The sequence below is a fragment of the Lepidochelys olivacea genome, assembly GCF_965140295.1.
Source record: "Lepidochelys olivacea isolate rLepOli2 genome assembly, chromosome: 1".
NCBI classification, from domain to species: Eukaryota; Metazoa; Chordata; order Testudines; family Cheloniidae; genus Lepidochelys; species Lepidochelys olivacea.
The window spans coordinates 21,573,966-21,718,144 of record NC_140411.1 but is presented as its reverse complement, the minus strand read 5'-3'; the positions used below and the strand labels follow the sequence as shown (position 1 = coordinate 21,718,144).

The 144,179-nt window shown below is 42.5% G+C and overlaps 2 protein-coding genes and 1 long non-coding RNA gene across 5 annotated transcripts; 1 reads left to right on the top strand and 2 right to left on the bottom strand.

Moving 5' to 3' along the window:
• Positions 1–1,710: 1,710 nt before the first annotated feature.
• Positions 1,711–30,940, bottom strand: PCF11 (PCF11 cleavage and polyadenylation factor subunit). The gene is made up of 16 exons (XM_084651631.1): positions 29,139–30,940; positions 24,302–24,427; positions 21,602–21,790; positions 20,924–21,118; positions 18,848–19,953; positions 18,374–18,563; positions 14,091–14,730; positions 12,433–14,012; positions 10,046–10,151; positions 8,851–8,973; positions 8,093–8,207; positions 7,522–7,705; positions 6,815–6,970; positions 5,734–5,826; positions 3,752–3,787; positions 1,711–2,820 (listed from the first exon to the last, which is right to left on the bottom strand). Exons 1-16 carry the CDS (start codon positions 29,325–29,327, stop codon positions 2,605–2,607), a joined length of 5,244 nt encoding a protein of 1,747 aa, XP_084507757.1. The 5' UTR covers positions 29,328–30,940; the 3' UTR covers positions 1,711–2,604.
• Positions 30,941–56,741: 25,801 nt separating this feature from the next.
• LOC311514781 lies at positions 56,742–62,629 on the bottom strand. 2 transcript variants are annotated; one of them, XR_014709937.1, is made up of 3 exons: positions 61,025–61,691; positions 60,438–60,651; positions 56,742–57,456 (listed from the first exon to the last, which is right to left on the bottom strand). It is a non-coding gene; the product is annotated as an uncharacterized lncRNA (long non-coding RNA). The 2 variants fall into 2 exon arrangements; XR_014709936.1 differs by lacking the exon at positions 56,742–57,456 and adding an exon at positions 62,102–62,629 and having other exon boundaries at positions 60,250–60,651; positions 61,025–61,153.
• A 105-nt stretch (positions 62,630–62,734) lies between these two features.
• Positions 62,735–127,075, top strand: RAB30 (RAB30, member RAS oncogene family). 2 transcript variants are annotated; one of them, XM_084632270.1, is made up of 7 exons: positions 62,735–62,964; positions 98,823–98,974; positions 108,985–109,059; positions 109,250–109,350; positions 111,704–111,787; positions 122,653–122,836; positions 125,171–127,075. In XM_084632270.1, the coding sequence occupies exons 4-7, from the start codon at positions 109,258–109,260 to the stop codon at positions 125,419–125,421; spliced, it is 612 nt and encodes a 203-aa protein (XP_084488396.1). In that variant the 5' UTR covers positions 62,735–62,964; positions 98,823–98,974; positions 108,985–109,059; positions 109,250–109,257; the 3' UTR covers positions 125,422–127,075. The 2 variants fall into 2 exon arrangements, with proteins under 2 accessions (XP_084488396.1, XP_084488395.1); XM_084632269.1 differs by lacking the exons at positions 98,823–98,974; positions 108,985–109,059.
• The last annotated feature ends 17,104 nt before the right edge of the window (positions 127,076–144,179 follow it).

Genomic DNA, 144,179 nt, shown 5'->3' with positions numbered 1-144,179 from the left:
GTGTAAGTTCCTTAATAAATAATTCCTTAAGATGTAAAATACTTCAATTTCCACTCTCACACAGGTTTCAGAGTAACAGCCATGTTAGTCTGTATTCGCAAAAAGAAAGGGAGGACTTGTGGCACCTTAGAGACTAACCAATTTATTTGAGCATAAGCTTTCGTGAGCTACAGCTCACTTCATCGGATGCATACTGTGGAAACTGCAGCAGACTTTATATACACACAGAGAATATGAAACAATACCTCCTCCCACCCCACTGTCCTGCTGGTAATAGCTTATCTAAAATGATCATCAAGTTGGGCCATTTCCAGCACAAATCCAGGTTTTCTCACCCTCCACCCCCCCACACAAATTCACTCTCCTGCTGGTGACTCTCACACAGTCAAATTAGGTAGATGTGGTATATCTTGACTTCAGTAAAGCTTTTGATATGGTCTCATATGACTTTCTCATAAACAAACTAGGGATGCAACCTAGATGGAGCTACTATAAGGAGGGTGCAAGATCCCGACGGGGGTGAAGAGTTGCCCGGCCTGGGACCTTGCTCGCACGCAGTCTTATCCTTTCCTTTGTGAGAGGTTGGAGATCGACCTAACACTGTCTTCTTGGGCTTCTTGGTTGGAGCCGTATGGGGACCGGTGCTGGCCAGTGGATGGTCCCGGTGGGGCACTGTGTACTGAGGTCACAGTGCTTGGCATCAAGTGGGAGCATTGCTCTGGTGCCAGGGTGAGGGCCAACTCCATAAGGAGCACTCCAACGAATATCACGCTCCTTAGTCCTTGGCTTGAAGGACTTGCGAATTTTGCACTTTTGACTAATGTGCCCTTTGCCCAAGCAACGCAAACAACTGCTGTGTGGATCACTAATGGGCATGGGCCTCTTGCAGCAATCACAGGGCTTAAAGCCTGGGGACCAAGGCATGCCCCGTCCCAAGGCAAAGTCCCGTTCAGGACCTATAAAGCCTCTTAACTATAGCTAAGGGATTTACAAATACTAACAGAAAACTATATACACTATAATTCAAGAATTAACTAGTTCGTACAAACGAGCAGCAACAGCACTAGCTGAAGCAGCAACGGTTCCAGCACCATCACTGGCAGCAAGAAGGAACTGAGGGTGGGGCGAGCCCAATGGCGCCCTATATACCGCAGCATGTGAGCACCACTCCAGGGGGCGCCGGAGTTAGTCCCCTACAAATACTGCTGAGGAAAAAACTTCTGGCAAGGGTGCATATGGCAAGCACACCTAAGTTGAATGGACATGAGCAAGCACTCAAAGAAGAAATTGGGTTTATTTAGTCTGGAAAAGAGAAGACAGAGGGGACATGATAACAGTTCTCAAGTATTTGAAAGGTTGTTACAAGGAGGAGGAAGAAGGAAAAACGTTTGCTTAACCTCTGAGAATAGGGGACAAGAAGCGATGGGCTTAAATTGCAGCAAGGGAGGTTTAGGCTGGACATTAGGAAAAACTTCCTCTCCGGGTGGTTAACCTCTTCCTTCTCTGGGTGGAATAAATTGCCCAGGGAGGTTGTGGAATCTCTGTCATTGGAGATTTTTTAGAGCAGGTTAGACAAACTGTCAGGGATGGTCTAGTCCTGCCCCAAGTGCAGGGGACTGGACTAGATGACCTCTCGAAGTCCCTTTCAGTCATTTGATTACCCCAAAGCCCCTCATGAAATAAAGAGATTCAAACTCAAATATGCTTCATTCTATTTATTACATGTTAGAAATATTAACATCTCATGGTATCCGGTTTACCATCTAAATCCAGTCATAACCAACAAAAGAAAAATGTTAACCATGTTTCAAAATGAGCACTCTTACATTCATTTTCTCCCCTGTAACTTAAAGAAAAAATTGTTCAGCTGTACTAAATTCTTACGTTTGACTATTTGAAAAAAGGCATTAAAAATCTGCTTTAACAAGCAAGTATACTGGTTTGTTAATCAAATGTATGTTGGCAGTTGTAACCACAATCAAGCCCACAGGTTGTTTTACTAATTTTCCCTTCTATCCAAAACTGTCTTTTTGGTTACTTTTATTTTTATATCTGGTTATGTATGCAAGTTTGTTCAACTAAATTTAAATAGAAAAGAAATTTAGGGTTTGCTGTTTGAGAAAGTTCCTGCATTGTTTTCCTTATAACCCTCCTATGAACCCAAATAACTTCCTTCAGTTATTTTATATTTCAGAATCCTACTTAGCTAGAAGTCTAAATTGAGGTCTCTGTTTAATTCCACTTAAGCTGAAAAAAGTACAGAAACTCTTCATTCGATGGTGTGCATAAACATTACACTCCATATATAGCAAAAATATCTTTTATTTATAATTTACATTTCCACAAGTGAAAATTGTACATTTTTTTTTACATATACAATTCCATTCCATTAAATTTGCACGCATCTACAGAACTTTCACACAATCGACACCTGAAACTGTGCAGGCAATAAGAAATTCAAATACAAAAATGTATTTATTAACCAAATAATAGCTGGGGCCCTGCCCCATGAGAACATTTTATTTATATAAAAAGTATTTGCCTTCTAGAGTCAACACAGCAGCTCTTCTGTTCTGTAAAAAAAAATCATACCTCTCAGTTTAGTTAAACTGGTTCAACCTTATCAGTTTCTGTTTTAATATCTGTAGACGCAGGTGTGCTCTCTTCCATACAAGTAGCAGGGGTGTCGACAGGTTCTTCTTTGACTTTAGGACTGTTACAGGGCTCCTGTATTTCTTGTTTGACAATGTTCAACATAATATTTAGTGGGTTTTCCACAGGGGTCTTGCTGGGAGATGGTGTACAATCAAATGATGATGTCTGCCAAATGAAAATTAACAATAAATATACAGTTTTACATATCACTAAGACAGTTATTTCCTTTGTGACTAAAGGAGAGGGAGAAAAGTTATAAATGTTGCTTCACAGGATGTGTTAATCTGGTTATTGAAAATGCAAGTTTCCCCCCTCACCAAGATTCTTAGAGAGCTGGTTTGTTCTGTAACATTCTTACCTTAGCAAATATAGTTTAAAAACAAACCTAATGCTCCCTAAATTAGAATTATTACATCAAACAAATAAGGGACAAACATGTAGTACAGTGATTTTCACTCAAAGATCTGCAGACTATATCTAAGGGGTCTAAAAAAGGTTGTCATTACCATATAACAGTGGTTTTCAACCTGTGATAAGCAGACCCCTGGGGTTCATAGACTATGCCTAAGATTTCCAAAGGGGTTCACACATCCGTTTGAAATTTTTTACAGGTCCGTGAACAAAAAAAGATTGAAAGCCATTAATGTAATATACTGCCATAAACCACAGTACACTCCTCACTAACCCCAATACAACAATTTGAATTCCTAAATTCGTAAACAGCTAATGGAAGTTAGAAACTAAAAACACATCAGTATCAATTTACTCCATTCAGCAAATTCTTCAGATTTAAAAGCTTTAACCCCATATACTTGACCTATATATTCTACTTATGGCTTCTATTTACTGCTGTCTGATATGCAAGATGATATGTTATGTCACAACATCAGAAATAAGCAATAAGCTTCCCAGCTAGTTCTGAATTATAACTTTTCCATTACCATCATTCTTGCAGTTCCTTGTCTAGCCACATGTGACAGAAATGGGTAGCATGCACTGAATACATTCTCTCAGTACAAAACTATATATCACTCAACACAAAAATCAACGTCACAATAAAATATTTGAGCAGAAATAAAAATAGAGATGCACTTGCCTTTTGGTAATCTTCATAACATGATGGATGGTAAATCTAAAATAAGAAAGACCATGTGACTTCTCTACATATTTGCACACACAAATGCATATTTTTTAGCAGTTCTACAGGTTATGAAATTAGGTTTGCAGAACAGTTTTGATTATGCACTTCATTGACTCATCCCCTAGCTTCCCTAAACATTCACTTTTGAGCTAAAGTCTTCCATGCTTGGCTTCTAATGCCCCAAGGTAATCTGAGCAAAATATATTTTGTCCTTAATGCTGACCATAAATGTAATTTCTCAACCAAAACTTAATGGTAAGGTTATTAGATTGCATCTTCCACCAACACAAGGCAAAAACAGCAAGGAATGCAGTTTAAGCTGTGAATTCTCAAGACCCCAACTCCACTTATGAGCACCCCTTCTCAGCCTCAACTATCTCCCTTCCCCCATCCGGAGACTCAGAAAGTTATAATGATTAATACAGGGTTGGTGTGACTTTCATATGTTCTAACTACATATAAATTTAACTTAAGAATGGCCATACTGGGTCACACTAAAGGTCCATCTAGCCCAGTATCCTGTCTTCTGACAGTGGCCAATGCCAGGTCCTTCAGAGGAAATGAACCGAACAGGTAATTATCAAGTGATCCCGTCGCCCATTCCCAGCTTCTGGCAAACAGAGGCTCGGGACGCCACCATTGATGGACCAATCCTCCAGGAACTTACCTAGTTCTTTTTTGAACTGTTATAGTCTTGGCCTTCACAACATGCTCTGGCAAAGAGCTCCCCAGACTGACTGTGCATTGTGTGAAGAAATACTTCCTTTTGTTTGTTTTAAACCTGCTGCCTATTAATTTCATTTGGAGACCCCCCTTTTTTGTGTTATGAGTAAATAACACTTCATTGTTTACTTTCTCCACACCATTCAGGATTTTATAAACCTCTATGATATCCTCTCTTAGTCATCTCTATTCCAAGCTGAAAACTCCCAGTCTTATTAATCTCGCCTCATACAGAAGCTGTTCCATACCCCCAGTCATTTTTGTTGCCCTTTTCTGTACCTTTTCCAATTCCAATATATCTTTTTTAAGATGGAGTGACCACATCTGCACACAGTATTCAAGATGTGGGCATACCATGGATTTATATAGAGGCAATATGATTTTCTGTCTTATTATCTATCTCTTTCCTAATGATTCCCAACATTTTGTTAGCTTTTTTGACTGCCACTGCACATTGAGTGGATGTTTTCAGAGAACTATCCACAATGACCCCAAGATCTCTTTCTTGAGTGTTATCAGCTAATTTAGACCCCATCATTTTATATGTATAGTTGGGATCATGTTTTCCAATGTGCATTACTTTGTATTTATCAACATTGAATTTCATCTGCCATTTTGTTGCCCAGTCACCCAGTTTTGTGAAGTCCCTTTGTAGCTCTTCGCAGTCTGCTTTGGACTTAACTATCTTGAATAGTTTTGTATCATCTACAAATTTTGCAACCTCACTGTTTACCCCTTTTCCCAGATCATTTATGAATATGTTGAACAGTTCTGGACATGGATTTATATCCTGGTGTAAGTGAGGTATGGTGTCAAAATATAAATGGTGACTGGATTTTTTTCATAATGTTTAGGAAAATTTATATAAAGGACTAAACTATGTTAGTGGTTATTGTAAACTAGTTACAATTTTTTATGTATAAGTTACTGAACTTATGTCTACATGTATTTTATTTATGGTGCTGCTGCATGGTGTGCTGAAGCCAAGTATATTTGTGCTAACATATCAGCACTTTAAGAGTACCCCCTATGGTGCTGATGTTTTGGTGCACCATGGAACCTAAAAAGCAGCAGAGTAAACTCTTCAAGAGTGAAGACAGACTGGGCTGCCCTCCACCACATGCCCCTTTGCATATTCATGCTATTTCCTCATCTACCCTGGCTTTTAGTAACCCCAAAACGTCACACGTACAAAAGTAATATGCTCAGAATACCTTTTCCTCTACCCTAATAGCATTCTTTAGATGCCACTCTTCCTCTTCCTCATCCCAATATTGTTCAAATTGCTCTTGGCAAATTTCACAGCTCTGAAAGATGGAAAAGACACAGTTATGTAAATTTACAAACACTTATATAACACTTTTGTGCTTACCAGTTTCTAGAGAAGCAGTTAACTACAATTTACTAAGAAAAGGGGACTTTTTAACAATCAAGGTAAATATACTGGAATACACTGCATTCCTATGTATGCACTGTAGAGTTAAAAGGGTAACATAAATGGACACTATTTACTAATTTAATTGCAATTTGCGAACCGTGGACTAATTGTAACTGACAACTAGATTCCACATTCTTGATTTACTGTTAGCATCACACAAAGTTACTATGTTTTCTAAATTAAAAAACCAAATCTCCAAGTTTATAAAGGCTTTCATTCAGGGGAAGGGTAGCCATCACAACAGTTTTCTGCAAGTCCTGTATGCACCCGGTAGCCAACTGTTATGAAATTCAACAGTGTCAGCTAATCCAGGTAAACTTTTGTCCATCTTTCTATTTTGCCAATTAAAAACAGCTCATATTTGATTACATAACTTCCCTCCCTAAATAGAATTCAGAGATGTTTGTCATGATTTTGTTGCTATTCGGTTAGAGTCATAGGATATCAGGGTTGGAAGGGACCTCAGGAGGTCATCTAGTCCAACCCCCTGCTCAAACGCTTAGGTACTTAGTTCTTCTTACTCAGCCCTTAATAAGGCCAATTTCTATTGGCCTCAATGGAAATTTCTCCAAGTAAGACCTGAACGAAAACACAAGTTAGAGAGCTTGTGCTTTGGCAGACTGAGAATGTTTTTGGTTTGTTTGCCTCTATCATCTCTTCTACTGCAAGTCTGCTAAATACAAGCTTCAGCTTCCACACCGGTACATTTCTAATCTGTATTTGTTAGATATAAGGATGAAACTTTACAGTTTACATAAAATACTTAGGGATAAAAAGAAAAACTGCAAGATTGCTCAGAAATTAGACCATTCCCCTTATGTAAGCTAATCAAAGACAGTTTAAATGTGCAAATTTACCTCATCTACTCCTGCTGGTCCAGCAGGAACACTTTGAAACTCTTTTTCTTTAGCAGCTTCTTGTGTCTTCAATACAACTTCTTCATGTACTTTTTCAAAGAACTGGCTCTTTGCACGTTCCTCTAGATCAGCTATTTCTTCAAATTCTATCCAGTCCTAAGGAAGTTAACAAAAATAACATTCAAGCCTTCTTCTCATTAATCATAACTTTTACACATTTAAAAATACAATTCCCCAAATTTGATATTTGAGAAGGTGAGAGACCATTTTTAATAAAAGGTGTCAGTTTGACTGGACTGGAAACTGAAGCTCTCTCATTACAGATACAGCATGACAAGTAGCAGTGTTAAGTTTCCCACACTGCTCCATTGTGCTTCAAGCCTATTCTAAAGGGACCACCCTTCAGAGCAACAATGTAGTTCAACATCCATCCCATTCCAATCACTGCTCTCTTCTGAGATTATCAAAAAAGCTGTCAACGGTTTTAGACTATATTAGTTCCCCCTATACCTTTCTTTTATGTTCTTATAGCCACTGTCAGAAAAAAGAGGAGGGAGAAATCGGAGAGGGTTAACTACCAAAGGCCGAATTCTGTGCTGATTTACATTCCATGCAACACAACTGAATTCAGTGCAATTGCACAGGGAATAATTTTGCCTTCTATTCATTCAGGCACATACAGAGAAAGATATTATTGAATTACTTACTGTTAAACTGTAGTACCACCTTCTGTGAGTAACTTTTCTGCTAATGTCCTTTTCAGTGCGATTTTGTCGGTAATGCCAGTCCAAATGATCTGCATATACATCCGTCTGTGAAGTTGTAAACCTCATTCCACAGGAGTAACACTGAATACCAGTGTACAGTCGATTTATAACACTATCATAACGCCTACAAGAGAAAAAAAAAGCAAATTGACACGAATGCTAAAAATATTTGGCCCAAATCTGCAAACCTTTGTGCACATGAACAGTTCCACTGACTTTGATGTGCATTTAAAAATATTTGGTCCAATTAAAAAAATATGCATCTTGTCGAAGAATTAAATGTTTATAAATATATTTCACATGGAAGTTTTTATGCAAATGATATGACATTAATGAATACAATGATGAAACTGACAGTTGTATCCCTTCTCCCTCCTTACTCTATCGTGATGTCTCACAATCTTGTACAATTAAGTTCTCAAGTTGTCTTGAAACAAAGACAATTAAACTACCTACATATTAGTGTCATGATCACCCATAGTGCACATTGAGCACCCATTAGTACACGTACTGTTTTAGTTCTTCAACTGTAAAGTTAGTGAGGTCTGGGATGTCTTGATCCTCACTCTGCTCCTGGTCATCCTCCTCCTCCTCAGGAGCTGGCTGGGTAGAAGTTTCATTCACTTCTAGAATATACAGATGGAACACTGTCAGTTTCCCAAGATGTCATTCTGAAACAGTTCCACTTATTCAAATAATAAAATGAACATGATAACGCCAAATACAGCATTAACCAATTCAACCCGGTGCTGTAACAGCTTAAAACAAAGGTACACAAATTAATAACTAGGTGTACAATTTGAATTTGGGCAAGCGGTTTTCAAGTGACTTCTCTAATTCATCCTAACCCTTGGTTTGGAAAGTAATCTATGAAAGCTAAAGCAATTTCAAACACTGACATATTTTAAAAAAATTGTTTTGATTAAAGCAAACAATTGGGGGATGGCACCAAGGACAGACAGACTGATGCATCTGCAAGTCTGGCTATATTAGTCAGCTAAAATCTACAAATTAAACTGGTCAATAGCGGAAATTTTAAAAGGAAGTTACCAAACAAAGTTCACTTCATCATGTGCACCAAGATGGTCACTCCCAAATTATGGGACTTCATATAAACACAAAAGAAGTTCTTGGTTTTGCCATAAAAAAATCATTAAAACACCTATTACATAGAAAATTAGAGTACTTGTATATAAAGATTTTTACTGGGAGTTTTTCACTGCACTTTTGTGTTAAAATGGACGGTAAGAGGATAAATGCTACACATACGTGCTGAAGTGGAATCAGTAGTTTTTGACACTTTGAGGATTCCTGTTGAAAGCAGTTTAGAGAACAACTCATTTACATCAAGCTGGCCAAGGTGATTATCAGGATATGAAAGTGGAAGGGATCCTAAGGGAAGAAAAACAGTAATGCTACATTATTTCTGATGCATTTGAGAAAATCAAGCCTTAATATATGCCATCCTGTTTATTTTAATGATACTCATTTAAAATATTTTTTTTGAAAAGTTAATGCTTTAAAGAAAATAGAAGTTGCTAAATACAATTCTCTGTTGTTCATTTCTTACTCAACTATATTCCATTCTATACATCACCACCAAGAATATTTTATCACCCAAGCCATTTGCTGAGAGAAAAGAGTAGCCCTCAGATAGAATGGCAAAATAGAGGTGCTTCTATTTGTCTCATCTTTTTCTCTCCCCTCACTGCTCCCCCCATTTTTCAGCTTTTCATTTACCGAATTGTTTCCCTGTCTCTCCTCCTTTTGTTTTGTGCCTTCTTGGTCCTTTTTTGTTAGTCAGCTTTCCTTTGCAGTCCCTCCCTCCCCTCATAGTATTAAGCTTTCAAAGTGTTGATCTGTCTACCACCCAAGGTACAACCATGCATACATGCTCTACAGGTTTCTGGAATGTGTTATTTTCTTAGTCTGAATCAAGTAAATATTTACGCTTCATTATTTGACTTTGTTCATTTATTACATTCTGGAAGCCTTTCATTTTGGGCTCTGATTTGCAGGGATGAATTGCACAACTTGGCATATGCAAATCAGCACTATGGTGTTTCCATTTGTCTTCTCATACCCACACAAAGGCAGACCATTTTCAGCATCATAGCATACCAAAAAACATGTGGTTACATAAACTAATCAGGACTGGGCCTGATTGATACTTGAATGTGAGACCGCCAAAAGAATTAAAGTATTCAGAAATTTTGTATTTATTACAGTATTATAGAAAAGTATTACTGAAAAATTGTATTTATTAACAATTAAATGGCAATCTTTCTTGAGTTTGTACTGAACCAAGGCCCCAGAATAGTGCTAAGTGGCAACATGCTGTTGAAAGTAATGTGCTGTCCTTTAGATGAGATGTGGACAACCTGAGTAGCTAAATTCTGTGGTTTCTGATTAACAAAGTTTGAACACTAGTTTAAAATAGCCAGCACACAATTTCCGTACATACCTGCTTGAGTCTGAACAAAGCTTCCAGGATTTTGTGCAAGTACTGGTAAATATGTTTGTCCTTGACTGTAAGGTCCAGGTTGAGAAGACACAGATAGACCAGGAACCTGTAAAAGTAAAAAGTTATGTACTTATTTCATAGCTATTGGAATTATAAATTCTTCTTACATTTTACTATTAACTCCTAAAGTGTCCCCAGTATACAACAGAAATGTAGGACTGGAAAGGACCTTGAGAGATCATCTAGTCCAGTTCCCTGCCCTGAGGATGGACTAAGTATTATCTAGACCATCCCTGACAGATATTTGTCCAACCTGTTCTTAAAAACATCAAAGGACAGAGATTCCACAACCTCCCCACGTAATTTGTTCCAGTGCTTAACTACCCTGACAGTTAGAAAGTTTTCATAATGCTCAACCTAAATCTCCTTTGCTGCAATTTAAGCCCGTTATGCCAGTAGTCCCCAAACTTTTTACCTCACGCCCACCTCTTACCTCTGTTTACCCTAGCTGGGGGCAGGAGCAAGGCCATGGCTCTGGGAGGGGAGGACATGGACGGGGTAAGGGGCTGAGGCTGGGGCCAGGGCTGGCAGCCAGGGTGCGGGGCTGGCAGCCGGGGCCAGGAGTGGAGTTGAGTGGCACTCACACCCTGCCCTCCATAGGGGCTGCCCCAGGTCCCAGCTGCCCCCCCACACCCCGAACATTGCACTCCACAGTTTGGGAACCTCTGCATTATGCATTTACCTATTTATATCCATGAAGGGGGAATGCCTCCGTACGTTTTTGAAGGCTCCTTGTAGTTTGACAACACAGCATTTCAAACTATATTTTTATTGCCAAGCATATGGGGAGGGGGGACACACAACTTAATGAAATGCAAAGGTCCTTCCATGCTTACTTGTTTAATAAGGGATACTTGTTTCTTTTAGCCATCAGGCCTGCACATTTTAAATTCATTTTCCAATACTGACTCACCATTGCTCTTTTAAATTGTTCCTTTTCACCCAAATTGGACATTAAAATATAGGTGAATGCCTACCCATCTAACTTTCAAGTAAACTCCAATATGAAGTAAATATAATCGGATTTTTAGCTGAAAATGTAAATGGTACCAGTTATACCAAAAAATAATGGAATCCAGGATGCCTCCAAAAAAGCAGTAAATGCTACTGAATTTCAGAGGGGAAAAGTAATTTTAATAATTACTTCCGCTATAACTGCCTTCTGCAATCTGATTAATAATTTCCTTCAGCATATATTTTTGGATTCATGCCTGTTGGTTTTGGTGTTCTTCTTTAAAATTTTACCACTGTAAGTGGTATGAGGACACCTAACTACTGATATTCATTTAATTAGTAATTCTTCATATCACATTCAATTTATATCCTGAGAATGAAGAACGCTTGTAGAATTCAAATTTTCTAATCAATTTGTTATAGATGGCTTTGTTATAGATGTTTGACACCAACTCCAACTACTGAAGAGAATTTTTGCAAGACAATCATCAATACTGAAGCCAACTGACCACACCCACAGATGAAAGATGTCTGCTAAACAAGCACATTTTGTCCAACAAATAGTTTGAGCGTGCCAAAATCCTGTATTTCCTAACAACCTCCCTCCCTCCCTCATGAGGGCACTAAATTTTACAGCACTAATAGGGCTAGCTGAAATAACCCTGTGTGCACTACATGCCCTACATGTATCCACACCAGCTTTGTCCTACTTATCTACACCTGTTAAGTACCATTTGGCCTTTACTTCTCTTGCAGAAAGACCAGAAGTGTTTATATGTACCTAAGTTTAATGTTTTCCATGGAATTCATTTTGTGCAAAGGGTAGTTAAAATACTGTATGTGATTTATAACTCCAATCATAGCTATTTTTGCATTCAAGTGGGTAGTGGAAATAGACCAGTTTCATTATTGTTTTGATCAGGTTACACTTTCAGGTAACACTGCAGGGGAACTTTTAAAACATGCTTGGAAATACGTGAACCTATAAAAAAAACAAAATTTTTCTTAATAGATTAGGATGTTTCTCTAAAAAAACCAATCGGGAACCAAAATTATCAGACTATGTCCCTTTAAAATTATGACTGTAGACAATTACTGATACACCTCTACCCTGATATAACGCTGTCCTCGGGAGCCAAAAACTCTTACCGCAGGTATAGGTGAAACCGCATTATATAGAACTTGCTTTGATCCGCCGGAGCGCTGCTTTACCGCATTATATCGGGTCACGTTATATCGGGGTAGAGATGTATATTCAAATTAAGATTTTTTAAATTTGAAACCATCTGTAGGGTTCCTGTCTCCTAAACCCTCTTAAAGTCATAAAATTTTGCTATACAGATGTAGACAAGTTTAATGCTAAACAATCTTACCTGCTGTGGTTGCTGAGTATTTCCTACTGACATAGAATTAGGCAAAGTATTAAAGTTTCCATATTGAGGACCCTGAAGATTCTTGTCATCAAAATAATGTCCAGATGCTCTGTTAAGTGGATTGGGAAAGTTCTGTGCTCCAGGGCCAGGTGGCCCATTAAAATTTGGTCCTTGAGAGGCATCAAACATTTCAGGTCTCTGGAACTGCATACCATGGGATGGTCCGTTGTAAGTCTGATTGGGATGTTCACTGTATGGACCAGTTTGCCCGTAAGATTCCAGTCTTGAGGCAGGAGGGTTAGCTACATTTTCAAACCTTGGACCTTGAAGACCAAGGGGCATTGCAAACCTTGAACCTGGCTGGTGTTGAGGACCATCAAATCTTTGAGGTATTGGTGTATCGAATCGTGGCTGCTGACCAGGTGGTCCATCAAACCTAGGAGGTGTCTGTTGACCAGGTGCCCTTTCAAATCTTGGGCCAGGTTGTCCATGTAAACCATCAAATCTTTGCAAAAGGGATAGCTGACCAGGTTGACTATCAAATCTGGACGAATGACAGCCATCGAATCTTGGACCAGTCTGACCCAAAGGCCCTTCAAATCTAAGTCCACCCCCCGTCTGGACTGATGGACCCTCAAACCTAGGACCAAGTCCTGGCTGGACGTGTGGACCTTCAAACCTGAGACCACCCCCTCCCTGGACATGTGGCCCTACCGACTGACCATGGGGCCCCTCAAAACGCAGACTTCCTCCCGGTTGACCATGTGGCCCCACAGGCGGACCATGTGGCCCCTCAAAACGGAGCCCACTCCCTGGTTGACCATGGTGCCCCATTGGCTGGATATGTGGCCCCTCAAACCTGAGCCCACTCCCTGGTTGACCACGAGGCCCCATAGGCTGACCATGGGGTCCCTCAAATCTGAGTCCACCCGCTGGCTGGCCATGAGGCCCCATAGGTTGACCATGGGGTCCCTCAAACCTGAGACCACCCGATGGCTGACCATGAGGCCCCTCAAATCTGAGACCACCCATAGTCTGGCCTACAGGCCCCTCTAACCTGCGACCACCCACAGGCCCCTCAAACCTTAAAGCACCCCCTACTTGCCCCAGCGGGCTTTCAAACCTTAGTGCACTCCCTGCACCTACTTGCCCAAGGGGCCCCTCAAACCTGAGGGTGCCTATCTGCCCTGGTGGCCCATCAAACCTCAGGGCACCCCCTCCCCCTGCCTGTCCCAGTGGCCCATCAAACTGAGAGGCAGGTCCTCCTCCCACCTGACCTAGTGGCCCTTCAAACCTCAAAGCAGCCTGTGCAGGTGGCCCTTCAATTCTAGGGCTTGAATTATTAGAAGGCCCATCAACAAAATGACCAGCTTGTCCATCTCCCCCTCCCCTTGCAGCAGGCTGTCTAGGTGAGCCATCAAATAGTGGTCTGTCTTCCATGAGTGCACCTAATCTCTTCTTTACGTCAATGCCTGCAAATCTTGATCCTGGACTCTCTATAAATGGTGTTTTCTCTGGATCTTCATATCTAGGTCTCTTGAAACGTTCACTGAATGGGGATCTCGGCTCCTCTCGAACACCTAAAATTTAAAAAAACAGTTACTTACTGAAATTCTGCAAGATACTTAACCTCAAGAATATAAAAATAAAATATGTACCACTCTGTCCAACCATCTGTCTTTCTTCACGATTATCAAATTTGCAGAATCCATCTCCGTCAATTTTCTGAAATTCTGGTATACTTTTCCCTTGTTGCCTGAGTGCATCTCTAAATTCATCTGATTCTCCCCAGCTATCGTAAGGATCGAAGTTTTTAGAACTTCTTGTTCCTTTTGACGGATTTTGCTCATCATGTCTTCGCCGGCTCTCAAGTGGTGAAAGATCATCAGCATAAGGTCTACTGCCACTTATAGGAGAATGCCGTCTTGACCTTTCTCCAAATTGCTCTTTTCTGTCAAATTGTCCTCCACGTTTACCTTTTGTTTGCTCACATTCTATTCCAGAAAGCAATGCATCAGTCAAATCATACCCTAAAATATCATCAGGATCTAACAGATCAAGTCTTGGAAATGAATGCTGAACTTGTGTTCTTTTCAGTTTAGCTTTATGTTCATAATACGTTAATTCAGCATCAGACAGAAGGGGTTTCTTCTTCATACCACATTTTTCTTCTGTAGGACTATCCCACACATTGCATCTGTGCTTTCCTTCCTGATATTGGAACAGTTGACGAATCTGATGAGCCACAACAAGGAACTCATCTTGTGTTATTTCCCCAGATGTCAAACGTTCATTTGCCTACAATGTACAAAAAATGTAAACAAATTTTAGATTTAAAAAACTTTTTTTTTTTAATATAACTACACAAAACAGGTCTAACAAATGAAATGGTGTGGCATTACACATCAAGAATATAAAAACTTATTCTGAGGTACAGAAGGTGGTGAGAGGTAGACAGCTGAAAGTCTCCGTGTGTAAAGATAAAAGGGAGAAAAATTAGTGATGTCATGGAAGCAGTCTACTATAGACCACCAATGTAGGAAGAGGAGGTAGATGAAGCATTTCTAGAACAAACAGATATCCAACACTCAACACCAGACATCTGTTGAAAAAGTAATATGGCAAACACAAAATTTCCAGTAAGTTCTTGGAATGTCTTGGAATTAATTTCAAAAAGTAGGGCAAGTAAACAAAGGGAGAGCCATTTTAGACTTAATTCTGACCAACAGTTAAAATGGTGGTAAGTATGAAGGTGGTAGGCAATATGTGTGGAAGTGATCATAAAATAATAGATCCAGAGGAAAGAAGGCACGAGAGCAGCAGAAAAAGGACAATGGACTTTAAAAAAAAAATAAATCAAACTTTAACAAACTCGCAGAACTGGTAGATAAGGTCCCCTGGGAAGAAAATCTAAGGGAAAAAGTTGTTCAGGAGAGCTGGCAGTTTCTTTAAGAAACAATACAGGTGCAACAGCAAACTACCCCAATGAGAAGAAAAGACAGGAAGAATATTAAGGAGTCAATATGGCTCCATCTGGAGCTCTTTAATGACCTAAAGAATAGGAATAAATTGTCAGTTTTTAGAATGGAGAGAAGTAAATACAGGTGTCCCCCAGGGTCTGTACTGGAACTAGTACTAATCAACATATACATAAATGATCTTGAAAAAGAGGTAAACAGCGAGGTGGCAAAATTTGCAGATGATAAAAAACTACTCAAGATAGTTAAGTCCAAAGCAGACTGTGAAGAGTTACAAAGGGACCTCACAAAACTGGGTGACGGCAACAAAACGGCAGATGAAATTCAATTTTGATACATACTAAGTAATACACACTGGAAAACATAATCCCAACTATACATATAAAATGATGGGGTCTAAATTAGCTCTTACCACTCAAGAAAGATCTTGGCGTCAATATGGACAGGTCTCTAAAAACATCCATTCAATGCGCAGCGGCACTCAAAAAAGCTAACAAAGTTGGGAATCATTAGGAAAGGGATAGATAATAACATAGAAAATACCATATTGCTTCTGTATAAATCTATGGTAAGCCCACATCTTGAATACAGCATGCAGATGTGGCTACCCCATCTCAAAAAAGAAATACTGGAATTAAAAAGGTACAGAAAAGGGCAACAAAAATCACTGAGGTATGGAACAGCTTCCATATTAGGAGAGATTAGTAAAACTGGGAGTTTTCAGCTTGGAAAAGACGACGACTAAGGGGGGATATGATAGAGGTCTATAAAATCATGACTAGTGTGGAGAAAGTAAATAATGAAGTGTTATTTACTCTTTTTCATAACATGAGAACCAGGGGTCACCCAATGAAATTAATAGGTAGCAGGTTTAAAACAAAAGGAAGTATTTCTTCACACAACGCACAGTCAACCTGTGGAACTCTTTGTCAGAGGATGTTGTGAAAGCCAAGACTATAACAGGGTTCAAAAAAGAACTAGATAAGTTCTTGGAGGATAGGTCCTTCGATGGTTATTAGCCTGGATGGGCAGGGATGGTGTCCTGAGCCTCTGTTTGCCAGAAGCTGTGAATAGGCAACAGGGGATGGATCACTTGATGATGACCTGTTCTGTTCATTCCCTCTGAAGCACCTGGCATTAGCCACTGTCAGAAGACAGGATACTGGGCTAGATGGAGCTTTGGTCTGACCCAGTACGGCCATTCTTAAGAGGTTCCTAAAATATATTAGAAGAAAGAGAAAAACGAAGGAAAGTGCAGGTCCTCTACTTAGCGGGGAAGGAAAGCTAATAACTGGTGACATCAAGAAGGTTGAGATGTTTAATGCCTATTTTGCTTCAGTGTTCACTAAAAAGGTTAATGGTGACCAGATATTCAACACAATTAATATTAACAAGAGAGAAGGAACACAAGCCAAAATAGGGAAAGAACAAGTTAAAGAATTTTAGATAAGTTTGATGTATTCAAGTCAGCACAGCCTGACGAAATTCAGCATGGGATACTTAAGGAACGAGCTACAACAATCTCAGAAATGTTAGCTATTGTCTTCAAGAATTCGTGGAAGATGGTTGAGGTCCCAAATCACCAGAGAAAGGCAAACACAGCATCTATCTTTAAAAAGGGGAACAGACAGGACCCTGGGAATTATAGACCAATCAGCCTAACTTAGATACATAGAAAAATACTGGAATAAAAGTATTAAACAATCAATTTGTAAGCACCTAGAGGATAATAGGGTTATAAAGAAAAACCAGCATTGCTTTCTCAAGAACAAATTATGCCAAACCAGCCTAATTTCATTCTCTGACAGTGCTAATGGCCTAGCTAGTGGATGGGCGGGAAGCAGCAGATGTGCTATATCTTGACTTTAGTAAGGCTTTTAACAGTCCCAGATGACATTCTCATAAACCAATTAGGGACATGTGACAAATGAAATTACTGTAAAGTGGGTGTACAACTAGTTGAAAGACAGTAAGTACTCCAAGAGTAGTTATCAATGGTTCACTGGCATATCAAGTGGAGTTGCACAGGGATAAGTCCTGGATCCGGTACTATTTAATATTTTCATTAATAACTTGGATTATGGAGTGGAGAGGATACATATAAGATGTGCAGATGACAACAAGCTGGGAGGGGGTTGCAAGCACTTTGGAGGACAGGATTAGAATTCAAAACAACCTTGACAAATTGGAGAATTGGTCTGAAATCAACAGGATGAAATTCAATAAAGACAAATGCAAAGTACAACACTTAAGAATGAAAAAATCAAATGCAAAACTACAAAAGGGGGAATAATTGAATAGCGTACAGTACTGCAGAAAAGGATCTGAGGATTATAATGGATCACTAATTGAACAGAAGTAACAACGTGATGCAGTTCCAAAAAAAGGCTAATATCTGGAATGTATTAATAGGAGCGTTATATGAAAGACAAGGGAAGTAACTGTTCCTCCTTATTTGGCACTGGCGAGGCCTCAGTTGGAGTACTAAGTCCAGTTTTGGGTACCGCATTTTCAGAAAGATATGAACAAACTGGAGAGAGTCCAGAGGAGAGTAACAAAAGTGATAAAAGGTTTAGAAAACCTGACCTATTAAAAAACTGAGAAAATTTAGTCCTGAGAAAAGATGACCCAGGAGGAACCTGAAAATAGTCTTCAAATAACTGTTACAAAGAGTACAAGGATCAATTGTTCTCCATGTTCACTGAAGGTAGGACAAGAAGTAACCGACTTAATCTGCGGCAATGAAAATTAGATTAGATATTAGAAAAAAATGCTAACTATAGGGTTAGTTAAAATCTGGAATAGGCTTCCAAGGCTGGTTGTGGAATCCCCATCACTGGAGGTTTTAAAGAACTGACTGGACAAATGATCTAAGTTTACTTGGTCCTGTCTCAACATGGAGGGCTGGACTTAACCTGTTAAGGTCCTTCCAGCCCTACATATGATACTAATTATAACGTTACCTTTTTAAGTAGCTCTCGTTTGCTTGCAGAAGTCAATTCTTTGGGAATCTGCAAATTGGCATCCACACTTAATCGATGCTGTTGCTTTGGGGCTCGAGGTGACAAAATTCCTTTACTGGCCGCCCAGATCTCCCTGTGCCTCTGATGAGGAGATTTACTAGATACTTGATGTTCGTCATTCTGCTGTGGACTGAAAATAATAAAATCAGGTTACTTAAAATATACATTGTTTCTTTATACAAGAAACATTATTTATTACATTCACATTAGAACTGATTCCATCTAGATCTGATGTGCTACAGCCACAACAGAAACTCAGCATCAATGATTACACTAGTTTGCCAGTAAAAATGTTTAAAGGCCCCCGTTGCTTTGATATCTGAATATTGCACGCCAATCCTGCTTCTACTAAAGTCAATAGCAAAACTCCCACTGATTTCATCAGCAGGATCAAGCTCAAAATCAGTAACTTACTTTTTACTTTCCTCCCAACCAGATTTCCATCTTTTGCTTGATTTGGAACTTTGCCAATTTTCCACATTCTCCTTTGGTTCTGGAGTGGACTTTGTAGAATGCTGATTTGCAGTTTCCTGTGGTCTGTCTTCTTGAGTTTTTTTCAATCTCCTTGGATCTCGTGTATCCTGTTTAAGGTTCCTCTTATTAGAATTTCTTTCTTCCCTTGTAGTTAGTGTAAACTCTTCAACATGAGATTGCTTAGGCCCTGACTGACGGAGCTTTCCAATTTTAGGAGTCGAGGAAGTAGGAGACAAACTCCTCAGTCTTCTTTTGGGTGATCTCCTCTCTCTTCTCTTTGGTGAATGGGTAGATGGTGATCGAGACTTAGGAGAGCGTGATCGGGACCTTTTTCTATTACTTGATCTCCCAAGTTTTCCACCCTGTTTTTCTGACTCTTCTGTAATAGAGTCCTGTTTTTGAACAATACCATTAATTACTTTATTTCTGCTGCCAACAGGTCTGTGTTCAGATGTCTTATGTTCCTCTTTTTCTTTTCGCTCCATACTTTTCCTCTTTTCCTTTGTGTCATCATCTTTACCATCTGGCTTCTCCTGAAGATGCTTTTTTAATCTTGGATCTCTTTTACTAATTTCAGATACTTTTATACCCTCACATTCTTGGCTTTTAGCATCTTTAGTATGGGATAACTTGCTTTTCAAAGGGGATGGTGATTTAGATTTTGCATCTAACTGATCAAGTTCTTTCTTCTGTGTTTTCTCACTTGATTTTAACTTTTCTTGCTTTGACAAATTTTGTTTTTCAGCCTGCAGTGTTTTGTTTGCCTTGATATCAGACTGACTTGTGGTAGACAGAAATTCTTTCCTATGACTTTGATCTTTAACATGAGAAGAATGTTGAGCCATCCTATTAAGACGAGGATCTCTGTTTACTACTTTGATATCATGAAACTGAGAAGATGGAGATGGTCTGTTTTTTTCAGATTGCACAGAAGTCTGGTGAGGAGCTTTGACTGTCATATGAGGAGTCTGTGAAACATGTTGTTTGGAAGATGCTTGAACTGAACCCATGGTGGTTGCCCCTTGTTGAACACTAAGAGAAACTGCCTAAAATGGGGGGAAAAAAGAGTTAGCATGTAAAATATAAGCCCTAAACCAGTGTTACTCAGCTGCACTGCACCTTGAAAATCAACTACAGAAGAAAAAGCTTCGAAAGTTAATGATTAAACCAGTTAAATACAAAATAATCACGCCTAGGACCAGTCCTCTAAGCACTTGTACTGAAATGCAGTAGCATTACAGAAAACAGAAATGAAGATCAAGTGGAAAAACAATGCAATATCAATGCTACATAAAAGACTACTTATATATATATATATATATCTTTCAAAACGTGATGTAAAGTTTTTCACTATTGTATTTCAGGGTTTTTCCATCTGATCCCAAGAAATCATGAAAAAGTAGAAATTCAAGATACGAACACATGATAGGCATGGTAAGACTGACACATTTGCCTTTTGGGAGACAAACCTGACATGTGTGTTGAAAATATTTATACAGGCTTCCTGCTCCAGTCTATGTTAGAAACAAATGTTTTGTTTTCAAAAAACGACTGGGATAAAAATTGCTGAAAATACATGGTTTGTGTGCTTTTAACATGTATATAGTATAGTGACTACTACAAAAATGGGAGGGTTGGCTCTGTGTTGCCAGACATATATCACTTTGGGAACGCAAAAACAACAAAAATTGTAAATTGTAATAAAAAGTCAAGTTGCAATAAAAAGCCTTCCATCACTCCAGTTTTGAATAAAAAAACCACTAAGATATTTGGAAGTAATACATATTTAATCCTAAAACCCCTAATTTTACAATTAGCTCCACGTTGGAAAATACCACTGCAGGAACATGGCCTTATTCTACGACAACTTGGCTTTCCCAAAAGGGAGAAAACTGCCATACTCCACTACATATACAGCGAACAGTACAGCCAAGATATTGTTTTATAAATACTTCAAACAACAAAAAATTTCCATTTGTTTTGTTCAATGTATGACAAAACTAATTCCCTACTCACCAACTGGGCTTTAGTCTGTTCCAGCTCCAGCTCTAATTTTTTCTGTTGAAGTTCCAACAACTGTTTTTGCTTTGCCAGCAGTTGTTGTCTTATTAGTTGCTCTTGGGTCAAATTCTTCTGAATTTCAGGAACAGCTGGAGGAGTTGAGGTACCAGATGAACTGACTGTAGAAGTAGGTGCAGGAGATTCCTCAGCCTACAAAGAAAAATAATTTGAAGGACATTACAACTCTTGGAGGGAGAAACAAGTGGAAGAGGTTCAAAATTGTAACCGAATCTCATTTAACTGCTGTATGGATACTTTATTTCATTTGTATTACAATTTACCAACTATAAATTAGTTTTTAAATTTCATGAAAAAAATCATTAGAACATTTTAAAATGTTGCGCAATTCAAATTTTCAAACAGTGATTGCTTAAAAACTATCATTTAATACAATTTATAAATAGGCAATGAATATTCAGCATTTTAGTTAAACTCCAATTTTGACATGTGAAAGATAAACCCAATTAATCTTTAAATAATTGAGAACTGTGTCTTACCTGGCTGCCTATACAGATCATCTACTTCTTCAAAATTCTTTAATAATGGCTTACAAAGTGTCAGCAAAATGGGACACGTAAACAATAAAAACTGTGTATCACCATCTGCTCATGCAGAAATCACATTAAAACTTACCGATTTATTTAAAAACTTAGGATTCACATGGATGCTAGAAGTATTCACATTTGGGGGTAGAGGTTTAATTGGCCAAGCAGGATCTAATGAGTTGACTCTGACATCAAGGGCATACAGTTTCTTCAAAGGGAAAATTTCATCCCATGTGGAGCGTAATTTAAATAAACTTTTCCTAGTATTTTCATCCACCTAAAAACAACAGAACAATTCTATGGCTTGTTAAGTTAATATAAAACAACTTTAGCACATGCTTAAAAAAAGATTATAATTTCAGATATTTTATTCTATACCTGCACTAACTTAGAAACTTTATCCTTTCATAAAATCTTTAATGAACACAGCTGAGTATTTAGAACTAAGCAAATTGTTCTAAGAAACATACAAATATACCAACAGAACCAAGTACAGCACCTGTCCAATGTAGGTTTTAATTGAAGAGCATATGTCAGTTATTCTATGAAAACCTTAAAACAGCACAAATGTATATGTGGATTTGCTGCTTGAAAGGCATTTGAGGGTTTCATAGCATGTTACCATCCTCCTTAACAGGCTTTTCATTTTGTATATCAAGATGCTCAAATTTCTTAATTTTGCCCAATTTCTGTAAAAAAAAATTTAAATACTGACAGCCAAAAAACTATACAATATATAAATCTATAGCGATTGACAAAGTGGAAACTGCTAGCAAATCAGAGAACTGCCTTCTAAATATTCTGATTTACTGAGCTTTCACATCATTATTTAGACATTTGGCTTGTACATCACAACGTTTTGACTCTGTTTTTACTCAACTACAACATATCATTGGGAAACAATTTGAATAAATGTAGCAAAAATAAAATTACCTAGAAGTCAATTAAAGTTTTTGTTCAATTGTATAAGGACATGGATCCATAAACTAGAGTGCTAAATCTCTAGTGTATCTATCTTTTTATAAACGCTTTCAATAGTTTCAAATATCCTATCATGAGGTGAATTAGAAATTTATATTAAAAATATTCAACTCTTATTTGCTTTATTAATAAATGCTTATAATATGAAGACCCTTAACTCAATGTACCTCAACAGCTGTCCATAGTTCATGTTATTTAAGCCAATAAATTTTTGCTTTTTAGACAATTTTTACTGCAGTGCTAAATTTATCAATACAAATTGATAAAAAACATACTATAATTTGAAGTTTCAAACTAAATTGAAGCATTCCAAAGAATTCCCATCAATAGTGTGCTCTGTAATCCTTAAAGGAAAGATCTACCTATTTTTTCTTAAATACAGTAGTTTGAAATTCACAGCAAAAATAGCTGCAAGGATTGAACTGAAAATCTGACTACTCTTGCTAGTGACCATCTTACTAATAAGCAAGATTTATAACAATAACAACACTGGAATCCAAGACAGTATCAACTGGCTTCTATCCATTTTAATGCCAATTTAACTATTAAACGTGACATCCATTTAGTATTTAGGTATTAAATAAGCATTAAAACAGAATATAATTGGGAGTGGTTCAAAGTAAGGGATGGTAAACCTATGAAGCTCAGAAATGTCAATTATAATCCACAGTTCTAGATCCTGTTGCACTGGAAAAGCATGGACAGAGCTTTTACTGGTCACCTGTTATCATGATTTAATTCACAAGGCTTTACAGAACATGGAAATGTTCCTTTAAATAGTCTACGTTCATCAATTCAATCTATTCAACAACTATTCACAAAGTAAAAATTAACATTTAAAAAGATACATATGAATTGAAGTGTTAAAAGAAACATTGAGATCCTTAATGGGATGTAAAACCTGAACAGAAAATGCTAAATATCCACCAAAAATTTTAATTAATTTTATCTGCTAAATTTATGGGATGATATTTTATCTTGATATACAGAAAATTACATAAGGTAACTCATTTCCAGTTTGATTTAAATCCATTAAGACCCAATCCTTCAAAAACTTTACTCAGGTTTGTCTTTTTTCCTTGGAAGAATAGTCCCAATTATTTCTTGTGATTAAGGATGACAAACATGAACAAAGAGTTTGCAGCTCTGGACCCATAACTTGATCACAACATTGAAACAAAACACTCATGTGTAACATGCTAGTTTTACTTTCTTAGAAAGCCTTTCACCATAGGCCACTAAATGAATGTCAGCGTGTCACTGACTTGCATTCTTCATAGTTAAGCACTCATTTTTGCCACTCCAGGTGCAAAAAATTTAAAATGAACAACAAAGTCAACTTCAGCTACAAAAGGCAAAAATAATCGCCCTCTCAAAAAGAGAGAGAGAGAATAATGTCCAAGTACTTTCTTTGCATAAAGGGCATTCACTATCTTTAAAAAAACAAAATCAAAACAACCACCATTTAAAATAGATTAACCTGTACCACAGCAATAGATCTTACCAGGTAAGTGTTATATTACATGACAGAAAAAATGCTAATATGAACTTCTTTAGTGAGATATACTACAGAAGTATGTTAATTTAGCAAAACTTCACTTCATAATCACCATGATCTGATAACCTCTCTCTTAGGTACTTCTAACAGCTTTTCTTTTATATGTAACAGTGTAGTAAAAGACAAATTAAAAAACATATTCATTGTTATACTTCACCATGCAAGAAAACCCAACGCTGAAAGGCAAATATTTATTTATACAGGAGACAACTTTGATTAGACTACAGAACTTTCTGAAAGCATATGTACCTTTTCAAATACACAAATAAATGTTGCAACTAGGTTTTTAGTAAATGCAGTAAGATACTCTCTTCCAACGTTCTTGACAATGGAATCCATAAGGTACATAACAGGAAGCTTCTCTGTAGAAGGAGCCTGAAGTAATAAGAAGAAACTGAGAAGTTTAGTATTACAAACACATTTGAACATTTTTAAGATTAAAGGATAACCAATCCCAAAAATACAGGTCTCTATTTTTGGCTGACATTACAAAACAAAGGATTATTTTGTACAACTGAACTTGGGAAGTTTATTATCAACAAGTACCGTGCTGTGTGTCTACCAAACAAAAACACAAACAGTTTAGTTATTTGTTTTAAGTTTGTGTATGAAATGACTTTGGCAAAAAAAATTAGCACACCAGACAGTGTTACTATTAAGTGTTTGAACGTAACTGTTTCAGGTACATTTGAAAGATTTTAAATTAACATGAAACCACTATTAGTTAGTGCTGGAACTTCTAATAATTGTGACTTGTAACTTAAAGCTGTTTATCTAAATTTCAAGTTAACAGAATTCAGACTTCTGGCAGAAAGGCCCCAAAAATGTAACTCTGTAGATGTAGATTATATGTTGAATACGACAGTCTTTTTGTAACCTACATTTGGAATAAAGTTACGTCACCGCAATCCAAACGAACGAGGAGTCTCGGCCTCCTATAGCAGTTGTAGTTATTCAGTCAGATTTTCAAGCTGTATGCAAAACATGCAGCTAAAACAAGAAGTTCTAAACCCAAACAAAATTCAACTATGAGGTTGGTCATGGGAGTACGGATGAGCTTGTCTGGAAACCAAGATTTTCACTCAAGGTAGTCTTCAAACTCCGGACTCTCCATTGTCAAAGGAGCAGGAATTTTTTTTTAAGTTCATACACAAGACTGTTACTTAGTTTGTGCAGTAGGACTAGTGTGGTTGTGTTGAGACTGGTACAGCAACTTCCAAAGCAAATGAAGCCTTGTTGGCCTAACCCCCCAAAATGAATTTTAATGTCTACTATTGGCTTTCACAAGCAGAAGGCACAGCAATCTTCCAGAAAGCATCAGCAGGTACACAGACTTGTTGAAAGGACAACGTAAAAGGCACATGTTGTGTTAACTTTGCTCCTCTTCCACAGGAACATCCATTGATAAAACTTTCCCCATCTACCATCCCACAAGTCCATGTATAAATGTCAGTACATTTACTCATAGCTAAGTTTAGACGGGGTTATCCAGTGGGTCCATAAATCATTCGACACCTCACTTCACAAAACCCATTGTCCAGACAAGCGTGTGGAAGTGCTCTTGCTTTACAGTTTTATATTTAGTACCTTTCCCGTTAGAGTGGCTTAAGAAAACTGCACACAAAATTAATATAGGTCATTTTGAGTCTACAAGTCTTGTATGTGGGTAAATCAGAGCCAAACTATGTTGTGTTTTCACTCTTAAATGTATTTTTATTTATAATATTTTCAAACCATTCCACTACCATGACCTGAAGCTTGCTCAAAGAGGCAAATAAGGGGTAATTTCTTCTTAAACATTAAATCTGGTAGCAGCCTAAAGTAATTTGTATACATACTGAAAAATTAAATTAGTATATGGCATGTCTTAATATGTAATAGGAAGGTGCAGTTAAAATATAAAAACTAATTGTGGTAAATGCACAATATGGCTTACATCATCAGTACACTCTCTCATCTGGGTATTGAAAATGTGCATATTTTAACACTATTGTGTGAAACAGATACACCTCTGGCCGTAGTAAGCCAAAGACTAAGTGTCCAATGCTGCTGGATATTAAAATGGCTGGGATGGTTTTGGTTTCTTCTTAAGGTAGCTTATTAAAAACCTTTTTTAATTCTGAATGGCTTGTTTAAAAAAAACAGGAAGATTATAATAATCGAAGTCAGATTTCAGTGAAACACACACAGCTGTCTGACCAGCCCTTATTCCCAAGAGCTACTTATACAGTAGGAGCTATACATTTTTCCATTTCATCACTGAGTGTGTTTGCACACAGGCTCAGTATACTCAGCTACGCTAAAGTCTGAGATCTTCTGGATCCTTTTAACTAATAAAGTCATTTTAAAAAGTGTCACTTGCATTACACACCAGGTTGTGAAGTAATCACACGTGGAAGTACTTCAATCTGGTAAGGAAGTCAGCCTGTTTTAGCATTGACTCATGTAATTTAAAAGACTTATATAGAAAACCCAACGCTGAATACTTCAGTCATTCAGGTATTATATTTTAAGAACCAAGGCTTAGATAAGGCTGGAATTTTTAAGTCTTCATTTCCGGAAGTGTTTATTAGGTCAATATAGTTATCAAGTTCTCCATTAACCACAAGAGTGAATCCTAGTTTGGAATGTACTATGGTTTTCAGATGCCAATACAGTTAGAATACAGCACAGAACTCTTTCTATTAGCTGAAAGATACCCACAAGACACTACCCAAAAGCCAGGGGAGTGCAGCATAATAACCAGAACATTGAAGAATACTAACTATAAGCTTGTTTGCACAGTGGGGTTTGGCCTTCATTAGAGAACGCTTGCTGTTCTCTTTCAATGAATGTATGAAATTTTTGCTGAAGATGTGCGTCTCTGTGGGGTTTTTTTTATTAGTTTTCTGAAGAATATGAACCTTAAACTCATTTTGATATCTGAACCCCCAGTCATGTCACTTTTAAACACTTAACAAATAACCATGTAAATAATATTGATTTTGGAAACAGATTCTGCACTAAACAATGGTAAATAAAAAGACAAATACATATTTCACACGTTTTATTTACAAATTTTATAATACCAGTCACACAGTTCAAAACCATTTATTAAAATGTAAAGCAAACCACTCAGTTTTACACTGAACAGAAACTGTCTCCAGGCAACACTTTTTTTTTTTTTAAAGTGGCTTAGTAAAGGAGGTCAATTTCCCAGGAAGAACTAAAAACTTGCCTTATGTAACCAGTCACTAACAGTAACTAGGCAAAACTAACCATAGATACAGGATTTAAAACATCTTTAAAAAAACAGGGAGGCTCTAAAACCACCCAAAAAGGAAAAAATTCACAGCATTGGTATTTATGACAAATTATTTAATATGCACATCCATTGCCCCGTATTAGAAATAATGATGAAATCTATCAGATTGAGAAAGCACCCCCCCAAAGAAAAGGCAAAGCCCAGCCCCTGAAGACATTTAGAACTAGTCTGGACAACGGTCTGGAGAACCCACCGTAGGTAGCCATCCTGCTCTGACTGTAAGATAAATAACTTTAGAGGCCTTTCCCTCCCCATCTAAATTTTACAATTTTCCCTATGATAAACCTCAATTTAAAGCCACAATACAAAAGCCCTAGACCACCTAATAGCAGAAGGAACAGGGGAGAAAGAGTCGGTTGTGTTGATGGGGGCGGGGATGAAAAGGAGCTATTTTACTGGAATTAAATTCAGGGCTAGTTAAAATCCTCTGCTTAAAAAAATGTAATAAACCCCCATGTGCCCATGGCTGACTGATGTCAGCAACTGCCTGGATTGGGCTTTGAGGAAGCATCCTCTTTCCCCTTTGTATCATGTGCTCTCAGGCGCCATGTTAGGATCCTACAAGCTGCATTTCTTCTCCCCTGCCCCGACCAATAAGCTTCTCTAACCAAGTTAGATTACACACACCCACCACACTAAGCTTCTAGTGAAGCAGATAGTCTATAGCCTGAACAGACTCCCCACACCAAAATAAACTTCTCTAAGGAAACAACCCCATCACCACCACTGGAACTTCTCTAACCAGAACAGATGTTCGCCCTCGCTCTGCCTAAATAAACTTTTCCTCATCAGAGCAGATTCTGCCCCAGCCCCACCCCACGGATGTCTTCAAAAAGAAGCAGGGGAAATAGTCCTGTCTTTCAAACTATGAGGGAGTTTCATTTAGAAACTAAGAAACGGGAAATCTTTCTTCTACAAAACTCCGATTTATTTTCATTTATTTAAACTACCCAGAAAAAAGCTACGATTTTGTGTCCCCCGCTCCACCCGCCCCAGAACGTGGTTATAATTGCACTACAAATGACTGAACTGATGGGTTTAAGCGTCAAAACAGAGCCACTGAGTATCATCCCCACAGCCAGGGGACCCCGGCTGCCGGGCGAGGTGGTCCTATGGCCCCGTCACTGCCAGGCCGCCATGTTGTCTCTCGGATTTACACGGGCCTTCGTTCCCAATATCTATGGTCCGCTCGGAGCGGCTCCGGGGGCCGATTCCCGACACCTCCCCGGACGCCAGATTCCCTGTCACAATTATCCCCGTGCTCGACAGCACGCTAGTGTCGGGGCGGGGGGCTACTCCTCCCCTGCCTGCAAGGGGCCTACACTCGGTGTGGAGAAGATGAATCCCCGGTGCCTCGCTCCCTGCCCGCGTTTGGCACTATGGCTCCCCGCCTGCCTGCTCTGGGCCCGTCCTTCCTCCCTCCCCGAGCTCCCCTGATGCTGGCCCCGGAACCCTTCCCCAGCCCCCCTCCCCAAGCCGCCCCCCCGCCGCTCCTGCCGCCTCCGATCCGTCCCTTCCTCAAATCCCCAGTCCTCCTGCCTGCCCCCACCTCCGTGGGCAGTCACCTGCCTCTAGCGCCCCGCCACCCCCCGCGTCCTGCTATCCCCGCCTCCCTGCCTTCGCCTAGTCCCCCTCCCCCGGCTCCGCCAGCCCCCCGCCCCGGGCTCCCCGGGCTCCCCTCCACACACACAGGCGCCCCCCACGCCCCGGCCTGCCTCGCCCCTGCCCGGCCTGTCCCCCCAGCAGTATAGGTAGGAGTAGTAGTCGGTGGAATATAAAAACCTTGGCGATTTGCGCCTCGATCAGGGAGACGATGTCCTTGGCGAAGGGCACGTTCTCCTCGGCCAGGATGGTCAGCATGTTGATGTGCGGCTTGCTGTTGAACGTCAGGTCCTCCAGCGACGACTGGTAATCGCGGCACGCGTCCTCCCGGGCCTCGGCGCCGCCTGCGCTGCTCTCCGGGCCCGACATCCTCCTCGGACCGGGGCCAGCGACAGGACCCGACCCACCGACCGAGAGCCCCCTCCCCGCGATCCCCCGCCGCCGCCGCCGCCGAGCGATGCCGCCCCTCGCCGATGCCTTCGGGATCTTCTACCGCATCCTCCGGGCCGGGGCTCCCGCTGCTGATGGTGCCGCCGCCGCCGCTGGTACTACTGCCGCCTCCCCAGCCGCCGCCGTCTCAATCTTACACACACAAAATGGCGGCGGCCGCGACTCGCGAATTTCTTCTTCCTCCAACCGTTGCGTCATGTGAAATTGTTCTAAGGGGAGGGGGGCGGGCCCTTGGGAAGCCCCTTTTGTTCCCTTACTGTGTTCTGGTTGGCTCAATGTTAGACCTCGCTTTTTCTGATTGGCTCCCTGGTAACGTAGCTACTTGTGATTGGCTATTTTTTCACGTGATTGGTTCTCGCACTAAACCCCGGGTCCTCTTCGCCGCTCTGTGTTACAATTGGTTGGTTTGTTTCTTCCCTCATTCCTGATTCGTTGTGGCTTTTAATCCCGCCTCTCTTTACTGGTTTAAATTTTGATTGGTTCTCTCTTGTAAACCCGCCCTTCCCCGAAGTTCTAAATTATGATTGCTTCTTCCACGTAACTCCACCGCCTACACCCGTACTTTTCTTCAGCTGCGTCGTCAAGCGCTGTGTACCATCCGAGACCTAGTTTCCTATTGGCCAGTCCGTTCGCTCAGCTGTTGGCATGGCAACTCGGGCTGGTCTGAGGCCTACTTAACCACCCTGAAGCCTGGTGGCTTGCAAACAACGCCAATAAAGGCAGCCAAGTTTGTGCTAGACGCTCTGTTGTCCTCACAACATCCTGCGTGGTGTCAGACACCAGTGCTAAGGGAGACCCAGACTATACAGCCTGCTCCGTCCTGTTGTTCTTTCAGAGCCCAAGCAGGCTGGGCTGGCGCCTGTACCGCTTCCATCCTCATTCACGCCTTCCCAACAGCCCCTCAGGCTGGCCAGAGGTGCTGCACACGCCCTGCAGTTGTCCCTGTTTCAGATGGACAATCTGTTTTTCAGATCATCTTTTACTATAATAACTAAGCACTGTAAACGATCGTCTTTTACTGTAATAACTAAGCACTGTAAATGATTGTAAAAAACTACGAGAACAGCCCATAAATGAATCAATTCTCATACAACTCTTGACCCCTCTCATTTTGAACATAGTTTTGAGCTACACTATTAAATCATCTGATGAAGTGAGCTGTAGCTCACTGTCATAAATATAAAGGGAAGGGTAAACCCCTTTGAAATCCCTCCTGGCCAGGGGAAAGCTCCTCTCACCTGTAAAGGGTTAAGAAGCTAAAGGTAACCTCGCTGGCACCTGACCAAAATGACCAATGAGGAGACAAGATACTTTCAAAAGCTGGGAGGAGGGAGAGAAACAAAGGGTCTGTGTCTGTCTGTAGTCGTCTTTGCCGGGGATAGACCAGGAATGGAGTCTTAGAACTTTTAGTAAGTAATCTAGCTAGGTACGTGTTAAATTATGATTTCTTTAAATGGCTGAGAAAAGAATTGTGCTGAATAGAATAACTACTTCTGTCTGTGTATCTTTTTTGTAACTTAAGGTTTTGCCTAGAGGGGTTCTCTATGTTTTTGAATCTAATTACCCTGTAAGATATCTACCATCCTGATTTTACAGGGGGGATTTCTTTATTTCTATTTACTTCTATTTTTTATTAAAAGTCTTCTTGTAAAACACTGAATGCTTTTTCATTGTTCTCAGATCCAAGGGTTTGGGTCTGTGGTCACCTATGCAAATTGGTGAGGCTTTTTATCCCACATTTCCCAGGAAAGGGGGGGTGCAAGTGTTGGGAGGATTGTTCATTGTTCTTAAGATCCAAGGGTCTGGGTCTGTAGTCACCTAGGCAAATTGGTGAGGCTTTTTACCAAACCTTGGCCAGGAAGTGGGGTGCAAGGTTTTGGGAAGTATTTTGGGGGGAAGGACGCGTCCAAACAGCTCTTCCCCAGTAACCAGTATTAGTTTGGTGGTGGTAGCGGCCAGTCCAAGGTGTAATATTTTGTACCTTGGGGAAGTTTTGACCTAAGCTGGTAAAGATAAGCTTAGGAGGTTTTTCATGCAGGTCCCCACATCTGTACCCTAGAGTTCAGAGTGGGGGAGGAACCGTGACACTCACGAAAGCTTATGCTCAAATAAATTGGTTAGTCTCTAAGGTGCCACAAGTACTCCTTTTCTTTTTGCGAATACAGACTAACACGGCTGTTACTCTAAAAACTATTAAAGTTATACAGCTATAACTTGGACCGTGTCTACACGAGCACTATACTGTAATGAGGTGGGTGAAACCTTGTTATGGGTTGAGTTAAAACCTCCTTCAGGGGCAGGCAGATGTATGAACGAATCCTCCATTTAAGATAGTTGTAAGAGACAGTTACGAACATAAGAATGACCATACTGGGTCAGACCAATAGTCCAGCTAGCCCAGTATCCTGTCTTCCGACAGTGGCCAATGCCACATGCTTCAAAGGGAATGAACAGAACAGGGCAATCATTATGTGATCCATCCCCTGTCGTCCACTCCTAACTTCTGGCAGTCAGAGGCTAGGGACACCCAGAGTATGGGGTTGCATCACTCATGGACTTAAACAAAGCCTAATAGAGACTGCCCAGAAACTAGCATCATAGGAGCAGACACAGGGTTCAATGTGTATTGTGACCAGGAGGGTGTGGGTGTGTGATAGAACACACAGAAAAGAAGCTGGGAACACACAGGACTGTCTGGGAGAGGTAAAAAGGCAAGAAAGCCAAGCACCAGCATGTGAGCATGGTGTGACCCTGGAAAAACCCAGAGACTGAGGGCTTGTCTACACTTGAAATGCTACAGTGCAACAGCTCTTGGCTATAGTGCTTAAGTGTAGAAACTACCTACGCTGAGGGGAGGGTTTCTCTCATTGGTGTAGGTAATCCACCTCTCCAAGAGGTGGTAGCTAAGTCATTGGAACAATTCTACATGGGGATTTAGGTTATCTTAACTACGGCACTCTGGGGTGTGGATTTTTCTATGGATTTTTCACCTGGCCAACATACTTAAACCAACCTAATTTTCTAGTGTTGACCAGACCAGTATTACATTAAAGTTCACTGAGGCTATGTCTACTCTACCACTTATGTCGGTATAATTTATGTTGCTCAGAGGTGTAAATAAGCCACCCCCTGAGAAACATAAGTTACACCAACCTAAGCTTCTCCCGCCAACATAGCTACCGCCACTCGTTGGGGGTGGATTAATTAAATCAATGGGAGAGCTCTCTCCCATCAGTTTAGAGCGCCTACACTGGAGTGTTTACATCTGCAGCTGTGGTGCTGTAAACTTTCTGGTGTAGCCATAGCCTAGGAACCTTCAGTCCTTAACAGCAGGATCTGCACATGGAGGGGGGGAGGGTAAATTTAAAGTGGATTAATTAAACCTCATTAAACCCCTGCGTGTTTAATGTGGTTTAACTAATCCAATTCAAAAATTAGTTTGTATTAATTTTCCTGAGTGTCCATGTAGTATAGACAAGCAAGTGTGTCAACACTAGGAAGTAGCATATTAATCCAAAATTGGTGTGCTGACTAGTTCTGTGAGAGCACTGCATCGGTTTGTTCATAGTCTGAAGTTCAGCTTTGCAAGCAGATGTATTAGACATTTATTTTTAAAAAGAAAACTAACATTCTGTAGGAAACGTCAGAGATACCAAAAATTAAATCTTCAGACTGCAAAGAAATTGCTGATTTCTGGTTATGAATGATTCGTCTTTACAAGAAGAGGCAGACAGATTGCCAACAACCATGACCCAAGGTTGAAGGCTAACAAAATCCCAGATGGGAAAAGACCAGTTGGATTCACTTGTCCATGCTCTTGTCAGTCCAGAATTGTCAGTCCTACTGTATATTCTCTTCTCCAATCTCAGAACACTTAACATCCCTTTTTATTATTTCTGTCTTCACTGCTATGTGTTATATCTCTCAATTTAGCACCATCTGTTTGTTTAATTACTGTGCTATTTGCATTGTCGTCCAGATTGTTAATAGAAATATTCGTAAAATATGGTCTGAAAGTGATCTCTGTGAAACCTCACTGTACATCTTCCTTCTTGAATCCAAAGCAGCCCATCATTCATCTTTAATCACTTCTTTTTGGCTCTTGAGAGGATGGGGAGGGGGTCAAGCCAACATACATTTTCCCTTGGGACTTCTATGGAACTCCCAGCTGTGCATGTAAATATTTTTGGCTTTTCTGCATTACCTATGACAAGTCAGATGACATTTTGCTGGGCAAGGATCTGTGTTGCTACAGAAACTGTCTTTACAAATCCATTCGATCAAACGAGGTTCTACTAACACCACTCATGCTTTCAGCAAGAAGGCATAAATAATTCACATTTTCCCTGAGCCGCTCTTCTCTTCACATTGAGGTTAAAGCCTTAGAGGAAAACACCAGTGGTTAGATGGGCACAGGACAGAACAGGTATGCACCACAGTAGTCTACCCTGTATTTATTGAAGACGCTTTTGGTTCACTTTCTAACTGTGAGACTGCAAACTTCAAAACAGTGCTTTGGGACACAGGAATCCAGGGGGCCTTGAGTGAGCTATTGCTGTTGCAAGGGGAAGAGTTGTCCTCCAAGATGTGAGGAAGGGCTATCAGGAGTGGAGAGGGTGGCATGGGTTAGGAATGAATAAATATTTTGGGTGGACTGAAAAAAGGGCCACATTGGAAGCATCTCAAAGTTACATAGAGGGAACACCATTTTGAACTTCTGCTTTGGGGGATCTTGAATGTTGAGTATGCTACTGAGTCAAAATGGAAAGGTATCAAGTTTGTAAAAAATTTTGCCAGGAAATAGTCAAAAGATTTCATTTTCCCACTCATTTTTATAATGTTGAAACACTTAGTGTTGATAAGGTAAAAAACTGTTGTTTCAGCTTAATTCTTTAGATCATTTTCATTTCTACTTTTACACCATATTAAAATATATTAATACATTATGCTTATTTTATATAATACATTATATGTAATATTTTACATTGTAACATTTCAACATTCCTGAAACAAATCATTTTTACATTATTGAAATGAAAAGATTTGACACTGAAACAAAATCTTTAATTAGAAATTTTGACATTTCAACTTTCCCATGGAACAGAAATTCCATTTTCTGATCATCTCTAGTCCTTACCTTTTTCTTATTTCTATCTATCATAGGCTGGTTGTCCCTTTAAGGCATACCTATTAATTTAATCAGGTGGCCTCTGGTTACGTGAAGGGGTAAATAACACTTCCCTATTCACTTTACTTTCAACATAATATTCATGATTGTATAGACCTCTCTCATATACCCCCTTAGTCATCTCTTTTCTAAACTGAACAGTCCCGTTCTTTTTAATTTCACCTCATATGGAAGCTGTTCCCTACCCCATATCATTTCTGTTGCCCTTCTCCATACCTTTTCCAATTCTAATATATCTTTTTTGAGATGTGGTAACCAGAACTGCATCTAGTATTCCAGGCATGGGCATACTATGGATTTATATAGTGGCATTATGATATTTTCTATTTTAGTATCTATCCCTTTCTGAATGGTTCCTAACAGTCTGTTAGCTTTTTTTGGTTGTCACTGCACATTGAGCGGATGTTTTCAGAAACCTATCCAGGATGTCTCCCAGATCTCCTTCTTAAATGGTAACTGCTAATTTAGATCCCATCATTTTATATGTGTAGTTGGGATTATTTTTTCCAATGTGCATTAATTTGCACTTATCAGCATTGACGTTCATCTGCCATTTTGTGGCCCAGTTTTGTAAGATCCCTTTGTAACTCTTTGCAGTCAGCTTTGGACTGCACTATTTTGGGTATTTTTGCATTGTCTGCAAATTTTGGAATCTTGCTGTTCACCCCCTTTTCCAGATCATTTCTGAATATGCTGAGCAGCATAGGTCCAAGTAGAGATCTTTGGGGGACCCAGCTATTTACCTCTCTCCAGTCATAGCTTTGTGGAATCAGGGCTCTGTGTAATTTCAGGAGGTATAGCTGAAGAGCAACTACTCTTCGTGTCATTCTGCCTTTCAGAACTTGTGGATATCCAAGCAGACATCTATGCCTAAATTAATGCTCCTATGAGCAACTTTAACTTAGTCTCTGTGTCTGCACCCTGCCCTTTCAGAGAATAGAGTTTTACACAGGCCTGGTGTGGGTGGCCAATGGGAAAGAGGTCAGGTTATGGCCAAGGGGAGGAGAGGAGCCAATGCAGGCCTGGAGCTTCTCTTTCCCACAGATCCCCGGTATTCTGTGACATTGGCAAGCCACACCTCCTAACTTTACTGTCATTCAGTTAGTTTGGAATGAAACTATGGGGAGAACCTGATATTCCCTCATGGACATTTCTGTGGGAAGGTTCACTATGGCTCTTGGTTAGACATTCTTCCCCTCAGTGCATGTACTCCTGGGAGAGCTAATTACAGGGTCCTGTCGACACTACTGAAATAACCATATCTACATGAGATGGTGAAACAGGTTTGTGAGTGTGCTATGTTCTAAGAACTTTCAACCCTGTTAGAACAGACTCTGTTGTGGAGGTGGAGGACTATATTTTAACTCTTAACTATATTTTAACTATATAAGCATGGTGGAGGACTATATTTTAACTCTCATTTTCCGCACATGATTATAACACACTTTCTTTCCTGTCCACACAGCCAAGAAAAACCCATGCTTGGGCCATAACCATGGATTATGACACTGTTGAAACACGTTTACTTTTGTAAAGGCCTGTGTCTGTGTAGGCATTAAGCAAACTGTTTATTATCTCAGTAGTATAAGAGCTTCTAAGAAACCTGATCCCGTATTGGGCCTACTTCTCTGCCAAGAGCCCTGATGATTCAAATTCTGCTGCTATTTACACATGGGTCACCCTATTAAAGGCACAGATGTAACTGAAGGCAGAATGTCTCTGTGCTGTCCCTCCCCTTGTTTTCCAGGATGGGATATTTACTTATTCATTCTTCAAAACAAGAGTTTCCTGTTACTCTGCCTATGCTGGAGGATTTAAGCACAGTCTGACTCTTCCTATTGCTATGATTGCAGTCGTCTATCATGGATGCAGAGACATATTTTTTCCAGATGAAACAGGATCAGACTCAATGACCTCCATGGAACCAATGGCCTTATTACAGGTCCTACTGGAAAAGCGGCCATATTACAAAAAAATCACTACACTAAAAAACATTTTTGACTCATCTATTTTGGATCTTTTAAGAAGATTTAAAAAGTCAAACAAAAAGAAGTTGGACTTTACCTGAAATGGTGAAATAATCTGTGACCTTTTTAGTAATAGGCTTGTGGCATATAACTTAGTCTTCATAGAATCAAAGAAGGTAGAAACATCAAGTAAGGATAATTGGCCAAGCTTATAGGGCTTACCCTCAACTCAATGGCATTCCTCTGTCTGTCTGTCTGTGTGTAATGCAATAACTTTTACTTGCTGCACTGATCCGTTCCAAAATTTCAGGGAATATTCTAGGCAACAATGGCCAGAACCCTATTCAGGGGACAATTGGAACATTGACAGAGGTAAAATGGGGGACACCTGGAGCCACTATCATCTGTTGATGGCACCCATTCACATTTTGCAGCATAACAATACCTCCACTCATCCTCCCAATAGAATGTAACAGGTTGACACTCTGAATGACCCAAGAAAAATAACAAGGAGTACTTGTGGCACCTTAGAGACTAACAAATTTAGTGATCTTGTTATAGTGTGTATGGAAACACCCATTTTTTCATGTTCTCTGTATATATATATATATATATATATCTTCCTGCTGTATTTTCCACTGCGTGCATCCGATGCAGCGGGTTTTAGCCCATGAAAACTTATGCTCAAATAAATTTGTTAGTCTCTAAGGTGCCACAAGTAATCCTCATTCTTTTTGCTGATACAGACTAACACGGCTACCACTCTGAAACCTGTCACCAAGAAAAATAATTGGTCTCCCTACTGGGAGCCTTGGGGCAGTTACTCACTAGCAGGAGCAGCCGGAAGGAGAGGAGAGAGAAGCTTCATGTATTCCTTCTTCTTTCATAACATTCTGTTTTCTTAAAGCCTGCTCTAGCTGGGGAAGAGAGGGCACCAGCCACCTGCCCTTTCCAATCTGGGGAGAAGAAAAGTACTTTGGTGGAGCATGGAGGAAGAATGCACACCACCTTTGGCATGCTATGGGGAATTGGGGACACTAGTGTGGGGAGAAGAGAAATGTGAGAGGAACAAAGCCTCTGGCATGACAGGGAGAATGGGGGATCCTGCTGTGAAGAGAGGAGGGAAGTGGAAGGAACAGAGCCCTTGGTATGGTGAGTAGAAAATAGGACCCTGACATGCAGGGAGAAGGGCATCCAAAACTAGCAGTGTGGGTTGAGGGGCCCTTGTACAGGGGATGGGGAAAGAGGGGCATGTGAGGCACCTTTAGTGGTGGTGGGAACTGGGGACCCTGGAAGTGGGGAATGGGGGCATACAGAACCCCTGGTAGGGAGTGGAGACTGAGGAGAGTTCCAGGGAGACTCTGAAATAGAGGGTAATGGGAACATTGCACGCAGGTATCTTGTGGGGTGGAATGGAGGCATGCAAGCAGCCCTGGGTGTGCTCAGTAAATTTAGCAGCCTGCAGAAGCTATGAAGTATGCACCTGCCTGCTAATAATCCCTAGTATGATGAATTATAGAATAGCTTTAATTACATTAGGATCATCGGATGAATCTGAATACATTATTATAATCATAGTATGGATACATTCTAAATGAGATGGGATCTGGATACATTCCTAGCCGGATCCTGAGTATTTGCTACTTTGAGTACGTAGGGTTTATACTTGACCATATTTTATTTGGGTAGTTTGGGTTAACTTTTAATGTACGTGAGTGAAGGATAAAATGGGAATTCCATCTGGTCTCTAATGAACCACTTCAGTGCTGTGGAACTTGCTAGGAGCCATCCATGGAGCAAAATCTGCCCCCCATTGGTACCACATGCACATTACTACTGGAGAGCTTTTGGAGGATTTTTGATGCTTTAGTGGAACTCATCGGCAAAGCAATCACCTTACTATATTTTTAAAACTTAATCTCTTAATGTTGTCAATAGCTGGCTCTTCCTTTGGTTTACAGAAACTCTTGATTCTCCTTTTTACACTTTTTATTTTTACCTGTTTCTATTTTGATGCTGCCAAACAGAGATAAGCAAGTGCAGATATTTGGTCCACCCACACTATGTGGAACATGCACAAGTGAGGTACAAATACATTAGTAAATACATGGACAAGTACTATATTTGGCATCTTTGGGATCATCATGTGTAATAATGGGTCTAGTACCACACTTAACTTCCACAGGGACTTTGAATAAAGACTGCTGGATATAGCCCATTAACAGTAGGTAGCACTTATATAGCTTTATAAACATGTTTCTCCTCTGTCTTGCATCTTTTATAATCTTTTACACCTGTGCAAAGTGCATATAAATCCAAATGATAATGTTTCATGTTCTACAACTATTCTGCAGCACCAGTCTGTGACTACACAAGGTATAAGGCAGTGGCAAACCAGGCCCTACATTTTCAAATATTAACTAACTAGTCCTCACAACATCCTTATGAGGCAATTAAGGACAGGACAGGTCATTTTGCAGGTAGCATATCGGTACTTTATGGATATAGGTGGATGTTTGGTATATTTGATGTGTATACATATAACACTTTAGACAGGTAAATATAAGCATGCAGCTCTGTATGTATCACACAGTACAAGGGTATAATACAAATATATAACTGATAGATAAATCTTTAGTATTGCAAGAGGGATATACTATCTTTGTATCGTTTGTGATCAGTGATGGGTTTGTATATATTGTTATGGTAGGCTAGTCTTCCAACTTCTTTTCTTAGTGTGAGCAAATGTTCAGTCTTGAGATGACATATGGAGTTATTATTAATTTTTGGGAAGAGGGAGCTGTGTGAGCTGCAAGAGAGTTTGTTCTCTTCCTTGACCTCTAATTGGAGTCAGTTGTTGGGGAAGAGTTGCTCCATAGGAACCAGGCACTGGCCTTAGGCTGAGAGTCCTGAAAGATGAGATCGCTCTGCATGCTGCATAAGATCACCACTGTTCCAGGACTTGTATATGTGTGTAAATAAAACAAATTACACTTAGAGCATATCCAAACTCTATGTGACTGATTTCTCCTCCACTTGGAAGACAATCTGCAAGGCCCCGCACATCTGCTAATGTTCATTATATAGGAAACTATATTTTAGATGTGTTTGTCATGTCACTATGTGTTTTTTCTCTCTTTTATTTTAGCAACTTTCATATGTGTATTGGTTGTTTTGCCCAAAGTCTATAATAGCTGAAAAGATCTATTGCAGAAGAGTACTTGAAAATCAGTTAATAACAAATGATCATTAGAATACTGAGAGACAAGGTGGGTGAAGTAATATCTTTTATTAGACCAACTTCAGTTGGTGAAAGAGACAAGCTTTCGAGCTACACAGAGCTCTTTGTCAGGTGACCTGTGTGTAACCTGCAAGCTTGTCTCTTACATCAAAAAAAGTTGGTCCAATAAAAGGTATCATCTCACCCACCTGGTCCCTCTAATACCATGGGACCAACATGGCTACAACAACACTGCAAACATTAGAATCCTGGTTTGTTGCATTGGGTGTTTTAGCTCTGTAATATAAAACTATTGGATTATAAAATATACACCTATAAGACATTTCTGGTTTGGTAAGTCCTCATGTGAAAGGCCAAGAAAAAGAGAAACATCTTAATTTTGAGGAAAAGGCATCAGCAGAGAGCATGAGAGAAGGGTAAAACTTGTTTTGGGGGTAACGTGGATAACAAATTCATTTTCTAAGCAGAACTAGCCCTTCCAAAATTCTATTCTATTATGTCATAAATCCCCTATTGCTAAAACTCACTCTTATGACTCCTTCCTCACTGACTTTGGCAGCAAGTTTCTCCAATCAAGTAAGATCCTGCTGTGAAAGTTGAACGTGGCTTTTAAAAAGAAAAAGCACCATGTCATATGCCTATTTCCCGTTGTCAATGACGCTGAAACTTCCACATTTCAATAAAGTAATTTTGAACTAAACTAAACTAAATGAATTTACATAGGGTTTTGCACAAATTTAACTAAACTTTTTAAAACTTATTTAATTAAACTGTTGCAACTTTCTCACATAGACAAGTCCTTAGGCTTGCTCCAAATTGGTTTATAATAGATGACATGATGTTGACAACTGTCAGTGACTGGTGACTCACCTGTACTTCCAGTGTTGCTAATAGTGGTACAGCTGATATCAACTATCAGTGTTATCAACTATAGGAATTTTTTCAAATGTTTCCCTGGTGCAGACAAGGCCTTAGTGAAATGAAAGCCCTATACAAGGATCTGAAGTCATCTGGAACTTGCATCCCATTTTCCCTTTATCCAAATTAATTATTAGTAATGGATTCCACAGGATTCAAGTATGGGCAAAATAAACTGTCACTGGAAATGAGATAGTGTGAGGTCCTGCACACTGCCAGGAGATCTAAGTACATGACTGAAGCGATCTTTCCAGGTGCTCTTAGCTGCTGTGCAGGTCTCCACAGGTGAATTGGCTATGTTGAATAGAAGGGTCAAGATATTACACTGCATTATAAAACAATGCAGTTTGTCTATGCAGATGGTACAAAGTCATGTTATAATCATGTTTTAGGGTTGGATTTCAATCCTAAGAGCAAGTTCATCATTGATATAACTCCACTGATTTGAATGAGTTTAGTTCTAATCTTTACAGGCCTGTAATACAATTCTGAGTCATAATTCCCACATTTAGCTTTAGCCCTGTCTACCAAGCCAAGACAATCTGTGCTAACATGATTGAGGTGCTAGAACACAATTCCCTGACACACTCAATCTGGCTGTGTAGAGGGATCTATGATTCCATGACAAAACTAAAACAACATCTGTAAACAAGAGTCTGCCTCCTGAAAGAAAGGGGAAAAGATAAAACAGTGGCATCATTTAACTTTGCTTGGAAAACTAAAGACCAGAGCTTGTAATGAACGCAAGTAATTAGTCACAAGAATTTAGTAATTCAAACCAAACTGCACACAGCTCATTTCTAAGCAATTTATTATAGTTAAAATCAATAGTAGTGTAACCCATACAATTTTTCCTGGGAAAAGGCAATCATTCATTCCAAATTCATAACACTGTGGCTTATTCAAGAAAAAAATTGTGGTCCATCATCATTGAATCAAATGTTATAGGTCTTAATGTACATAAGGAACAACCTGAACAGGGAGAACTAACGGGTTCAGAATTGACCATATAAGTCACTTCATAATTGCCAATGAAAAGCAGGAATTTTATAAATCACAGACCAGCTCAATAATCTGAAAGTTGATGTATATTAGCAAATCATCAGGGCGAGGGCACACAGAGAATATCCTCCAGCTTATGAACAGGGAACAAAAACAAAGCGCAGAACCAGTTAAAATATTAAATGAATACTGTAAATACTGCTGCTTATTTTCCATAGGTCTCTTTGGAAAACAATTCTGGAGGGGTCATTGCAAATTTGGAAGCAAATTATACCCAGTGTATCCCTGTCACACGCACTTGTCTCTACTATAACCTTGATCTCCTGTCTCCTGGTCCTCCCATTTGTCTATTTATTCACATTTTGTATTTTGTTGTCTAAATCTTTGATTGTGAGCTTTGTGGAGTGGATCTGTCTTTGTGTAATTTGTTTCATACAATGAGGCCCTAACCATTGATTGGGGTCACTACAACAACAGATATGAATGATCAGCCAGTTATTTTCCTAGCTTACCTCTGCTTCCCATGTAACCATCTGTATCCCTATGTTCATCCTTTTTACAAGACTATGATACATTTTGTACAAAGTGTGCCTTGCGAGGTATCATTTGAAAACTCATCATTTGCTGATCATTATTGTCCTGGTAAAATATGTGTGGCAACACTGTATATAAAGTTATAAAATACTTTTGTATAACATTATTGAGACATGCTCCAAATTTAGAAAAGCAGCCATAAACCAGTTCCTTAGAGACAAAAGGCAAATTGACACCTCAGCCAGTCAACAAAATCAAATGGATCATCACCTTTTTAAGTGGCCATTTGTTGGCAGGAAAAACAGTCTGAGTAAGAAATCTACATTTTGGCACAGAAAAAGCTGGCAGTTTCCATTGTCACAGACTTGCTGTCTCCTGAACCCCAGCTGGAGATGATTCTCAAAGAAGAGGGAAGGATATACAAATGTGGAACAGATGCCCCAAATCACTCCTCCCTTTCTCTCTGCTCAGTGCTCACAGGATCAAAAACATCAGAAGGACAAGGAAATTAACACCAAATTGGGGGAGGGATCCTGGCTGAAAGGAGTACAGCCAGTAAGACTGCTAAAGCATGTGGTGAGAGAAACCTTTTCTTTGAATTCATTTAACTGTTAAGTTAGATATAAATTGCATTTTATCTTTTATTTTCTAGTAACCAATTCTGACTTCTATGCCTTATTACTTGTAATCACTTAAAATCTATCTTTCTGTAGTTAATAAATTTGTTTTATTATTTTATCTAAACCAGTGTGTTTGGATTGAAGTGTTTGGGAAACTTCATTTGGGATAACAAGATTTGTGCATATCATTTTCTATTAATGAAATGACGGACTTTATATGAGCTTGTATTGTCCAGGAGGGTGCTAGGCACTATAAGATACACGTATCTGGATGACAGTCTAGGATTGGGAGTTTGCGGGTGTTGTCCGACAGTGTAATTCATGGCTGGCTGGCTATCGCACCATAAAATAGAGCTGGGAGTGATTTACATGCTGAATGTTGGGTGTGTGTGAGCTGACCAGGAGTGGTTGCTGTCACAGTGAAGCAGTGTAAAAGGCACCCCAGAGTGGAGAATTGAGCGGACACTGCTGTTCAACAGTCCAGATTGTACCCTGGGGAATATCACAACCCACAATCCCAAATTGTGGTCCACTAACCATTGGCAGCTTGTGGAGCATTCACTGATGGTTGGCAGAAAACTAGGTAGTCACATGGGGCTGGCTTCTCCTCCTTGTTTCAGCTGCTTTTACAGGTGTCTGCTGTCTTTAGTGCAAAGACATCCCTGAGAAGAATGCAGGTCTTACCTGCACTATTTCTACCTGGTGCACTCTGTCTGTACAGATCTTCAACTTGCATATGAACCAGCAGTAGGAAGTAAGCAGAGCAACTGGGCTGCTGAAAAGATACAGCACAGGATGGCAGAGAGTGGAATGAAATGGAGACCTAGTGGGAGATTATTTCCAGTTACTGTGAATGAGATGCTGCCAGTACACAGAAGCAATGGGAAACTGGGTGCAAAGGGGTAGAAATCCACTGAAGAGGGAAAGCAGTGACTGCATAGCTTGCTTCCTTTGAAATCCCATCCTTGTATAAGCAGTTGATGCTCCTCATGTGCTCCGTCTCTGCATGTGGAATGCAGAGACAGAGCACATCTGCTGTATGCAACTAATGTGGAGGGGGCATTGTCGTCTCCAGTACGGTGCCTGAACTCTCTGTGTTGACGGACCTATTCCTGACAACTGATGTGAATGTGATCTGCTACAGGAAGTTTAATGTTAAGGGCCAATTTTTGCTGCTATTATAACCGAGTCCATAGTAGTTGCACACAATGGGAACCACTGGATGCTCAGCCCTTTTGAAAATTAGGCTGCTTATTTAGATACCTAAATATGGATTTAGGAGCCTAACTTCTTGTATGCAGTTTTGAACACCTTGGCCTCAGCTCTTTGGGTAAGCATGCCAATCTTACAGCTTCTTCTGCCCCCAATTATAATGGATTTTAATGACCACAGTTGGCATCTAGTATGGAAAATTCTGCAAATTTATTGTCCCTTCCATGCTGGTGACTAATAACTAAAGTGAAATGTGGTGTAGGTATCTTTGAATCTTTGCTTGAACTTTATTAAAATACTTAAATTTTGTGGAGAAAAATCCTCAGTGGAACATAATACATTATATGTGATAAATTCTCCAGCAATGTTTCCTAATATAAAATGCTTTAAAACAGAAAACCCAACTTTCTAACAGCTCACTAGCCACAAGGAGCCAAATCCTAGAAACAGTGACTCATGCATGTGCAGTTACATCCTTCTGGAATCCCACTGATTTCAAAGGTGAATAATAGCAATATGGGCATGAGTAACTGTATGGAGGACTGGGCCCTTGCATGATAAATCTGGCCTCAGAAGATGATTTTAACAGTACTTCCTCTTGGACTACAGTAACAATGAAAAAGTATTTATGGTGATAGATCACCCAATATTATTGATATTATAGATGGGCTGTGTGTATAAATGATTTAATAATAAAGTACTAGTATCTAAGTTTCATTTCCTTATGAGCTGGAATACTGAAGATTTATTTCTTTGTTGCATGGACATATGTCATTCAGTTGTTAGCCCTGCAATAAAATAACTGATGAACTATATCACTGATCTCTCAACAATCTCTTTCTAAATTTTCAAGTCTAAAATGTTTAACTTGAGAAAGTTTCTATTCTTAGCTTAAAATGTTACTGTAACCATAAAGTCAAAAGTAACATGAACATTAGAAAAAACAACACTAAAATGTTACACTTAGAAATAATTTTTTTTCCTTTAAAAGAATAAGTAAGGTAATGTGCAAAAACTTAATACATCCTTACAGCTCCACTCCGACAATCATCCGCTGGTGTAAAGTCCCAAAGGGACCATATACCAGTGGTGTAAGTTACAGCAACCACTAGACTATTCTCATGTCAGGGCTGGCTTAGGCTGGCTCCCTGATACCCGCTTCCATCCCTTGCACTGATCAGAACTCAGATGCAGGAAAGAAACTAGCATCATCAGTTTTAAAACCTAATGACACATCTCTGGGATGTGCTTTGGCCTGGGGAGTTGTAAAGCTCTATGGGAAGATATTAAAAAGAAGATTTATGACTCTTAAAATGATCCATGTGCTCTTTGCTCTGTGAGGCTGGAGCTGGTTCCTTGCCACTCTGTTAAGCAAAACAAATTTAATAGTAAACAACAGCCCTGGCCTTAGAGCACTGGCCTTGTAAACTAGTGGTCAAAAGGTCAAACCTTCATCTTACTTGAAAATGCATCACCAGCATCCCTAGCTTTAAAATGTCAGGGCACATTTTACGAATCTTACTGCATCTTTTTAAGACCCCAGATTTAACAAATGGTGTGAAGCTATGCTATGCCTGTTCTCATACTAAAAGTCACATTCATAGTCATTGTCTATAGAAAATGAATTTTATGGGGCTAGGTCCTGTGTCTCAATTGTTGGTTAACTTTTTATTTTGGTGAGGAAAAACACCATTGATCAAATTCATCCCAGGCCAGTTTGTCCATTGACTTCCCTGTAGTCACCCCAGGGGTGAATTTGGCTCTGGGGGGACATGAGCTGACTAATGAAGACGTTGACAATCGAGAGAAGGATGATACAACAATTTTAAGACCTTGAAAAAGCAAACACTATGTCTGTAGTGGTGCCACAAGCCCGCTCTGAAAATAGATCTCTGGCTAGTTAAAACTGTGACATTACAGGAAAGCCCATGCAATACAATTCTTATTTGGGGGAATGGGATTGCTTCATGATAAACTTTTAATAAAAGGAGGAGCTGTAGTCATGTACTCTCATTACTGCATTACGATAATACCCAGTCATTTTATTATTTTAATTCCCTTCTCTTGGCAAATTATTTGAAAACATTTGTAAGGACTGCAGTTTTTATTCCTAATGTTGTTTGCCTGAGCCCACATTAAAGAGAAGCAACTATTAAAAGCAAGGCAGAATTTGTACAGTCTAGTGAAAACTGACGCACTGCATTGCAGCATCTATGGTTGGTGAGTTCCCAGCAAAGGTAGTTATACTGGATCTTGACATTATAAACAAAGGTTTACAAATCCTTTTTAATCAAGTATATGTAATATGTCATCTTCTTTCCTTTTTGGGCTGGTGGAGTAGGAATGCGTAGAATAGAATTTTGATCTTGCCATGTGTTTTAGTGGCATATTCATGCTTCATCTTTGGTAGAAAACCAGGCATCCAAAACCTAAATCTGAAATAATTACTCCCATTGTATCAAAAAAACCCCACCCAGACCTTATTCAGCAAAGGTTGCCTCAGCATAGCTTTAGAAAAAGAACATTTAAATCTCTATAAACTGCCACTGATGATCAAGTGTGAAACTAGCTCTGAAATATAAGGCCAATTAAAATTCTCATGGTCTATGCAGAGAAAAGAAGCCAAGTGAACATTAGACAAGAAATATTGTCTTCTAGAAAAGTGGGAGAATGATTGAAGTATTTATAGTGGATGTGTTATGCCTCTGGACACTGGAGTGATTGTTCTACTTCGTGTTTGTCTTTCCTTACATGAAGCATTTGAAACAAATGGCACCAGAGTTCTATTTAACTTCAAGAAAACAAGCTGCTTCTCCTCACACAGGTATCTCCACTTAAAAAGCTGGAGATGCCACTATGGAATGTTTTTGATAGCCTGATACCAAAGATGCAAGGTCTTAAGATACTCAAGTCCTGGTCTACACTACAAACCTATGTCGGTATAACTACATCACTTAAGAGGCGTGGATTTTCCACACCCTGAACAATGCAGTCATACTGACCAAACTCCCAGTTTAGACAGCGCGACATCGACAGGAGGGCTTTTCCCATCAACATAGCTACCATCTCTTGGAGAGCTAGAATACCTATACTGATGGGAAAAGGTCTCCCATCGACGCAGGTAGCGTCTTCACTAAGCACTACCATAGCAGAGCTGCACAAGCCCTTAGCACATACATAGCACTTTTCATCTCCAAGTTTTTTCAATGTTTAAGCACTATTAGATCCAGTTTACAGAGAGGGTTAATGAAACCCAGAAGCCAAACTCTTCCATTAGAGAGACAGGTGCAAACTTGGAATAAAACAACTGAGTTCAACAGAGTAACTCTGGCTTTACATCAGTGTCACCAAGAGCAAAATTTGACCCAGCAAGGTTTAAAGGACTTGCCCATAGTTATTCTATGACAGTTGGGAATTGAATCCAGTTCTGATTACTCTCAGCTTTGCACTTCACTGCTCCTGTAATAGGAATGTTCAGTATCCAATTAGCCCTGATCAAAACTACAAATTTATGTTAGTATAACATCGCTCAGGCATGTGGAAAATCCACACCCCTGAGCAACACAGTTATACCAACCGAACTCTGTGTATACTGCGCTGTGTTGATGGGAGGGCTTCTCCCACTGACATAGCCACCATCTTGGGGAGGTGGAGTACCAACATCAATGGGAGTTCTCCGATTGGCATAGGTAGCATCTTAGCTGTGATATAGAACATGAAACAAAAATGCCTAACTACTCAAAAAATCAAAAATATTATACAAACCCATTTGCATGAAAATAGCCATGTGGCAGGGTAAACCAGGCCATGGGGGCCCCTGCTGATGGCCTCACTGTCCTGCCACACCCTGCCCCAGAAAAGGGCAGTGGAAAGGGTCCTCCAAGCTTCCTAGAGTGGCTTTGTGGAACATAGCCAATCAGAAAAGGGTGGCAAGGAGCAACCAGTAAGAGCCTAGCTGGCCTATATAAAAGGAGTTGCAGGGGCAGTGTGAGATCAATACCTTGCTAGAGTTGGAGGAATATGAATGATGTGCCTGGCTGAGGGAGCCACAGGTTCTCAGACAGCAGTGTTGGCGGAGATTGAAGGGAGCAAGAAGGAGCTCTGGGCTGGTGGCAGGAACTCAACCAGGACAAAGCCCTGAGGTAAGGGTGAAGAATGCCCTGGGACTGTAGGGAAGTGGCCCAGGAAATCATAGCAACAATGTGCTTGGTTAAATGAAAATGGCAGATGGTTGCATCTTTAGGATTCCTGGGCTTGGACCTGGAGTAGAGGGTGGGCCCAGGTCCTGTCCCTCCAGCCTCTGGGAAAGTGACCTGAATTTGGATGCACCCTAGAAGTAGAATTGAACTTTTAGTGGTGCAGCAAGACAGCTGGGGCTTGAAAGGGCCAGAGCTGGTGAGGACTCCAGGGAGGGAGTGATGGAGTATTGCTCAATAACAGGGCTGAGACTATTTTAAAGCCTGCCAGACTAATTAAGGGCCTGAACCCTGGAGGCCTACAGGGAAAGAAAGGCCAACTGAGGGGTACTGGGATAGGACTCCGGTCAGACTTTCCTTGGAAAGGGTTTTTATTTCACATACAATGTGTGGCTCAACTGGAGGTCTGAGTCACTGAAGACCCACCACAAACAGACAGTGCATGTAGGCACACACTCTGATGGGGGTACTCATGAGGTGAGTGTTTCCTGATTACAGGTTATAATATATTTGTAGAGCATGTAGAATTTATATTCCTTATAACATTTATAGTCTATAGGAGTCCCTTGGAGGAAATTAGTTAGCTGAAACTTTGGAAAATTTGTTCATTTAAAAAAAACAAACAAGTCTGGACATGGGTCAAAACCAAGCCCTCAAATTGAAACACCCCTTTGGGGACACTTGGATTCCAATTGAGATTCAAGCTCATTTCTGGCTTATTCATTGTCTAGTTTCACAAAGTGCTATCTAATCAGTCTTGTTTTGAAACAGGAATTACCCACCTTAGGTTTGCTATGGTTGGAACTACTTGGGGAATTTTATTGTCACTTCTTGCTATTATTCAAGAGTCTAGCAATTTAAGACTTTCTTCCACCCATCAAGCATTGGTTAGCAAAAGGAACTACTAACTGTTTATCGGATTTGTCTTACACAATGCCACTGCCCCAACACAAAGTCTACTCCCAAGGAAAACTGCACCAGTTTTATCTAGCACTGTACTACTTAAAGTTCATATAGATAAAAATCAGTGTGTGCTGTGTTCATATTTAATTACACAATAAGGCAAAAGGCCTGATTGTTACACCCCTTACCTCAGGGTAAAATAGGGTTAGCTCACCTGAACAAAACAGATGAATCAGGCTCAATTTTTTAAAATTACAATGGGTATCTATGCCCCTTAACCTCTGGAGACTAGGGGCAGATCTACCCTACAAATAACCATACCCCTAACCAATATGTCTATGCTGGTGCAAAAAACAAACCCTGTATAGATTCAGCTATTACAGCAACACAGCCTTGAGCATAGTTTGTCATACAGGGGAGGTGGTTTAACTACATCCGCAAAATAACTTGTTTTGCCAGTACGTGTTCTCTTCGCTAGAGGGCTTTGGCTATCTGGCTATACTGGAATAGCTGTACCAGCAAAACCTTTGTAGTGTAGAATAGTCCTAGCGCTCATATCCCACTTCAGACAAGAGTGAAGCTCTTCTGGTTGGCCGAGGTCTTGTCCTCGGTCAACATTTTTCTGTCAGAGAATTACCCTACAATTTGGCAAAATTGTCAGTCTCTTCCTGTTTTGGACTGGGACTTTAATACATTGGAGTGTGGGAATGCCTACACAACACAAGCCTGCCTGAACTACAACTTTGTCCAGTACCCACTTAACTTTTTAAGATTTAATTGTTCCTAAATGGAAGGCTTTTCACAACCCAGTCATTTAGCAGAGAAGTAAAATGCACAGTAAAATTGGATTATCCAGTTACCGTCAGAACAATATGTTAAATGTATAGTCAAAATACATAAAGAGACTAACAACCTTAATTCCACTACCTGCCAACACTTCAGCCTCTTAAGAGACACATTTTTCTGAACCAGAGTCATAAGCTCCAGCTGGCAATCTGATACTGAGGGGCCAAGACTTTTTTATCCAACCCCTGGTGGCAAGCATTTTTGGAGTAGACTTTCACAGCTTTCCTTTTACAAAAAGGAGTAAAAAGTGGACAGTGGCCCTTTGTCTACAACTTCACTAGACAATGGGGAGAAGCAGGTGAAGAGAAATAATACTTCTCAAACTCAGGTCAACTAACTCCTTCCACTCTTGGCCTTTCTGTGCCTGTCTTTTACATTATAAATTCCTTAGGAAAGCAACTGTGTAATAACAAATATCACTTAACACAATGATAATATGCTGCAAATTTTACAGTTTTAATAGTGTGCTTCAAATGGATAATTTCATAACTTAGTTAGGCCTAAACTTGGACCAAACAATGTTATAAATGCATTAAGGAACTATGCTGTAGGGGTATGCATTTAAAGCCCAGTTTGGTCCCATCATCTACAAAGTCAATCCATGTTGTAAGATGGCAGCAATACTGCTATAGTTAAATACAGTACCATTTAGCACAGATGGGGCATAAGAATGGATGAAGATATTTCTTAGGGCCTGTCCACTCTAATGTCTTTGTAACCAGTTTAGGGCAAACTCATCTGACCCAAATTACAACAAGCACAATTTTGTTCACATGGCAGGCTTTCCCACAGCAGTCATATAACACACCTAATCAGGTAGTGCACAAGGACTGACCTAGGATCTTTGGATCTAAAGGCATGTACCTCTGCCTGAGCTCAACAATCCGGTCCATTAGCACAGAGCCAGTAGCAAACTCGAACTTCTCAGGCCTAGCTACAAGAGAAGGACAAAAAGCTACACTGATAGTCTGGATTACATGTGCACAAACCAATTTTGTAAGTTTGTAGCCCATGGGTAAATGTTATACATCCCCTTTGTGCCCAATTCACAGAGGATATGAGTAATTAAAAGCCCCTAATTACAGAACTTTAGCTCTATCTGGAGCAGCTCATGCTTTTAGTGCTGAAGTTCCCTGGTTCCATGCCTGGTGTCTCAGCTAAGGGGATATCCATCACATGGCCACAATTACATAGCTGCTGAATTATGTTTCTATCAGTGCATTGAGGAAAAATCTGGGCAGTTGTGCCATAACGCCTCAGAAAGATACAGACTGCCTGGAGGACATGTCCGCAAAGCAACATCAATAGCCTATGGTTCAATGGATTCTGGGAAGACCTGCTGCACCTGAGAGCTGGGAGGAAAGAGGACTAGGCAAACTGGTTACACAAAAATGAGGGGGTCCAGTTTGTACAGCAAATTAGCAGTATTATGAACTAGTTTCAGGAAGATAATCCTATTCTAGTCCAGGACTCTAGAAAGGCATACCATATAGCTACCAAGGCCAGTAACAGAGTATTCACCATGTTGCATGTAAATCCAAACATATTACTTAGCAGTAGTAGTAAGCTTAGTAGTACAGACAGAACCTAAGTAGTTCAGACATAGATTGCATTTAGAGCTTGACTGGAACTTTACTATCTCTCCTGAATAAAGGGCAGGGTGTAGCCGCTCCGCTACGGGAGCAGACCTGAGCACAAACCATGACTCCTGATTTCTCCCTCCCCTTGCTCTGGGGAAGGAGTAAGCTAATTCAATTCTTTTCACAGAGCCCTTGGTTCCTCCCTAGCTGCCTAAGTAGCAAAGGGTGGGGGTGGAGCCAACTCCAGGCTTCCTCTCCAGCTACCTGTTTGCAGCAGGTTGTCTCACACCAGTAGCCATGGTGCTCCCCAGAGAGTGACAATTTGAGCAGGCTTAAGCAAGAGATTGAGAAGGGCCCTGTACCATTTTGCTCCCAAGAGGCCTAGTAAGGGCTGTGACCAATGTTCCCTCTAATTTTTGATGGGCTGTGTGAGCAAAAAATTTGTGCTTCTGTGCAAATTTTTATGCATAGTGTTTTGCTGTTTGCGTGGGGCTTAGGATCTGTGTGCACGCGCACAGCTTAGAGGGAACAGTGGCTGTGACTACATAACCTTTGGTGCACAGTTACTCTAATTGATGCTCACTAAAATAGTAAAAGCAATTCCAAAGAATTTTATGTGTTTCATTCTGAAGCTGCTACGGCCACAGATCTGTATTTCCTCAGCACACTTGTTTTGCCAGACAGCTTAATTAAAGGAGTGTTCAAAACTCACCAATGTTAGAACCTGGGGGAGGCAAAATAATATTTGCTCTGTAAGTTCACAGGTAGAATCCTTCACACAAAGATGTAGCCCTTTGCCCATCTTTCTTTACATGTGACATTTCTTCTCCTCCCACCCCCACACTTGTGCAAATTCACTCTCTCATCAGGTGGAAAGTTACAGTTGCACAGAACCTAGAGGAAACAAAATACATAAAACTGTACTGAGGCCACAACACCTACACTCTACCTTGCTCATTCTGTAGATCTCTGGGCATATCTACACTGCAGCCCTAAGTTGACCAATGGTAGGTTGACTTACAGCCACCACAGTAAGTGATGTCCACACTACCCTCCCTCCTTCTGTCAGTGGTGCGCGTCCTCACTAGGAGCACTTCCACTGATTGAAGAGGGGCAGTGTGGGGGGCTGAGAGCTCATCTGCCCCCTAGCTTTCACATCTCCTGCCAACAGCACTGTCCACACCAGCGTTTTGTTGGCAAAACTTATGTTGGTTGGGGGGGAGAACCCTCCTCCCCCGACAAGTTTTTACTTTAAAGTGCTAGTATAAACCAAGGGTTCTAAAACTGGGGATCTCAGGGGGTTGCAAAGTTATGTGGGGTCATGAGCACATGCCAGCCAGCTAGCTAGCAAGTCTGCTGTGAAAAGTGCTCTTAACAAATATAACTAAGTGTTAAATGTAAAAAAAGTTTAATTTATAAACAGAGGCTTGCTGTGTGAAAGCAGTTGCCAGTACAAAAAGTCTGAGAACCACTGGTGTAGACAAAGCCTTAAGTAATAGTTTCTACACACTGCATCACCCTCATTACATTGACATAAGCCCTACAACTCTTGTGGAGGTGGTGGACTTATGGCTGTGTAGTAAGGCACTTACATCGTCAGGACAAGGATATATTGTACACTAACCTAACTAAATAGAAGCAAGCTGCCTCAGGTCAACTTGTGTAGTGTAGACCAGGCCTCAGACACCTTAATTTGGTAAAGAAGTGCCTGTAAGTTCTCACCTAGTTATCTGCCTTTAATAGAGCTGGAGTACTTGTGGCACCTTAGAGACTGACCAATTTATTTGAGCATGAGCTTTTGTGAGCTTCATCGGATGAAGTGAGCTGTAGCTCACAAAAGCTTATGCTCAAATAAACTGGTTAGTCGCTGAGGTGCCACAAGTACTCCTTTTCTTTTTGCGAATACAGACTAATACAGCTGCTACTCTGAAACCTTTAATAGAGCTGTAGCCAGCAGCCTCCAACACTGCTTGCAGACTCAATTTTAAAAGGTGTAATTGCAGGCTTGAAAACCACCTGCTGGAAAAATGCTGCCAAACAGTCCACTGGCTCATGAGTCAGACTTACAAGATGAGCATTAATGAGCCAAGGATGGGTAAAATGTTACCTAGGGTAGGGCAAGCTCTCCTTTGCCCCTCCTCCAGAGAGAGGTTTCTAAACCCTGGTCTAAACTAGAAAATTAGGTTGGTTTAATTGTGTCCATCAGACTGTGAAAAATCCATGATTAAGATGACCCAAATCCCTGTGTGGAGAGTGTTGTGTTGATGGAAAAACTCTTGTCAACCTAACTCCTACCTCTGGGGGAGGTAGATTATCTACACCAATGGACGAATTCCTCCCATTGGCAGAGGCAGTACCTACACTGAAGTGCTACAGCAGCATATGTTAAGTGTAGACAAACGCTAAGTAAATATCCATCAGCATAACACTACCAAGCAGCAGAGTTCAGTAGCTGTTCCAGTGTTTGCTCACGTAAAGGAGACTGTCACAGGTACAGAACAGCATTTTGCTGTAACCAAAAATCAATTTACCACACAAAAATAGGGTTGTGAGAATTACATACAGCCTGCACTCCTTGAATAAGCACATGGCAAGAATAGCCATTTAGCTCTCTGCTCAAACTGTTAAGTGTTTCTTAGATTGGGAGAAAAAAAAATCCTCTACTAATGTTGATCAAAAGGCTAGTGCCCTAAGCCATACTTTTTTTTTCACTTCTGAAACTTTTTTTAAATTGCACGCTGTTTAAAAGTGTCAAAGCTTTACTCTTTTTAAAAAATGGTATATCTGCTAAAGGGCAGAACAGAAATAAAGGACCATTGTGCCTCAAAACATTGAGAACACCCCCGCATAGTATGAAAGCCTAGCCAAAACAGTTGAGAATCAACCCACATCATTGGCCTCCCTAGCATACACAGCCAACTCCTTCCCTCCCAACCTAGTGGAAGGTCTTCCTAGGGAAGGAGAGAATTGAGAATTTCTAAATCCCCTGCTGCAATGAGATGTGTGTGTGTGTGTGTGTGTATATCTAGCTCCTGACTGCTATCAGGGCCTGATTTTAAAGCTCATTGGAAAGACTCCCATTCATTTTAATGCACTTTGGACCCAATGCTTAGATGGAGGAATAGCACGACACAAAAAATTCTAGGTCCTGCTGCTCAAGTGTGAGAATATAAGGTCACCTTAGATCTGGTAAACTATGGCTTTAAAACAGAGTTGGGATATTAGCTTGAGTAGGCCCAAAACATGTGACCAAAAAGAGACCAGGAGAATGTTAAACTTAGTGACCCTTCAGAATACCAGTGTTCTCTATCTTGAGGTTTGGCCTGAAGTAACAAGTTAATTGGATACCAGGTGCAATAAATGACTATATAAAACTCCCATCTGATCTTAGCTAACACCTGATAATTGGCAATGAAATTACTTGTCTGTTTAAAGGATATAAAAAGCTCAAATTAATTCCTAGCACTGATCTGATCAAGTTGGAGCTGACCAAAATGGATCTAAGCAGCCCTGACTTTACCCAATTTAAGTATCCTGATCAAATGCTTGTTATATTACTGTTGAGGTAATTACCTTTTTGGGGATATTTAGAGCAATTGTATAAATAACCATAAATTCCTTTATTAAATCCAAAGGCTAAATGGTAAACTAGTGTCATGGTAATATTCTGTATAAATTCCAAAATCAAGAGGTGGGGTAAATAAGCAATCCAGTTACTTCTCTCCCACCCTGTATTTTTTTTTTTCAAATCTTTGCAAGGGCAGAACAGTAGCCCTCTACATAGAGGTAGTGCAAACTGAAACCAACTATTGTTAAGAGTAACTACTGGATAATATCCCTGTTATGTGATAGCAGCATGACCACATGTAAAAGTGACTGAAGTGAACTGGTGCCAGGAATTAGCCTCTTACTCACACTCCTCTAGGTTACATGGTATAACACTGCCAAATGAAACCACCTGAACTCCTCAGCCTGGAAGGGAAGCTGGCAGAGAACCCAAGGTAGTGTCAGCAGTGCTTCCAAGCTTTCCTGGAAGCAAGGTTTTTATAAAGAAGACTGGTGTGCAAAGAATCAAGCAAGGGAAGGAAGCAGAAGTGGAATGGTGGGAAATAAAGGAGTGCACAAAAGTAGAGACAATGACATGACTCATAGAAGTCCTGTCTCCCTAGTCCCCTATAATGCAGAACACTAGAAGGTAAACGGAAGGGATGCACAGGACCAGCAACTATGTGTATCAGCCTCTTTCTGCAACCCCCCCATTGCCTTTCACTCGCTAGCTCCCACTCTTACACACATCCCACAGATATACTGAAGCCTGCCAGAAACCCACCTATTTTTTTCAATCTTACCTTTAGGGAGGTGGGTGTTTTTTGCAATTTAAAAAAAAACACTTTAAGTTAATGGCCTGACTGTCACAGGTGCTAGGATTCTGCAGCTCCCATGATCATTAGTGGGATCTGAGGGCAGACAGGACTTCTGTAAATCAGACCATAGATGTGTAGTGAAGGTACCTAATCTTATCAGGTACATGTTTTTTCTCAGTGTAATGTGCTGCTGGAGTTGAGCAACAGCAGACAGGTGTTATGTAATATGAGTTATGGTATTTTATGTAAGTGTATGGAGAGCATGCAAGTTTAAAGCTATAGCATATAGCAAGAAGCATATGCAGTTTAGTGGATTTTTTTTAAAACATGTTGAGACCTGTGGCCTTAATCTGGCAACTGGACCTGACTAGGCTGAGCAATATGGAAGCTAATGGAACTTTGGCAGAGCCTGTGCTCTCCAAATGCAGATAAAGGATTCTTAGACTATATGGAAAGTTAATCCCTCGAATAGGAAATAGGATTAAATTTTTGCCTTTTTGTATACGGCTATCTTCCCCTTTACATGAATATCTTTGCAAATTTCAGGGAGCTGAGTTAAGTTCAGTGGGCAGTAGAGGAAGACTTGCACGGTAGTAGTAAAATGATTAGCTCTCAACAGTTCATTTCCAGACTAAAACATTTGGCTTTAAGTTGTGGGGGGGGGGGGGAATGGAGGGGGGGGGTGTTAACTGGAGTTCCATGGGTTACTTTCAACCTTCTTCAAAATAGCTTTGTGTTTAGGAAGTGTTTTGGGCTTGAAAATATTCTCAGCATATCAAAATCATGGAATAGTTATAAGGTGCTAGCTCAGGCTGTATCCATATCATCTTGTGTGATCAGACTGTTAAAGAGTAAAAAAAGCTCTGGAGAGTAACACTAGATTACTGCTTGGCTAGGGGACCTTTCTAGACCACAGTCAACTCCAAGAAATGTTGACCAGTCAGCATTTGACACTCTTCCTGCTGCTTCAGATCATCTGGCTTGGAATTAAGGGAGGTAGAGTACAGATAAAGATAAGCCATGGGTCACATGCTGCTATTTTTTCCTGAGGGCACACGTTAACTGATCATGAAGCCTGCCCTCACTTTTAGAAGTTACATATCACCTGTATTACTCTCCCTGAAGTGTTTATTGGATAACATTGTAAGGAGCTGACTTGCATGTGCTCTGTTTGCTAGAGGGAAAGTAACTTCACTCTACAGGATAATTCCTCTACTACAAACATTCTCCTCTAGCTAAAGTGAGAGGGGCTTGAGTTCTAGATCAGGAAGATCTCCGTTGTATCCCCACTGCTGCCAGGAAGTTCCTAGTAAGGGTCTGCTGCAGCAGCAATAGGATTTCTAGGAACTTAATGGCTAAGATTTGCAGTATATTTTACTTCCTGTTCTGTCATGTAACTGGTATTGAACTGAGGAGAAAGACGTCCATGATACATGAAGAGATTCTTCTGTAGTTAAAGCACTGTGGTATCCTTAAGCTGAAAGACACAAGATAATTAGTTCAATTCCAGCAGCTGACAACTATAGTTAAATTTAAACAGAACATGGATTTTTCCCATGCAAGATAACTATAGTTAGTCAGAAACCAAAGCTTTTTCTGAAGTTTTACTTCAAAAATGATGCCATTTTTCATTGACTTAAAATGTCATAGTTCCATTTTTTTTGTCACGTGTTCAGTATTCCCTTCTTCCACGCTAGAAAAAAGGGGGCAGGGGAGAGATGACAGGGAAGAGGCAGCAGCTAAAGAAGTTTGTTAGGATACCTCTTCTCAGTTTTACAACTGGAAAAGCAGTGTTGGGTTTGTTCTCTTCCCTGCCTTTTTCAGTTTCCAAAAACCAAACTGTCAGCTCAGGTTGATTTTAAAACTTTGCTTCAAAATTTCCAGGTGAGAAAACTGACACATTGTCCCTTGAACATTTTCCAATTTAAAATGTTATGGAAAAAATTGAGCAGTTCTAACTCCAAGTTCTATGTTCCTTTGATATCTGGGACTCTGCACTTTAGACTTGGCACACAAATGAGCTGATTGTATGTGGGTTTTTTAAAGTAGTTGTACCTGTATTTTTTTAAACCTTTTATATACCTTACAGCTGTATCTACCATGACCATGTTATAATTCAAGTAGGAACCACATCTCTGAATTTTCTATTTTTGTGCACAAAGTCTCATGTGTGAGCTATTGTTACATTGGGTGTGGATTTGCTTCCATTACATGAGCCTGCAGTGAATTGTTACAATTCACAAAACAAGAATTTCCTGAAAGACAGACAATAAGGCTTTCATTCTGAAGAGCTGCAGTCTCATACTTGCATTTCTACAGATGAACTTGGTTATGTAGATTTCTGCTTACTTTTTCATCTTAACCTAAATACTGTAAAGCCTGGAAGGAAAAGATTATACATGTTCAAATACCTTTGTTTCCTTCCCAGAAAGGGTCTACCTCCACACAGACCATTCTGTTCTATTAAGAACAGAGTATGCTCACCAGAAACTTAAGTTTTATTTTCAAGGACACTTTTTTTCTTCAGCTGCTCAGTCGGATGAAAGATATGGACTACCACAGTGGTTTTCAAAGTTCAGGTCACAACCCAGTCCTGAGTCACAGAATGCAAGGTAGCCTTGTTCAGCACCCAGGGACCCCAGTGGCTGGCCAGTAAAAACTAGTAGTCCTTACCTGTTCTGACACCATGCTGTGCTCTGGAAGCAGCCAGCAGGTCCAGCTTGTAGGCAGGTGGGCCACAGAGCTCCGTGTGCTGCCCAAGCACCAGCTCTGCACTCCCACTGTTCCCAGAGGTGGGGATGGGGGGAGAGCAGGCAGGGAGTGCCTGCAGGTGAGAGCCAGACAGAGCCACTTGTTCCTCTGCCTAGGACCTGGAGCTGCTGGCTACTTCCAGGGCGCAGCGTGGTCTGCGGTGCCAGGACAGGTGGGAAGCCTGTCTCTGCACCCCAGCTGTGCTGCTGACCAGGAGCCACCAGAGGCAAGCCTGTATCCCAAACCCAGAGCCCCTCATCCCCAGGCCAGAGCCCTGACCCCCTTCTGCACCCATCATCTCCAGTCCCATCTGAGCCTGCACCACCAGCCCACAGCCCTGACCTCCTTCCCACACCCCAACCCTCTGCCCCAGCCCTGAGCCCCCACCCATGTCCCAAACCCCTCATCCCCAGCTCTGCTGGGTCATGGGCATCAATTTTCTTCAACTGGGTTCCTAGAAAAAAGTTTGAAAACCACTGGACTTAGTCATTTTCACAATTGTGACAATCTAAAGTGTCTTCCTGTCATAAAAGGTTAGATTACACTAACAGTGCAAGTACAGGCAAATGTAACAGGGGCTGAGGTGTTTAGACACTGGAGTGCGTTTACTGACAAAAGCGGTATTAGACTAAACAAAGGATTCACCTCATTTTGAGAAGTGTCAAGCTCCATCTTCAACTACAGCACCTGAAAACTTTTAGCATGTTTACCAAAATGACAGCACTTCCACTATTACAGCACCATCTCTTGCAACACTAGAGTCAGCACTACAGTGTCCACATGTGAGCCTGTTGTGTAACTTGAAATTATACCCAGTGTTTGAAAACTTAGAAATTACTTCACAGATTCACAGTATGACAAAGTGAAACTTCTGAAGGCCATGGCAAATTGTGATTAATGAACATCAGATGGCAGCAGATTGACAGTAATAAAGATTGGAAAGCTCCATGGGCGAGGGGGGGTGAATTATGTAATACAACAATCTATTCTATACCACTTCTCATGCACCAGACTTACAAGCCAACTTGATGTTGCAACTGCCCCCTGCTTTAAGTTAGCCTTCCCTGGCAACTGCTGTGACAAGAGCATCAACCTTTTTTGTCTTCATGGGAAGAAGAAACCTATTTTCTTTAGGCAACCAAAACATTGGAATCAAAGTAAAACTGTGTATTCCTAAAAATAGGGGACAGCCATGAAGGTGTACAAAGCAGCTTCCCACACATCATCCATTGAAGAAAGTGGTTTCCAGAATCTCCACACCACACTTCACTGTTTGCTGGTCAGGAAGCCTGTCTTAAAGATGAAAAAGCAGTCTGATTCATCTCTAACAACCCTGTTCTGTATGTTATCTGCTAAAATCTTTTACAGAAGGAAAAAACAAACATTTAAGTACTCCATCAAAATACTTACCACTTTTGCCTTATATGAAGAGGTTCCAGCTGCACAGATCTAGGCCAGATTTAATTTGAAAAGCTTAGACAGCTGTTCTTCAATTATATATCCCAACCCTCTTAAAAAAACCCTTTTTTCTCCTCCTTAGCACAAATTATTCCAGCAGATACTGACTCAGGCAGTGAAGAAACTAGGAAAAGACTGCTGCACTTGGTAAAACTGCTTTTTTGTAACATCCACATACATCTGAAAGAGGAACCATGAGGTGTAAGACATTTTTGCCATTTTGATCCAACAACATACACCATCATTTACCTTTTCTTCAGTGACTAACATGGCAATATTTTTATTTGACTCCAGCTAAAACAAGGCCTAAAGTACATCCTCTCCATCAATCCCAACTGGTAGTTTTGTAGGAGGAGGGAGAAGGCAGAGTGTTGGCTCAAAACTCTGATCATGGGTACCTGCAGCTTAAAAAGAGGGGCAGGGAAGGAACAGTTGCATTCCATTTCCTCAATATCCGTATATCCTGAAAGAGAACAAATGTAATAAGTGCCTGATAAAGTTACTCAAGAAATCTGTTTTGTACCAAGACTTCTCACCATACCCAGTCCCTCCCACTGTAGTGCTCACACTGTGGCAAACAGACAAGATAAAACTACCAGTTGCTACCATGAAGGCCTGTCTTAAACAGATGCTTGATGTACTCTACCTACTTCCAAGGGCAGCCCGAGTGTTCTTCTGCCCCCCCCCCCACACACTTTTTTTTTTTTTAAAAGCACTTTAACACCACTTTACATGGTTTGGTATGCCAACCTAAGAAGGGATTATGAATAATTTACAGGAGACCTCTACAACTGCCTCCCGCACCCCCACTTGCTGTGAGAAAGCATAGAGATCACCTGCATCCCTTATGGCCTCTTCATCCACCAAGAACCAGCTGAGAGCAGGACCCAAAACTACTATTATTCCTTTCAGGAATTTGACAATCACATGTCATCACGAGTCTAAGTGCAGACAGGGCCTCCTTCCTGCATGGTAAAAACAAAGAACAGCCTGGACCCCTAACTAACAGATGCTATAAACCCTGCCTTTGAGGGGAAGGAGCACTATCCACCCTAAAGCCTGCAACAGTGGGCCTAATATTAGAAGGAACCTGTGCTTGAAGCAGGAAGTCTCACAAATTACTACCCAACATCTAACTTCCCTTTCCTAAGCAAGCTAATAAAGAAGTCTCCCAACAATGCCCAACTGCAATCACCACCTGGATGAAGAAGAGCTGAATCCAGCCAAGACTGAGAGAATGCTGGAAGAAAGAGGGGAAAGTCTTCAGGGATCTGATCACACGCACAACCTGGGGAGCCTCTGGCCTCAGATGACGTTGTCCATTGCCTTGGGGTCTTGAGGGATTCCTGAGTGCTACTAAATGCCCACACAGGTACGGTGGGAAAACACCTACTTCCGTGGACGAAGGGCAGGAACAGTCCTACGGGACACAGGCCTAGCCACGCGTCTGTGAACCCCGAGCTCGATTAGTGCCGCTCCTCAGACGCCAGTGGAGCCGCGCCCCCCGAACGCAGCAGCCCCGAACCACCGCTTGCCGTGCGCCCCCGCCCCCGCTCGAGGTTTCTGCCCCCACGGCCACAGCGGGCGCCCCCTGGAAAAGCCCCCCCGCAGCCCGGCGCCCCAGGAGCACGGTCACGCGGGCGAGGCCCGGCGCCCGAGTGGGACGAAAGCCTGGGCCCGACTCCCGCCCGCCCGCCCGCCTGCCTCGCAGCGACCCACGCGCAGCTCGCGCGCCTTGGCCGGCCTGCAGACCGGCCGTTACGCTTCTTCCCGCTCCGCCACGCGGGCACCACCCTCCGGCGCTCCGCGTCGGGCCGCTGGGAGCCCCCGCGCGCCACCCTCCCAGCCCCGCCCAGCGGGGGCAGCCCTGGGGCTTGCGGGGGGGGGGTCTCCCACGCCGCTCGCTCGCTCACCCGCGGGCCTCGCTCTGATGGGCCAGAGGCCTCGCGCCGCTGCCGTCCGCGGGGCAGAGGGAGCCGGGCGCAACTAGGGCTCCGTCCGGGCCGTTCCGCGCACGCTCCTACTCGGCAACCGCCCCCCTCCCCCTTCACCACGGTTGACCCCTCGCGGGGGCGGGGGGGGATTTAAGCACGCCGCACCGTCAAGGCTGGGGGAGCGGGTGATAACCGAACGCACTGCGCGGTCTACTGGCCGCCGCGCCCACCCGTCCGTCTGGAGGGAGAGAAGCGGCGCGACCCCCTCGCTGTTTCCTCCCTTTCCTTACTCGACCCTGAGCACTCAGCTCCCGCCCTCCCCTTGCCGACATTTTAATCCGATTTCCCCGGCCTTTCCTCCGCCCGAACGGCGAACCCAACACCACCAACATGGCCGCCCAGCGCCCCCTCTCGGTCTCTCCCCACCCCGTTTTCTCTGCGGCTGCGCGGCGCAGAACCTTATAGGAGTTGTAGTTCTCCGTGCGCCCGGGGCCTGCTGCGAGACATGGGAGCGAACTACAAATTCCAGAATGCCGCACCGCCGATCTAAAGGGGCCAATGGGAGGCTTCCCCCCCTTCCCTCCCACCCTGGCCATAGGGATGATGTCATTGCAAAACAGGCAGGGGAGGTTTCTGCACTGCAATTCATTGTGCTACGCTGTAGCCTCCTCCCCCTGCTGCTGAAGCGCTCGGGCAGCGACTAAATCCCAAGCAAAGGGGAGGGGGACCATATAGACATCCCAAGGGAGGTGCAAGCCCTGCCCCATGTCTAGGTGATTGAATCCCACGTTGCGTCTTGTTTTATGGTTTCGCAGGGGAAGGGGGGAAAATCCCAAATCCAGGTGAGTTCTGTGATTTCTTGCTATCAACTTGTCTGTAATATGTATTTTTAAGTCAGAAAAGTGCAATTGATGGGGGAGGTTCTGTGCAGGGCTATTTGAGGGGGGGGCAGGGGTACCACTGGGGGGAAAAATAAACCTTTTTTTTTTCTGTGCATTGAGTTGTCTATAAACTGGATTATTATTTGTTAGAGGGGCGGTTGCGTGTGGAAAATCCTTACAGAGCTAGACTTGCCTGCAGAACGATTATCAGACAGTGTTGATTCCCGTTCGTATACAGATGTTGGAGGGGTTGTGTGTCTGGTGTGGAGAGGAAGAAGCAATTGAGATGCGGATTTATTCTACTTTCAAGCCTTTTTAAAAAAATGCTTGATGCATTTCAAAAGAGCTGATTTATAGGGGAATAAAGTAGTGACTTAAATTTAGTTTTGGAATACTTTATTGCCTTTTTTTCTTGTGTTTAAAAGAACAAATGGGTGATATATTTTAAATAGCAGACTTACTACTGATACGAAATGCTTTCTTTCCCTTTCTCTACACCTTCAGGATAACATATTAGAAATAGCCACAGTAGTAGGCTCAATCATGTTAAAATGTGTGTGTAAAAATAAAAGCACAACACACACTTCACATTTCTGTGTCAGTATTCTTTTTAGCCAGTCACAGGACGTTTAAGTCTGACTTGTTTTTATTAAGAATATTCTCTTTTTAAAATATGGTTAATTTTGAGTGTTTGAAAAAGTGAACATCTGTCGATTTTTTTTTAAATTTTTTTTAAAACTCTGTTGCAACTTTAAGCACACAGTAATAAATAAGTAGTCATTTGATTATACTTCCCTAGGATACAGTTTTTAGTAACAAATAACTGGAGGGAATCCTGGTACAATTTGCCATCTCAATGTTGAAAATAGCAGCAAATGGGATTGACCTTAATTTGCTATTGCTTAATGGTGCCAAGGTGCTATGAGATAGGAGTGTTTCTGGTTGGTGAGGGACATGGGACTGGTGATGGAAAAGGGAAAAAATATTTGGGGGGGGGGGCCCTGGGGCTATTGTGTGTGCATTGTGGATTTTTGTTAGATCTATTCCTTGTCTCTTTCAGGGGAAAAAGTCACTTGAAGTGTGTGACTGGCTCTTAGCTATTTCAGCTTTTTCAGATTTATTTTTGAGTAGTGTGAGTGAATATATACTTTTAAACCAACAGCTGGACTAAATGCTATAAAATTAACTCTAGAATCCAACACAGTTTCACAATGCAGTCCTCACTTTCTTTGGAGACGGTGCAGTGAAGAGTACAGGATTTGGGGGTGAGGGATCTGGGTTCTTTTCCCAGTTCTCTCCTTAGCTCTGTGGGGAAAGTCACTTGCTTCAGTTTCCACATCTGTAAAATGGGGTTAATGCCTGCTTTTGTTACGTGCTTTGAGATGTTTGCATGAATAGTGCTACCATAACAAGTTGCAATATATTATTTATTCTTTTCTAAAACTATATCATCACTGCAATTACAAGTATACTCCAGAGAAATCTACTTTCTTTTGTATAACACTATATTAGCAGCACACACACAGTTTTGCGTCACTGCAGCATTTGCAGCATCTCCCGTCTGGGTCCCTTCAAAGTTTATCTACTCCAGTGACTGAACCCCCCCCCCCGCATATTTGCTTCTGCGTTACTCTTGTGTAACTGTGACTGTTTTGTCCTTTGGCAGACTTTCCTTGGAATTGCAATGCTAAGGGATGTGTGACATGAGTGCAATGTGGACAATGAAACTCCCTGTATCTTTTGATTAAAGTGGTTGTAAACACTAACACAATGGTTGTGGAGTCAATGTGTAATGCAGAACATTTCATGTGATCTTATCTTGCAACTAAATTCCTGAGGGGTAAACATTCCTCAGCTAAATCAAATCTCATATTTTTTTTATCTCTTCTTTTTCCTTTCTCCTTGTTGTTGCTAAGTTAAAGGAGAGGAACAGCAGTGCATGCAGTCCAGTTGCCTTTTATTTTTTAGACTTTTATTTCCTGGAATGGCGTCCCTCTCCCCCTCTTTTTTTGGTCAAGGGAGTGAGTGCGTAATTTAATATACGACTTCTCCTGTTGGCTGTAAGAGAGGAGCCTTTACAGCAGTGATTTTGTAGGCTATGAAGAGCAAGCGCTGGAACTGCAGTTTGAAAGTGTATTTGGTAAATTAATGATATGCGAAACCTATATAGTAGGGGATTCATTGGGGGGGATGGTGGTCCCTAATCTAATTACTGTGCCTGTATATTTATGCCCATCTTGCAGTCTTATTCATTGTTTTCACATATGCTTGTTTAATCATGTTGCTGAATTAATGAATTTCTCTAAATAATAATGAGTTTGTCTAAAGTGTTAGCATTCTGGTCCTATATAATAAAATAGCAATAATTAGAGTTAAAATGTACTTTAGAAATTCAGACACCAAGTAGCATGCAGGCAAATGCAATATTTACCAGGATGTGTTGCAGTTTTTGCCTTGGAGTAACAGAAATGTAAAAAGACTTAAAAGTTGGGCATTCAGGAGGTCATCTGTCACCATAAATGAGAAACAAGGTGAGTGAGGTAATATCTCTTATGGACCATCTTCTGTCGGTGAGAGAGACAAGCTTTCAAGCTTGATCCGGTAAAAGATATTACCTCACTCACCTTGTCTCTCTAATATCCTGGGGCTGACACTGCTACAACTACACTGCATGCAACCATGAATAAGCAAAGTCAAGAACTATCGGGTCACTCCTTCTAAATAGCTGGTTTGTAGAAACTTCACGTTTATTTAGTAACTTACATCCTGATCCCACAAAGACTTAGGTGTCTGCATTTACTCATGCAAATAATCCCACTAGATTTAATAGGACTACTTGTGTGAACAAAGTTATGCACAAGTCCACATAATTGCAAGATCAAGGCCTTATTTGCTAAGCATCAGCAATGAGGTATACACTGTATTGGAGGCAAAGTAAGATGGTCCTTCACCTGCAAGTGCTTTGGGACAGGGAAGGTCCCAGTCCCACACTGGGATCTACTGAATCCTACCCTGATATGGAATTGGGGTCTAAAATACAGACACAAATAAGAGAAAGCAGACTTGGAGACCCAAGGAAAGTGCTGAAATAGATTTGTTTCAAGTTTTGCTCTCTCCATCTTCTCCTCTGCTACAGTGCTGGGTGAGAGAAGTTATTTGACTCACTTGGGGTGACGGGGGACGACTTGTGGGAGACATGAGCCTTTAGGAAAGATTTGAATAAAGACAACTTGGTGCCCTGGGACTTAAGTGGTCATCCATATAGGGGCAACTTGGAAGAAGATAAGAAATCAGGAGTGGGAGAAAAATGAAGAGGGTGCTGAGTCTGGCATACCTGGTGTGCCCTTTTCTATTGTTTCTCCCATTAAACAGGTTTTTCCTCTTCTTTTTTTTTTTTTTTTTTTTTTTTGACCAGTGTAACTCACTTGTGCATGTGTATTACATCCCCCCCCCCCCCAGTTCACATGAAATGAGTCATGTATGGCTTGAGTGAGGGAGCCTTGCCTCTTTAACTCAAGCAGTAGCAACTCCTGCTCTTTGTTCTGGAGGTCCCCAGTTCTGTCTTCACTGTGTTAATCAAGATGGCATCTGTCATTGAGAACTTCAGTCATCTAGTGTAACTGTAAGTTGTGGTCTGTCTTACGCAGATTTATCTGTAGCTGTATTGTTTGTGTGCCAGGGAACTGCTTTTTTTTTTTTTTTTTTCGTAAAATAAAATTAAATGAACAGTTACAACAGGCCTGATTCTACAGTCGAGATTTGGGTACAATCCTTTTTGTTTTTAGGGAAAGATTTGCTTTTTTAGTAAATGGGTCCTAAAATTTGAAAGCAAATGTTGCTGCTAATAGTTGCAGAAATGGCAGTCAGGAAACGTGTCTGAACCTAGCTGGCTTGCACAGGTGTGGTTTGTTTTTCTGTGTGTCCAGATTACATAGATGTATGTGGCAATGTGAAAGTTAGAGAAAGTATGCATCATAATATAAGTGTATTGATTATAGTAGGACAGGAATTGCATAGGATGGTACAAGGTAGGTTAAAACTGGGAGTAATGGGATAACATTTAAATCAGGGAAAATTGGGACTGGATATCAGGCAAAACCTCTGAGAGTAATACTTTTTTAGATTATTCCAGTCTCGTAAATGGTGACAGCTCCATTACTAAATCACTAACTCAGTTGGAGAAAGCATGAAAAGTAGATTATAGGAACCATTCTGCATTGGTTGGGGGGCATGAACTAGATGACCTAAAAGATCCTTTTTTTAGTGTCCAATTTCTATGATATCATCCTGCAGTAAATAAGTTAGTCAATTATTGACATAATTGGTGAGAGAAATTGTGTTGGTTTTTAATGCATGTTTTATAGTATGAAAAATTGTTCTGTCACGTTTGTGATCTAAATGTTTCCTGGACTGTGATGCCTTTCAATTGGACCATGCTTTAAATTTAGGTGAAATCGAACAAATCGAGGCAAATACATCCCTGATAGAACTCCATTTAATTCGTTACAATTACATGAGCAATCAGTTTGGCCCATTAAACTCAATGTTACTATTTAAACATAATTAGGCTTGGAAGGCTTTGATTTTTATTGGTAAATGTTGATAGATGTAGACTTAAACCCCCCCCCCCCATTTCCATTGATAATTTAAATTTACAAATAGGCAAAATAAGAAAAATGGTGCTTGTGAACTTAGTTTGATTTAAGGCTATTTTCTTTGTGTATTGTGACATGATGTTGACAATATGTGTTTTTTTTAATGATTATGAAATTTTAACGTCTTAAATCTCACTGTCATTAGATTATCTGACTCCTTCTGTTTGACCCCTCCATAATTTTCCATAATTGTGAACATTTATATTGATAAAAATCAAAATAAATGCTTACAAATAAACATTGATATTATCCATCAAATTTTATGTAAAAAAAAATCACATTCTGCCAAGCTCAGATGTAACTGAGAGCAAATTGAAGTGTATCTTTATTTCAGTTGGTTCTTCACTGCTCCTCATCTACGCTACTAAAAACTGTTTATACAGCATGTCTACACTGGAGCTGAAGATGTGTTTTCCAGCTGGGATATACATATCCACACTAGCTGTGATTGAGCCAGCATACTAAAAATAGAAGTGCATCCATGGCAGCACAAGCAGCAGGATGAGCAAGCGGCTCCGAGTATGTGCCTATGGTTTCACATGGGATCATACTCTGAACAGCTAGCTTATCCTGCTGCTTTGTTTTGCCATGGTTCTGCTTCTGCTTTTCCATGCAAGCTCAATCAGAGCTAGCACGGGTATGTCTGCCTGAGCTGGAGATTACACCTCCATCTCCAGTGTAGACATACCCACAAATTTGGGGCCTGTGCAAACTAAGTGCCTGGGGATTGTGTTGTAATGTGACTTGGCCTTGCCTGTGTAGGTGGGACCACATGGTGGGATTAACAATGAACTGTGATACTCAGTCATGCTTCGGTCCTTTTAAAGTTGTGGGTAGCATACATCTAGTTTGTGTACTTTGCCTGTAGCAGAAATATTTTCCTCTAGCTTATTGAGTTTAGTCCTATTAAATGCAACAATAAGTTTCCTTGCATAATGACAGGTTTCAGAGTAGCAGCCGTGTTAGTCTGTATTCGCAAAAAGAAAAGGAGTACTCGTGGCACCTTAGAGACTAACCAATTTCTTTGGGCATAAGCTTTCGTGAGCTACAGCTCACTTCACGAAAGCTTATGCTCAAAGAAATTGGTTGGTTAGTCTCTAAGGTGCCACAAGTACTCCTTTTCTTTTTGCGAATGTTCCCTGTACTGAGACCCCTTTTTTCCTTGGAAGTTGAGGGGATTGGGGAAAGCTGTGTTGGCTTGGAAAGAAATGATCTTGCATGTGGCTTTTGAAGAGACTGTCTGTCTCCCACAGAATGAGCGCTGTGCAGGTAAAAAATAGCATCTTAGACACAAACATGTACAAGAGTCAAATAGGCCTCCAGTAACTCTGTCCTAATTAAAGGCAATTGCAGAATGGAGCATTGATGCAAGCCCCTTGTAGTTGAAGCCATCAATGAACGTGTTTCAATTACAAAGTCACAGGCCCATTCAGGAAAATTTTATAAAGTCCTTGTTAGTGCAGAATATGTACTGTGTGAAAAAGTCACTAATCCAAAGTGCAATGTGCATATATAAAAAGGGAGCAGAGTCTATCAATGTGAATTCATCTCTCCTGCATGGAAGCACCAAAGAATCCCAAGACCCTATAGAATAGTAATAGGCCTTGACTTAACTTTATTTGTGAATACTGAAGAAAATCTTGTCTTATGTATTTACCACCCCCACCTGATACTGGAGAGGGATGACTGTGTAACAGCCTCCTGTATGAACATTCTGTGAAGCTTGAAACTCAGACCTTCAGAGCCATAGAACAGACCATTATCACTTGAGCTAAAGGAGTTAACTCCATTAACTGGTTGCAATAGTTAGGTGTTTATTGACCAGCCACAGGGTGGGGGATGTGACACATGCTGTGTCAATGTGTTACACCTTGATTTCCATTCTGTTTCTCTACCTTGCTTTGCAGTAAAGAAGCACTTTCCTATTTTCCTCTTAAATATTAACATTCAAGTAGCCAGATAATTTAAAATGTACTGGGGGCTGTGTTACAGAATCCTGAGAGAGGTCATGGAAAGGGACTTCTGGTTGAATATGTTTGAGTTAGGAGTGAGGATTGTGACAAAAATATACCATTTTAATCCCTCACCCCCCTGAAATACTGCTACTGAACCATATTGCTGCACTAATCTGGGGTGCAGTGAGGCAGCTGCCTGGGGTAATAAGACTGTCATGTAGGGTGCCACATCTGAGGAGTCACTGTTGGAACAGCATCATCCAAAATAGCTGAGAGGCCAGTATCAAACTGCTCCCTCCCTGTAGTGGAGTTTCACCTTCGTGATTCTTTCTTGTCCCCATTCTACTATAGTGTCATTGTTTATATAGTGATGTGTCTCAGGCTCCTTTGGGGCCTCAGATACTGGGTGCAAATGATTCTGTGTCACATTAGGAAATGAATGAGCATAAATGGAGACATCAGTCTGGAGGTAGAAGTAACACTAATAAGGAATAGGACGGGTTGCTGGAAAAAAGGAAATAATATCTGACTAAAGAGCCGGTGCACCTATGCACTGCCCGATGGGTAATGAAATTAAGGCATAACGTCTTGGCAGGCACTCCGCTCCTGCTGTCAAACTCCGTTGGATTCTGCAGAACTATGGAAGAGATCCTTATTCAGGTGTTAGACTAGCAACTACAATTTAAAGGTGAATTCCTTTCTTCAAATAGACACATGTTCAAAGAGTTAGTGATCGAGACCCTGTCAGGTTAAAAGTCATGATTTTATTCAAAAGCAGATTCTCTTAAAACCTAGGTTCTAAATAACCTCTTGGATTATAAAATTGGAAAATTAATAAAGAAAACTTACACGTCATTACATTATATCATTTATCCATTTTTGAGCTTGAATAATGAAATAAATCAATTAGTTTAATATTTTGTTTTAGGGTAAAGTGTAACCATTAATTTTATAGTACAAATCCAATTTCAATCCTAACTTGGGATAGGGTCAGATTCAGTGCTCTCTATAGTGGTACTCAGCTTTTGGGTTCTGGTACTCAGTGCTATAACTAGGTTGCAAAGATATTTTTAGTAAATATCTATGTAAATTTAAGGGTGCGGGGAGTGGAGAGGTAAGGCAAAAATTCTGTGGGTCTTATAAAAGTTTTCTTATAAAACCTGAGTTCTGGGATAGTGACCTAATGGAATCCCTTCATAGGTCTCCTGCAAAGATAAAATATTGGGTTTACCTTCTCTTTTGCTGCTTTCTAGTGAGTGAAGAGAGGTTTAAATTCAGTTTCTTTTTTCACACTAGAACTTCAGGCTTTGTCTACCCTGAAACACTGTAGATGACAGGAGAACTAATAGGATTGTGACATCTCAGACGTCCTAAAATCTCTTTAATCTGAATAATCAACAGGTGAAATAACTTTTTCTCTTTAGATGGTTTAAAATTGTATCTTGTGAGGGTTTTTTGTTTTTCTTTTCTTTTTTTTTTTTTTGCTAACAGCTGTTTAAGACCTGAATAATAAATGGTTGGGCTGAAAAAGCTTTCCTTACACATATTAGATCTTCAGTAGACCTTCCAGCAGAAGCTGTTGATTCCTGCTTTGACATTGCTGATACTTCAAGGTGAAAATCAAGCATGGTTTTTGTTTTTAAAATGTGAATTCAGGAGATAAATATTTCAGACTTTTGGTACCTCGTGAGAAAAAGTAGGAGAAATAACATTTCCCTTTTCTTTTGCAGCTCCTCTTTAAGTGCATGCTCATGTGTGTCTTCATAGGAAAAAAGATGCTGGCTAAAATGAGGTAAAATCCTAGTGAAGACAAGGCAGTTGTCGTCATTTTCACAAGTTGACAGGTTGAGATGAAGGGTCTGAGGGAATCTAGAGTTTACTTTGATTTGCTAACTCATGTTAAAAACTACAAACTTGTCTTTACTAGTATTTTACCTCATGTTAATTACCACTTGTTGATAAGAACACTCCAACTGCCGCCCCCCCCCCCCCGCCTTACCCCCCGCCCAGTGAAGACAATGCCCTGTAGGTTGTATTTCTCAATAGTGCAACAATGGGCTAATTCTTGACTCCAGATCTTCTTAGAATCATAGAATATCAGGGTTGGAAGGGACCTCGGGAGGTCATCTAGTCCAACCCCCTGCTCAAAGCAGGACCAATCCCCAACTAAATCATCCCAGCCAGGGCTTTGTCAAGCCTGATCTTAAAAAATATCTAAGGAAGGAGATTCCACCACCTCCCTAGGTAATGTATTCCAGTGTTTCACCAACCTCCTAGTGGAAAAAGATTTTCCTAATATCCAACCTAAACCTCCCCCACTGCAACTTGAGACCATTACTCCTTGTTCTGTTATCTGCTACCACTGAGAACAGTCTAGATCCATCCTCTTTGGAACCCCCTTTCAGGTAGTTGAAAGTAGCTATCAAATCCCCCCTCATTCTTCTCTTCCGCAGACTAAACAATCCCAGTTCCCTCAGCCTCTCCTCATAAGTCATGTGTTCCAGTCCCCTAATAATTTTTGTTGCCCTCCTGGACGTTTTCCAATTTTTCCACATCCTTTTTGTAGTGTGGGGCCCAAAACTGGACACAGTACTCCAGATGAGGCCTCACCAATGTCGACTAGAGAGGAACGATCACGTCCCTCGATCTGCTGGCAATGCCCCTACTTGTACATCCCAGAACGCCATTGTCCTTCTTGGCAACAATGGCACACTGTTGACTCATATCCAACTTCCCGTCCACTGTAATCCCTAGGTCCTTTTCTGCAGAACTGCTGCCTAGCCATTCGGTCCCTAGTCTGTAGCGGTGCATGGGATTCTTCCGTCCTAAGTGCAGAACTCTGCACTTGTCCTTGTTGAACCTCATCAGATTTGTTTTGGCCCAATCCTCCAATTTGTCTAGGTCCGTCTGTATCCTATCCCTACTCTCCAGCATATCTACCTCTCCTCCCAGTTTAGTGTCATCTGCAGACTTGCTGAGGGTGCAATCCACACCATCCTCCAGATCATTAATGAAGATATTGAACAAAACCGGCCCCAGGACCAACCCCTCGGGCACTCCACTTGATACTGGCTGCCAACTAGACATGGAGCCATTAATCACTACCCGTTGAGCCCAACAATCTAGCCAGCTTTCTATCCACCTTATAGTCCATTCATCCAGCCCATACTTCTTTAACTTGCTGACAAGAATACTGTGGGAGACCGTGTCAAAAGCTTTGCTAAAGTCGAGGAACAACAAGTCCACTGCTTTCCCCTCATCCACAGAGCCAGTTATCTTGTCATAGAAGGCAATTAGATGAGTCAGGCATGACTTGCCCTTGGTGAATCCATGCTGACTTTTCCTGATCACTTTCCTCTCCTCTAAGTGCTTCAGAATAGATTCCTTGAGGACCTGCTCCATGATTTTTCCAGGGACTGAGGTGAGGCTGACTGGTCTGTAGTTCCCAGGATCCTCCTTCTTCCCTTTTTCAAAGATAGGCTAATGTAGTGCCCTTTTCCAGTCGTCCGGGACCTCCTCCGATAGCCATGAGTTTTCAAAGATAATGGCCAATGGCTCTGCAATCACATCCGCCAACTCCTTTAGCACTCTTGGATGCAGCGCATCTGGCCCCATGGACTTGTGCTCGTCCAGCTTTTCTAAATAGTCCCAAACCGCTTCTTTCTCCACAGAGGGCTGGTCACCTCCTCCCCATGCTGTGCTGCCCAGTGCAGCAGTCTGGGAGCTGACCTTGTTCGTGAAGACAGGCAAAAAAAGCATTGAATACATTAGTTTTTTCCACATCCTCTGTCACTAGGTTGTCTCCCTCATTCAGTAAGGGGCCCAAACTTTCCTTGACTTTCTTCTTGTTGCTAACATACCTGAAGAAACCCTTCTTGTTACTCTTAACATCTCTTGCTAGCTGCAACTCCAGGTATGATTTGGCCTTCCTGATTTCACTCCTGCATGCCCGAACAATATTTTTATACTCTTCCCTGGTCATTTGTCCAGTCTTCCATTTCTTGTGAGCTTCTTTTTTGTATTTAAGATCAGCAAGGATTTCACTGTTAAGCCAAGCTGGTCGCCTGCCATATTTACTATTCTTTCTACATATTGGGATGGTTTGTCCCTATAACCTAAATAAGGATTCTTTAAAATACGGCCGGTTCTCCTGGATTCCTTTCCCTCTCTTGTTGTTCTCCGAGGGGATCCTGCCCATCAGTTCCTTGAGATTGTCAAAGTCTGCTTTTCTGAAGTCCAGGATTCATATTCTGCTGCTGTCCTTTCTTCCTTGCGTCAGGATCCTGAACTCGACCATCTCATGGCCACTGCCTCCCAAGTTCCCATCCACTTTTGCTTCCCCTACTAATTCTTCCCGGTTTGTGAGCAGCAGATCAAGAAGAGCTCTGCCCCTAGTTGGTTCCTCCAGCACTTGCACCAGGAAATTGTCCCCTACATTTTCCAAAAACTTCCTGGATTGTCTGTGCACCGCTGTATTGCTCTCCCAGCAGATATCAGGGTGATTGAAGTCTCCCATGAGAACCAGGGCCTGCAATCTAGTAACTTCCATTAGTTGCCGGAAGAAAGCCTCATCCCCCTGGTCCAGTGGTCTATAGCAGACTCCCACCACGACATCACCCTTCAGTCATGCCTCCCATGTTTCTGATAGTGGAACTTCAGAAGGGGAAGTGCTTTCACTAAAAAGGGGTTATTTTCACCTGCTAACAGAAAACGGCTTAAGTGAAGCAAATTTCAGCAGCATCAGTTATTTCTTCCCTTAGGTGGAATAACTCTGTCTCTCTAGCCTTGTCACATGGTAGCAAGTAGGGAGACAACTGGGTGCCTGTAACTTTTACATATATATCTGGAATGTAAAATTCCCCAATGAAAATATTGGTGCTTGAGAACATTATGTAGATTTAGGGCATTTCCTGGAGGATTTTGGATCTGTACACAAAAAATTACTTTGGTGCATTGAGACTGTGTCTGTGCTGCACATCCAAGAAGCCTGAGATTTCAAGAGTTGGCCTATACATTTTGTTTAAAAAAAAAAAAAAAAAGTGTAATGTATGTTTAAAGGGGAACTGTGCTCATTTTCTTTATCCAAGCATTTTTTCACATTTCCAAATCATGGTAATATCTTTCAGCATGAATAGAGGGGTGTGTGTGTGTGTGCGTGCATACAAAAATTTGCATTAACTATCGAACTTTCAGACTAATGAACAGAATGAGTAGAAATTTCTGCTAACTGTCTTGCAAAGAAAAGTTTGAACACCTAACCAAATGGAAATTGCTGTATCTGAACTGAGAGACCGGAGTTGCTGCTTGTGATGTGATTTGTTGTAATATGTGACTTGTGTTTAAAACACTTTTATACCCCATGCTCATCTCTTAAAGGATAATTGCTCCCATGTTAATTCCTGACTCTCTCAATGTGAGGTACATTGTGGGTCTGGGTAATTAATCACCCCCAAATTGTATTTAAAAATAGCATTGGGGAGAAACTGCCAGGGCTCCACTTCTCTCCACCTGAACCCTGCTTCAGTATAATAACTTAAGTACAGACTTAAACAATAGATCCATATTCAGGTGTTGCAAAACTCCCCCTATACCTTCAAACCCAAAGACGAAACTTCTTAGCGTGGGCCTTGTCTGCGCTAGCAAGTTGTAACAGTAAAAAATTCTGTTTTCATAGTGCCACCACAAACCTCGTTCAGCAGAGCACATATGCAGTTGGCCACTTGTGTGGGCATATTGTGCCCACACGGTCTCAAAATGTATCAGCAAAACTGTTGCTGATAGGTTGCTGTTGTGGGTCGGCATCTAGTGTCCTACGCCCTGCCTCCAGGTCCACGACCTTGTGGGAAATCACCACTGTGTATAGTGGGGCAGCCGCTGTTTAATGTCAGATACCCCACTGTCCTCTCAGGGAATTGTGGATCAAAAGCCCACAATTCCCTCTCTTCTATCTTAGAATCAGCTACTCTTATGTACCATTTACAAACTTGTCCCATGAATAGCATGAGCAACAGCACTAAAAAATACTGTGCTGCCATCAGAAATAACTGACCCTCAACCTTCTGCCCCTTTCTCACGCCTCCCATGTGAATCGGTTTTATCTCCTTGTCCTTTTTTTGCAGTGTTCCTCTTCTCAGCCTGCTCCCCAGGCTTTCTGCTTGCCCTTGTGAAGAGGGTTTTCAAGCCATGCACATTTTGGACCATTAAAGAGCCTCACTTTATTACAAAGGGCTGGATTTTCTCCTTGCAATCCAGCCTGAGTTCAGGGCAACACTTAGCCACGCTGCCCAGGGCTGGATTTACATCCTACACGCTTCTAGGCACAGCATCTTCAGTGACCCCGCTGCCTACAGCTGACCTTGTTTTCCGTAAGACATGACACTTTTAACCCATTTTTAACTGTTAGGTGCCCCATGGCACATGTCTACTGTCCCTAATTGGAATTCCACCCCTGACACTGCCCCAGGTACAGGGCAGGGAAACAGATTGTGACTGAGGACCCACTTCTGCAAAGCACCTAAGCAGGTGCTCAGCTTTAAGTACGTGAGTGGTTTTGACAGGTATTTAAACTAAAAACTATTGCTTCCTGAACTAATATGCAGTTATGAAGAGAGACAGTGGAAGTAATGCACTGGCAATCATAAAAAGGTAGAACGTCACCTTAAGCATGGAAGAAAATAAACCTTATTCAAAAATGGAGTAGTTTTAATTATTCTCCTTGTTGCAAGTTTCAAAATTGGAATGATTAAATCCAAAATAAATTGAGCACAGACTCCCACAACACAGCCAACTAACAGAAAACAAACAACAAAAATCCAGCCAAAAATCCATAATCACTTTGGCTAAGATAAATGAGGATGATGTCTAAATAAATATTAAACGCAGTCTCTCCTTAAGGTCTGCATTTCTGCTGAATTGGTCTCTGAAGCAAAATAACAAAACCGGCATTAATTGTTGTTTACTTTGACTGTTGCTCATCATATCAGTAAGTCTATTACATCAATTCCAAAAGTAGCTATTAAATAATCAGGTCAGCATGTTAAATGTCAGACTCTGTTCTGAAAATTAAAATTAAATTTAAAACTTAAAATGTAAATGACTTCTTCTTTTTGACCTGTTAATATTCCTTTTGATAATGCTCTTCATTTAGCCTCATGACTGATCTTCTGTGGGCTTGGTTCTGCAAACAGATGTGCCTGGAGTTCCATTATCACTGGGCTAGTTGAGACCTCTGCAGTCAGAGGTGACTCCTTTGTGAGTTATACAGTTACTGTCTATTTGCAAAATACGTATTTTGTTAAAATGTGCTTTTGGCCAAGCTGTAGCTTATTGGGTAAGAGCATGTTTTTGGCTTGCTAGAATAGCGTGAATAAAAGATTCACTCCGTTCTAATTTTTGGTATTCTAGGTACAGAGAATTCAGGCATCAAGAAAAACAAATGCTTTTTCTCATTTAAAAATACATTGACAACCAATGGCTAAACTAATGCTGAATTTTCAGCGCATATTTTTCAGCATCTGACTCTTGCTCATTTATTATTGTAATTGATTCCTACCAGAAAGATTATGATTTATTTCTTTAAAAGTTGTTTTTCAAACATTACTGTGACATGTACAACCAACCAGTCCCATTCTAATCCTTTTATTATTTGTGCTTATGACTTTAATTGTGTGTCCTTTCAAGTAGGAACTGTTATTTGTGCAGTGAATGAAATATTGGTGTGAACTTTCCATGTACATGTTAATGAAGCTTTGCCTAGTAAGGTGTTACTGGGACTTGTGATAACTTAATCTAATGCTAATATGTTGGGACACATATGCTGATGAGGAGCACATTGTTTTGGAAAATGTTGCATTCTGAAGCTGGCTATGGTTATCAAAGTGGTATGATTCCTGTCTTGCAGGGAATACAAGTTACTTGCGAGGTACAGTAACCAGAGTTGAGTACCGATGTGCAGGATCTTCTCATAGTCTATGCTCAGCATTTTAAGATTCAGTATTTTACTTTCTATTTGTTCTGCTACCACTTTTAACAGATCTCTCTCAAAATCTTATCTGACTGCCAGATGCTGAGACTGGATGCCAGGGGATGGATCACTTGGTGATTGATACTGGGCTAGATGGACCTTTGGTCTGACCTAGCATGGCCATTTTTAAGTTAGTCAGTTTTTACAGAATGACAGACTGAGGCTTTGGTTTGCCCAGGAGACTGGTTAGGAGTAGAAAGATAAATCTGTGAGTCCTCAGTATATTTGTGAATGAGATCACCTACAGAGTGTGTGTGTAGAGGGAGAAGAGGAGGGGGCTAGGTGTAGGACCCCCCTGAAGAAGATCCTGTAAATGAAATGTTGAGGGAATGATTGGAAGTTGGAGGAGAGCTAGGAGAGGATGGAGTTATGAAAGTTGACAAAGGACAAAATTGCCAGAGGGAAAAAGCATAGTGGCCTGTGGGGTGAGTTGGAAGATTTCCTGGGTAGGTGCCATCAGCTTCTTGAGAAACTAAGCTTTTATTTAAAACCAAACAAAAAAAACATCTAGTGGCTATGGCTGTGAAAGCCTTCCAAATAGAGTGAAAACCAATGCAGTACTGCCTTCCAAAGCCTGCAGACAGCTCCAGCTGCCTCTGCTGTTCAGAACTTTCCCAAGCTATAGTACAGGAAAAACTGACTAGCATCTTTCCCTTCATCTGCTGCTATTCAGAATCCTGTAGACAGCAGTGGGGCTAAGAGACGGAACAGTCTCACTTTGGTGCTGTGTGGAGAAGGAAATGGCACTATAGTTATTCACTACAAAGGAGGATTCAAACTGCAGCTGAGTTATGAGTAGAATCGTGGAGATGTGTGACACTTTTTGGGGTGACCCTAGGTGTCTGGGGTTAATTTCTACCACCTGCTCACAGTGGGAAGTAGCCTGTCTGTGCTCGCTAGGGGAAACACTCTCCAGTTACTGGCAACACAGGAGCTCCACTCCAGGCTCCGCAAGCCCTGCTCTTTCCCTCTGCAGACTAGGAATTTACATGCCCCATTTTGTTCAACTTGAGTGCCCAGTCCCTTAATCGTCTGGATGCTCACAATGCACATAGATCCACTGCCTCAGAGAAAGCAGTGCACCCAAGTGGACAGGTTTCATCTCTGTTCAGCATTCTCCTTAGCACAAGGCACTTAAATAGGTTTATAGTCAAACCAGATTGAAGTTTATTTACCAGAGCTTGAGTTGAAGATTCAATGAAAAGCATGTATAAGGGTTTGGAAACAGAAGGTTACAGATAAAAGAAGGATATAACGTGCAGTTGATAGCCTATACTTATTCACAAATTACTTTTCCTGTCTAATGAGATCTCTCACATGAAGGTCATTCCTTGCAAAATGGCCCAAATTTTCATGATAGCCCCATGCTGTTGGAGTCCCTGCTCCTATAATGGGGAGGAATTCTCTTATACAATTCCAGCCCATTGTCCCCTGGGATGGTGCATGCCCCATCTCGATCAGAAGACTAACCAGCTCCTCTGGGCTCCAACCCATAGGCGCTGACTCTGTGGGTGCTCCAGGGCAGGAGCACCCATGGGGAAGAATTAGTGGGTGCTCTGGACCCACCAGCAGCCAAGCTCCCCTCACCACCACCTCCTCCCCTGAGAGCACTGCGTCCTTGCTTCTCTGCCTACCTCCCTGTGTTTGCTGCCGTGAAACAAGCTCCAGGGGGGAGGAGTGGGAGTTCCGCGTGCTTAGGGGAAGAGGCAGGGCTGGGGCAGGGATGTGGGGGAGGAGTCCAATGGGGCAGGGAGGGGGCAGAGTTGGGGCGGGGACTTTGGGGAAGGGGTTGGGATGGTTGCGGGTCAGGGGTAGAGTTGGGGAGGGGGGCAGGGGGCAGAGTGGGTCAAGCACCCACTGGCACCAGCAGAAGTTGGCGCCTATGGCTCAACCAGTACTAAATAGGCACACCTATAGAGCCTGCTTCAGCTTAAACTTAAAAATGAGAGCTGGTCACAGGAAGGGGCAACCAAGAGGAAAGGCGCTGTGCCTCAGAAGTAGCTGATTCTTGCTACAGAGCCACTGAGTGAGAAACCGCTGACCATGGACAAGCTTATCGCTGCAGGGCAGGGGTCAAAATCAACCCTGACTGGGTCAGCCAAACCAGACCTTTATAAGGGGACGTTCAGTCTGAGTCTCCTTATAAAGTGGAAAGGCTGGAGTAAAGTTCCCAAGTGGGGAAAGGGAATGAGACTCTGAAACTGCCTATCACATCCCCCGACATGGGGTATCCTGTTCAGAGATTTTTATTGGGGGTTCTTTTGTCTTTGCAAATGCTGAAGCCTGCATCTTACTCAGTCACTGGGGTCTGTCTCCACAGATGTTCATTATTCTTACGTTGGTTGAGTCAGCGCTCAGACTGCCTCCTCTCAGGTGATAGGTTTGACTCCGGACAGCTTTGGAACATAATATCCTACATGTTACATAACTCTAGAACTGACTTTCTATACAAACATCTCCCAATAACCATGATAATCAGGTACACTTTACCTTTCCTCAGAAACCACATACAACCCCCTTTGGTGAAACACTGAGAAGATGGACTGACACAGGGCCTGTCTGTCATGAAGTGAGCTGTAGCTCACGAAAGCTTATGCTCAAATAAATTTGTTAGTCTCTAAGGTGCCACAAGTACTCCTTTTCTTTTTGCGAATACAGACTTACACGCCTCTCTGGGTTTGTCTGTGTCGTAACATGCACTGCCTACCTCTTGAGGCAGCCAGAAAACAGATGGAGTGCTACAGAATGGTGAATACTTCCCCACCTCCCATTCTCATCCTGTTGCCTCCTACCTCCTGGCATGGGAAGTGAAGAGAATTTTCCTTCTCCATTCCAGCAGCTATAACTTCATCTGGCACTTACAAGTCAAAATACAAAAGCTGGATCCCCTGATCAGGGTCCAGGGACAACATTCGAAAAGGAATCCCATCCCCTGTGCCTTTCCTGGCAGTGCGGAAGAGGTGGGAGAATAAAAGAGGCCAACTATAGAGGAGGAGGTAGAGGATGTAGTACAAGGACTGGGCATCACAACATGGGGAATAGATGGCCAGCCCTCTGTGGAGAAAGAGGTGGTTAGGGACTATTTAGAAAAGCTGGACGTGCACAAGTCCATGGGGCCGGATGAGTTGCATCCGAGAGTGCTAAAGGAACTGGCGGCTGTGATTGCAGAGCCATTGGCCATTATCTTTGAAAACTCGTGGCGAATGGGGGAAGTCCCGGATGACTGGAAAAAGGCTAATGTACTGCCAATCTTTAAAAAAGGGAAGAAGGAGGATCCTGGGAACTACAGGCCAGTGAGCCACACTTCAGTCCCTGGAAAAATCATGGAGCAGGTCCTCAAAGAATCAATCCTGAAGCACTTACATGAGAGGAAAGTGATCAGGAGCAGTCAGTATGGATTCACCAAGGGAAGGTCATGCCTGACTAATCTAATCGCCTTCTATGATGAGATTACTGGTTCTGTGGATGAAGGGAAAGCAATGGATGTATTGTATCTTGACTTTAGCAAAGCTTTTGACACAGTCTCCCACAGTATTCTTGTCAGCAAGATAAAGAAGTATGGGCTGGATGAATGCACTATAAGGTGGGTAGAAAGTTGGCTTGTCGGGCTCAACGGGTAGTGATCAATGGCTCCATGTCTAGTTGGCAGCCGGTGTCAAGTGGAGTGCCCGAGGGGTCGGTCCTGGGGCCGGTTTTGTTCAATATCTTCATTAATGATCTGGAGGATGGTGTGGATTGCACCCTCAGCAAGTCTGCAGATGACACTAAACTGGGAGGAGTGGTAGATACGCTGAAGGGCAGGGATAGGATACAGAGGGACCTAGACAAATTGGAGGATTGGGCCAAAAGAAATCTGATGAGGTTCAATAAGGATAAGTGCAGGGTCCTGCACTTAGGACGGAAGAACCCAATGCACAGCTACAGACTAGGGACCGAATGGCTAGGCAGCAGTTCTGCGGAAAAGGACCTAGGGGTGACAGTGGACGAGAAGCTGGATATGAGTCAGCAGTGTGCCCTTGTTGCCAAGAAGGCCAATGGCATTTGGGGATGTATAAGTAGGGGCATAGTGAGCAGATCGAGGGACCTGATCGTCCCCCTCTATTCGACATTGGTGAGGCCTCATCTGGAGTACTGTGTCCAGTTTTGGGCCCCACACTACAAGAAGGATGTGGATAAATTGGAGAGAGTCCAGCGAAGGGCAACAAAAATGATTAGGGGACTGGAACACATGACTTATGAGGAGAGGCTGAGGAAACTGGGATTGTTTAGTCCGCGGAAGAGAAGAATGAGGGGGGATTTGATAGCTGCTTTCAACTACCTGAGAGGTGGTTCCAGAGAGGATGGTTCTAGACTATTCTCAGTGGTGGAAGAGGACAGGACAAGGAGTTATGGTCTCAAGTTGCAGTGGGGGAGGTTTAGGTTGGATATTAGGAAAAACTTTTTCACTAGGCGGGTGGTGAAACACTGGAATGCGTTGCCTAGGGAGGTGGTGGAATCTCCTTCCTTAGAAGTTTTTAAGGTCAGGCTTGACAAAGCCCTGGCTGGGATGATTTAATTGGGGATGGGTCCTGCTTTTGAGCAGGGGGTTGGACTAGATGACCTCCTGAGGTCCCTTCCAACCCTGATATTCTATGACTGAGGGAAATAGATATGAGGGGGCTGAGATGGACCCGTGAAAGTGCACATTATGAGGCAGGAAAAAAGTGAAATAGAGCCAGGAAGAAAAGGGAGTGGTCTAGTGGAAAGAGCACTGAAGTGTAGGGGACAGGAGACGTGGATTGCTATTTCCACCTCTGCCAACAACCAACTCTGTGACCTCAGCAAGTCCCTTTCACCTCTGTTTCCTCTCTTTCTCTGTTTTGCCTATTTGGATTATAACTGCTGTGTGTGGCAGATATTGACTCTCGCTATAAAACATAGGATGATACAGACCCTTCCTCTATGAGCTTACAGTAACTTCACCGATCATGCCTGCACTGTGTAAGTACTTATGCAGCCCTTGGTATATTCCTCAAAATCTGCAGATCAGGTGTTCCACCTCAGTAGTCTCTTTCCATGGTTGCTCCAGTTTTAGTCAGGAATCTGCAGGGAAGTTATTACTTGCCAACAAAAGATATGCAAACCAATTTCAATGAGAATTTGGGAGCCACCAGCTTCACCCGTAGGCGGTATCGAGGCTACTACAGAGAAGCCCTAGTCAACCAAAGGAGCAGGTTAATGAACAGATAGCAAGAACTTTTTCTTCAGTAGAGATGAGGTTTTCCATCCCTACGATTACAAAAATGCCTTTTTCATGTGGAGAGTTCATTTGGGCTTCATTAGGTAGGCTTATGGCAAATATGGTATTTAAACCTGTCCTCTGTTATCACTACATAAGCAAGGCTCTAACATGAGGAATATAAAAGTCAACTGGGATGCAAAATATCTGTGACACTTGACATTTAAACAATATATTTCCATGACTCATCCTCTCTTCACTGTGACTATCCTATGATGTTTCCTAAACTCAATGGTGAATCCAAAGGCTATGTGTAGTCGATAAAAGGATGTTTTGTTTCACAGTGTGTGTATGAGATAAAATATTTTTATGTATTATGGAGGCGTTGGTAGTGACTCCCTTGTCGAGGTTGCATTGAGATTTGTATTAAAATCTTTCTGATTCATGCTTTAATAATTGAATTGTCTCCTGGCTTTAGCACAATTATTCTTCAGAAGATGACTGAATTTTAAAATATGCACTAACTTTGTGCAGAAACAACACTTTTTTTAAAAATGTTCTTTTGAAGTTTTATACTCTTTTTGCTTGCTTTCCAATATCTTGGACATAAGCCAAGTCAAGTATAGCCATAGAAAATAGTTTGCACTAGTCTACCCTGCATTCTGTTCTTCAGCCTCTACTCACTCTCCCATTATTACCTTCTGTCCCTTGCTACTCCACACAGTTTATACCCTCCCAACTCACTACCCTTGGCTCATCACTTGCTGCCCCCAACATCCCCTCCATAGTCACCACTACCCCAAACGTTCCCCTGTCTTCCCATCCTATATCCTTTATTGCACCCCACTGCCTGACATGTTTTTTAAAAAAAACTAGGAAATTCCTATATGAAAAATTTTAAGTTTGAGGTAAGGCTGTAAAAGTGTTTCTTTTCAACACAATCCAATAAAAATGAAGGAATCACCAGTTAAGACTAAGTGAACACCCAAAAAAACCCTCAGTTCACCAGTTCACAACCTACATCTTGTCATGCCATCATGCACTCTTGGACTCCAGGATAAATGATAAAACAGAACCATTGAGGAGTATTTTGTTTTATCACATGAAGACGACTTGTGATAAATTTTGATATAAAATTCTGCTGTAGTTATTGTGCATAGTATTATAGAATGCAGTTTAAAATTGCATTGTACCCTTCTTGGATAAATACTATTACTTTGTTTATTTTAGTACCATTATTTCATATAAATGAATTCAATGCATAAGGATGTTGCACTCTGAAGTTTTTCTTCGGGAAAACAGCTAGTTGTGGAAAACTCTTTCAGAAATGTGTGTGTGTGTGAATGTTTTAAGAAGCTGCTGCTGCTATTTGTATTATCAGAGTGTCTAGGAGCCTTGGTCATGGACCACGACTCCACTGTGCTTGGTGTGGTACTTACAATTTGTGTTAACATGTTGTTTTTGTGATTCATGCAGTTAAAAGCTATTTCAGCATTTTGTCTGAGTATAACTGACCCATATTAGCCTGAGGATTAAGTAGGGTTACCATACGTCCGTATTTTCCCAGACGTGTCCAGCTTTTTGGTTTTTATATCGCTGTCTGGGAGGAATTTTTAAATATCTAAAAACATCTGGGATTTTGCCATTATTGTTTTTCCCCAGAGAAGAGTTGATCATTCAAGAAAGAGAGAATGTCGATCATTCGAGAGAGTGCCCACTTTTTCTCCCAGCGCTTGTTCTGCAAAACGACTGTTTCACGCAGTTGGAAGGGAGGGGGGAGGAGGGGGAAAGCGGCGCACTCAGGGGAGGAGTGGGGGGCCGGGGAAGAGGTCCAATGGGGCAGGGAGGAGGCAAAGTTGGGACTTTGGGGAAGGGGTTGGAATGGGGGGCGGGGAAGGGGTGGAGTTGGAGCGGGCCTGGGGGGTGGGGGCACAAGCAAATACCACCCCCCTTGGAGTGTCCTCTTTTTTGAATGTTCAAATATGGTAACCCGAGATTAAGTCTACTAGCCAGGGTGAAAAATAGTTGTTCTGCCACGTCACCTGTACAGTAATTTAAAGGAATAGAATAGTTGTGTGACGTTTACGCTGGACAGCAACGTTGTCAATGGAGTGCTCTAATGAGGTAACAACACTAATCTCTCTTTTGGTTTTGTCCCCTTCTTCACCTGGCTTCATTTCCTTTCTTTCTCTCTCTGTATCAGAGATCACAATATATTTTCCTCCTCCCTTGCCATTTCTCTTTCTCCATCCCCATTCTTCCCTGTCCATCCCCAGAATCTCTAACAGTTCCTCACCCCCCAACAATGCATCTGCTCAGGTAGGTAAAATGCACCAGACACCACACCGCCAGAGGACTAAATGTACTAGCCAAAGACTTGTGTGGAGGAGGATGGTGTACTCTCCTGGGGCCACACCTAGGGAAGAAGTCAAGCCCACCCTCCCCTGTTGATAAGGGAAGGTTTGGGGATTCCTATCAGCTTCTGTCTTTGGACCCTCCATGGGGACTCAGTCTTCTGTAGCCTTTGACTAGCAAGTGTCCAAAGCCCCCCACCTCAACCTCCTCTGAGCCTAACCCTTTCTGTCCTTCCAGTATCCATTCTCTCAAGTCTCTGCTTCTCCCCTCTGTCTCCTGACCCCCCACCTCTCTTTGCTGCCTTCCTTACCATCTGTGTTTAGATCCTTCCCCCAGTGAATCTTCACAGTCTGCCTCTGTTGCTTTCCCAAGTGACAGCTGTGTGAAACTGACAGATTTTGAGTAGCAGCAGTGAAAACTGGCAAGGATCTGGTAAAAGTTCTGAACAGCAGTAGAGTCCCTGGAAATTTCCTGGCTGCAGACTCTGGCAGAGAGCTCTGCATTAATTTACACTTGGTTCCACAGATTTTAAGACCAGAAAGGGACCGTTGTGGGCAAACAATATGATTTCTGCTATAACACTGTCCATAGAACTTTGATCCAATAAATTACAGGCCACATAATTTATGGATGAACTAGAGGTGGTCTTCTAGAAAAGACATCCGGTCTTGATTCAAAAGACTTCGACTGGTGGAGAATCCACTCTTCCAGTGGTTAATTACCCTTGCTAAAAAAAAAGGGGGGAAATATTTTTAGTTGGAATTTTTCTAGCTTCATGTTCTAGCCATTTTATATTTCAGAGTAGCAGCCGTGTTAGTCTGTATTCGCAAAAAGAAAAGGAGTACTTGTGGCACCTTAGAGACTAACCAATTTATTTGACAATAAATATATTGTTATGCATTTGTCTGCTATATCAGATTGTTCAACTATCAGAAATCTTCTCCCTTGCTTAGGGATTTATAGATCATGATCAAGTCTCCTCTTAAACTTCTCTTGGACAAGCTATAATGATTGAACTCCTTAAACCTTTTTTGTTTGTTTCTTTTGTATTCTCATCTTTTGAAGATTACTGATTAATTTCTCAGTTACTATGTGATCTGAAGAGTCAGTAAAGCTCTCTGGGCCTTAGTTTCATTATCTATACAATAGGGATAATATTACTACTTGATCTCACTGGTGTTGTGAAAATTAATTAATGTTTTCGAAGTGTGGAATGTGCTGTAAAATGCGTTTTAATACTTGATCTGTTTGTTGCAAGAATGCTATGACTCGGGAGACGTATGCAAGTCATTTTGTAATCGCTTTGGCTGGTAGGACTCTTTTTTTTGTTTTGCTTTTAAATTTTCATAATGGGCTTGGAATTGAATTTATGCTGTAACTCCTGGTTTTCTGAACCCTGCAGTAATCTGGCAGGACTCTGCATTTGTATCTCTCCTTCCCCACACCCTCTATATAGTAGATATAAAAACACTGATGCTATAAGGCCTTATTTATAAGGAAGAAAAAAATTTTATGTAGAAAAAACAGAGCATAATAAAATGGGCATATAAGGTTTGACTTGGAGATTCAGGATATTTCATGCAAGTGCAAAAAGCCTTTTGTACCAAGGAATCCCAAAATTTAATTGTGAACTGTATACAGAGAGTAAGTAGCACTGAAATGTAGTAAACGGGATGCCCAACAATAGATAAAATTTTGGCCAAGAAAACAAGGTTCAAAGCCTACTTGCTCCCTCCAAAATTCCCAAAGGATTTTGAATGTCCGTGTAGAGCAGGAAGGAGGACCTTGTGTGTTTTTGTTGTGGGTGTTTTTTGTTTGTTTTTTTTAAACGATCTCATGGTAAGCTGCATGTTACCTATTTTATCTCTGTTAGGATGAAGGGCCGAGTTTTGACATAGCCAAGGTTTGCAGCTATAGTCTCAGGAAGTCTAGGGATTCCAAATTTATCTGAGATCCTCCAAGTCAGTAATGGTTACAGATGGGAAAGGGGGTCACATATAAGGCCCTACCAAATTCGTGGCCATGAAAAATGCTTCACGGATCATGAAATCGGGTCTCCCCCTGTGACATCTGGTCTCTTGTGTGCTTTTACCCTATACTATGCAGATTTGACAGGGGAGACCAGCATTTCTCAACTTGGGGGTCCTGCCCAAAAATGCATTGCAGGGGAGGTCAAAGGTTATTTTAGGGGGGGTTGTGGTATTGCCACCCTTACTTCTGCGCTTCCTTCCGATCTTGGTGGCTGGAGAGCGGAGGCTGCTGACGGAGGTCCCAGCTCTGCAGGCAGCGGCGCAGAAGTAAGGGAGGCAATGCCATGCCAGGCCCTCCGTCCTTCTGCGCTGCTGCTGGCGGCGGCTCTGCCTTCAGAGCTGGGCTCCCGGCCAGCAGCCGCCGCTCTCCAGCTCCCCTGCTCTGAAGGCAGCACCGCTGCCCGCAACAGCACAGAAGTAAGGGTAGCAGTACTGCAACCTCCCTACAATAAACTTGCAACCCCCCCACCCCCCCCCAGCTCCTTTTTGGGTCAGAACCCCTGCGTTTACAACACTCTTGTACGAAATTTCAGATTTAAATAGCTGAAATCGTGAAATTTATGATTTTTAAAATCCCGTGACCGTGAAATTGACCAAGATGGGCCATGAATTTGGTAGGGCCCTACCCATGTACAAGGACTAGAATAGGATTCAGTGTGGCTTTACACTGGAAAAAGATTGTGCAGAATTTTTTTTTTTTTCACGGAGCTTCATATTTATTACTAGGTGACTCGAGATCAAATGTGCTCACTTTGCAAGGGAAACAGTGGTTCTAAGAAGCAGGCCTGCTAACACCGGTTAGGCCCTGAGAGCCTAGCAGGGCGGGCTCTTTCCGTTTTTGTGCATCATCACAAGTAATAAAAGGTCACCAGGCCCAGTTATGCTGTTAATTCTAGCTGTGGAACCCATTGTCTTCAGCACCAAGTGTACCTGATTGGAACTTAGTAAAGAATTTTGTGTTCAATAAGGAATAGAATACAGCTGGCTTTCTCTAGTTAAGTGAGCTCTGCAGGACTAGCAGGAATGTATAGCAGTAAATGCTTACCCTTGGTTATTCAAGTCTACAGAGAGGATCCTAAATGCATGCACAGAGCAGATCTGCTAAGTGAGATGGTGCTGTTTTGTACATAGTTGCTTGTCACTGCACTTTAAGTGGAGGAGCTTGTGTTTCTCATTAAAGCACTGATTCTTTCCAGCCAATTGTGCATGTGTGTGGTTGTGAAACTTCTGCTGGTCTCACACGTGCAATAAAGAGGGGGTGGGGACACTTGCCTGAAGGAGAAAATTAACCATCCAGAGGAGGAGGAGTATTGGCGACTCCATCATATAATAAACATTATTCCTTAGGGCTTTGTTGTTCCATCAAGACAAAAGGCCTTGAATTTAAGCCCAGTAGTGGAGAGAAGGTTCGCAGAGGGGGCAGGGCGGAGAATGAAAACAACTGAGTACGTCCTTGTGGTGCAATCACTGACATAAATCTGTCTTTTGTGAATATCCTGAACTTCCCATGCATTCAGTCTGCAGCCAAGGAACAAAAGGCCAGGCAGTTTCATTGGAAATAATCAGCTCTCTAGACACCTGCAGATGAAGTTATATCCCAGTTACCTCAAACATCTAATCTGAAGGTCTGTGCTGGGGAAGATGTACAGATATTTACCATTCTTACACTATTTTCTATTGCCACTGCCATTCTAGTGCAAGTAGGGTTGCAGGGCAGAGTAAAGGAGCAATGGCAGCAGGGAAAGCTGCATGTCCCCACATCTGCCCCACCCCTCAACTGGAAAAGTCTTCCTGCAGCTGCAAGTAAAGGGAAAAGCAGCCAACAGTGGGAATGGCTCACGCGGACAGGGCTGCGGGCTCAGGCAGCAGCAGCAAAATGACGAACAAAGCCTCTTGTCTTGTCTCTGCTTTCATGGCTTTCCGTTCTGTTGCAAAAGCATCATGTGGGCCTGGCTCCATGGCACCACCAATGGACCAGTCTCCCACTGTATGGGGAGTAGAGGAGGCCACCAGAGGATTGGGGAGCAAAGCAGATAAAAGTAGAAATTCACAAATAAGATAAAACCAGAAAGAACAACAGACAAAAGGGAGGGAGAGGAGAAAATAGCGCAGTGGTGGGCGGCCTGCAGGCCACACGCGGCTCATCAGGGTAATCCACTGGCAGGCTGCGAGACAGTTTGTTTACATTGACCGCCCTCCACTCCCAGTGGCTGCAGTTCACCGTACTCAGCCAATAGAAGCTGCGGGAAGCGGCGCAGGCCGCAGGGACATGCTGGGAGCTGTGGGTGGCCGTGCCTGCGGACGGTCAATGTAAACAAACGGTCTCACGCCTGCCAGCGGGTTACCCTGATGGGCTGCGTGTGGCCCACGGGCCGCAGGTTTCCCACCACTGAAATAGAAGGTAGTAACTGTACCTGGAGGTAGGACACTGAGTAGCTTCTATTGCAGGGCATGTGAAGGGCTTCTGACTTTCGTTTTTAAGCGATAAATACTGATTTGGGGGTGTTTTAATAAGAGAGAGAAATCTGTGTTTATCCAACAAACATTGGAATTGATTACTTGTGTCTAAGAGCTTGTCTACACGGAGCAGTAATGTAAACTGCGGGAATGTGATTTCTAAAGTGCGCTAATATGTTGCACATTAACTGGTCCATGTAGACCCTGCTGTGCACACTAAAGGTTCCCTAGTGCTCTTTAACATAGCGCTGTTTGAAACAGTACTATGTTAAAGCGCACTAGGGAACATTACAAAGAATTTACTCATTACAGCAGTGCATATTGTATGTATTCTAAATTACTCATTACAGTATATACAAGGAGAGAGCCCTGAAAATCCCCAATTTCTGGAAATCTATATAAAACTCAAATTACTAAAAATAAACCCTGAAAAATGAAATTAATAATTCCCCCTCCCCCCCCAAAACCAGAAGCCCTAGACGGATGCCAGGAACATATGGGGAACACTGCATTAATACACTGACTTCATGTGGGTGTATTAGTGATTCATGCAATGTATTGGAATGTGAAATAACACTTATAGATCACCATCTCTCTTGGTGGTACTGTCTCATCAGCTCCTTTGGTCATCCAGTGATATAGCCCTAATGTAGCATAGGTCCGTCTGATTAATTCAGCACAGTCTTTCTTGATTTCCATTACCACTGCCTGAATGTCTGCTCACGCTGAATAGCCTATATTCCCGGACTCTCAAATAGTCATTATTAAGTCAATCAGAGAGAATATGAACATTTTCATATGGAAGGTGCAGGGTTTTTTTGTAAACTATCTGGTGGTTTCACCAGCCGTTATTAGGAAATGTTCCCCTCTAGTCCATGAAAAGAGGTATTTTGTTCTGTCTCTCTCTCTCTCTCTCTCTCCAGAACATACACATTTGAGAGCGAGGGATTTTCATTTACCATGACAACCAAAGAAACTGCAGAACCATGTGGTTGCTTTGTCCTTCATATGATTTATTCTTTTATTTTAAAAATTCATATTGCTGATTGAGTTAGGAAACCTCAGTGGTTTTTTCACCCCTCTCTCATGAATTATATCCCTGTCTTATCTACATGGTATTTTGTAGGGAGCCGTAGAAAACTTGGTAATGCTAATATTTTCATGATCCCTTTTAAGAAAGTGATCTTACCTAATAACCATAGAACAACAACAACAACAAAGTATCACACTGAAATAACAATCTTAGCACAGAGCCTAGCACAATGGAGTTCTGTCCCAATATAAATAATAGATGGTAATAACAATGAATCACATTAATCTTGTTTAACAATCAGAGTCATAATGACTCCAGCATGGGAGGTAATAGTCTTTTAGTTCATGGTTTCCCCCCACCTCATACAGCAGTGATACTCAGACTGAGGTTTGGGAGCTGCAAGTGGCTCTTCAATGTCTCCCCTGCAGCTCTTTGCAGCACATGATATTAAAACACCATGCCATTTAATTATTAACCAGTCAGGATGCTTTTACTATATTAACCAATTGTAGAATACTTGCACAGTCATTTTGCTGTGAGAATATATAAATAGTAAATGGAACAATGAATTCACACTGCTGTGGCTCTTTTGGGTAATATTGATCTCTAATTTGGCTCCTGGACTACTGAGGTCTGAGTGTCACTGTTATAGACTGGTGTTTCTATAGAATCTTAGTGGCCAAGAGATAGAAAGATCTGTTGGGTCATAAAGCCTATTCCCATGCCAGGGCAGGCTCTAGCAAAGACAGAAGATAGTGCTCTTGGTAGGGCCTGCTCCCATTGAAATCCGTGGTAGAGCTCCCATTGACTTCAGCGAGAGAAGGCTCAGGCCTTCAATCTTAGCTGAAAGGCAAGAAGAAGCACTGATACTGTCAGCCTGTGTATAGCACCAGTATTAATCCTGCCTCTGAAAAATTGCTGTAATCTTAAAACAAAAACAAAATCAAACACTTCTCGGTTATTAAGGCATAACAATAAATGGCCACTGGTATGGTGCTGACGCGCCAACTTCCACCTGTAAAGCTGTGTATGGGCTCCCTCTCTAGCTCCGTAGCTGAACTGTCACGATTCCCAGAGTTGTGCGCCGCATGCTGACATCAGTGCTCGTGCCGGGGAGAGGAATGAATTGGGTAATGTTGGCTGTTTGGGTTAAGTAAACAAGATGGAACCATTTAATTTTGGCCAGGCAGCTCTATAAATGCTGACAAATGTTTCCCAATCTGGTGTAGGCTACTCTAAAGAATGCGGAATTAGTAAAGGGAAAAGTCTATATAAATGAGGCTGTGATGTTCTATTTATGTAATGCTCTTCATCCAGGAAAATCCCTAATACCTCAATATGCATAATGTGTATTTGGACACCCAGTTCCGTCTCCTATCTAATGAGAATTGGGCTTCCAAATCCGATGGCTTAGAAAGCCTCAGCCCTAGTTCATAAGGCCAAATATTGGCACATTGTGAGGACCACATAACATGGGTGAATTTCAGTGCCATGAAAGCAGAGCTATTGTGCCCCTGTGTTCCTGCCAGCAACACCCATAAGTAGACTTTTATATGTATAAATTAATCCTACCAGGAGTGTAAATTAATCTCTGTGTATGGAAATGCATAATAGCTGAGCTAAGAGTATAAATGCACAAACGTGAAGATGTGACTTACTTAGATTGTACAGCCTCTGGGGTAGAGATTATCCTTACGTGTGTTGTGTGTGTGTGTGTGCACATACAGTGCCTAGTGCAGGGGGGCCTCGATCCCCGATTGGGGCCTGTGAGTGCTACTGCAGCACAAATCCTAAATAATAAAAATGATCGCTGCCCCATAGGCCCTACCCTGGAACATCTTTCCTCTACTCCTCTTATGAGAGTCTATAGAGTAAGATTTCTGCAGCGAGTTGGACCCAGAGTGGAAAGCTTCCACCCTGTGCTCCCTCTTTGCCCTCAAATTTTCTCATGTGCACAAAGGCAACCAGACTTTGACCCATAAGATACGCTGAAATGCAGCCATCTCTGAGCTGAAGCAGGACAGGTGTTTCACAGCACACAGCAGCACTACATGAGTAACAGCACAGTGGGTTAGGACAGAGTGAAGAAGGACCATAGCAAAGTGAAATTATAAGGGGGGATTTAAAATAACACAAATATAATTACCTGAGCTGAAATTTGACTAGAACATGAGGAGGTTGGGTTAACTTCCTTTCGCTGTTGTGAAATGAGCCCTAGCATCTTTTATAACTAGCACCGTTAGATATCGCCTCCCACAGTAACTGTGATATGTAATAACTGTAACAGAAGTATTAAATATAAAATTCTGGGACACAGTAGTGTAGATCAGAAAATGCAAAGTCAGGTATGACTCTGGCTCAAATCCTGCTCTGGATTTACTCCCACTGAAGACAGTGAAGTCACTCTGGATTTACACTGGTATAACTGAGAGCAGAATCTTCTCTCAACCTCCATAATTTACACTATTTGTAAAATTAACATATATGGATACAATATGACTTATGGATCAAGACTCTGCTTCAGCGTTTAATTTCCTAGTTTTTCAGTTTGCATTGCACCCAGTCTATTGGGTATCATTCAGTTACTCTTTCTCATTTTAATTTGGTTTTTTTGGAAGACTATACAGCGTGTGCTTATTTGAGAGATACTGACAATTGCAGTTCTCTGGCTAAATATGTGCTTAGATACAGCTTTGAAAAAAGTGGCTACTCAAATATTCACTGGCAACTCAATTTCTATAAGAAATGCTGGCTTATTGCCAATAAAGGCTTTCCTTTCAAATAAGACCTTTGGATATAAAATATAGTCTCCTCTCTGCTAGTAGCAGATTTTAGAAGTAGAAGAAAATCTGCTTCTTGTTGAGGGAGAAATCAGTGGTAGGGAGTTTGGAGATTATCTTGGTGTGTAAATACGAGTTTGACCAGTCCTTGAACAGAAGTGGTCACAAACAGCACCCAGGTAATCCCCTCTTTCAAGGATTTCAGCCAAATACCAGTGCCTGGTTCCCGAGGAGTAACTAGTTAGAATAAGGCAGTGATCAAACTTGCTTGCAACAGCTCTACCCCTTGAAAAAGCGCATCACAAAACGAACAATGCATACTTTTTTTCAAAGACTGAACAGTGCTAAAACACTCAGAAAAAGATCTTGGAAACTGTAACTGTGCTATATAGTGACTCACCATAACTATAGAGTGGGGGGGGGGGGGGGAGAGAGAGAGAGAGAAAAGAGGGGGGGGGGAAAAGAAGACCTTTTTATGGTTATTGAAGGCTTCATAGTTCTTGCTGTGCTCCACAAAATAGCTAGTTGGAATGCCATGGTGACAGCACAGACAGAACTCAGGTCCTCCTGCTCTAAAAACACAGGCCCTTCCCACTTGAGTTAATGGAGCATGCTCGTTGCAGTTAGCAGTAAAAGGCTGACGACACCCAAAAGTCCATATTGCAACCAGTAGAGGAGAATGGTGCACGTGCACCAACCAGTTCTTTGAATGTATTATTTCTCGCTCGCTCTCTCTAAATTCCGAGAACTAATCTGACCATTTACGTGTTTGTCAAGAATAGTCGAAGAGAGGCCAATAGGCCATTTTAACGCACAGCGTGAGGCTGCTCTCCTTTTCGTCATTGACAACAGATTCCAGTACGCAGTGTGGTCTGCAAGTCCCAGCTGTAAATTCCTCTCATCTCTTGAAAAACATTGTGCTAGCAGACTTGACTAAGCATATTTTAACTAGTGTGATGTTAAACACAGTTTTACCCTTCGTGTAGGCAGAGACATTTAAACACAATGATTTGTGTTTAAAATCGTTAAGGTTAACCATGGCCTGCTAATGTTTTTAAATACAACTGTCCCTATTTACCCAAAGGGCAAAATTGTGTTTAACATCGCATTAGTTAAATGTGTTTAGTTAACACGTTTGCTAGCATGACACTTTCCCCCAGCATAGACATGGCCCAGATGCTGCAAAGGTGGGCAGGGGATGGATATGCTGCTCCATTTCCAGAGGAATGTAATGATTGGCACCCATCTCTTCATAATAACCCTTCTTTGCCATTATTGAGCAGCCTTGATATGTTATGTAAAAGGAATTCAGTGCTTGATGGATGCCCATGATGCAGCCTTGCATCTGCTCAACAGAATGTGAGTCTGAACACAACACTGTTCTTGGAACTTGAGTTCAAATCCCATCTGTTACAATGATGCTCTGTGACCTTGACCAGTTCAGTTAATCTCCTTGCCTCTGATGATGATATGGGTTGGGGTGCTAGTACCTATTATTTGTTAGGTTTAATTTATTATTTGTATTTCACTAAGTGTGTGGGGTGGGGGGGCTAATGAAGGATCAGAGACCTGTTGTGCTAGATACTCGGTAAAAAGACAGTCCTTTCTCCAAAGGAGCTTGTAGACTAGGTTATAAGAAAACACAACAGGTGAATGATACAGACACACACAGGGCTGCAGAAAGGAGAGGATAAGTTAATAATAAAGTGAGCAAATTACCATTCAACCAAGTATCATTCAGTTACTCCATTTGCCTCTGCTTCAATTTCTAAATGCAGGAATTTGAATGCCTCCTTCCCTTACAGGGGGGTTATGAGGCTGAATTAGAACTTCAATAGCTTTTCTCATCTTGGAAGCACTTTACATTGTCAGTTGTATTCTTCTCCGAACCCAGAGTGATGTAGGAGAGCTCTCATCGCTGAGAGAGAAACCTAGCTATGAAAAATACCTAAATATAGAACAGAGGTTGAACAAAGCCCTGGCTGGGATGATTTAGTTGGGGATTGGTCCTGCTTTGAGCAGGAGGTTGGACTAGATGACCTCCTGAGGTCCCTTCCAACCCTGATATTCTATGATTCCTTTTTACAGGATGAATGAACTATGTGCTATAAATTGCCATCCCTCCTATCCCAATTGCAAGGAGATGGCCTATAATTATGGTTGGCTAATTTCCTATAGTTGCACTGAGGGAGGCTCTTGTGTTAAAACATAGCCTTGTATCTCTGTTTCCTCACACAAGAGAATAAGGCAGTGATTTCCCTACCATTACTGCCTCGACACGGCATGTTGTATGCACACCTGAATTATAGTATTTAACTAGTAATAGCATACATGAAGCTTGCTTTTTCCTTCTTGTACAAACTGTAAAAGCAGATACAAACAAAATATAGAAACAAGTTTGAGCGATTTTTAAAAGTGAAGTACATCTTGAACTAGTCACTATTGTTCTCTGTCCACTGTAGTAACCTTGGACCAGCCCACCTTGCAGATTAAATACTTTGCATCTCCATAGTGTCTGCCATTTAGGAATCTCAGAGAATTCTACAAACATCCTTATCATTTACCAAGCTGTAAAACCATTGTTGTTCATGGATGGATTATCAAAGTTCAGAGCAGTTTCCCAAGGTTATGAAGTGAGTCAGTGGCAGGACTTGTGTCCTTATTTCCCGTTCCTGTTGTTCCCACCAGATGTTCCTTCTGTACATGCAAATGCAAGAGCCTGTGGTTCTCCGTGTTCCTTGTGTCAGAATGCACTCGCATTGACACCTGTGCTAGTGAACGCTGTGCTGATCCAGAGAGAGAATTTCCCAGAGGGCTTGTCTTGGAAAGGAGTCATTGCTGCACTTCAGGCTATGTTATAAAATGTATGTGAGTGCTGCTAATTAAGGGGTCCAGTTCTGCTCTCACTGAAGCCAATCACATAATCAGACTGAACATTTCAAAATAAAATGGCTTTTTTATTGTACAGTGCACCTATGGTTCTTACAGCTGTAGCATCTTGGCTTTTGCAGTTTCGACTTTGATTTTTGTTTCTGGAAGAAAACTTAACACACGTGCATGTAATCCTCTAATAAGGCAACCTAGGAACTCTATTAAAGCCAATGTCTATTTCTCTTTGGAGAACTAAAGATGCAGGAAATCAGGCCGCATTTGGTGTCAGTGAATAAGAGGTATTCTGGCTACTCTTCAGGAGGTGCAGCTGTCTAGACACTCTTGTTATTAGCAAGATCAAATAAGGAGATAAGATGTCGTCTGGAAGAATCAGTTACAACGTCCAGAAGGGTGTTTTAAGGCAGGGATGCCTCCTTTTACCTTGCCTGTTCACTCTCCTCCTTACCAGGGGCCACAGGTTTGTAGAAATTTTGGTGGTGCCCAGAAACTCCCCCCCCCCCCCCAAACTCCGCACACACACCAGCCTAAGGCTCTGGGAGGGAGTTTGGGTGGGGGAGAGGGTCTGGGGTTCAGGTGATTGGGGTGCACGAGGGGGTGGGGATGCATGCTCTGGGAGGGAGTTTGGGTGCAGAGGGTGTGAGGGGTCGGGCTCTGGGAGGGAGTTTGGTGGGGATGGGGTCTGGGGTGCAGGCTCTGGAAGGGAATTTGGGTGCAGAAGGGGTGAGAGGTCAGGCTCTGGGAGAGAGTTTGGGTGTGTGGGGGGGTCTGGAGTGCAGGCTCTGGGAACAAGTTTGGGTGCTGGGTGCAGGCTCTGGGCAGGGGGTGGGGGTGCAGGAGGGGGTGGGGGTGCAGGCTCTGGGAGGGAGTTTGGGGAGAAAAGTAGCTGCAGGAGAGGGGTGGGAGTGCAAGAGGGAGTTAGGGGCGGAGGGGGTGCAGGAGGGGGTGAGGGGTGCAGCCTTTGGGAGGGAGTTCGGGTGCCAAAGGGTGCGTTTGCGGAGGGGGTGTGGGTGCAGGCTCTGGAAATGGATGCGTGGGTTCGATGCTTACCTGGGGCACCCCCTCTGGCAGCAGCTCCTAGGCGGGGCAGGCCGGGAGGTCTCCTCACGTTGCTGTCTCCAGGTACCACCCCAGTAGCTTCCCATTGGCCACAGGGGCGTTCAGGGCGGGGGCAGCGCGCAGCGGCACAACCCCCTCACACGGGCTGCAAAGACCTGCCAGCAGGCAAGTGGAACGAGCGCGCAGGAAGCCGCTCAGCCCTGCTGCACTGCTGGGTGGTGGCGGGAGCCCCAGGGCTGTTTTAAATCGCCCGGGAGCGGCAGGTGGGGCCAGGGGGAGTGTGTGTGTGTGTGTGGGGGGGGGAGTGGGAAACGTTGCTGGAGCCGGGCCCCTGGGACAGGAATATTCCTGGTGCCCAGGCATCACGGGCCCATAGAACTCGCCGCCCGTGCTCCTAGCTGTTATTGCTAAAACTAGCCAGTAATGTTTGTCAGGCAGGCTCCAACCTACAGTCTGTGAAAAGTAACTTCTTTGGTTTAGCAGGCCTGAGAGCAAACTGATGAGCCTCAGCCAGGACCTGTTTTGGTTTTTTTGTTTTGTTTTTCTGCCACTGCTCCTGTTGCTCATTTTGAACAAATGGCTTCTCACCTTAATATAGCAGCTGTGAATTTTAACCTCTCGGCCCATATAAAAAGGGCAGATTGATTGCTGGTCTCCACCTGGCCATCCATTTGCTGATGCTGAATTTTTAGTCTATGACTAAAAGATCACAGTGGTGCCGCATTTTAACTGCTGTCAGAGAGTTGCAGCGGTGATGGTGAAATCTTCCCCCTGAATTACCAAAGGTCAGTGAAGTTAACTGCAAAGACCATGGCCGTCCTACTGCTCCAAGGCTGGTGTTTGTGTAACTCACTGTTCAGTGTCTGTGTCTGTCCCGCTATGTGCCCAATCCACAGATACCTGCTACAGAGTGTAGTCCTTTAGCTCCAGTTGTAGAGGGTGACGCTGTTTGTTCTGGAAGTCCCTGGCTCAATGCCTGTTGTCATGACCAAGATGGTGGCCATGCTATCCATCTGACTTCAGGAATCTGATGTTCTGTCTCTGGAAGACCGATACCTTCCGCATGCATTGCCTTGTGGGCCAAATTTCTCAAGGGCATACGCTCCATTGACATAAGCTCCTTCTTCTGTGGGGTGAATTTGGCCTTATGCCAATGTTTGTGGTTAGTGCTTGCTATTAAGTTCTGTTCCTGATCTTCGGAAAACCCCGTTGTACTGAGCTGGGTGCATTATCTAATTGAGACCTCCCAAAGAGAGTCTGCCATGGTCAGCTATGATGGTCCTCATCAACACAGGAACAAACCACCTTCACTCGGAAGAGAGTCTGGAGTGTTGTTTTTGTTTTGTTTGTTTTTGTTTTTTAAAGATGTGAATGCTGCCTCAAACAGCCAGCAAGACCCCAGCAGCTACTGGAGTTGAAAGGAGGATTGTAGTCAGAAAAGGAACGTCCATCTTGGAAGAGACCAGATGCGAGAATCTCAGGCAGAAGGAGATTTTTGTTCATGTTTGGGCATGCCCGTATCCTTTTCCATCCCCTTTGTGCCATGCCTAGTAGAACTATAGCACAAAGGGGTGTTTCAGTCCAGTGTATCTTGGAGGCAGTGGACTTTGAGTAGCTCCTGTGACATACTTCCCAAATACCAATAGGGGAATGGAATCGAGAGACTGAGGAGATAACAGTAGTAAGCAATGGCCGTTTCTCTGGCTCATTTACGTGGGGCAGCATGATAGCCCGTATTCAGAAATCTACAGCTTTTTAACGGAAATTTTACTTTGTTGAAGAGCTGCCCACATGAAATTCTGCTGGCTTTCCACACAAGAGACATTCCAGTTAGCTTATGCTCAAATAAATTGGTTAGTCTCTAAGGTGCCACAAGTACTTCTTTTCTTTTTGCGAATACAGACTAACACGGCTGCTACTCTGAAACCATTCCAGTTAGTGTTTTTGGCTGTAGTTTTTGAAACTCTCAATTTTTTTCCTTTGGGGAGGAGGGAACAGCTTTTGAGTAGATTAAAAGCCATTTTTGGCTGGCATTTGGCAACACAGTTTTTCCACAATTTTAAGGTCTGTCCTTCTGACATATGGGTTGGTTTTTTAACCCTTTGCTATATTGCTGTACAGCGTACAGCCTTGTGACTGTATTTTTGATTGTGTACTGTACATGAGTTGGGTATTCTGAAAAGTCTCACTAAAATTCCCACATTTGTGACCATCTACCCAAGGGCATCATATCCGGAGTAGGGACTGAACCCTGGATCCAAAAGCATGAGCCTGTTCTCCCTGAGCTAAAAGCCAGTTCTGATAACTCAAAGGCCTTACTGACTTATGACCCTGTATATGGTCAAGCCACTAGAGGGGGACAGAGTCACACTGTGTAGGGTTACATAAATAACAGTTATTGCTGGTTCAAGACTTCTGGAAGTGCTGGCTCCTGACCACTTTGCATTCTGCCACACTGAACAATAGTAATTTACTTGTATTACTAGTAGCTGAAAGCTCATGTTGTCAGACAGTTGTAGCAGTTGGACCAAGTAACCCACCATCTGTGCAGTCTCCCTCATATAACCAGTGAAATCGTTGCATGCGAATTAGCTGTTGCCTAAGGGTGGTGATTGGTTGAGTTACCTCTGATATCACAATGGGACTCTTGGCATGGCATAAATACATGCTATACTCTAGCTGAAAGCCAGTAATGTTGCACAGGTGTAATTTATAAAGTCAAAATGGCTGAGAATGTAAAAATTGGATGGTAACAGACAGTAAATCCCAGTGATGGTTGAATCTGGTGATATTCTAAACAAAAAGAGCTCTGAACCGTGCTGGTAACTGTTTTGATCGCTTCACACTGACTCAACAGATATTTTAGGCTTCAGAGTGACACACAGAAGGTGACAGTCCTGGAATTTTATTATATAGATGCTAGAACCTAGAGGCTTCTGTCATGGATCAGGGGCCCATTGCACACGGCACTGTGCATAACAGGAATAGTAATAATAGTGCTTTCCCTCAGTAGATCTCAAAATGCTTTACGCGGGAGGTTAGTATCACCCCCATCTGTAAAATGGGGTTAACTGAGGCATAGAGAGAGGAAGTGACTTACCCATGGTCACTCAGCAGGTCAGTGGCAGAGCTAGGAATGGAAGCTAGGTCTCCTGAGTCCTTCTCCAGTACTCTGTCCCCTATGGACCCCACACTGTCTCCCATAAATATAAATAAATGCATTTGATTTTATATATCCGATGAAGTGAGCTGTAGCTCACGAAAGCTTATGCTCAAATAAATTGGTTAGTCTCTAAGGTGCCACAAGTACTCCTTTTCTTTTTGCAAATACAGACTAACACGGCTGTTACTCTGAAACCTATATACAAGTGCTATCAAATACATAAGTTAAAGAAACTGGTGCAGGGAAACAAGAAAATGTTTGTTCTAATCTTTCTTATAATGATATTAGGTTTCATTTGTTATAATAATGGAGAAAAATTTTCAGGTAGAAGTTAGATTCTTCCCCTCCATCCCTCACTGTATTGCTTTTATAATTTTTTTTTTTGTATATATATAGGGTTTTGAAAAAGTTGGCAGTTCTCCTTAAAAAGATTTAATAAGTTGTAAAGCAAAACATCTGTGCTCCAGAGCGGAGATTTGAGACACCAAGTTGCTGCCTGGAACTAGTGTTGATTGAATTACATCTTCCTCAATGTAGTGGGGGTTCTAATGGAACTGCCAACACAGCATTTGACTGCTATAATAGAAGAAAAAGGGTGTGTGTATCAAGAGGAGGGTGTGCATTGACATGCAGAGAAATGGGTGCTGATATGGCAAACGCTTCGGCACGCACTTAACTTTGTTCACATGCATAGCCCTGTTGAAGCTGGACTCCATGTAGGAGTGATTGCTGTTGTTTTTTGATACAGATACTTAAACATTCTGTGACTAGATTGTAATTGTGTTCCAACTAGAAGGTCAAATTTTGTCCTCCCAATTAGTGAGGTTTTCTGTAGTCAATACATATAGTCTACAGTGTATTATTATAAACCCTTGAAGTCCCTTCTGATCCTATGGTTCTATGATTCTAATATTGGACAGATATAATGTAAATGTGCATCTATAACCTTTTAATTTATATTGTCTATCTGTTTAGCTGTGCTGTGTTGTTCAGCCCTTTGTCAGTGGTGGGGGATGTTTAATAAAATTATTTACCCATGACACTTCTGTCAATAGGACCTCTTAATACTATTTAACGGACTCTGAAGAGTGATATTTATCTTTTTCCTGCCCTTTGCCTGGCAGTGCCTCCCTCCTCTTGTAGGCTGTGCACCATCACCACCCTCTTTCAGATCTCCCTTCATAACTCACTATCTCTGTGCTACAGCTGTGCCATCTACTCTACTCCAGCACCTAATCATCTAAAAGCCAATGTTACAAAAAGGTACTAAATAAAATAAAACAGCTAGTATGATTGGCTGGGCCCACAAGGAACAGCCCTCCTCAAAGCTGTGACAAAGCGGCCTTTGGCAGGACACTACTGAGAGTATCAATTCAGGACAAATTGCTTAGAGCAGGGCAGTCTTTCACTACTAGGATGCACCAAACCAGCCAAACAGAGAGGACTGCGGTTTTACCCCACTGGCTAACCAGAAGTCATACAAGCAATTCCCTCAGACACTCCAGTTTCCCAGTATCACCACCAGCACCACTCCTTATGGGGATGAATGGTTATGAAAACCAATACCCCAGGAAAAGAAAAAAGGTTCTCCTGATCCCAAAGGACTAAGCCCCAGATCCAGGTCAATATACAAGTCGGATCTTACCCACAAATTAAGCTGTTGCCAATCCTTTAGAATCTAAAATCTAAAGAAGAAAAGGAGTACTTGTGGCACCTTAGAGACTAACCAATTTATTAGAGCATAAGCTTTCGTGAGCTACAGCTCACTTCCTCAGATGCATATCGTGGAAACTGCAGCAGGCTTTATATATACACAGAGAATATGAAACAATACCTATTCCCACCCCACTATCCTGCTGGTAATTTGTGCAGGAAATAGCCCAACTTGATTGTCATGCACATTGTGTAAAGAGTTGTCACTTTGGATGGGCTATCACCAGCAGGAGAGTGAATTTGTGTGGGGGGGTGGAGGGTGAGAAAACCTGGATTTGTGCTGGAAATGGCCCACCTGATGATCACTTTAGATAAGCTATTACCAGCAGGACAGTGGGGTGGGAATAGGTATTGTTTCATATTCTCTGTGTATATATAAAGCCTGCTGCAGTTTCCACGATATGCATCTGAGGAAGTGAGCTGTAGCTCACGAAAGCTTATGCTCTAATAAATTGGTTAGTCTCTAAGGTGCCACAAGTACTCCTTTTCTTTTTGCGAATACAGACTAACACAGCTGTTACTCTGAAACCTAAAATCTAAAGGTTTATTAATAAAAAGAGAAATATAGACGAGAGTGAAAATTGGTTAAATGGAATCAAATACATACAAGAATTGCAAAGTTCTTAGTTCAGGCTTGTTTGAGGCTTGATGGGATTACTGCTGATTTAAACCAATCAAGTCTCTAGAGTATAAACATCCCATCTTGGATGGGTTGTTCAGTCCTTTGTTCAGAGCTTCAGTTTCAAGCACAGTTCCTCCAGAGGTCAGAAGCAGGATTGAAGACAAAATGGGGACGTCCCCCAGGGGCATTTATATAGTTTCTCCCATGTGGAGGATCACCATTGTTCTTACTGTGGAAAATCACAGGAGCAAGATGGCGTTTGGAGTCACATGGGCAAGTCACCTGTCCATACGTGACTGACTTTGCAGGTAGAGCAGCCATTGCTCACATGCTGCCTTGAACGTTCCCAGGAAGGCTCCTCAGATGTGGATTGGAGTCTCCCACGAATCTCAGTTAAGCGATTCTTGATTGGGCACTTAATCTGAAAAATCCTTTCTCAAGAAGCTGACCAAATACTTCATTAATGCTACTTAAAATCAAACACATTGAGATACAAGTACATAGCCAATATTTATAACTTCAAATACAAAAATGATACATGCACACAGACAGCATCATCTTAAGCAGCGAATTACAACCTTTTTATAGACACCTCACTTGACCTCCATTGTACAAGATTTGGTGCAACTATAGGACCTTGGTTGCAACAATGATCTGTACAGTCACAGTTCAGGTGAGTAACGTCACAAAAGCTCAGTATTCCCTTCCTTTTGTTTTCCAGTGTATTTGCGCACTCTCTCCTGCAATTCCTTTACCCATCCTGGAGATGGATCTGTAGTTCAAGAACTACAGATTATTATGTTGTCTAAGGCACCCCAATCCAGCAGAGTGATCCATGCATGTTGATTCTTAAGCCTAGGTTGAATCCTATGGATTTTAATTATTCTCTATGTTGGCAGATCTCTCTGCAGGATCAGGGCTTAGTTTTTGGGACCCAAATCTTTAGCAGTTGAAATATTATACATTTTTTGATTGAGGCCCATGGGAATTTTGCTATTGAAGCTCTTTAGGACAGAGACCTATTTTATTGTCTTGTCTTAAAGCTCTGAGAACATTGTTATTGAGGACAAGTTCATTGTTATTGAGGACACACTCTGTCTTGATTCCTGGGGAAAATTTTATTGCCTGATCTCCAGAGTGTGTAAAGCTTAGGATAACTCCTCTTCTGGCGGATCTGAGAAATGCCTGGCCTTTGAACCTTGGTGTATTCTCTTGAGGCTTCCTTGGGAAGAGTAGTGGGTGCAAATCATTGCCAGTGTACATGCTTACACCAGGTCTGAATTTGGCCTCAAATATAAACCCTGCCCCAAGCAGAGTTGCTGTACCTCAGAGAGGGAGAAGAGCCAGAGGCTCCATGACGTCTATTCGGGACCCTACCCTTGCCTTACCCATTTTGCATGGGAGGTGCTCAGGTACTACAAAGATCAAAAATTGGTGTTACCATAAAACTCTAGGATAGGAAGATAATGTGAAAAGCCCATGGGGCAAATACGTGAGTGTGAGGGCATGTCATGCTTGCAACGTCACTCCTTTTAAAACGAGAACTCAATTGCCCAAAGCCATTAACATTTCCCAGCTGGCTTTTGAATCGTTACCCTGAACTTACGGTGCTTGTTCTGTTACCCTGAGTGACTGCACATTGTATGTTCAGTTGTCAGGATGTCAAAGATGAGGAGGAATCTTCTGTCTGCACTGCTCTTCCATGTGTCTGTTTGGATGCGAAGAGCAGATAAAAGAAACTATCCAGGTTGTAGGAAGCACAATGGAAAACTACTAGAGTGGGAAACCAGGCTCAGCTTGGGAGAGCTAGTATTTGAAGTGAGTCAGATTTAGGGAGAATAAAACTCACTTGGAAAGAAACTAAATAAAACTGGAAATTAAATCCCCTGGGGAATAAATCCCAGGGCACTTACATACTGCAGATAAATTCTTTGCCCATAGCACATGCCGAACAAAATACGAACCCAGAAAAATATCTTAATCATCCACAAACTCTGCTGTGCCTCATGCAGACTATGTGGGGGGGCAGAGGAGATTCTGCTGGCTTTACTCCCATGAATAAGTCCCACTGAGGTTCCTGGCAACAGTACCAAGCACAGAACTTCCCACAGGAGGTGGGCAGTAGGTCTCTGTCAGAAGGGAGCAGTCTGGGGGGCAAGCACACCATGCTATCCCACTAATATGTTTCGGAGACGATAGAGCTGCCTGTGGCCCCTTGTGCTGGGGTACCCCCTTTAAGATATTTCTTTGGGAAGTGGAGGATCTGGTTTGGAGAGGGTGCATGGAGGGTGTTGAAAAGAGATGCATGCACTGGTACTTAAAGCGAGGAGGCCCATAGATTTCCCCCGCCCTCTTTCCCCCCCAGGCATTCCCCTACACCCAACCAGCAGCCTGACCCCCTTGATCCATGAGCCCCTACACACACCCTCTCCAAATTTCAGTGAGTGGCGTTGCGACTTGGTGCATGGGGTCCTAGTGCCACTCATGTTTGGCTAGATTCAAAAGTGGTTGGATTATGGTCCAAGTGGTACCTCTGCTCCCAGCTTCATGGCTCTGGCTATCTGTAGATAACCCAAGGGTCCAAATGTGCTTCTCTGGGAAGAAATAAAGTCTCTCTCTCTCTCTGATTTGTGGGGCTTTTTTCTTCCCTTTGTGCCTCTTCTGGATTTCACTATGGGTGAGTGTGATCCAACTCCTACTTATTAATTTTAAGTAATAATGCTTAGCAGATCACAAGTGAATAATGGGGAGTTATGTTACTCTGAATCAGTATTTGTTTAGTTACTAAGTGCCGTGTCAAAGTTCTTCTGAGATCCACTATTCCCTGGCCAGTGAGAACAACAATTATAGTGGTTAAAATACACTTGCTCAGTTAAGAGAGAAAGAAGAAAGAAAAATTTATTAATATGCGACTGAGTCATCCGAAAAAGTCCCTTGGCTAAAAGTTGCAGAAGCAAGAAAACTTTATAAGAGTAATGTCACTTTTTGATTAGTCCAGTGCGGACAGTTTTAGGATCTGTGCTCTGTGTTTATATATAATGTGCATAATCGAAGGCCCCAGTCCTGCCAGGAGCTCTGTGCAGGTGACACCCCACACCATGGGGACCCCGCTGACTTCAGGGAGATTTGGTGCAGAGGTCTGCATTCAGAGCTCATTGAAGGTTGTGGGGGTTGGAATTACTTAAGGCCGTGCCTCGGCACAAAAGCTGTTGTACTACTTTAACGAGTTCAGTATCGTTAAATGGTACAACTTCCCTAGTGTGGCTGCAGCTGTTCTGCTATAAAGGTGCTTCGACTGGTATTGCTTACACCTGTAAGGGAACAGGATTAAGCTATACCAGTATTTTACCTCAGTACAACTGTGTCCACACTAGGGGTTGTACGAGTATAACTATTCTGGTAAATCATACTCGTAACCAACATAGTTATATGGTACAAAACTATGTATAGACCAGACCTAAGTGAGTTAGGAGTACAAATCCCATTGACTTGTTTTCTTAATAAAACTTGTGCTCCTAACTCATTGAGGCACTTTAGAAAATTCCACCTAGGGCCTAAAAGTTAGTCAAGTTGAATTCAGGACACACTGGGAAACCTAGAGGTGCCCTTCTGATTTTTATAAGTGGGAAATGAATGAAGAGAGAAATGGTTTGATAAACTGAGAGAAGGCCAAGATTTTTAACTCCTCACGTTTTGCTCAATCCATTTTATTTTTTCTGTATTTCTTGCTTGTTCCATCCTTGCTTATTCACACCCTTTATGTTTAGTTTTAGTTCTGGTATTTAATTTCTTTGTTTTGTTTGTATATGGCTTTGGCAACTGGCTTGTTGTCTTGTTTCAGTTTTGGGTCATTATCTCATACGATTAGTCCTGGAGTCTAACAAAGAGGATCAGACATAACTCTAGGGTATGTCTGAGCTATTGAGCATTCATAAATGTAAACACGAGAAAGCTACAAACAAGTTTAAGTTTCCTGAGAAGTTAAGTTTGAATGTTGGATGGCTTCGGGGAACTGGCAATGGGCGTCAGATGGGACTGGGTGAAAGTATATCCCAGGTTTTGAAGGACCACAGAGATCTCTGGTCCAGAACCAGTGCTAAGGAAGTTTTTACTGGTCCGAAAAGAACTTGCATTGGTTGACCAAAGTTTTCTAGCTTTGGCAAGTCATGAAGCATGAAACATTTTAACAGTGGTGTCACTCATTTAATTTTAAGAGGGATGTCAGTTTTTCTTGGTTTTGTTGCTGTTTGTGACGGGGTCTGCTTACCCTGCACTAGGCCAGACAGGGTTAAGCCCATACTATTGACAGCGGAAGTCCCGCTTCCCAGGCAGGACTGGGCCTGCTCTAGCAGTATAAAGGGAGGGAGCCCAGCTCATTCTGGGCTGGAGGCTGCAGGGGAAGGACCTGTCTGAGAAGCTCCTGCAGAGGACCAGCCACAGCCCCTGACTGTGCCGGGAACCAGAGCCTCCCTGGGCCTGCCTGTGACCCCTGTGACCAGAGGAGACACAGGAGGCGACCGGCACAACAGACCATGGAGAATCCGAAGCCTCGTGGGAGACATCAACGCGGATACTGATAGGAAGTGACCCAGGAAGGGTGACGGAATGGTACCTCCCACTTGGGAAACCTCAGTGTGTTTTGTTGGGATACCCCGCACCACTAATGAGTGGCAAATTGCTCTGCCATTGTTAGGGCCCTGAGTCGGGGCCTGATGAAGTCGGGTGGGCCCGGGCCCCCCTACCAGGGCCACCAGACCCCTTGGTGGGTGTGCCCCCCCATTGAACTCTGGCCGCTAGGCCACTTGCCCTGCACCCCATACTGCATTTGTTTTTTGACTCAGCCCCTCCTCTGGGTCCACCCATCCAGGCCATATATAAGCGTTGCTATTTCTACCTGCATAATGTTTCTAATAGTCAAGCTCTTCCACCTGTCCAGATTCCCAAGATTCTTGTTCAGACCTGCATCTCATGCCTTGATTGCTGTAATGTCCTCTTCTGCTGCCTTGATGCCGACCATGTTATCCACTGAAAAAGTAGGGGCAAGAATCCTCTTCCTGTCTCATTACTCTGGCCACATCACCCTCCTGTTTGCATCCCTCCACTGGTTCCTCCTCCTACCCCACCAGATACCATTTAAGGATGCTTATAAGGCCTCTCCCTATTTGGCCAATGCAGTCTCTGCTCTACTAGCTTATTAGGCTGCCAGCGTTGCCTTCCCCTTGCCGGCTTGATTGTTGGCTTCTTTGCTGATTCCCACTGTCCCCTGTGCCTGGGGAAACTCCCTGACAAACATAAGAAGCCATCCGTCCTATCCTGTTTTTAAAACCCTCTTTTAAAATGTTTCCCCAGCCATAGTGCCACCAAGTTGCTACCTTCTGGAATTACTTAGGCAGGTTGTGAGCTAAGATTTTGGTTTTATGCCAAACCATGTTCATTTTATTGTGAGGTCATTTTCCTATTTACTAATCCCCCCGCCGCCGCCACATTCTCCCATTTTTTTTTTCCCATTTCATCCACTTGTTACATCCTGCCAGACGCAGATAATGCACTCCATGGGGCGGGGACACCTCCTGTGCCATTGGTCTGCACAGCACCTAGCACAATGGGGCCCCGTTATCAGAATATGAACATTAACATGTTCTCTTTAGAAAGAGAAAATTAGTGGCTTAGTCCAAACCAGATGCATTGGGAGCAAAATGTTTAATGAAACCTAGGACCGGTCTCTCCAAGGCTTATGACGTAGTACGTATAAGGCTCCTTACGGAAACTGAGCAAGGCAGGCTCATAAACCAACATTTGTAATTCAGTCCAGTTGGCAGCCTGAACACTGAGGACCTCATTGAATGGAATTAAAGTCCACACTCAGTCATCTTTTTACAATAGATTTTTTTTTTGCCAGGCAGGATGGCAAAGGTTGAATTGGCTCTGCGGGCTTGTGGTCAGGTTTGTGAGCATGCAAAAGGCCTTTGTGTCAGGAAGATAGGAGTTCTCTCACCTTTGTAAGTGCAATTCCCTTATCTTATCAGCAGTGCAAACTCTGTAATGACCTTTGTCCTGAGTATTTGGAGAAGTAAAGTTCAGCAGTAACTAAACTGATCCCAAAGGTGAGTACTGGTTTCCCTGTTGCAAGGGAATCTGAAAAACGCATTGATTTGTTAGTGGTGCCCTGCAGAAATATCACATGCTGGGCTCTTGAGAGTAAAGCGACAATGCAGAGCTAACACTCTTACCAGCTGGTTGAACCTCAGCTGATGCTTCCCCTTTGGCTTATTTATATTTCTCTTTCCCTTGCAGCTGTGTAAATGAGTATGGAAGATTATGATTTTCTGTTCAAAATTGTTTTAATTGGCAACGCTGGCGTGGGGAAAACCTGCTTAGTCCGACGCTTCACTCAGGTAGGATGTTTCTTCTCTTAATGGGGAAAATGCTTCTGTGCATATTGGGGAAGTTTTTGGTTCGTGTGTGTAAATCCATTTGAACTAGTAGCTGTCTCTAAAATAGCTTGGAATCTGTAGCTATGAACTGAGGTGCACGCCCACAACGCAGATCAGCTAAAGCACTTTGTTGTGATATCAACATCCCCAGCATAAGTCCTAGTGCTGTAAGTGTACCTGCAAGGGGTGATGTCCTGCAAAACTAGCCCCCTTGTTGGCAGATCTAGCTGAGAGAAAAACGAGGAGACTATAGATGGGCATGATTTTGATGGGCTCTGGATCAGGCCTGAATGGGTCACAGAGACTGAAGTACCCTCTTGCTGCATCCTGTCCCTCTTCTACCCTGAACCCTGCAGAGGGCTGGGAAGCTTTTAAAGCTGCTGGAAACTGCTATCTGGATAGAGAAATTCAATGTCTGGGGTTGTCAATGCAGCACCTTCCATCACACTCCCTTTAAAAATTAGGCTTTGCAAGCGTTCTAAAGACCATTTAATGATGACTTAAAAAGACGGGGGAATGAGACCATGTGTTGCTCAGCAAACCTCTCAACCTCCTGCTTTTGTTTTCTTCTGTGACCCATACAGCTAAATCCTTAAAATAGAAATGGGGGTTGGGCAAGTCCCTGCTTGCCTTGCAGAAAATTAAATTACAAGTGTTGGGCACTTAATCTGCACTTTTCTGCGCAATGATACTGGGGAAAAGGAGGAGCAGGATTTCTGTAACCGAGGTAAAGGGGAAGTTTGCATGATACTGTATGTAACACAAGTTATGGTTTCTGGGCAAGTTTCACTTTAAAGTCTCAGCACTTTTTCTCTGTGATTGGTTTTAAAATCAAGCCTCTGGAAATCTTAAAACTCTTTCTTTTCCTCCCACTCCAGCAGCAAGCAAATAGCTGGCAGCACTAGAGCTAAACCCAAGGGGCTAAACTGTAAAATCGGCAGCCAATTCTGCTGCTTTCCAAGCTTTGGCTTGCTGCTACTGGTAGCAGAGGCAGATATGGCCAGAAATCAATGTGGCTTTGTGTAGGTCTACAGGCCTGGAAACCAATAATTGAAAAGCTATTATTATTTTATTGTTGCTTGGGTCCCTCTATTTAACTATACCAAGATATAATACTACCACGAAACGTGAGTTGAAGCCTCTTGACGTTGCTACTGTCAAGATAACAGCTGACTGTCTGTTCGCTCACAGAAACCTTTGTACAAGAATGTGAGAGGATTGCTTGGAAAGTGGCTTTCAGAGAGTTACACAACAGTGTTGGGGAAATGGAAAGCTGTGATGACAAAATGTTCTCTTCTAATGAATGTTCCTAAAGCTTTTGCCACCACTCACTCCTAGGAACTGAGAAATTTGACATAGTGAATCAGCTAAATGGCCAATCTAGTCCAGTGCCCTGTCTCTGACATCAGTCAATACCAGATGCTTCAGAGAAGGGTATAAACATCTATAGTTCTTTTTTCTTTTCTTCCTCCTCTTTCTCGATCCCCCTTTTCCTCTTGTTTGCCCTCCCAACCCCTGCCTCACAAGTCCAGTTGTCACATTCCTTACTCTATGGAAAACAACTGGAGTTGAACTGGAGACACCTTTGTACAACAAGAGACATGATCAGTTGTTCTTTTGTCCCAGGTAACGTAAGAGTTGATTTTGCTGCCACTCCAAGCATTGGATTCCCAGTGCAATCAATTGGAGCTTTGTATATGGAGTGGGTGAAGAGTCCAGTCCTCCATGAGCTAGGGCAACAGAACAATTGATTGCATTTCCTGTGGTACAGAGATCTCTATGAATTCATAGATCATAGATTCTAAGGCTAGACTGACCTTCTGTATAGCATGGGCCATAGAGCTTCCCCAAAATAATTCCTTCAGCATGTCTTTAAAAAAATCTATCCAATCTTGATTTAAAAACTGCCAATGATGGACAATCCACAGCAACCCTTGATTATATTGTTCCAGTGGTAATTACACTCATTGTTAAAAAGTTGCACAATATTTTCATTTTGAATTTGTCTAGCTTCAACTTCCAGCCATTGGACTGTGTTAGTCCTTTCTTTGCTAGATTGAAGAGTCCATTATTAAATATTTATCCTCCATGTGGGTACTTATGGACTGTGATCAAATCACCCTAAATTGACTCTGAGTTGTTTCCCCATCTATTGATACTTCTCTCTGATGGGAGAACAACTGTTTTGGGGAGAGGGGAGTAGAATTAGAGGAAGCAGGATGGGACAAAAGCCTGGAGGGGATTCATCAGCAGGTGAAATCTTCTTTCTCATCTTACTGCAGAATCTGCTTTAACCAAACTGCTTTCTTTGTAGGGGCTTTTCCCACCAGGTCAAGGAGCCACTATCGGAGTTGACTTTATGATTAAGACTGTGGAGATAAATGGTGAAAAAGTGAAGGTAGGAAACTACCAACTTGCTTTGTTGTGTTCAGGAGCGGATTTACCATGAAACAAATCATGCAGTGGCACAGGGCCCCAGAATGCAGAACAAATCTCATCTGACACCCTGCACCTAGTCCTGGCCCCGGTGACACAGCAGGGCTCAGGCAGGCTGCCTGCATGCCATGGCCGGTGGCCCCACACTACTCCCGGAAGCGGCCAGCTGCTGGCACATCTCTGCACGCCCCTGGTGGGGGGGAGGCAGCTCCGTGTGCTGCCCCCTCGGGCAGTGCATGGAGACCCGCTGCCTCCTCCCCCTAAAGGGCGCGAAGAGACGTGCCAGCAGCAAGGCTAAGGCGGCTCCCTGCCCACTCTGCTTTCTTCCTGGGAGTGGCACATCGCAGAGGAAGCGGCTGGCATATCCCTGCGGCCCCTGGGGGAGGTGTGTCTCTGCGCGCTGCCCCCGCCCCAAGCACCAACTCTGCACCTCCCATTGGCCAGGAACTGCGGCCAATGGGAGCTGCAGGGGCAAAATCTGCGGGCAGTGGCATGTGGCGACCCCCTGGCCCTCCCCGCCTAGGAGCCGCTGCCAGAGGGCTGAGTATGCCAGTCACTTTGGGAGCTGCGCTGCCTGAGGTAAGCACTGCCCCCCTCCCGCACCCCAGCCTCCTGCCCCAGCTCAGAGCCCGCACCCAAACGTCCTCCCAGAGCCCGACCCCTCCCTCACCCAAACTCCCTCCCAGAGCCCAGCTCCTGCACCCCAACCCTCTACCCCAATCAAGGTACCTCACCTTTTCATTTACTTCCCATTACTTCTAATATAGGAGGGGGATGAAGGAAAAAAAGAATGAAAAATTGCGGGGGGGGAGATAAGAGAGAATGTTCTTTTTCTTGGCTGGGTCCCAAGGGGGGGCCCCCAAAAATGAAGCTGTGCACAGGGCCCCACTAACTCTAAATCTGCCACTGGTTGTGCTACTGTCCAGGTTTCGGTGAATTAGTGTTAATTTTTCTCTTTGTAATCTGTGATGGAAGCAATTGTCGGGTGTTTGAAGCTCTGTGATGACATATAGGAGAGAGAGAGCGTGCTTGTAGCCTTCTTGCCTGGAAAAGTCTGGACTCTTGAGTCCTATTCCTGGCTCTGACTTGTTTAGACCTTGGGCATATCATTTCAGTGCTGTGCCTCTGTTCATCTGTGAGGATAATAATAGTCTACCTTTGAAGAAGGGTGTTGCAAAACTCAATCCATATTTGTACAGTGCTTGTGTATTAGGGTTTATGGATGTGCAAAGAACTATTTCAGTTCAACCTCCATTTACTGAACTCCTGTTAATTCGGAGGTGGAATGCTGTCTCCTCCGCCAGCTGTAGTCATTGCAGCTCTGTCCCTACAGAGCTCCTAAGGTTCACTGGTGTAGACCTGCAGGCTTGTGGAGTTCTGCAGGACTGAAGGGCCCTAGAAATACCTCCAGTTTTGGTTGAGCTGGCCGGCCTTGGAGAAACTGGATGACTCTAGTGTGACAAGGTGGGTGGGAAGTGTGGTGATCCGTGCATTCAGTGCTGTGAAAGTTTCAGTTGACCCGTGAAGTTTTCCTAGAATTCAATTCCCTGCTATACTAGTACAAGCTCACAGATGGAAATGAAAAACTAGTTGATTTCTCTTCTCTCCCTTCTGGTATTCTAGTGGGTACTCCGATGAGAGAGCCACGGTGGTGCAAATTACTTGCTGTGTGGATTAAACACACAAGGCAATATTTTCAAATGTGGGTGCCTGAAGTCGGGTACCTAAATCTATTTAGGTGATGAAAAGTGGCCTGATTTTTATCAGATATTCTGAGAACCTGCAGCTCCCTTGGGGTCCTCGGGTCATCTGAGAAAATCAGGCTATAGTTTGCCTATATAGGGATTTAGGCACCTAATGATTGACTTTTTTTAATTATAGGAGTGTCTAGAGTCCCCAGCCACATTGTAGTAGGGCTTGTACAAATCTGTAGTAAGAGACTGTCCCTGCTATAGGAGCTTACAATCTCTACAGACAAAGGGTGAGAGAAAGGAAGTAGAATTGTATTATCTCCATTTTATAAACTGGGAAAGGAATTGCAAAAAGACTAAATGAGTTTGCCCAAGGTCACACAGTCGGTCTGTGGCAGAGCTGGGATTTGAGCCCAGACCCCTGAAGTCTGATGCAGTGTGCATCAGCCACAAGACAATCCTTCCTTCCTTAGTTTGAAAAGTTTTGGCCTTGATGTCCTGTCTGCTCTCTAGAGGGATTACAGTTCTCATGGCACATTTTAGAAAGAGGAAGGGCATTTTACCACTCACCTCCTACCATGCAGAGGTGTCTTCATTCCTACCCTCAAACTATGGGTGGCTGCAGGCCAGTGGTGGTCTATGTGTATAATTTGTGATTTGGGTTCTTCATAGGGGTGCTGTATACATGTACATTCATCCTCTTAGAGAGACACAGAATTCATGAGTGGGGCTGAGTAGACTCTTTGCTCATATAAGGTGAAGGAAAAAATGGAAATCCACAGGAGCATCGATCAGAAAAATCAATTGATATACTTGGGGAAGGGGCACCAGGCAGCTCTTACTCATATAGCTTGTACTTCTGTGTCAATAAGCCCAGCACGCACTGACCTTGGCTGCATTAGAAGGGACATAACCTTTATGGCAAGATAACATATGGGAAGGAGTTGTTTGCAGACCACACAGAAAGAGGGGTTTTTCTTCCACTTTAATTCTCCCAAGGACAATTCCAGGCCAAAATTTTCTTAAAGTGGGAGTCTAATGTTAGGCTGCTAATGCAATATTTAGGCATCTAAATAAATGGCCTGCTTGGAATAGAAATGCTGGCTGCTTAGCTCTCTTGAAAATCATACCAGTTATGGATGCAGGAGCCTAGTTTTAGGCAACAGATTTTGAAAATCTTGGGCCCATTCTTCTCTAACTTGGGAGTTTTCTGTTTCTCTCTTCCAACTTCTTTTTATACTGGAAAGTCACTCTGAAGGTTGTCAGTGAGGTGCTCGTGCAAACCTGTATCTTGTGGAGGTTCTTTAGTAAATACTAGGCAGCTGATGATAGCAAAATATGATCTGAGCACAGGCTTGAGAACCAGCAATCTCCAGAGTGCTAATTCTGGCCTTGGTGACGCCCCCATTTTGTGGCCTTGATCAAGTGACTGTCCCTTTTTGTCTCCATTTTTCTATCCTTAAATGGGGATAACACTTACTTACCATAACAAAAAGAAAAGGAGTACTTGTGGCACCTTAGAGAGTCTCTAAGGTGCCACAAGTACTCCTTTTCTTTTTGCGAATACAGACTAACACGGCTGCTACTCTGTTACCATAACAAGTGCGTTACCACCAGGATTAACTCAATGTTGCGCACAGTGCTTTGAAGCTAGGGAGGGAGCAACAGGAGAGAAAGCATTACGTACTAAGGTCTTGCCTGCATTTGGGATTTTTGCACCCTGGGTTAAGTCACACAATCCTTGCTTTATACCAGTTTGGCACACTGTTGCAAAAATCCTTTAACGTAGACCAGCCCTAAGTAGCCACCATTGTACAGTGCAGAAGGCTTATAGGCCGAGAATCTTTACAAAGCAGACACAGCCCTGTCTATCCAGATAGGGTCACCTGAAACATTTGAATGTGTGCGTGTGAGTGTGTGTGAGAGAGAGCGCTATCTATCTATCTAATCAATCAACCCTTATTTCAAGCAGCCTACAATTAGATAGGGTTGTATTATATTTAGCAGTGCTATTGACAGGTGACATTTAGGAGTGAAGAATTTTCATGTTCATTCTCTATATCAGTGGTTCTCAACCTAAGGCCACCGCTTGTTTAGGGAAAGCCCCTGGCGGGCCGGGCCGGTTTGTTTACCTGCTGCATCCACAGGTTCGGCCGATTTGCAGCTCCCACTGGCCGCGGTTCGCTGCCGCAGGAAGTGGCATGGGCTCAGGGATGTGCTGGCCACCCTTCCTGCAGCCCCCATTGGCCTGGCATGGCGAACCGCGGCCAGTGGGAGCTGCGATTAGCCGAACCCGCGGACGCGGCAGGTAAACAAACCGGTCCGGCCCGCCAGGGGCTTTCCCTGAACAAGCGGTGGCCCTAGTTTGAGAACCACTGCTCTATATGGTCCTGATCCAAAGATGCTGAGCCAGATTCTTCTCTCACACTGGTGTAAATCAAGAACAACTACGTTTAAGTCAGTCAGTGAAGTTAAACCAATGTGAAACTTGTGTAAGTGAGAGGGAAAATGGGCCCTGCAGATTTAACTGCCAGTCACTACTTGGGGTCTGAAAGTCAAGCTGGGTTCTTTCTGCCTCTTGCACCAGCACTGGTGGTGAGAGATTCTGCAATCGGAACCTAATTGATTTTTCTTGATGTGTGAGGCAGAATAGAATCCACCTTACTCTCCCACAGGTGTATTTGCTCAACAGTGCTAACAGGAGTAAATACTTGTATATTAGCAAGCAGGTGTGACTCAGGCATGCAAAGTTGAGATATCAAAATGACCTGTCACTCAAACTAGGGACTTCTCTGCCTATAAACTCATTGCAAAGTTCCCACATGGTGACTCCATCCACTCCACCCACCGCCTGCACCATGGTTAAGGGCTAAGATGAGAGAGCAGCACTATTTATGGAGTAGTTCTTGGTATTCAAGACTGCTTGGGAAAATGTCCTTAGAGCTTTTAGGATTGCATTCCAAAATCTATGCAGACAGACTTGCTAATGTGAGACGTCTTTGCAAGTCATCTCAGTTTGAAGAATAGTGAAGAAAACTCAGGGAGAGACCTCAGTGTAAAAATCAAGACAAGAAAGTTCTGAATCTCTTCATATCCTTTTGCATGATACAGCATATGAAATTCTGTGTGATCCAGGGCTAGTTTTTTGGTCTGCTTGATCTTTTCTGACAAAATCAAAATTAAAAAAACACTCAAGCCACAGCTACTCTATGTAGATCTGATTAATGCTGTCATAAATATAAAGGTTTCAGAGTATAAATGTAAAGGGAAGGGTAAACACCTTTAAAATCCCTCCTGGCCAGAGGAAAAACCCTTTCACCTGTAAAGGGTTAAGAAGCTAGGATAACCTTGCTGGCACCTGACCAAAATGACCAGTGAAAAGACAAGATACTTTCAAAAGGTGGGGGGAGGGAGAAACAAAGCCTGTCTGTCTGTCTGTGTGATGCTTTTGCTGGGGACAGAACAGGAATGGAGTCTTAGAATTTAGTAAATAATCTAGCTAGATATGCTTAGATTTTGATTTCTTTAAATGGCTGAGAAAATAAGCTGTGCTGAATGGAATGGATATTCCTGTTTTTGTGCCTTTTTGCAATTTAAGGTTTTGCCTAGAGGGATTCTCTGTGTTTTGAATCTAATTACCCTGTAAGGTATTTACCATCCTGATTTTACAGAGGTGATTCTTTTTCTTCTATTAAAATTCTTCTTTTGAATGCTTTTTCATTGTTCTTAAGATCCAAGGGTTTGGGTCTGTGGTCACCTATGCAAATTAGTAAGGATTTTTATCAAGCCTTTCCCAGGAAAGGGGGTGTAAAGGTAAGGGAGGATTTTGGGGGAAAAGACGTTTCCAAACGGGCTCTTTCGCTGCTGCCACCAAACGTCTAACCGGTATTATTATTATTAGGAAAGTCCAAGGGCAAAGGGTAAAATAGTTTGTACCTTGGGGAAGTTTTAACCTAAGCTGGTAAAAGTAAGCTTAGGGGGTTTTTATGCAGGTCCCCCCATCTGTACCCTAGCGTTCAGAGTGGGGAAGGAACCTTGAGAAATGCCTAAAAGGTTACAAAAATAAATTCAAGCTAAGTGGATAGCAGTTGAAGGGGTAATCGGACATAATCCCAATCCTGCAATCGTTTAAGGATGTGCTTAACTTTACGCACAGGGGTGGTCTCATTGAACTCAACAGAATTATTCCTATGTATGAAGTTAGAGATTGAGGCCTGTAGCAGAGGTGCCGACTTCCCCAATTCCAAGGGGGTGCTCGACTCCTGCTCCGCCCCAGATCCCGCCCCCACTCCACCCCTGCCTTTTCCCACCCCGTTCTGCCCCCTCCCCCACCTTTTCCTGACCCTGTTCCACCCCCCTCTCCCCGCCCCAAGCACCTCCTGTATGCTGCTGAACAGCTGATTGCAGAGGGTGGGAGGTGCTGGGAGGGAGGAGGAGGAGCTGATCAGTGTGGCCCAGCAGGAGGGCTCGTGGGGATGAAGGAGCTGATCCACGGGGCTGCCGGTGGGTGCTGAGCACCCACAGTTTTTTTCCTGTAGGTGCTCCAGCCCCAGAGCACCCACAGAGTCAGTGCCTACAGCCTGTAGGATAAAAGAAAAGGAGGACTTGTGGCACCTTAGAGACTAAGAAATTTATTTGAGCATAAGCTTTCGTGAGCTACAGCTCACTTCATCGGATGCATTCATGATGAAGTGAGCTGTAGCTCACGAAAGCTTATGCTCAAATAAATTCCTTAGTCTCTAAGGTGCCACAAGTACTCCTTTTCTTTTTGTGAATACAGACTAACACGGCTGCTACTCTGAAACCAGCCTGTAGGATATTTCCCCAAGAAATAACATCCAGGTAACTTTGTGTTCTCATGTGTAAGTCAGGCAACATCCTTTGACTTCCCTGGGAAGACCATAAAATGGAAAAGTATAGATGGTAAATTCACTTACTTTGGCAGAGAGAAGCTGAACTGTGATTAAAAACAGACACACACTTTGTCTGAAAGCATATCTTTATCAATTAACACAAATTCTAGGGCTTTTCTTCTGACTTAAATATCCAGCAAGTGGGTTGAATGACAGCTAAATCCAATCACAGAAGCTTCTGTCCTGTTGTTCTCCAAAGCAGTTTCTTCCAATTTCAAAGTTCATCATGTTGGTGTGATAGAACATCCTCATCAAAAAGCCATTTTGAGTCCAGAGAGATCATCCCTAGAATATCCTGCAGAAATACAAAGTGTGTACACATCAGTAAACCATTATTAAAGTAACAGAAACATCAAACCCACATAAACAAAAACAAATTACAGAGACCCTGATTTTTAAAGTAGATTCAACCTGACACCTGACTTGCACCCACAAGGAATTGTGCTTACTATTTTGCAGTTCTAAATACTTAACCATCTAAACACCATGTGCCAACAGATCAGGCAGTGTGATGCCTGAGTTCTGGGAACTGATACCACAATTAATTTTCTCTCCACAAAATCAGAGGCAGCTTTTCAAAGTCGGACCCTAAGGCCTGGAATCAGATAATGGGCTAAGTGGGGCTCTCATCTCTCGGAAGCTAATATAATATAGATTACCTGTAATGTCATGATTGACACAATTTAACTTTCATGTTCCCCTTGAGCTAGAATATTTTAAGTTTTGTTCACTCTGTCGTGATCTGCTGAGAACAGGGAAAATTCCCATTGACTTTAACCTTTCCACCAAAGGTTGCCAAAATGTAGTAGTTCTTTCTAATCAGATTTCAACCATTCAGATAGGCACTTTAAAAACCAAAGCCTGAAATAGAGAAGTGCCCCTTTTGAGTTAAAATATTGAAATTTGAGACATTCCTTCATTATGAATCATTGACCACATTTAAACAAAATTGTCTTTTATTCTAGATGACCAAAAGTTCATCATTTTAACAACCGACAAAAGTTTTATACATTTTTGTTTCATGCAGCAGTTGTATTTAGGCATGAGACCAATGATTTGGAGAATTTTTAAGGTCATCTGATATCTCTAGATGTACTTATTAGAATTTAGTCAAGAAATGTGTTGTAGGTGGTAGACAAATGTGCTGCAAAGGCAGATGTTGATGGCCAATTCCATCCAAAGGATATCCTGTAATCTCAGTATATACAGCAGAAAAGAGCCCACTGTGGGCTAGGGGTGGCAAACAACCAATGCGCAGTACCCTGCACACCAGTGGCGGAAAGGAAATATGGCCATTAGCACCCTGGCACTACTTCTATGAAAAGTGGCAGGAGATCATCCTTGTTTGTGTAGGGCGGACAGGACTTCCAGTGTTTTACGTCTCTTTGCAGGAGAACATACTATAATCGTGATTTCTACAGGGCCTACAACGTCTCTTCTTTCAGTAATAATGTGGCTTTGCTAATGTAACCCTTCTGCCAGGCCGAGTTGATAACAGCAAGGGCCGGGTTCAGTACATAGGGGTTCCCTCTCAACAAAGCAAATGCAAAACCGGCTCGAGTCCCCACCCAGTGACCTGGGAAAATCTTACACACACCCCTGGGCGCCTCAAAGTGGCAATACTTCCCCTCGCACAAGCACAGAGTCTCGGTATAGTAGAAAATCTTTAATAACATGAGGTAAATGACATCAGCATTAAATTGGGAAAACACCACAACTAGGGTTCATCAACCAAACCATGAGCAAAGACCCACCCCAGCAAATTGAGCCATGTCCTTTCCCTTTGGTTCTTGAGTCCAACAATCCAAAGGTCTCTTGAGTCCAAAGTCCCAAAAGTCTAACAACCCAAAAGTCCAGCCCTAGAGTTCAAAAGTTCATCTGCAGAGTGTTACTCCCCAGTCTGGGTGAAAATGGAGTGTGGGGGGGAAAGAAGTAAAGGACACCTTACATGATCCAAAGCCGACTGATGATCCAAAGCCGACTGCCCTGCCTCTCCATGGGGCTTCACTCCGATCCGATCCACCAGCTGCTCCGCTTCGCCAGCTGTCCTGCAAGCTGCTCCAGCCGTCCCGCGAACTGCTCCACTTGGCCAGCCGGTCCGCTCCGCCAGCTGCCCAGCCATATATCTTCAGGCTCCCCACTACTTAACACAGTGCTCAGTGATTTCAGCTCTTAGTAATTTTTAGCTCTTTAGTGATTTCAGCTTGTAGTAGTAAGAGCCTCAGTGCTCATGCACTGTAAGCGCAAAGCAAATTCCGCTCAGCACCTGTAACTAGATTCCTAATAGACCCAAAATTAGCTCTGATATTCCACAGTGGTGAGAGAAGGAGGTGCAACTGATGATTCAGGCCCTTACAAAGGGCCCACACCACCAGGTACAACTTAAATAATTTTTTCACTTCAAGGTGTAAGAGACACAGACAAGGTTTTCATCTCAAGGCCAAAAGACCCAAAACATCAAGACACTTGATCACAGCCTTAGATAGGCCAAGAGACTACCTACACTTGATACCTGTCCCAAGCCTCTCTCAATTCACTGAGTTTTGGAACCCATGTCCCTTGCCTAGCGAGTGCTACTTAGTTGATGGCGAGTCCCTCCATCATAATAAAAGGCCAAGTACAGTTCCACTGTCCTTGATTCACATAATCAGGATAACAATTTATTCTTCCTGCCCCAATAACAGAGAAACTGGGGATCCCACAGCAGCCAAAGTGACCATTTGGGCAGCTATGGGCTCATCCTAGGTGGGGTGGGTTTGCCTATGCAAATGAGATCAGCCCCTGAAGTTCTTTTCCACTTGCCACAACTCACCACCAGATGTCAGGGTGGAGTTCATCCTGACTCTGCTTACACTAACAAAACCTTCCTAAATTTCTGCTAAGCCATAGGAAATTCTTTGTAGCTCTGGCTGCATCTACCGTTCCACACGTACTTGTTTGTTTTTTTTGAGCTCCTTCTTGCCAATGGCATCTTGCTACAGAGCACTTAAGAATTCAGAATCTTAAAAGCTTTGCATAGAGTGGAGAAGTAACTTACCCCAAACTTCAGACTGGTTTGAACGCTGGTTCAGCTGTAGGCTGTATTGATTGGTACCATTTTGATTAGACTGGCATTTCAGCAGATTTACTAAACCTCTGTGAAAATGGTTCTGTCATCTGAGCCATGTTTACATACCTTTCCCCCAATTTAATACCAGATTAGCTGAACCACAAGTTAGAACGATTTTGAAATTGTTGGTTAATTCTCCCAGTGTAAACATGGGCTGCAGTGTGTCCTTTTTGGTCATGTTCCAGTTAAGCACTTCTCTGTTTTAGTATGGATTGAGGTCACTTGTTATCTTTGTAACTAATCTGAAATGCCATTGACCAGCGAACATGATTTTAGGGACCCAATCCTGTAGTGATTTCTATGTAGGCAGATGCGTGGTCGGACACAGAACTCCCTACAGGATCAGGGCCAATGTTATTTTAAAAGCTCTCTCTCCTCCCGCACCCCTGATATGATGGTGTAAATGATAGTACTTTGCACTTCTACTCTATATTGCCTTTCAAGATCTCAAACAGCTTTAACAATCCCTTTGATGTTGGTAAGTGGGTATGTACCCTTCCTTACAGTTCCAGACTGGGGACAGAGAGCAGTGAGGTGACCTGTGCAAGGCTATGCAGAGCAAGAACCTTGAGATGCTTGGCTGAAAGTTCACACACAAGTCCAAGCTGTTGATTCTTTCTTATGGTTTCTCTCCCCACCCTCCTCCCTCGCACTCTTCATTTGAAACAGGGTAACTTCATTTGCAGCTGGGGGAGATGTTTTGTCGTCGTTTTTCAGCTGATGTCATTGTCCTCAATGCCCGGGGCATTTGTTTTCTCCCTGTAATGCCAGCATTAGAATTCCAAGCCAGCATGGCTTACTTCTTCCACTGCTGATTGAAATGCTCAGTCACATGAAAGCTTACAGGCCTGCTGCTTCCAGGGAAATCAGCTGGAATGCCAGCTGACTTAGTGCCTTGAATTTAAATCTTTAGATGCAAGAAGAGAAACAAAACTGGGGGGTGGGGTGGAAGAGGGAGCCAACGGGATTAAAAGTTACCTGATTTCCCACCATTGGGTTTCCCCTGAAAGCATTTAGGTGCTGCCCTGATGCTAAGTAAAGGATGGTTTTTATGGGGTTTTTTTTTAATATGTATTTTCTCCTCCCCTTTCTCCCCTTTCTGTTTTGCCAAAAGCTGCAGATCTGGGACACGGCAGGGCAGGAGAGATTCCGGTCCATTACGCAGAGTTATTATCGCAGCGCTAATGCATTAATATTGACCTATGACATAACCTGTGAAGAATCCTTCCGATGCCTTCCCGAATGGCTGCGAGAAATAGAACAGTATGCCAGCAATAAGGTCATAACTGTGCTAGTGGGTAAGTGAGGACTGTGCTTTTATAAGAGCTCATTTCTCCAAGAGAGAATAATCAGCCATGTCCGTCTGGAGTTTGACTAGGGTCATTGGCAGATAGAGGCATTAGCAATGGAAAATACTGCATTTATTTTATCTCATAGTGTCAGGATCTCCTTCAAATATGCTGGACTGGACACCCCTTGATGCCAGTAGGTTCTGAACCTATATCTCTGTAGCATCTTACCACAAAGCCATTCATCTAAGTGAAATTGTCAAGACAAAGACTGTGTCTGAATGACTCCTCCAATACATAAAGCCAATGCACTAAAACACAACTCAGAATAGCAACTGCTGCTTCTCAAAGTGTTGGCCATCTTAAGCCATGTAAGGTTGTTCAGCATGGAGGGCCGTATTTAGGTTGAAAGCCCAAACAAACCAGGAACCATTTAATGATTGTTTCACTTTCCCTTCCACTGAATGAATTATGTATTTGGTTATTTAGCCCCATGGCTTTGACTGTGCAGTTGCAGTTTAGAAAGAGTAACTGGAGCTTTACACCTCTAGGTTCCCAGTTCATATCTAGATCAGGTTGGTAGTGGCTGAAAGTTATTATGCTTTGATGGCCTCAGTCCTGTTGCAGTGGCATGTGTCAGCATCACAAAAACTAGTTGGCATTCCAGTTGGCATTCTCAGCAGAGAGGTCAAGGACTCAGTGGGCATATGGAGCCTGGAGTGTCTTCCTCCTCTCCCTCATTAATAGGCACAGTGCAGGGCCGTGGAGAAGATCATCTGCTGCAGTCTGTATCATCCCTGTCCTGTGAATAAACAGAAGGTTTCTGTCTCCAGGGCCATGAGGCTACACCTTTCACTGGTACTAAATCAGAATTTCACATGGATTTTTAGAGAATTAAAAAATATTTAAATGAAGAAAATGCCACGTTGAGTAATGTCCTTTGCTTGAGATGAAGCAAATCCAGCCATCAGTTTGCTACCAGAAGAGTGCACCAAGGTATACACAGTGATGAGGCCCATTAGCATTCTGCAATGGTGGACTTTGTTTTCCAAATCGGGTAGTCAAAACATCACTTTTCAGGGACTTGGTCAAGGGACTAGGTCTCAGCATAGTCGAAGAATGATGGACACATAATTTGAGGAAAGCGTTAGTCAGATGGTTATTCAACAGAAAGATCTCTCTCTCGCTCTCTCTCTCTCTTAAATAGCTTAATATTTAAAGAGTAGATAGTACAATTCTACAGAAGAATCTGGTGTATTTAGTCTTTATTTGGATTTTAAAATTAAAAAGACCCTTATCCCAGACTCTAGGTGCCCTAATGCACACTAACAATGCAATCTAAAATGCTTAGAGGTTCTGTGACAAGAAACCATTCACACTGTAGATTAAAGGTACAGTATATTTTATAAATAGTTTATAAAAGATTAATAAACAATAATGTGCTAATAAATTGCTAGAATCCAGTAGGTTGCTTATAACCATCTGTAGCACCTTCTACTGATGTGCTTCTTACCAAGTTATAGATGGTTATATGCTTCTATACTCCAATAATTGCTTATTAACTTTCTATAAATCTAACTTCATATAGAGTATGTTCATGAACCATTACATTGTAAAGGAGAGGTTGTTGGATGGAAATGATGGCAGTGGAAAGGGATCCTTTTCTCAACTCCCACTTCTTCCCAAACCAACTGCAGTTAATATCAGATTAATCATTAGTCGGTTTATTCCCTACACAAATGTTGATCTGTTCTGCCATAAGCTGAAAATGACATCTCCCTATGGGGGAGGGTTCCTCACCTCACCTAGTTCTATCAGCTTTCTTACACCCATTCATTCCCCGTGTTCAGTAACCATATAATGAACAAAAACATGTAATTAAAACTGGAGAGCAGGTTTCTTTTTAAAGCTCATAATTATGTGAAAAAAATATTGTATTTGGCGCCCCCACATGCAATAATTGACATTTTAAGTGCTCCTTGGAGCAAGAACCAATGATTGTTCAATAGACATTAAAAGGGAAATCCTTTAATGCCAATTGATATTAAACAGGTGCATTAGCACAAAATTAATGCTAAATGGCTTGCATGTTCATGGGGAAAATTCCATTAAGCGAGCTAATATTAAAAAGCCTTGGTTATCTATCAGAGAATCCACTTTTTGGGGGGACAGGAGAGTGAGCATTTAGTTTTGTAGCTTTATAAGATGAATAGTTTGTTTAAAATAAAGAACCTAACACGAGACACATGGTGACAAATGGTTCCTTTCTTCCAGATCAATTTCTGTTGGTTTTGTTTTACAAGTCAAATTAATTCCCTTTCTTAAAATATTTTATTGATGCAGGTAATAAGATTGATTTAGCCGAGAAAAGAGAAGTCTCCAAACAAAGAGCTGAAGAATTTTCAGAGGCCCAAAACATGTACTATCTGGAAACTTCTGCTAAAGAATCGGATAATGTGGAAAAACTCTTTCTGGACTTAGCTTGCCGGCTGATCAGTGAGGCAAGACAGAATACGCTTGTGAACAATGTGGCATCCCCGTTACCAGGAGAGGGGAAAAGTATCAGCTATTTGACTTGCTGCAATTTCAATTAAGGGCTGGCCCAAGATCCACCCCAAATGGGCCAAGAGGTTTTTTGCAGAGATGTATCTCAGTGAAGGCAATTCCTGCCACTTTGACCCATCTGACTCACACCTAAGTCAGGTTCCCGATCTTAAAGCATGGCAGGCTGGCCGCTCCACCTGCAGGTCAACATAGCAGAATATAATATGGTTTAATCTTTTTTGCAATCTCTGGAGTTGGTTAGCAAAAATAGTTTGCACAAGGCGCTCATTCAAATCCAGAGCATGGGCTGCTACATCACTTTCCGTTGGAGACTAGAACAGCCTCCCTGGATGATACAGAAGAATGCAGGATCTCTTTTGCAGCACGCCTTTAGTCCTTTTGAAAAAAGATGAACTTTAAGCCTTGGACTATACAGTACTGGCATTGTTCCAGGCTGCCAGCCAAATGAATGCTTAGGATGTGTATATGCCCACAGCATCCTGATGCAGGACTCAATTGTATGTTTTGAATTAGTGTTATATCTCTCATCTGCAGGCACTTTCATGAACTTGGAATTAAAAACGTATATATCAACGTTTCCAAACAAACAACAATTTGAAAAAAGATATGGATACTGGCTTAGTCACTCCGTTTGGTGCTAGCACTCCGGCTGAATATTTCATAGACCAAACCTAGTTTTATTACATTACTGTCCTCTGAATGTGTAACTTAGAGTAAGTAGTGAAAGTATGCTAATAAGCACTGTCCATAAAATATCATTACCTCTTTTTCTCAGCCTGAACATAGTGGGTAAGGACTGTGCTTCTTTGATGTCAATTGTGGGGTGCAAAGACTTTTTTTCTTGAGTCATAAAAGCTCTGTAAACAGTAATTTCCTAGTGTAATGAACTAGCTTTGAGAATACTGACTGATGGAGTTCTAAACAGATCAGATCTGACCAAAATATTGTGTTTGCACTGATCATGTATAAGGGTTCAAAGGCAGAGCACAGTTTTAGATGGCAGTCCAGTGTGTTTGAGTAATGAAAGCTTGTAGTTACAGGTCTTACTTGAGAAGCAAGCATACAATTTTGTATGTTTTTTTTTTAAGCTTAAGTGAAAATGGCAGCAAGTGTTGTTATGAATCATTTTGTGTCTTACTCATCCAATGATCATCTTATGAACCTGTACCTTGGAGAAGCAATTCAAGGTACCAGTTTGGCATTGACTGTATTCTAATAGCTTTTGGATCCATGACCATAGATTCATTTAATTTTCTTGTTACTTTGTACTCTTAAGTCTCAGACACCAATGTATGTATAATTATTTGCTTAGGTAATTTCTTTATATAAAACCTCTAATGTGGAAGCACTATGGTATTTGTTATATTACACCTCTAGTGCCATGTTCTAATAATACATTGGACTTTGCACACTGATGTTAAAGCAAAATTGGAAAAAGAGGTTGGACGCATACGTAGAAAATCATTCTTAAATGTTTGGTATCCGTTTTATTGACCTGAATGAGGCTAAAACTCTTGGTAACTTTGTGGCTGTGATACATTGTAACTTAGCATTAATCAGCTCGATATCATGTATTATTTGCTGAAGATGTTGACTGGCCTTTTGTATTAACATGAAAAAAGCTGCCAATAAGTAAATATTGAAAATAAAAATGACCTTTTAAAATGCTTTGTCACATTTTCCTAAACAGATTTTGGGGTCTCTCTTACTGTGCCTTTGATTTTCAGTGGGAAGTGTGTGTGTTGTGGATCAAGAGTGTAATATAGCCACTTTGTAAGACATATTTCCTGCCGTAGCATGTCAGTTTTTTCCCTTAGAACGGGAAAATTTTGTTTGACTCAGCGGTTTCTCTTGTGCTTGGTAATACAGTGAAGCCAGCACTAAGGAGCATCTCCACTACGGAGGATTTCTTTCTTAACTGACTTCCTTTAAAAATACCCCTTAAATTTCCAGTACAGTTTTGTTTGACCTCTTAAAGACCATTCAGCTCCTACATAGCTGATTTTGCAGGTCACTTAGGTATTGTGGTAAATGCCTTGTGGGATAATGCTGCCATCTCACTAAAATATCATAATATTTTTAAAAAATATTCTTACTCTTCAGGTCCTGGATTTTTCTACATAGTATATCAGTTGCTAAGGTAGAGGTACTCGGTAAAGTTGCCAGGAGGAGTGGAGTAATGAAGGGCTACATGTGCCACATTACGCTTGTTTTTCATTTCCTGTAGTCAAGGATGAAATGCTCAAGCATTTTCCTCAAACCTCTCTTTTACATGGCAAGTCATAACCAGTGCACTTTTTATTGGATGATGTTAAGGGTCGGGGAAATTTTTATTTTCATGCACTGAACACATTCTGACCAGGTAAACCCCAAAGTCACTACTGGGAAGAGAAGTATTTACTGTGTCTGTAAAGGGCTTTTTTGTTAAAAATTAAAAAAAAAAAAAAAAAAAGTTTTCACCATCAAATTGAACAACATCAGAGCCAGTTGAGAAAGGAGCTGGGAACAAATTACTTAGGTCTTTCTGTGGATGCCCTTAACAGTCTGCTCATCTTTAAGTGGCCAGAATCAAGGATAATTGAAAGTAAATTAGGAAGTGTTATTTACTCCTTCTCATAACACAAGAAAAAGGGGTCACCAAATGAAATTAATAGGCAGCAGATTTAAAAGAAACAGAAGGAAGTATTTTTTTCACACAACGCACAGTCAACCTGTGGAACTCCTTGCCAGAGGATGTTGTGAAGGCCAAAACTATAACAGGGTTCAAAAAAGATCTAGATAAGTTCATGGAGGATAGGTCCATCTGTGGCTATTAGCCAGGATAGGTAGGGATGGTATCCCTTGCCTCTGTTTGCCAGAAGCTGGGAATGGGCAACAGGGGATGGATCATTTGATGATTACCTGTTCTGTTCATTCCCTCTGGGACATCTGGCATTGACCACTGTCAGAAGACAGGATACTGGGCTAGATGGACCTTTGGTGTGACCCAGTGTGGCTGTTCTTATTATAAGTTTCTACTATTTAGGAAACACGTGTTTTAAAAGTGAGTTAAGAACTTCTGTTTTCTAAGCCATCTGCATGTTCTGGAGGTTTCAGGCTCTAGAGAATAGCCAGCTTATGATACAGTCCTGGCTTGTAGATCCAGCAGGTTTTGAAATCCTTAGAGGGGAAGATGTTCATCATCCTGGCTACAAAATAGTGTTGCATAATAGGAAATGCTGCAATTAATGGAAACAGGTCGCCAAAAATGAGGTAATATTCAAAGAATGTTGTTTCTTCTTGGCCCATCAGTTCTGGAAACGATTGCATGTCTTTGGCACTGTAGCTCTCCAGAGAAAGAGATGCCCCATCCCTGGGGCAAAAGGAGGAACTCTCTTTTCCTCCTCTATGCCACTCACAGTGTAACTGTCCAAAGTAGGAGCTGGTTAGAAAACCAGTTACTTTTTTTTCCAATATTGAGAAATGCTGCCCAGCTGTAAGTCATTTTAGAGACATTAGGCCTCTATTCAATCTTTACAACCACTTACTCTTATCCTCCGATGTGTGAGCCACATTTGTCAATTTATGGACTAAAGGCCAAACCTCAGTGCTTTCTCAACTGTGACCCTTGCATTGATGTTGGTCCTGGATACACTGGTGCTGGAAGGCCATTTAATTGGCTCTCCTTGAATCATCCAGCTGGGTGCTTGTAAGTACAGCCTAAACAATTGTGTGAGCTACACCCAAATAAGACTGGTATTAAAGCCTACAATAATCACATCACTAAAAATAATACAAGAGAGACTCTCTTAAAAACAAGACAGAATTAAATGGAAAAAAGAACCACAGCAGGTAATGATGAGACTTCTTTTGAATCCTGGTGCAAATGGCTGCTGCCCTTTACTGAGAGAAGGGGAGCTGATGGATACAGGAAGGTACATAATAGAAATCTTCTAGCACAGTCCACAAAACCACACATCAAGTACCTAATGACTTAGCTTGGAAGGCTCTTCACTGAGCTATAAATCACTTGCAATGTGGCACAGGATCAGGGATCCCTATAGAATACTTTACACACTGCTTAATTCATAGAGAGCTGCTGGGTCTCAAGCAGACCATGCTGCATGGAGGACGCCATTTTGCAGTGTGCGCTGCTCTGCCCCAGCAGCATGGCCGCATGTGCTCAATGCATGGAGGACACTGTGACGTTGCACCCCATAAGGCTTTATGGAAATATGCTTATGAATGTATATATAACATAACTGGAATATGTTTTATTCTACATATGCCATGTAACATATCTCTGTTAAGGTTATGATCTAGTGAATCTATTCCTATTTGTATGCATGTATCATGTTTGTATTCAAAGTTATGAATATTGGCTGTGTACTGGTTTGATTTTAAGTAGCCTTAGTAAGGCATTTGGGCAGCCTTTAGAAAGGAATTTGCAAGTTAAGTGCCCAGTCAAGAAACACGTAATGGACAATGGATCTTGGAAGGCTCCAATCCACATAAGTATACTTGAGGACGTTCAAGGTAGCATGTCAACCATGGCTGCTACCTGTAAGTTCTGAGTCATGCATGGACAAGTGACTTGCCCATGTGACTCCAAAACTCCATCTTGTATCTGGGATTCTACATGGGGAGGGAGGGGTGTCTACCCACAAGAGACAGTCTACTTAAACCTCTGGGGACCCCTCCATTTGGCCTTCAGCTGTCTCAAGCCACTCCACCCCCAAAGGATACCTGAAAGAAACTGGAACAAAGGACAGTAACCACAGGGGGTGTGAGTGATTGCTGGACCCAGACTAGAAGGAGACTAGTCTGTAAAAGGAAGCTTACTGGAACTCCTCTGAGGGTGAGGTTTTATCTGTATTCAGTTTTCTTACTGTATTAGGCATAGACTTGTGTGTTTTATTTTGTTTGGTAATTCACTTTGTTCTGTCTGGTTACTACTTGGAACCACTTAAGTCCTACTTTCTGTATTTAATAAAATGACTTTTTACTTATTATTTAACCCGGAGTATGTATTAATACCCGGGGGGGGGGCAAACAGCTGTGCATATCTCTCTCTGTGTTACAGAGGGCAAACAATTTATGAGTTTACCCTTTATAAGCTTTATACAGGGTAAAACAGATTTATTTGGGGTTTGGGCCCCCTTGGGAGTTGGGCATCTGAGTGTTAGGAACATTTCTTAAGCTGTTTTCAGGTAAGCCTGCAGTTTGTGGGACATGGTTCAGACCTGGGTCTGTGTTTGTAGCCGGGGAGCATGTCTGGCACAACCAGGCAGGGTTCTGGAGTCCCAAGCTGTAAGGGAAGGCAGGGGCAGGAATAGACTTGGCACATCAGTTGGCAGCGCCAAAGGGGTTTCTGTGATCCAACCCGTCACAGACACCATGGCAGAAGAGGTGCTAGAGCTATGCCCCAGCATGAAAAGAGGTGCTGGGACTGAGCCCTGGCACAAATTCTGGCTTTACAGAAAGAAATGTGCCACCCTGAGCAGTAGGAGTGAAGGGATGAGCACTATTCACCACTGCTGAGTGGCATGCCACGGGAATTTTAAAATGCTTCTAATGTCACTCCGAGAAGTTGAACAAGTATAGGTCCTCTTTCTTGATCATGCTGACTCAGTCAAATAGCAGGTGATGCTAATTCTGTTTTCTTGAATATTCAATGTGAAGTTTCTCAAGACTGAACCTCTTCTTTTCCAGTGATTTATTTTTCTTGATTTACAATTTTGCCTTCCAGCTGCATCTCTCCTGTCAAGTATCAGGGTTTTTTTTTTTCAACATTAGGAAAGCTCTATATAAGTGCTCAATATTTAGACCTCGATGATGTCTGTTTCAGTGTAACAGAATGTACTAAAGGAGCTACTGTTGCAATAAGGGATCTTCAGCAGTTTGGGGTATCAAACCCCACATACTTCCTCCCATAATCCATTCTGGCCCTGAACACTTTTAAAGTCTGGCTTGAATGAAGGATATATTTGCAGTCTGTTAGAAGTTGAACATAAACAACGTTGCTTTGTTAAACATTTATGCAAAGTGATAAACCAAGAAGGTGGCTTGCTAGCAAAGTGCTAGATAAGTGTCTGATCCCTTATAGTTTACTAAACAGTATTTTATTGTAATAGCTTATTGCAGATTTATTCCCTTTTAATACTCTGCGGCTGTGAAGGCGGATGAGGGCTGCAGGGCCCTGGCTGTCTTGGATCCCCTTGCCACTGGGTCAGGGTTTTCCTCCTGCCGAGTCTCGTGTGGTCACTGCCTGTGCACTGGTTTCCCCACGTTAAAAGATTTCATGTGCAGGCCTCTGCCAAAGGGCCCACACAAAGCCCTTCGGTGATGGACAAGTGGCAGGGAAGACAGGAGCACAGTGATCTCTGGGAGTCTTTAGTCACAAATCTGCATGCAGGCGGCAGCTGTGTGATGGTCGTCTTGTGCTGGGATGAGAGAAGTGCATTTTGACAGCCGCAGCTGTGACTGAGCAGGCCTTTTCGGGCTCCCCCTCTGCTCACCCCAAATGGGGAGGGGGCTAGAAAAGGTGCCCCAAACAGGCTCTCTCTCATTCTTCCTACTGGATGGCTGTATCCTGTGGGTTCACTCAACTCTGCAGCCAAAATAAGAGCTATAAGACAATGAATTTCACCACCTGGAGTGTCCGCACCCTTATGGACTCTCAACACGTGAATGCCCAGAAAGAAGAACTGCCATAATTGCCAGAGAACTGGCAAGACTCAATATTGACATTGCAGCTCTTAGTGAGACCCACTGGGCCGATGAGGGCCAAGTAAAAGAGGATGGAGGTGGCTACACCTTTCGGAAAGGAAAGCCAGCTGGAGACAGACGCATTCACAGGATTGGCTTTGCCATCAAAAAGAGGATCACCAGTCAGCTTTTGGAGGGTCCCATGGGGATCAACGAGCATCTCCTGACTCTTCGGCTCAAGCTCAGCAACAACCAATATGCCACAATCATCAGCGCATCTGCCCCAACACTTGATGATGAGGAAGGCAATAAGGAGCAGTTTTATAGCGATCTCGATGCAGTCCTCACCTAAGGCAGACAAAGTCATCCTCCTGGAAGATTTCAATTCCAGAGTTGGATGGGGCTCCCAACTCTGGAGCGGCACAATAGGCAAAGAAGGGGTGGGAAATTATGTTCTCTTCCTCAGCCAATGTGTGGAGCATGACCTGCTCATCACAAATACCATCGTTAGGCAGAGTAACAAATTTAAGACCAACTGGAAACATCCTCGGTCCAAACACTGGCACCTTCTTGACTGTTATAATCAGAGCTGGAGATTACGCCAATGTCCGTATAACACAAGCCATGAGAGGTACAGATCACTGTTGGACAGACTATTGATTAGTAAGGTCAGTCATGTACCTGCAGCTTGCTCCACCACACTGCAAACACCCAAAGACTAAGCAAAAGCGGTACAATGTCAAAGCACTTCAGGACCAAGCCAGCTGCGAGATATTCCAGCAAACCCTGTCTGAGAAACTCTCTAACTTAGCTGATAACATCATGGACATTCAAGAACACTGGGATCAACTTAAAAATACCATTCATAATGCATGTGCTGAAACTATAGGATACTCTACTCATCGGCACCAAGACTGGTTTGATGAAAATAAGGAGGAAATCCTAGCGCTAATTCAACAGAAAAGAACTGCATTCTGGAACTGGCAAAATGATTCCTCTAACCAATGAAAACATGAGGTTTATCACCTGCTCAAAGCCAAAGTCCAAAGGAGGCTACATGACATCAAAAATAAATGGTGGCAAGAGCAGGCCTCTGAGATCCAGGTTTCATAGACCAAGATGACATGAAAAGCTTCTTTCAAGCAACAAAAGCTATATATGGGCCACGCTCCAAAGGCCCCACCCCTTTACGTTTCCAAGATAGCTCCACTCTCAAGGGCAATGTGACCATTAAACAACACTGGAAGGAGGCCTTTGGGAGCTTACTAAACTGTGAATCCATGGTCTCTGAAGACACCATCGAGACTCTGCTATAGAATACCTGACTCTCTAAATCCCTTGGGCTGCCTGTGCTATTCATTGCTGTGAAAACCGCTCTTGCTGTACCCATTGGCTCCTGCAAGTCTGGGTTTAGTGGCTAATGGCTATTGAATTTCTTTAGCATTGGTAAAAATGGTTGCAGGCTGAAGTCCTGGCTGCAGACAGCGCTTTGCAAAGATAGAAAGCGGTGATTAGGGACCGAATGGCTAGGCAGCAGTTCTGCAGAAAAGGACCTAGGGGTTACAGTGGACGAGAAGCTGAATATGAGTCAACAGTGTGCCCTTGCTGCCAAGAAGGCCAATGGCATTTTGGACTGTATAAGTAGGGGCATTGCCAGCAGATCAAGGGACGTGATCGTCCCCCTCTATTCGACATTGGTGAGGCCTCATCTGGAGTACTGTGTCCAGTTTTGGGCCCCACACTACAAAAAGGATGTGGAAAAATTGGAAAGCGTCCAGCGGAGGGCAACAAAAATGATTAGGGGAATGGAACACATGACTTATGAGGAGAGGCTGAGGGAACTGGGATTGTTTAGTCTGCGGAAGAGAAGAATGAGGGGGGGGTTTGGTAGCTGCTTTCAACTACCTGAAAGGGGGTTCCAAAGAGGGTGGCTCTAGACTGTTCTCAGTGGTAGCAGATGACAGAACAAGGAGTAATGGTCTCAAGTTGCAGTGGGGGAGGTTTAGGTTGGATATTAGGAAAAACTTTTTCACTAGGAGGGTGGTGAAACACTGGCATGCGTTACCTAGGGAGGTGGTGGATTCTCCTTCCTTAGAAGTTTTTAAGGTCAGGCTTGACAAAGCCCTTGCTGGGATGATTTAGTTGGGGATTGGTCCTGCTTTGAGCAGGGGGTTGGACTAGATGACCTCCTGAGATCCCTTCCAACCTTGATATTCTATGATTAGTAATGTAGAAATGGGGGTTGGGTGTGGGGGGTGTCTGTGTCCCCAAGTGGGACAATGGGCCTTCCAGACTTTCTGTTGATGCGACTCACAATTATAGTCAAAATTATTGACTTATGTATTGTTCACAGAAGTCACTTTATCCCTAAGGACTGATGCTTGTTCGGCTTTTTCTCATGCTGAATGAAGAAGGCAAGTGGAAATGCTGGCTATGGCATGGCACGTTGAGTATTCTGGATCTTTTTTGTGACTGGGAAAGAAGACTGCAATAGAGTGGAGCTGAAAATGCAAAGTGTCAGCTTGGCTCTCTTCCTTTAGAACAGTGGTTCTCAATTTATTACATGTGCGGCCCACAATGTGTTACCTGGGCCGCCGCGGCAGCCCCCACCCCCGCCGCTGTGGGCTGGCCTGGTGACCCCGGGGCCCTGACCCCGCTTTGCTGGGCAGCGGGACAGCCCAGACCCCTCACACTGGCCTGCTGGGAACCTGGTGGACCCCAGCACGCCGGCTGGCCTTTAGCAAGCAGCTGAGCTGGGCCGCAGCTGTGTGCTAATTGGGCTGCGGGCTGAGAACCGCTGCTTTAGAAGGATCCTATTCCTCCGTGCACAGTCCAGTTTTCTTAAAAAATGTATCCTGTCTCTGACTTCTGATTGCTCTGGGCTTCTAACACTGTGATGGCTTGAATTTGATTCTTTAATCTTTTGTGTGTGTTGGCTTTACTGGCTTGTTCACCCACTATCCATCACAGATGGATGTATGACCTAGTAGACCACAGGGGTCGGCAACCTGCAGCTCTGGAGCTGCATGCGGCTCTTTGGCTGCCCCCTTGCAGGCAGCCGTTTTTTGAGGTGGTGCGAGGTGCAGGCTCGGGCCGGGAGGCGCTTACCACAGGCGGCTCCCGGCTGGCGGCGCGGGAGGGCTCTGGCCCCACGCCACTCCTGGAAACAGCTGGCTCCTGGCATGTGCTCCTTGCAGGGACGGGGGCAGCAGGTCTCTGTGCACTGCCCGCGCCCACAAGCACTGCCCCCGCGGCTCCCATTGGCCGGTTCACAGCCAATGGGAGCTGTGAGGATGGTGGTGGGGGTGGAGGCAGTGCGTAGAGCTGACATGCCAGCAGCCAGCCACTTCCAGGAGTGGTGTGGGGCCAGGGCGGGCAGGCAGCCTGCTTGAGCCCTGCTGTGCTGCCAGTCTGGAGCCGCCTATGGTAAGCACCTCCTGGCCAGAGCCTGCACCTCACACCCCCTCCCGCACCCCAAACCCCTGTCCCAGGTCAGAACCTGCTCCTGCACCCAAACTCCCTCTCAGACCCCGCACCCTCTCCTGCACCCCAGTCCCCAGCCCGGAGCCTCTTCCTGTTTATATTCAAATTCAAACTGCAGAAGTCCAATTAAAAGTATTGGTGAGCAGTAATAACTTTTAATATGTTCAAATATTATGAGTTGATAAATTCTAACTCAACAAGTAGCTTTGTGTGTGATGCAGCTCTCGAAATATTTTGGTCAAAGACAAAAACAAAAAAATGGCTGCTCTCCTTGGAAAGGTTGCCGACCCCTGTAGGAGACCGTCTCGTGCAGGGGTCGGCAGCCTTTCAGAAGTGGTGCGCCGAGTGTTCATTTATTTATTCTAATTTAAGGTTTTGCGTGCCAGTCATACATTTTAACATTTTTAGAAGGTCTCTTTCTGTAAGTCTATAATCTATAACTAAACTATTGTCGTATGTAAAGTAAATAAGGTTTTAAAAATGTTTAAGAAGCTTCATTTAAAATTAAATTAAACTGCAGATCTTATCAGTTTAGTGTGATCCGTGCCCTTGCTTTTCCTTGCTGAGTTTTCCAATGTCTGGCATATATTTGGATACTTTAAGCTGCACACAGGCTTCTGAGTGATCAGTTGTTAACCAGCTCTGAGAGGGACAGAGGACAGATTTCATGTGTGAAAATACCTGTTCACACAGGTATGTGGATCCAAATGCTGAAAGCATTGCAAATGCAATTTCCTTCAAACAGTTAAATTTCACTGGCAGGGACATCCAGCAGGTCAGAATAGAGGCCCCATGATCTCTCTCGATAGCTTCAAGTGCACTCCGCAGATCTCCAAACTTTGATGCTCGCTATTCTGAGCTTTTTAACTGAATGAGCTGCATTTCGAAATCTTCAACACCCATCCACTGAAATTCAGACAAATCCAAGTCGCTTTCGTTGAACTTTTCAGGTTTAATTAGAAAAGAAAGCATTGGGCCAAATCGCTGGAAATCTTGAAATCTGTCAAAATTCTGATTCCAGTCCTTGCATGTACATTCTAATCTCAACGTCAAACACAGTGTGCTGTTCCACGTGGTACGATGGTGATGTAAGCAGCAAATTAGGACTTAAAAATATCCCAGTATAGTGGTGCTGGAACAATTTTTAAGGTGGGGGTTCTGAGCTGTGCCCCCTCTTGCTGCTGTTGGCACCCCTCACTGCCCCAGGTGGGGGCCAGTGGGCCACAGCTGGGGTTGGCTGCAGAACCCCGGGCTGGCGGCCGGGACCCCAGGCTGGCAGCAGAGCCCCCCCGGACTCGTGGCCGGGACCCGGGGCTGGCAGCGGGCTGAGTGAGGCTGGTGGACAGAACCCCAGCTGGCAGGGGGCCGGCGGCCAGTACCCCAGGCCAGCAGCAGAGCACCAGGGGCCAGGACCCGGGCAGCGTGAGTGCCACTGAAAGTCAGCTCGCATGCTGCCTTTGGCATGCGTGCCCTAGGTTGCCTACCCCTGGTCTAGTGTCTCCACATAGCAGCACAGGGTTGTTCCCTAAAATATTAAAGAGGATCCACAGTTATGGCGCCCTCTGGTGGCAGGTGGGCCAACTACAGGAGGGTCACACCTCCGTTCCTTGAATTTCTGTACTACTTCAGAGACAACTCTGTGACCTGTTTAGTCTAACAATTCCCCTTCTTGAGGTGATTCTTTATGTAACATCAACAAATCCACATCTCTTCCAAATTCTAATCCAGCCTATGAACCTTGGCTCTTCTAGGGATTAGTCTTTACAAATTCCTCATCAACTCTCTCCTGGCCTGGCTAAAACACCCTTGTGTCTGGCTCTCTCACCACTTTATTTAAGCTCCTCCAGTTTTAGACTTCCAAGGCTTCTCTTGCTTTTTAGGCTTAGCCTGCACTTCTGCCAAAGGCTGCAATGTCCACCCAGATATTTGAGCCCACTAGTGCAAGTCTGTCTACCCTGGTTAGGAGGCTGGCTCACCCGGAGTATTTTTCACTTTTAGGTTAGTTAAATGTCCCAAGGGATGGGAGCTGCAGACCAAAAACCCACCCCTCTTGTGGCATTTGGAAGTACAAACTTCCTTTTGCAAACAATGCCTTTTCTTAGTTTTTCTCTGCACTTGCTTTAATGACAAGTTATTGAAATAAAAAAATCTGTCTGTACCACAGGTGTGACTGAAAATTAATCAATTAGTTCCAAAGAATCCCTTTTCTAGCCAGATTAGGAAATAAACTTGTGCTCTGTTTGCAGTAGTTAATGAAATGAGACTCTGAATCTCGGGCTTCACATTATTTGATGCCGCCTTTATGTCTGATGAAGTAAATGCAATAACATTGATCAACAATGGGTTCTTTCCCCTCCACTTCTGCATGTCCTGTGAGAAAAATAACATGGATTTGACAGAGTCTTTGCAGTAAGGTCATGTCTACACTGAGCATCTTCCAAAATTCTAGCACTGGTGTAGGGTTACATGATATGGTACCAAAAACTCCTGCATCTCGTCTGCATCAACAATTGCTGGCCTTGTTACCAGTGCGAGGCCAGTGGTAGGAGAACTTCTGAAAGTATCTGCACTGCTCAAGGTCTGATGTTAGAGGCACCAATCAAGGACTTAGGCCTGCATTGTGCTAGGTGTTGCATGGACACACAGTAAAGAACTCCTAATCTTATATAGCACCTTTCACTAGGGAATTTGAGCTTCTCAGAACACTAATTATTCCTTGCAACACCAGCTGCTCCTCCCTGCAGTGGCCTAAGCAATGTGAAGTAGTCTATGCGATCTTCTACAGATGGAGAAATTGAAGCCCTGTGGACAGCAAAAAAGCAAACTGGTGACTGAGATGGGAATAAGCAGAACCTCCTGAGTAGGTGTGTTCCAGCAGATGTAGACAGTAAGGAATGATGCCTTTTATTTGTATTGGGCCAACATAATCTACTCAAACTTTCAAGGGTTTATTTTGCACGGTGAGATGAATCATTAATATGCAGATGTAATAGTTTCCATAAATCTCTCAATTCAGATTGACAAACACCTGTGGAGTTGGCATTTGTGCCATAACTTCTGCAGTGTTAAGAATATGTTTAAAGTCCAATGAGATACTGTTGGCAACAGATTTAATAAATAAATAAAATGTAGCTTCCACACCAGGAGAGCCTTTGAGGGGGAAATGTTTTTTTTTTTTTTTTTTGCATTTCAATAGAGTGACAGCTAAACTTATTGTTTATTAAAGTGTGTGTGGGGGGGGCCCTTAGTGAACTCATGCATTACCCATTGCTCTACACTTGCAGAATATTTCAGAGATTCCTTATAACTGACCTTCTTAGCAAACAGTCAGAGTTTACTAAAATTTCATTTTTCTTCAACAATTTGGGGCAGAAAGATGTCAGCTGATAAGGTCAGCCAGAAGGCATGGATCTTGTTAATATTCATTTTGAACCACAGGCATCTCTCTGATCATGAAACCAGAAATATTTTAATACCTGCCATGGATTTCTAGCACTGTAAGTTGCATTACAGATGATGTGTTTCCATTTCATTTTTCACAGCTATTGACAAAGAAAAGCTTCAAGGGGAGCAGCTCCAGTCATTCCTGTCAATCTGCAGAAACACCCTTTCTGCTCCTCTTATTTATGCTTCCATCTTATTTTGCTTCACAGATCACCTGTGAAATTGTAGCTTGAGGCTTTCCTACTTACTTTAATTTGTGAGGAAACCCTTTTGCTGCTAATATTTGAATTCATTAATATTTTGTGTCTGTTTCCCTTTGTAATATTGCCTAACCAGCATGTTGTTGTTTGTACTTCACATGTTGCAAGTTCAGATTTGAGGGGTCTATAGTTTTTGCATAAGCTTGTTTTCTTCTAAAGTGTCTATAGTCTACTATCAAGTTTTCTTTAAAGATCATTGGTTCTTTTATTTAAAAAAAGAAACTAACTATCATCAGTTCTGATCAGTATTAAATCAAAACTGAAGTAGATAATTTTTAAGCATGAACCAAGTACCATCAGCTACAGTTCAACTTGTGCTTAAAAAGCCTCTTAAAAGCAAATAGCAACATTTTGCTGAAGGCGTCCCTGCCAATAATGTTGAAGGAATTTCCCAAGTGGAAATATTTTTTTTTCTAATCTAAATGGCTCTGTAAATACCTGCTGTGTGGCATCTTGGTTTTTCCACTGATTGTGGACTTAGCACAACATACAGAATTTTAGGCGAGACCCTCTTGTTTAAATGTTTGAATCTCACAGCCACAAGGATGACAGGATGATGCATTGGTTGTTGATCAGGTACAAATAGTGAAATACTTAGTTAGTCATTTCATCAAAGAAAATGCATCGTTTTCTAAGACTATCTTCCTTTGAGTTTTATGGGGTAATGTCCTATTTTGAAAGGAAAGATATCAAATTGCCAAACTGCAAATCATAAATTACCACAAGTATTTGGCTTTTCTATGGTATTCAAGTTTCTATTGCCAAGACAGCTAAAAGGTGTTAAGAACAGTATAAGGAATGTCTTTTGTGTGACGAGGATGAACGAATGTATAAAGCTCCACAGTGTGTTTATAACTTAATTTTTGTACTCTGTGAAAAATTGCTTACACTTGTCTCTGTATGTAAATAAATGGTTTGTAATGGTTGCTTAGTTTGTTTAATCAAAATTGATAAAATGAAGTTGCACAGATGCCAAAAGGTGGGCTGTCCTTAAGAGTGAGATTTTCCATGTGGTGTGTTAGGTTATTACTTAAGTCATGGATACCCATCTTTGGTCCTAGTCCAGGTTTTTAATCCAACAAGCACTTAACAGTTTGTTTTAAAATGTACACTGCTTAATATTGCATATGAAACGCTATGTCCTAATTCAAACCAGTGGATTTTAATTTTAAAACAATCAATTGCTGGTTGGAACAACCACCTGGATGGTTAGAGAGCCCTTGAAGACCAGAGTTAATAACCCTTGGTTTAGTGGACAGAACAAGAGAAATATTCAAAAATGAACTGTTTTTACATAAACCTAACAAAGAACTTTTTATCAATACAATGTTTATTTTCCATATCACCTTGTCATAATGATCATCCATTTGAAAACCACTTTACAGTATAAATATTTTCTGGTTTGTATATTATTGCTCATATTACAAAATTACAGCAAAGTAAATTGGTGATTTAATCACTTGATTTAAATAATTCCACCCTGGTGAAGATAGGCCCAAGTTTGGATCAGAGCTGAAATTGGTATGGGTTTGATTTTTTTTCATCCAGTGCTTTTGGCTTGGGACCAGCTCTAGGATCTTGGTATTTTCATGTTATAATTAGGAGGACTGTAGGTCTCTAAAACATAACTTTTCTAATACTTGTGTGCACTTTAAAAAGAGACTTCTACTTGTCTAGCTGATTTAAGGCTTCAAATTCAGGCTCTAGATTACATAAAATTTAAGCCTTTGAATAACTTCCAACCTTAATGTGTAGAGCCCTGCCTGGATACAAATGTATAGCTGCATATATAAATCGGTATCCATGGAGCTGCAGGGCTCTCCCAGGAACCGCAGCGGTGAAAAGAGCAGAACGTGATGCCGCTGCTCCCAGGAGCCCATGCTGGCAGCTCCTCTGGTGTGGCTATACCACCCCTAGCCCCGCCCACTAGGGTGGGCACCAGGCTCACCAGCAGCTGTCCGTGGTCACAGTGTGCACACCAGCACTCGTGCCCCCTGACAGGAGATGCAGACAGCTGTGTGGAAGGGCCTCCATGTGCCTTAAGCTGCTGTTTGAATCAGTGGCATTATTAAAGGATGAGTGTTGGAGAGGGAAGCAGCTGGGTCCAACTCTGGGATACGGAGAGTGTGATGTTCTCTTCTGGTGTTATCTGGACCGATGATCCGTTAGGTCACTCCAATCATTGACTCTGGGAGCCAGCCTTACCCTGCTCTGCTGTGAGAACCCCCACTCCTGGGCTGTTCACACACAGCCTCTGGCATGTAAGCTGCTCCTTGGATTGTGCAACTGAATGACACTAGCCAATATCTCCAGTCCCAGACACAACCCTAGGAACCTCCATCTTGCAGTGCCCAGTTATGCCCGCTGGATCTGCAAGCTTATATGAGTTGGTCAGTTTAACAAAGAAATTGATGCTTGTTATCCCAAGGGGAATCTGACGCTTCAAACCAAACACACTGCTTCAGGTAGAATAAACAAACTGATTTGTTAACTACAAAGATATATTTTAAGTGATTATAAATCAAAGCATAACAAGTCAGATTTGCTAATTCTAAGCTGATCTTAACACTTTGCCTTTACAAATTTAGATGCTTCTCACCACAGGCTGGTGGGTTGTTTTTCAGCCAGGCTCTTCCCCTTTGATCAGCACTTCAGTCACTTGGTGTGGTGTCTGTAGATGCAGGTGGAAGAGAGAGGAAGGGCATGGCAAACATCTCTTTCTTTTATCATGTCCTTTCCTCCCTCTTGGCTTTGCCCCTCCTCCCCTTCAGAATCAAGTGAGCATTACCTCATCGCACTTCCAAACTGACCAAAGGAAGGGGGGTTGACTCCCTCGAGATTCTTTTGAATCTCAACAGATTCTTTTGTTGCTGCCTAGGCCAGCGCCCTTTGTTCCTGTGAGGCTGGGCTGGGTTAGTCCCATCCACGGCCTGATGAGGCGTGATTGCTCCTCTGCTTCTGGAGAGATTTTGTCTGGGCTTGCTTTAAGCCATGAGGATATATTTTCAGCCTCATAACTATATACATGAAATTATACCCTATAACATTACTGTAACAAGATCTCTATCAAGCGTTCTTACAACTACAGTACTCCCCTGCTGAAGTGAAGAAACAGATTGACAGAGCCAGAAGAGTACCCAGAAGTCACCTGCTACAGGACAGGCCCAAACAAGAAAATAACAGAACGCCACTAGCTGTCACCTTCAGTCCCCAACTAAAACCTCTCCAACGCATCATCAAGGATTTACAACCTATCCTGAAGGACGATCCTTCACTCTCAGATTTTGGGAGACAGGCCAGTCCTTGCTTACAGACAGCCCCCCCAACCTGAAACAAATACTCACCAGCACCCACCCACCACACAACAAAAACACTAACCCAGGAACCTATCCTTGCAACAAAGTCCATTGCCAACTCTGCCCACATATCTATTCAGGGGACACCATCACAGGGCCTAATCACATCAGCCACACTATCAGAGGCTCGTTCACCTGCACATCTACCAATGTGATACATGCCATCATGTGCCAGTAATGCCTCTCTGCCATGTACATTGGCCAACTGGACAGTCTCTACGTAAAAGAATAAATGGACACAAATTAGACGTTAAGAACTACAACATTCAAAAACCAATAGGAGAACACTTCAGTCACCCTGTCACTCAATTACAGACCTAAATGTCGCAATACTACAACAAAAAACCATCAAAAACAGATTCCAAAGAGAAACTGCTGAATTGGAATTTATTTGCAAACTGGACACCATTAAATTAGGCTTGAATAAAGACTGGAAGTGGATGGGTTATTACACAAATTAAACTATTTCCCCATGCTTATTTCCCCCCACACACACACTGTTACTCACACCTTCTTGACAACTGTTGGAAACGGGCCATCCTGATTATCACTACAAAAGGTTTTTTTTCGCTCCTGCTGATAATAGCTCACCTTAACTGATCACTCTTGTTATAGTGGGTACGGCAACACCCATTTTTTCATGTTCTCTCTCTGTGTGTGTGTGTGTATATCTTCCTACTGTATTTTCCACTGAATGCATCCGATGAAGTGGGTTTTAGCCCACAAAAGCTTCTGATCAAATAACTTTGTCTCGAAGGTGCCACAAGTACTCCTCATTCTTTTTGCTGTAACAATTACTATATCTCTATAACAACCATGCTCAGTGCATCATGAGCTTTCCAAAGACACCCAACATGACAAACTTTGCATTGGATACCGCACAATCATTTTACAAGGATGAACATGGGGGTTCTGGGTGCTCCCCCGAGGTACAGAGCATCACAGAGAGGAGTGGGAGGGAAACATCCTACTCCCAAGGAAAACATCTGGCACTGGAGTGAGGCACACAGAAAATGCTCCCTGCAAGAGCACTGGCATTAGTGACTCCTGCTTGGTATGGGGGGAGGAGGAAGAGGAAGGAGGTTAGAACCAGTCTTGGTCCCCCTCTCTGTATTTGCATGGATGATAAAAGGGCTGTGTGAAGGGCACCAGACCAGGACTGTGTAACAGCAGGGGGTGCTGAGCACTCCAGGCTGGTTCAGCAGCATGCAGAATGGGGGTTCTTTACCCCCATCATATAATTGCCTTTCAGCAGGGCTGTTCCTGCTGCACAAGGTAGCAAATGCTTTGAGTAGGATGTGTCTCTCTGCTGCCTGGGGGGTGACAAATTCTTGTGCAACCTTCTGCCAGCAGCTAGGTTTCGGTTGCTGCATGGGGCATAAGCATTGTGTTTTCAGGAAGTCTCTTCTGCTACAGGCCTCACATCCCAGCTGAGACAGCGAGCAACTCAACAGGGCGCAGAGCGCCCCAGGAAGAAAAGGGACCAAGTGAGGCGGGGACTAGAAACCATCACGATGGGGTCATAAGAGTAAAACCAATGAATCTCCCCCCGCCCCC

Bases quoted from the DNA above. Each gene is read 5' to 3' on its own strand.
- PCF11 (XM_084651631.1), bottom strand. From the start codon at position 29,327: ATGTCGGGCCCGGAGAGCAGCGCAGGCGGCGCCGAGGCCCGGGAGGAC. The intron at 24,428-29,138 runs GTTTTTATATTC...TTATTACTTCAG, and splicing joins TCGAGGCGCAAATCGCCAAG to GCTCCTTCTACAGAGAAGCT. The intron at 14,013-14,090 runs GTACATATTTTA...TTTAAATTTTAG, and splicing joins ACAGATGGTTGGACAGAGTG to GTGTTCGAGAGGAGCCGAGA.
- RAB30 (XM_084632269.1), top strand. From the start codon at position 109,258: ATGAGTATGGAAGATTATGATTTTCTGTTCAAAATTGTTTTAATTGGC. The intron at 111,788-122,652 runs GTAGGAAACTAC...TTTTGCCAAAAG, and splicing joins TAAATGGTGAAAAAGTGAAG to CTGCAGATCTGGGACACGGC. The intron at 122,837-125,170 runs GTAAGTGAGGAC...TTATTGATGCAG, and splicing joins GGTCATAACTGTGCTAGTGG to GTAATAAGATTGATTTAGCC.